We start from the raw sequence: 144179 nt of genomic DNA, 5'->3' as shown, positions 1-144179 counted from the left end.
TGAAATAAGCCATTTGAAACAAAGTTTTTACTAATTCTATTTCTTTCTTTCTTTCTTTTTTTTTTTTTTTTTTTTGAGATGGAGTCTCACTCTGTTGCTCAGACTAGAGTGTGGTGGCACAATCTTGGCTCACTGCAACCTCCACCTCCCAGGTTCAAGCAATTCTTCTGCCTCAGCCTCCTAAGTAGCTGGGACTATAGGCATGTGTCACCACCATGCCCAGCTAATTTTTGTATTTTTAGTTGAGACATGTTTTCACCATGTTGGCCAGGCTGGTCTCAAACTCCTGGCCTCAGGTGATCCACCCACCTCAGCCTCCCAAAGTGCTGGGATTACAGGTGCGAGCCACCGTGTCCAGCCTATTAATTATATTTCTTAGTCCCAAGATAAGCAAGCATTAACAATCACACGGAGAAACAAAATTACATTTTCTAGTTATTCTAAAATTAGGATTGTGTTGAGTTTAGTAAGACTCCAGATTAACCAAATCACTTTTGAGAAACCCAAGGAGAAAAGCCATTAAATGTAGAAGAGAAAAAAAAAAAAAAAAAAAAAACCCTTGTCTCAACCTTGTTGTTATTCAGAAGCTTGTATTCTTGTTTCTACATATTCAAGTTTATATAGGCAGAGCAGAGTCAAGCAAAGTCAAAGACTTAAAAGTGAAAAACTTTTCATAGCAAACAAATACCTCAAGAATATTCAGCCGGGTGTGGTGGCTCACGCCTGTAATCCCAGCACTTTGGGAGGCCGAGGCAGGCAGATCACGAGGTCAGGAGATCGAGACCACCCTGGCTAACACGGTGAAACCCCATCTCTACTAAAAATACAAAAAAATTAGCCGGGCGTGGTGGCGGGCACCTGTGGTCCCAGCTACTCGGGAGGCTGAGGCAGGAGAATGGCGTCAACCCAGGAGGCAGAGCTTGCAGTGAGCCGAGATCGTGCCACTGCACTCCAGCCTGGCCAACAGAGCAAGACTCTGTCTCAAAAAAAAAAAAAAAAGAAAAGAATATTAAAGAGGTACCCCCCCGAAATGATATTCTCCATTCATTTTTTAAAAGGGAAAATTCAATTTCTTAAGAATATAAGGTGAATGGAGTGATACAATAAGGGAAGGGAAAAGAAAAAGGGAAGGGGAGGGAGAAAGAAAGGGAAGGGAAGAGGGGAAAGGAAGGGAAGAGGAAAGGGAAGGCTAGGACACTTTTTTTTTTTTTTCCTGCAGGTTTGGAAGGACTTTGGCTAACAGAAGCTTCCTGATTGGTTGTTCCATCCCCAACTTTTTGTGGAATTTGGCACTGGCCTTGGTGTCATCTTTAATACAGATTTCAATGCTAAATGTCAGGAGGAAAATGAATAAAGCAGTGTGCTTTACGAAATGTTACCAAAATACTAGGATCAAAAAAGCAAGTAGCAGTTACAAACAACAGGCTTAAGGTTATCACGTCGTCATATTTTTGCTTGCTTCAAGTTTCTAGTTTTGTGAATCTAACCTAAGTTAATATTTTCAAAGACCAAAAGGGTTGTTACCAATTCCAGGTTAGAGCTGACATTTGAAAGTATGGGAAGCAAGCCGGATCCACTGATAATCCTTGTTAAATATGATTTTTTAATAATGTGTTGATATCATTATAGGAATAATGCTTGTATACTTGAAACATTAAATACATTTACTCTTTAGCCTGTTGGAGAGTTATCCCTTCCTTGAAATCTGGCCTTGATTATGACATTCTTTTGTTTCTGCTCCCTACCCACCCGCGACAGAATCAAGATTGGACTTTTCTGCACTGTTGAGCTAACGAATTAAAATCTGTCACTTGTGTTCAGTCACAACTCCGTTACATTTCCTAATGAGCCGTGTCTGATCTTTGGGCATTTCTCGGGGTATTTATGAGAAGGGTGCAGCTAAACTTAGTGGAGACTCCGTGGTGATATTTAGTATGTGAAGCATCTGTACAAAGCATACAGTTGAGAATGTTCATCGTTTATTGTTGTTAAACTCAGTCACTCACATTCCTTCCCTACTGAATGAGGCTTCCAAGGACACCTCAAACACGAATTCATCCCAGGGAAGACAGTTGCACTGAACATTAGCAGAACTAAGAATCCATGCATCAGGTACTAACTGGAGATATATTTAATACACTTTTTCCTTAATTTTATTTTACTTGTAAAGACTACACTAGTCTGCCGGGCACAGTGGTGAACACCTGTAATCCCAGCAATTTGGGAGGCTGAGGCGGGCAGATCGCCTGAGGTCAGAAGTTCGAGACCAGCCTAACATGGTGAAACCCCATCTCTACTAAATATAAGAAATTAGCTGGGGGTGGTGGTACGTGCCTGTAATCCCAGCTACTTGGGAGGCTGAGGCAGGAGAATCGCTTGAACCCGGGAAGTGGAGGTTGCAGTGAGCCGAGATCCCAAGATCGCAGCATTGCACCCCAGCCTGGGCAACAAGAGCGAAACCCCGTCTAAAAAAAAAAAAAAAAAAAAAAAAAGACAATAGTTATATGAGCTCATGATGTATGAAAAAAATGCCTACCACACAGAATGGTGGTAAAAGTAAGACTTCCTTTCCCTACCTGTTCAACTCAAAGTCCCATTGCTCAGAAGTAGGCACTATTAATAGTTCCTCATGTGTTCTCCTAGAATTTTTCAGAAAGGGGAATAGAGGAAAATTATTTTTTTCTGTGCTCCAATTTCTTTTCTTTCCCTCTCTCTCCCCAGAGCTCACAGTACTATCTATCATCACTAAATCTTTACCAGGCCAGACCCAGAAATATCTCAAAAATGATTCCAAATAAGTGAGAGGGATGATTAGAGAAAGAAATTGTGATTACCACTAGTGGCAGATTTTAAATAACGTTTCTCCCAGACTTCAGTGGTTTCTTTTTATGTTTATGTGCTTTTAATCCAAGTTCTTGAGTTCATTTTGAATTTTGAGGCTTTTTTTTTTTTTTAATTTAAAAACATAGCCTTCATTTACTGAAATTAACTGGGGGCTGAAACTAACCTTGATCCTGTAAATCCATGGAAGCTGTAGGACTAGCATATTCATTAGTGGACCACAGAGCTGAATGTGGTGGTCCTGTATCCTTGAATATCTTGTTGCTTCAAGATACTGTACCCTCACTATTCCCTCTAAATCTCAAAGTGGAATGGAGCAGCCCCCGGCCTGTCTTCCTGACTCGTCTGCTGTTCTTCCTAGACATATCTTTAATCTTTGTTTTTTAAACGCATACTGGGAACACACTCCTGTATCTGGGTGTGCCCCCCAGGTTCTCTGTGGGTTTATTCTGGCCTTCAGTCTTCTTTTAGGGAGACCTACCACATCACCCAAGCCACTGAGGGGCCTGGCGACAGACCCCTGTCATCCTGTCACCTACTGGGCACTGTCTGTCTTTCCATCCACCTGGACTTAGAGATCCGCCTGGGTCATCTCTCCCCAGGCGTGTACATCTCTCCTTGTAACATAAGCCCAGAATTTTTTTAATAAGTCACATTCCCCACCTGGCTCTGGCCTGAGGCCTTTTAGCATATATTATCATGGACAGAAAACATGTGGAAGAAAGTTTCTCTTTTCTCTCTGTCTTTGTCTATTTGTTTTTAAGACGGGGTCTTGTTCTGTTGCCCAGGCTAGAGTGCAGTGGCGCTGTCTTGGCTCACTGCAACCTCCACTTCCGGGGCTCAAGCGATCCTCCCATCTCAGCCTCCGGAGTAGCTGGGACTACAGACATGGGCCATCATGCTGGCTAAGTTTCTCTGTTCAAGTCAGCCAGGGATATTAAACCCCAGTACCATCTGATTCACAGAAACAAAGCCAAACAAATTTTCAGAAAGAGAGAGGCATGAATGAAAGCCATAGCTTGACCTAGGGCTGACAGGGAGATTAGGATGGACTTTCTTGTTAGGCTCTGTCACCCCTCCAGAACCCCCAGCCTGTTTCTCAGAGGCGTTCGAACCAGAGCGACTCCATTTTGAGTGAGGGCTGGAAAATGAGGCTGGGACCTCCTGGGCTGCATTCCCAGATGTTTAAGCATTCCAGGCCTCTAGATGTTTATGGTTAAGGGAACAAATTAATAATGTTTACTCAACAGACCCAGCCTTGGGAGTATCCAGATATCCCAATATCTGGAGAACAAAGGCATTCCTAATTTTGCTTTAAAGATACTATCAATTCTTGCAAAATATAATAATTAAGAAAATTAATCCCTTATCACAAACCCTCATAGCAGAGTCCATCTCCCCAAGATCTTCTTTTATCCTGTATATAAACAAGCATTGTAGCTAGGGTGCACACGTTCCTCCTCTTACTCTCGGGAACGTCCTACTCTGTCTATGGAGTAGCTATTCTTTCACTGCTTTACTTTCTTAATAAACTTGCTTTCACTTTGCACTGAGGACTCGCCCTGAATTCTTTCTTGCGCGAGATCCAAGAACCCTCTCTTGGGGTCTGGATCGGGACCCCTTTCCTGTAACATGTTCAGGTAACCACCCTTCTCCCAGACAGCCCTCAGGTCCTCCAGGGCATGGAGACTTCAGGATGGGCAAGAGGCCTGGCTGGTCTGGGGCGATTCCATCCTCACTGCCAGCAACTGGCTCAGCAATGGGCATGTGAGCCAATGCGAGGAGAGGTTTCCTGGGGCACCCTGGGGGCGTCTCCTCGGGCTAAGGAGAAAGCAAGACGAAGAGAGGGTCTTTCTCTTCCTCTGGATATCATCATGTGAGGATATGAGGCCTAGAACTTGCTAATATTAGGCTACAAATGAAATCAGCCCACAGGGGAATGCAGAGCCCCAGGAAGCGGAACTGGAGCCTCTGGATTCCGATGACCCTGATCATGCCCTATCAACACTCTCCCCCTCTGAGAGCCAAGACAGTTACTCAGCGTTTCAGCCGGTGAAGTTCAATGTCTATTACTCGAAACCAAAAGCGTTCTAAACAACACAAAGATAGAGAAGTGGGCATCAAAGGAACTAAAACAAAATTTCCACTCCACAAAAGACATTTTGTCCCCTTGGGCAAAGGAACTGCTTTGGAAAAAAGCACACTGTGGGTGCTTTTCAATACCCTTCCTTATGATTTCTTTGAATTGCTGTAACTTATGATGCATTTATTTTGGCTGGATTTTTTCTTTGTGAAATGAAGACTCAAATTGTATGGGCTTTTTTTGTTTCTTTCTAATTTAGATCCCTTAGACACAGCTACATACACAAAAGTAATGGTGTATCAGTAAGAATAACCATTGCATTCAAGGCACTACATTAAATATGGGGAGTTATGGGAAGCGGTGTAAAGAAAGACAAATGACAAGATGCTCTTATTCTGATTTTACCCCCATGGAATCATGGAGGGAGAACAGCTAATGTCATTCTATCTGACAACAGCCTTGAGTGGAGGAGACATTTGACCTAAGTCTTGAAGTATTTAAAAAATTTTTTTTTATTTTTAGTTTTTCATTTTTTGAGACAGATTCTCACTTTGTTGCCCAGGCTGGAGTGCAGTGGCATGATCTCAGTTCACTGCAACCTCCATCTCCCAGGTTCAAGCGATTCTCCTGCCTCAGCCTCCCGAGTAGCTGGGATTACAGGCACCATGCTCGGCTAATTTTTGTATTTTTAGTAGAGACAGGGTTTTGCCACATTAGTCAGACTGGTCTCAAACTTCTGACCTCAGGTGATCTGCCTGATTCTGCCTCCCAAAGTTCTGGGATTACAAGCATAAGCCACCAAGCCTGGCCAAGGTATTTTTTTTTAAATAAAATAACTTCTAAACATAAAAAGTACAGAAAATTATAGAATACACACTAATGTACCCACTAACCGCTTTTATAAATACTAGCATTTTTGTTTCCGTTCCATTTTTAAATTAAACTTTTCATTTTGAAATAACTGTAGATTAACATGTATTGTAAGTGTTAAAAGATGAACTGAAGCACATTCAAATTTTAAAGTGTATTTGAGCAGACTGTGATACAGGAATTGGGCGACGGTGGGGTTCCACCAAGGGGGCCAAGGGGAAAACTTCTTTAAGGTAGTCTTGGGAGCAAGACAAAATACAGCCATGCGTCACTTAACAACAGGAATATATTCTGAGAAATGCATGGTTAGGTGATTTCGTCGTGTGACCATCATAGAGTGCTTTTACACAAACCTAGATGTTGCAGTCTACTACACACCTAGGCTAAACAGTATAGCCTATTGCTCATAAGCTACAAACCTATGCAGTATGTTACTGCACGGAATAACTGTAGGCAATTGTAACACAATGGTACGTGTTTGCGCACCTAAACATAGAAAAGACACAGTAAAAATACAGTATTATACTCTTTGGGACCACCATCATATATTTGGTCTGTTGTTGACCAAAATGTTGTTACGCAGTACATGACTTTATTTGGCTGGTTAAAGTGAAACAGTAGCTTTAATGTGCCTGTTCTGGCCAGGTTCAGTGGCTCACACCTGTAATCCCAGCACCTTGGGAAGCAGAGGCGGGTGGGTCTCTTGAGCCCAGGAGTTTGAGACCAGCCTGGCCAACACGGGGAAACCCTGTCTCTACTAAAAATACAAAAATCTGCCAGGCATGGTGGCACATGCCTGTAGTCCCAGCTACTTGGGAGACTGAAGCAAGAGGATCGTTTGAGCCCAGGATGTGGAGGTTGCAGTGAGTCAAGACCCTGTCTCGAAAAAAGAAAAAATACGTAGCTTTATGCTTTACAGTTATGTCCATGATTCAATTTGGGTTAATGTTTTTGTAAGATTTGAGACTTAGGTTGGGACCTACATTTTCACCAATGGATGGTTGTTGTACACTCTAGCACCATTTGTTAAAAAGGCTATATGTACCCATGGGTTCCTTATGCTTAGACTCAGCTGAATATATATATAAAACAATAGAGTATTTGTGGGATGCAAAATTCATGGATACAGGTCGGGCGCGGTGGCTCACTCCTATAATTCCAGCACATTGGGAGGCAGAGGCAGGCAAATCACCTGAGGTCGGGAGTTCAAGACCAGCCTGGCCAACATGGTGAAACCCTGCCTCTACTAGAAATACAAAAATTAGTTGGGTGTGGTGGTGCACACCAATAGTCTCAGCTACTCGGGAGGCTGAGGCAGGAGAATCACTTGAATCCAGGAGGTGGAGGCTGCAGTGAGCTGAGATCGTGCCACTGTATTCCAGCCTGGGTGACAGAGTAAGACTCCGTCTCAAAAAAACAAAACAAAACAAAAAATACTGGTAGATACCGAAGGCCAACTTTTTGCACCCGTGGAATCCTCAGGGCCTGCTGTGGGACTTGAGCATCACGGATTTTGGTATCTCCAGGGTTCCTGGAACCAGTCCCCTGCCAGCACCTGCAGATGACTATATTTTCTCCATCGCACTGTTTTTGCACCTTTGTCAAAAATTAGTTAGGGTTATTTGTGTGGTTCTATTCCAGAGTTCTCTATTCTGTTATATTGATCTATGTTTCTATCCCTCCACCAATACCACACAGTCATGGCTATCGAAAAAGTCTTGAAATCAGGCAGATGGATTCCTTCCACTTGATTCTTCTTTTTCAAAATTGTTTTGGCTATTCTAGTTCCTTTCCCTTTCCATAGAAATTTTAGATAATCTTGCCTACATCTAAAAAATCTTGCATGGGTTTTTTTTTTTTTTTTTCTGAGACAGAGCCTAGCTCTCTCACCCAGGCTGGAGTACAGTGGTGCGATCTCAGCTCACTGCAAGCTCCGCCTCCTGGGTTCACACCATTCTCCTGCCTCAGCTTCCCAAGTAGCTGGGATTGCAGGCACCCGCCACCATGCCCGGCTAATTTTTTGTATTTTTAGTGGAGACGGGGTTTCACCGTGTTAGCCAGGATGGTCTCGATCTCCTGACCTCATGATCCACCCACCTCAGCCTCCCAAAGTGTGGGGATTATAGGCATGAGACACCACACCTGGCCCTTGCATGGGTTTTGATAAAAATTGTGTTAAAATTGTATTTAAATTTGGTGAGTATTGACATCATCATTACATTGAGTATTCCAATCCGTGAACATAACATGTCTCTCAATTTATTTAGATCGTCTTTGATTCCTTTAATTAGCATGGTACAGCTTTCAACATACAAGTCCTGTATATATTTTGTTAGATTTACATCTAAATATTTTATTTTTAAAGCAACTGTGAATAGTATTGTATGCTAAATCTCAGTGTTTGTTTGTTCATTACTAGTATATGGAAATATAAATGATTGCTGTTAAGTTTATTATGTATCCTATGACTTCACTGAACTCACTTATTCCAGAAATTTTTTTGTTGCTGTTGTTTCTTCCTTGCTATTTTTTATGTAGACAATTATGCCATGGTCATGGGAACACATTTTAATATGTTATATCTTCATTTTAATTAATCTCAATGCATTTTTTATTTATTTCCTCTGATTCATCCTCTTTGACCCATGGATTATTTAAAAGTGTGTTACTTGGTTTCCAAGCGTTTGGAGATTTCTATATTATCTTTTTATTTTTGATTTCTAACTTTATTCCATTGTGGTCAGAAAATACACTCTATGACTTCAACTATTTTACATTTTTTGAGGCCTCTTTTGTGGCTTAGAATGCAATCTATTTTGGCATATATTCCATGGGCACTCAGAAAGAATGTGTATTCTAATGTTCTTAAGTGGAGTATTCTCTAAATGATTAGATCCTGTTGGTTATCAGTGCTGTTTAGTTCTCCATCTGCTGATTTTCATATTATGTTATGAGACTCTGGATATTTATTGAAACCTTCTTTTTCTGGCTGGGTGTGGTGGCTCACACCTGTAATCCCAGCACTTTGGGAGGCCAAAGAGGGTGGATCACCTGAGGTCAGGAATTCAAGACCAGCATGGCCAACATGGTGAAACCCCATCTCTACTAAAAATACAAAAATTAGCTAGGCGTGGTGGCAGGTGCCTGTAATCCTAGCTACTCAGGAGGCTGAGGCAGGAAAATTGCTTGAACCCGGGAGGCAGATGTTCAGTGAGTCAATATGGTGCCATTGCACTCCATCCTTGGTGACAAAAGCCAAACTCTGTCTCAAAAAAAAAAAACCTTTTTCAGCTGGCTGGCTGTGTAAGGGGAAGGTGCTGCCTCATTACTGCCAGGTAATAGTAGCAGTCCAGGTTCCCAACATTGCCTAAGCTGACACCTGAAGGGGTGATTCCTTGTTACTGCTGGTCAAGGGTGGGAGTTCTGGCTCCTCATGGGGTCTCCAATGACACATCATGGGATGGGGGCCCATTACCAGCTGCCTGGTATGCAAGTCCTGGCTCCTTGCTTGGCCCTCTCTTGACACCGTTGCTGTGGGGTGCCGACACGCATTGTTACAGTCTCACAAGAGTAGAAGTCTCAGCTCCCAACTTGTCTTAGTCCATTCAGGCTGCCATCACACAAATACGGTGAACTCGGCTGAGTGACTTATAAACAGCAAACATTTATTTCTCACAGTTCTGGAGGCTGGAAAGTCCAAATGAAAGCACTGTGGGATTCAGTGTCAGAGAAGGACCTCTTCCTCATAGATGGCTCCTCCTCACCATGTCCTCACCAAGTGGAAGAGGGAAGACAGCTCTCTGAGGTCTCTTTCATAAGGGTACTAATCCCATCCACGAAGAGTCTGCACTCTTGATTTAATCATCTCATGCAGGCCCCCACCTCTTAATTTCATCACCTTGAGATTTCAACATACGAATTTTAAGGGGCCACAAACATTCAGACCAAAGTACTATTGAATCTTGGCTGACATCGGTGGAGTTGGGGGCCACTATTTTTTTTTCTGTAGATTTTGACTGAAGTATAGCAGGTATCGTCTACAAGTATTTTGTCTTACTACACTGCCTCCTTTCTCATCGTTTGGCTGGAGTGAGAAGGCATGTTGAAGATTTTTTCCATATGCATCATTTGGAGTTTCTGGGTTGCCAGTTTCCTCAATTCCAAGTCTGGAATATAAATGAGACAGAAAGAAGACCCAGGGAACTCACCATTGTGTCATTCCTTAGGCCCCTAAATCCCTAGTTAATATGCCTTTTTCTCTCCACCTCTCAGAGTTTATGTCTTATATATAATATCCAGGCTTTTTAGTTGTACTTAGCAAAAAAAAATAGAAGATATTACTTGCATGGCATCTTCCCATAACTCCAAGATTGATTATTTTAAAGGGAATAAAATGTTATCGTTGCTGTTGAAGACTTCTTTGTCAATTTTACCCAAACTCATGGGTACTCCCTCCCACCCCGTGTATCCATCGTTCGTGTATCCATCGTCCATGTTTGTTTCAAATTTAATTGCACACATGCATGACTGTACTTTATATATAGTGATTTTTGTGGCTTCAAAATGGCATATCACATCTTATGCAAAAATTAATCCAAAATGGACCATTAGCCTAAACGTAAAACATAAAACTGTAAAATTTTTATTTTGAGACAGGGTCTCACTCTGTCACCCAGGCTGGAGTGCAGTGGTATGATCTCGGCTCACTGCAACCTCCACCTCCCAGGTTCAAGTGATTCTCCCACCTCAGCCTCCTGAGTAGCTGGGACTACAGGCATGCACCACCACGCCCGGCTAATTTTTGAATTCTTTGGTAGAGACAGGGTTTCACCATGTTGGCCATATTGGTCTCGAACTCCTGACCTCAAGTGATCCAACTTCCTTGGTCTCCCAAAGTGCTGGGACAGGCGTGAGCCACCATGCCCAGCCAAAGCTCTAAATCTTTAAAAGAAACATTGTTAGTCAAAGTGTTCTCAGATGTGATATAAATAGCAATGCTTCATATAAGAAAAAATTGACAAATTAGACTTTATCAACATTAAAAATTTTTGCTCTATGAAAGACACCTTTAAGAAATTCACAAGAAAGAGAAAAAAGAGAAAGTATTTGCAAATCACATATCTGACAAGGGACATCTAGATAGACTATACAAAGAACTCTCAAAATTCAACAGTAAGAAAACAATCAATATTTTTAAAATGGGAAAAATATTTGAGCAAGTGCTTCGCCACAGAAGATACACACCTGGCAAATAATCGTATGAAAAGATCTTCAAATTATTCACAATTAGAAAAATTCTAATTAAACTACAATGAGACCGGGCATGGTGGCTCATGCCTGTAATCCCAGCACTTTGGGAGGCTGAGGCGAGAGGATCACTTGAGGTCAGGGGTTCAAGACCAGCCTGGCCAACATGGTGAAACCCTGTCTCTACTAAAAATACAAAAATTAACCGGGCGTGGTGGCCCGGCTTAGGAGGCTGAGACAGGAGAATCACTTGAATTCAGGAGGCAGAGGTTGCAGTGAATCGAGATCGTGCCACTGCACTCCAGCCTGAGTGACATGAGCGAGACTCCGTCAATAAGTAAATAAATAAATAAATAAAATAAAACTACAATGAAATACCACTGTGTACCATTTAAAATGGCTAAAAATAGAATAAAAACCTGGCAATGCCATGTACTGGCGAGGATGTGGAGCAATTGGAACTCTCATTCAGTCACTATGGGAAAAGCCTGGCAGAGTGTCTTATAAAGTTAAACAACACTTAACCTACAACTTAAGTGATCACACTTCTACATTTTTACCCAAGTGAAATGAAAATCTATGTTTATACCAAAACTTGTATGCAAATGTTTATAGCAACTTTATTCATAATTGTAAAAAACTGAACACAGTCTCTCAACAAACTGTGGTCTATGGCAAAATTTAATATTTCTTAAGAATAAAAACAGAACTATTGATTTATGTAACAACTTGGATGGATCTCAAGAACATTATGTTAAGTAAAAAAAAAAAAAAAAAAAAAATCAGTGTAAAAAGGTAGCATCCCATATGATTCCATTTATATGACATTTTGGAAAAGGGTATAGTAACATCTTACAGATCAGTGATTGCCAGAGAGAAGAGGCGTCTGAAAAAAGGGTGAACTTTGACTATAATGACACAGCACAAGGAAATTTGAGGGTGTATGTGATGCAACTGTTCTGTGTCTTGATTGTGGTGGTAGTTACACAACCGTATGCATTTCTCAAAACTCACAGAACTGTACACCAAATTTACTGTGTATGACTAAAAAGTGGAGAAAAAAATGTACGTGACTGTGGCCATACTATATTCATCTTTCTGCAACTTTTTTATTCACTCAACATTTTTTAAATTCCCAGATCTATTTATGTCTTTAAGATTTTTAATAAAAATATGTATTCTAAGTGGAGAGACTATTAGGAACAAGAGTTTAGAAGTGATATGACCTTAGCGTCATCTAGGCAATGGATTCCAGAATGAAAAATGTCATTAAATGGAGTAGGTTCCAGTTAATCCTCTGGGAACATTGCTTTGATATAAAGGTTGACAGAGGTTATCCATCACTAGCCATTGACTCTGATCTTCAAGGCTGTTACTCTCAAAGTGAATTCTTTCAGAGACATCAGCTACGTCAACAGTAAGTAAAGAACAAGGGGGAAATTAGACACTACATTCTCTCTAATTTGTTTTTTATTGTTGTTGTTGTTTTGTTTTTGAGACGGAGTCTCCCTCTGTCACCCAGGCTGGAGTGCAGTGGCACCATCTTGGCTTACTGCAACCTCTGTCTCCTGGGTTCAAGCAATTCTCCCACCTCAGCCTCCCGAGTAGCTGGGACTACATGTGTACACCACCATGCCTGCCTCATTTTTGTATCTTTAGTAGAGATGAGGTTTCACCATGTTGGTCAGGCTGGTCTTGAACTCCTGACCTCAGGTGATCCGCCCACCTCAGCCTCCCAAAGTGCTGAGATTACAGGCATGAGCCACCGCTCCTGGCCACATTTGTTTTTGTCCAGTCCTGTAAGAATCAAAAATTTTTAAATACATGCTGCCATGAAAAAAGAACCAGGTAATTTTCAGTCCTGTTGTATCAACTAAATAGTGGGTGACATTGACCAGGTGTTTAACCACTCAGAGTTGCTTTCCTCTTCCATAAAAAGTTGTGTTGTTTTAGATCATTTTAAGTCTCTTTCTAGCTATAAAATATTATATGATATTAATCAAACTTCTGAAGCATTTCAGTGTCCATTCAACCACCTAACAGATCTCAGGAACTCATCTAGGTGCCCTGGATACAAATATGTATAGGAAAGAGTCACAGGTTCAGTGGGAGCAACAGCACAGCCATATTCAATGGTATGATCAATGGGGGAGGACCCAGAAGAGAGCAATTCATGACCAATGTGGGAGTCAGGGAAGGGCACAAAGGATGAGACGCCAAATAAGCATCCAGATACACCCAACCTCCAAAATTCACTGTTGCTTCTCTGTTCTCCACATCTTATTTTGTTTGAAAAAGACAACAGGAGGCCTTTCCTCTGTTTCCACTGGTCTATCAGTGCATGTAAATTAACAGGAAGCTAGACTCTCAGTCATGTTTAATATTCAAATATGTGTCCCCCAAAGTCTACATTTCTTATTTAATAAAACATAAAATGAAGGCATCTGATAGCAGAGGGCCTTGTGCTTCAGTAAATGTAAAGATGTAAAAGCTTTTCCAGCAATGAGTAAGCATGCATTTAGAATCTGACCTTTGTTTTTAAGTGGTAACAGCCTAGTTTTGAGAAATGTGTGTAGCACATTTTCCCACACTTCTTCTAAAGAAACAACAAAAGAAATAAATATTCTAGAAGATGATTTTAGAGAATGAACATAATTCCTCCCCATTAATTACCAGATGATTTGAAGCCAGGAATGTTCATTTAAAAACAGCCCAGAAGGTTAAATGACAAGGGAAATTATTGTGGTAAAGAGTTCATCAGTGTAATGTCCCAGTGTGTGGAAAGGCATAAAATATTAAATATGGAATAAAACACACCCAGTCAATATTGACAGAAACAAACAATGTTGCATTTGTTAGAAATATATTTGTCAAAGATGGAATAGAATTTCCTTATATGCTAGAAAACTTCAACTAATCCGAAAGCATTTATTCGAGTGTAAATAGGAAATGGGGAAATTTATTTTAGCACCTTACCATCAGTTGTTGAAACTCTTTCTAAAATACATAAGCTTTTCTGACTTAGATATTTATAAATTTATATATTTGACTTATAAATTTGTATCTGACTTCTTCACTGAAGAATCATCACAGTTGAGTTAACCCTTAAGAATGAGGTATCTAAACATCTAGTGATAACAGGCAACTACAATAGATGCCAGCATTGTAAACCAGTATTCAGAACTTCAGGTGGACCCTACAAAGTTCTTTTAGCGAGATAAATGCCTGATGTGAGCTCTAAAACATGTTTTAAGTTCTTTCCTTTCACTAGGTTGTAGGGGGCAACAAAAAGTTTAGCAAAAGACAACTCCTACTTAATTGATTCTGGCCAATTGAGATTCTCTCATCTTAGGATAAAAATGTTCATGAGTATAAGTGTTGAAGAATATAGTGGATCTCAATGAATATTACCAGAAATACTATTTAATTATTGATATGGTTTGGGTGTTTTTTGTCCCCTCCAAATCTCATGTTGAAATGTGATCCCAGCGGGTGTGATGGCTCACGCCTGTAATCCCAGCACTTTGGGAGGCTGAGGTGGGTGGATCACTTGAGGTCAAGAGTTTGAGACCAGCCTGACCAACATGGTGAAACCCTGTCTTTACTAAATACAAAAAAATTAGCCAGGCATTGTGGTGCATGCGTGTAATCCCACTTAGGAGGCTGAGGCAGGAGGATCACTCGAACCTCGGAGGTGGAGGTTGCAGTGAGCTGAGATTGCACCATTGCACACCAGCCTGGGCAACAAGAGTGAAATTCCGTCTCAAAAGAAAGAATAAAGAGGAGGGGGAGCTTGCGGTGAGCCCAGATCATGCCACTGCACTCCAGCCTGGGTGACAGAGAGAGACTCCGTCTCAAAAGAAAAAAAGAAAGAAATGTGATCCCAAATGTTGAAGGTGGGGCCTGGTGGGAGGTGTTTGGGTCATGAAGATGGATTCCTCATGAATGGCTCGGTGCACTCCCCATGGTAATGAATGAGTTCTTGCTCTGTTAGCTCACATGAGAGCTGGTTGTTTTAAAAAAGTCTGGAACACACCCCGCTCCACCCACCTTCTTGCTTTCTCTGTCACCATGTGACATGCCTGCTCCCTCTGGGGCATCCACTGTGGGTAAAAGCTTCCTGAGGCCTCACCAAAAGCAAAACAGATGCTGGTGCCATGCTTGTACAGCCTGCACAACCATGAGCCAAATAACCTCTTTTTAAAATAAACTACCTTGTCTTGGGTATTCCTTTATAGCGACATAAAATGGAGTAATACAGAAAATGGTACCAGGAGTGGGGTGTTTGTTGCTATAAAGTTACCTGAACATGTGGAAGCACCTTTGGAACTGGGTAATATTGTAGAAGTTCAAAGAGTTTGGAAGGCTCAGAAGAAGACAGGAAAAGAAGGGAAAGTTTAGAACTTCTTAGAGACTGGTTAAATGAATGTGACTAAAATGTGGATACAAATAGGGATAGTGAAGGCCAGGCTAATGAGGACTCAGATGGAAATGAGAAATTTGTTGGGAACTGGAGTAAAAATCACATGTGTTATGCCTTAGCAAAGAGCTTGGCTGCAATGTGTCCATGCCCTAGGCATTTATGGAAGGTTGAATTTAAGAGTGATGATGTAGGTTATCTGGCAAAAGAAATTTCTAAGCAGCAAGGTGTTTAAGAAGTGATGTGGCTGTTTTGAATAACCTATGATCGATGTGGGAGCAAAGGAATGACATAAAGTTGGAACTTTTAATGAAAAGCAGAACATAAAAATTTAGATAATCTGCAAATTTAGATAATCTGCATCTGCCATGTGGTAGAAAAGGAAAAAGTGTTTTCAGGAGAGGAATTGAGGTGGGCTGCAAAGCAACCACTTGCTAGAGTAATTTGTATGACTAAAAGGGAGACAAGTACTTTCCAGAAGGCATTCAGAAGTTTTCAGGACAGTCCCTTCCATTACAGACTCAAAGGCCTAGGAGAAAAGAACGGTTATAGGGATCAGGCTCAGGGCCCCACTTCCCTGTGTCACCAGAAGAGGCTGCTGCCCACGTCCTGGCTGCTCCAGCCCCAGGTCCAGCATGGCTGAAAGGACCCTAGGCATAGAACTGGCTGCTGCTTTGGAGAGCACAAGCCTTAAGCCTTGGCAGTTTCTATGTGGTGGCAAGTCTGCAGGCACACGTAATGCAAAAGTAAAAGAGGCTTGGCAGCTTCCCCTTAGATTTTAGAGGATCTCTGGGAAAGCTTGGGTGTCCAGGCAGAAGTCTGCCTCATAGGTAGAGCCCATACAGAAAGCCTCTACTAGGTCAATGTAAGGGAAATGTGTAGTTGGAGCCCCCACACAAGAGTCCTCACTGGGGCACTTCCTAGTGCAGTTATGGGAAGGGGGCTGCTGTCTGCCAGACCCAAGAATGGTAGAGCCACCAGCGGCTTGCACCCTAAGCCTGGAAAGCTGCAGGCATTCAACTCCGACCCATGAGAGAAACCCCCTCTGCTGTAGGGGGCTGTACCCTACAAAGCCACAGGGGCAGAGCTGGCCAAGGCACTGGGAGCCCACTCCTCACACCAGTGTACCCTGGTTGTGGGATGTGGAGTCAAGGATTATTCTGGAGCTTTAAAGTTTAATGTCTTCCCTGCTGGGCTTTGGACTTGTGTGGGGCCTATTGTCCCTTTCTTTTGGCCAATTTCCCTTTTGGAATGGGAATGTTTACCCAGTGCCTGTACCGCCACTGTATCTTGGAACTTGTTTTTTATTTTAGAGGCTCATAGGTAGAAGAAACTTTCCTTGAGTCTTAGATGAGACTTTCGACTTTTGATTGAGTTGATGCTGGAACTAGTTAAGACTTTTGATTGAATTGATGCTGGAACTAGTTAAGACTTTTGATTGAGTTGATGCTGGAACTAGTTAAGACTTTTGATTGAGTTGATGCTGGAACTAGTTAAGACTTTTGAGGACTATTAAGAAGGGATGACTGTATTTTGAAACATGAGAAGAACATAATATCTGAAGGACCAAGGGTGGAATGATATGATTTGGATGTTTCATCCCCTGCAAATATGTTGAAATGTGATCCCTAATGTTGGATTTGGGGCATGGTAGGAGTGTTTGGGTCATGGGAGTGGATTCCTTAATGAATGACTTCATGATGTTCTCAACAGTAATGAGTGAGTTCTCACTCTATTAGTTCACGTTAGAGCTGGTTGTTTAAAAGAGCCTGGAATCTCCTCCTCTCTCTCTTACTTCCTCTCTCACCATGACATGCCTGCTCCTCCACACCTTCTGCCATGAGTAAAACCTTCCTAAGGCCTCACCAGAAGCTGAGCAAATGCTGATGCCATGTTTGTACAGCATGTAGAACTGTGGGCCAAATAATCCTTTTTTCTTTATAAATTACCCAGTCTCAGGTATTCCTTTATGGCAATGCAAAATGGACTAATACAATTATGAAGGGGAAAATAGCAATTTTAAGGTGGGGAAAGACGGCAGACACTACCTTAACTGAATGACCAAAGGTACGCTTACAGCAACGTGACTAGTAAACAGCATGTAACTCCTGATAAGATTCACGGAGAAGAACACAGCACTACTCCTCTGGTATTCCTGCCAAAAGTTGACAACCTAAACATGGTAATGAGGAAACACCCACAAGCCTGAGTTAATTGAAGAACAATCTACAAAATAACTGTCCTGTACTCTTCAAAAATGTCAATGTCATGAGAAAGAAAAATAGAGTCAGAAAATTATTCCATATCCCGGAAGACTAAAGAGACAAGATGACTGAATTCAAATTTTAGATTGTTTTTGCTATGAAAGACATTGTTGGAAAAATCTTAATAAGGTCTGTAGATTAGACAGTAGCATTGTTTCAGAGTTAATTTCTTTCTTTCTTTCTTTCTTTTTTTTTTTTTTTGAGATGGAGTTTTGCTCTTGTTGCCCAAGTTGGAGTGCAATGGTGCAATCTCAGCTCACTGCAACCTCCACCTCCCAGGTTCAAGTGATTCTCTTGCCTCAGCCTCCCAAGTAGCTGAGATTACAGGCACCTGCCACCATGCCTGGCTAATTTTTTTGTATTTTTAGTAGTAATGGGTTTCACCATGTTGGTCAGGCTGGTCTCAAGCTCCTGACCTCAAGTGATCCTTCCTCCTCAGCCTCCCAAAGTGCTGGGATTACAGGTGTGAATCACTGCACCCAGCCTCCTTTATTGATTTTGTTAATTGTCCTGTGGTCACATGAGAGAATTCATGGTTTTAGGAAGTATAATATGAAATATTTAGGGAGTAAAAGGTCATCATATCTACGGTTTACTCATAGGTGAGCATGAGATAACTTTTAGGCTGAAAATGTTCTGTGTCTTCCTTGTGGTGATGGTTACAATGGTTGCATGAGTGCAACATGTATCAAAGACCACTGAACTTAAACGCATAAATTTTATTGTTTGTAACCATGCATTGATACATAAAACTGACTTTTAGAAAATGTTATTCATTTTGACATTGTATAATATTGTTTTGTGAAGTGGCTACTCAAGTAATAAGTCATAGGAAGTAACTGTATGGTTTTTATGTGTATGGTTTTATATTTTTTGTTGATTAATTACCTAAACTGATGCATTTAAGTAATTAAGTAGATTGTCAGTGGACTATAACAAGCTCACTCTCTCCATTACATGTCATTTTATCTCATCTATTTTAAGTAGTCTGCAACCAAGCTTCTAGGTTTCTATGCAAATCTTAAAAAGATATAAAATCTTTTTTAAAGAGCTGCAAATATTTTCTATCAAAACCCCTTTTCTTGCCAGTAAAAGAACTCTCCTACATAAAATCATCCCTATATTTTGTATTATATAAAAAGAAAAAAGAAAAAAGAAGAAAAGTATGTTGGCTGCTTCAAAGGAAATGAAAAACTAGGACTACAGCCATTTCTGATCTTAAATAATAGGATCCCAGTTGTTCTGCATCTCACTGTAGCTTAGATATTAACTCAACTCAAGAGAGGTATTGTAAAGTGGACTGTTTCGTGTGGTGAAGAGATTCTGAAGCCTTTACAATGCATTACCAGAGCACTGAAGAAAGGTGAGCAGCAAGGGTCAGCAAATACCATAGAAGTTGGCTCTCAAACCTCAGCAGTGAAAGGTTATGAGTACAAGTAGAGGCAATTGTGACCAACACAGGCATTTAGACCAACCCACATTAGCAAGGCAGGGTGAGGCTGCTGGCTGCCTCCAGGGGCCAGAGCTTAACAGATAAGTACATTGAAAATGCAGCAAGTTTCATTTATTCTGGCCTTACCAAATTAATTAGATGTCATTGCACAAGTCCCTTTTCAACGGCTCAGTTGCCTCATCTGCAAGATGAAAAGGTGTACTAAGTGGCCTTTAAACTGCCTACCATCCTATGATTCTGAATCCTAGGATCTTTGCTATGGAACACAGAGGTCTTTTCTCTCCCCCGAATTTCTGCCATTTCCTTCCCCTTGGCTTCTCAAATCTGGCGATATTGTCATTCATTGCCTGTATTGCTATGTGGGACATTCTTTGTATAAGAGGAAATATTTAGATAATTTCCATTGTGGTTTCCGCTTCTGGGAAATAGAAAATGTTTTTGTTGTTTACCCCCCACCCCCACCCACTACATTCCTGGGAGTATCCTTAAAACTTTCCACAGCATGTATAGTAATAGGGTACAGATATAGCTAATAGATGAAAATACTCTATGTCTGCTTAAGTTTTTTGTTTTTGTTTTTGTTTTCGTTTTTGTTTTTTTTGAGACGGAGTCTCACTCTGTCGCCCAGACTGGAGTGCAGTGGTGCGATCTCGGCTCGCTGCAAGCTCTGCCTCCTGGGTTCACTCCATCCTCCGGCCTCAGCCTCCCGAGTAGCGGGGATTACAGGCGCCCGCCACCACGCCCGGTTAATTTTTTGTATTTTTAGTAGAGACGGGGTTTCACCGTGTTAGCCAGGATGGTCTCGATCTCCTGACCTCATGATCCCCCCGACCTCGGCCTCCCAAAGTGCTGGGATTGCAGGCATGAGCCACCGTGCCCAGCCTCTGTTTGCTTAACTTACATCCCCCAGGAATTTCTAAGTAATTGAATGACAAGTGGATAGCCATAACATCTGTGGAAATGAGGTTGTTGATTCTCTTATCAACATTTACCAATTAGCAGATTCTGGATTTAATGACTTGCTTAACGTGGGAACATCCTTTTCTTAGAATACAATCAAGAAACGTGGCCAGGTGCAGTGGCTCACACCTGTCATCCCAGCACTTTGCGAAGCCGAGGCAGGCAGATCACCTGAGGTCAGGAGTTCGAGACCAGCCTGGCCAACATGACGAAACCTTGCCTCTACCAAAAATACAAAAATTAGCCAGGTGTTGTGGCAGGCGTCTGTAATCCCAGCTACTCGGGAGGCTGAGGCATGAGAATTGCTTCAATCCAGGAGGTGGAGGTTGCATTCAGCTGAGACCACACCATTGCACTCCAGCCTGGGCAATAAGAGCCAGACTCTGTTGAAGGAAAGAAAGAAAGAGAGAAAGAGAGAAAGAAAGAGAAAGAGAAAGAAGGAAAGACAGAGAGAGAGGAAGGAAGGAAGGAAGGAAGGAAGGAAGGAAGGAAGGAAGGAAGGAAGGAAGGAAGGAAAGAAGGAGAAAGGAAGAAGAAAGAAAGGAAAGAAAGAAAGAAAGAGAGAGAGAGAAAGAAAGAAAGAAAGAAAGAAAAAAAAAAAGAAAGAAAGAGAAAGAAAGAAAAAAGGAGAGAGAGAGGGAGGGAGGGAGGAAGGGAGGAAGGAAGGAGAAAGGAAGAAGAAAGAGAGAGAGAGAGGGAGGGAGGGAGGAAGGAAGGAAGAGAAGAAGGAAGGGAGGAAGGAAGGAAGGAAGGAAGGAAGGAAGGAAGGAAGGAAGGAAGGAAGGAAGGAAGGAAGGAAGGAAGGAAGAGAGTGTGGGGAAAAGAAAGATCAGACTGTTACTGTGTCTATATAGAAAGCAGTAGACATAAGAGACTCCATTTTGTTCTGTATTTGAGATGCTGTTAATCTGTGACCCTACCCCCAACCTTGTCCTTGCAAGAGGCATGTGCTGTGGTGACTCAAGGTTTAAGGATTTTGGGCTGTGCAGGGTGTGCTTTGTTAAACAAGGCAGTATGCTTGTGAAAAGTCATCACCATTCTCTTAATCTCAAGTACCCAGGGACACATACACTGCCAAAGGTCGCAGGGACCTCTGCCTAGGAAAGCTAGGTATTGTCCAAGGTTTCTCCCCATGTGACAGTCTGAAATATGGCCTCATGGGAAGGGAAAGACCTGATCGTTCCCCAGCCTGACACCCGTGAAGGGTCTGCGCTGAGGAGGACTAGTGCAAGAGGAAAGAAGGCCTCTTGGTGGTTGTTGGCAGTGGAGATAGAGAAAAGCATCTGTCTCCTCCCCGTCCCCGGCAAGAGAACGTCTCGGTGTAAAACCCGATTGTATGTTTTGTTTACTGAGAGAGGAAAAAACCGCCTTAGGGCGAAAGGTGGACTTGCTAGCGCAATGCTGCTCTTTATGCACTAAAAAGGTTTATGGAGATGTTTACATATGTATATCAAGGCACAGCACTTTTCCTTAAACTTATGTCACAGAGATCTTTATTCATATGTCTTACTGCTGACCTTCTCCCTACCATGATCCTATTATCCTGTCACTTCCCTTTTTCTAAGATGGTAAAGATAATGATCAATAAATACTGAGGGAACTCAGAGACCGGTGCCGTCGTGGGTCCTCTGTAAGCTGAGCGCCGGTCCCCTGGGCCCACTTTTTCTTTCTCTATACTTTGTCTCTGTGTCTCATTTCTTTTCTCAAGTCTCTCGGTCCACCTAACGAGAAATGCCCACAGGTGTGGAGGGGCAGGCCACCCCTTCAAGAGAGAAAGAGAGAGGAAACAGAAAGAAAGAACACATAGAAAAACCACTGCATCCAAAATATAAGGCCAGTTCAAGCTCTAGCCTCAAATCACATATGGCTTTATCTTGTGGTAAAAAAGGGCTGGTTTAAACCCAACCTGGGTTCTGAAGCTGAAAAGTGCTCAACTTGAGCTAAAACATTGGAATACACGTTTTTGCCTTGAAGAAGAGAGATGTGCCCAGACTGATGGAAGAAACCACTTTTCCTCCCTGATGTTGCCAGCTTTTGGGATGGCCCCAGGGTTCTGTTTGTCAAACTGTCTTCCAGAGAGCAACAGTGTTTTATCTGTTTTGTGCAGCTATAGCAGAATACCACAGACTGGGTAATTTATAATGAACAGAACTGTATTGGTTTACCGTTGTCCAGGCTGGGAAGTACAATTTCAAGGTGCCAGCATCTTGCCTTGGCATTTCTCCTGCATTGTAGCACCACAAGAGCATCATATGGCAACAGAGCAAAGAGTGAGAGACAGAGAAAAGGGGGCCAACCCCTCCCTTTTATAACAAATCCACTCCCACAATCGATGGCATTAGTTCATTAGTGAGGGCGAAGCCCTCATGGCCTAATTGCATCTTTAAAAGTCCTACCTCTTAACACTGACAATAGCAGTTACATTTCAGCATCAGTTTTGGAGGGGACAAACATTCAATCCGTAACAAGTGGTCATGAAAGACACATACAGAAAAAGATTCTGAGATCATGTAGGTAGAGAAATGCTACAGGTTCTAACCGCTTTAGGAGAGTCACAATCTGCATTGTGATTGTGACACATTGTGATTGTGATACATTCAAGATTCCACAATGTTCTGCCATCATTAAAATATATTTAACTTTATCAGTAACTTTACTGAACTTGGAATATTTTGAATCTAAGTGACCTCAGAACACTTTTTCCACATAAGCCCTTCTTATTCTGCAGAATGCACTTCGGTAAACCCAGCGTCAGAGTCAATTTTCTGAGTCCAGAATAGATCCAGGTCCCAGCTGAGCCTGCTGTCTCTGCAGGTCATTCCAACAACTCACAGTTTTCCTTGGCACAGCAGGGTCCTCCTCAGGGCCCAGGACATAGGGTGGCAGTCACCCTGGGAGCACCACCCAGGGCTAGCAGAAGAAAATTTGAGCAGGCAACTTGGATGTTTGTAAGTAGGAAACGGTTGTGGGGTTGAATGAGGCAGTGAAGAAGGGGAAGAGAATGGTCCCCAATCTTTGTTAGAACTAACCTCAAACTGAGGGTCAGAGCTAGAGTTTCTATCTGGAAATCTCACCTGGGAGGCAATATACTTTCACAATGGAGCTCCCAAACTCCAGGGCCCAAACTGGCCAATTGTAACTCTACACTTAAAATGGTTAAGAGGGTAAGTTTTATTTATTTATTTATTTATTTATTTATTTATTTATTTATTTATGAGATGGAGTTTCACTCTTGTTGCCCAGGTTGGAGTGCAGTGGCATAATCTCGGCTCACTGCAACCTCCGCCTACCCTGTTCAAACAATTCTCCTGCCTCAGCCTACTGAGTAGCTAGGATTACAGGCATGCGCCACTATGCCTGGCTGACTTTGTGTTTTTAGTAGAGATGGGGTTTCGCCATGTTGGCCAGGCTGGTCTCAAACTCCTGACCTCAAGTGATCCGTCTGCCTCAGCCTCCCAAAGTGCTGGGATTACAGGTGCGAGCCGCTGCGCCTGGTCAACAGGCCAAGTTTTGTGTGTTTTTCACCATGATTAAAAGAGGTTGGGGTAGAGAGAGGGAGAAGAGCTAAATCTTTACCTTGCTTTCTGTTTGGGTGAAGGAGAAAGGACAAGATGGAGGAAGGTGAACAAGAAGGCATAATCCATGTTGCTTCCGGGTTCTTCCTCACCAACTTTCCCGCTTGCAGATCAACGGAGCATGCGCCAGGTGATGTCAATCCGAAGAGATCAAAACTTACCCGGCCACGCCTACGGAGACGCCCCTATCACGCCCTTATCCTGCCCACTGCCCAGTACCAATGCATAAAAGTCTGCCACTGGCAGGAGCCAGTGTGACTTCTTCGGCCCCCGCATTTGTGGACCGGAGAACATCACCCGAGAGCGCCGGCGCGACTTCCCTGGCCCCCCACACCTGAGGACCAGAGAACTTTGCCCGAGAGTGTATGCATATTTGCAATAAAAGACTGCCACTTTCTTATGTACTTTGGCCTCATGTTTAATTACTTAGCTCTCCTAAATGATGACACCTTCAGAGTTGGGAGTGAACGGCTTTACACAATGGGCTGCTTATTTTAATAGGGGAAGATGATATGGGTGGGCACTTAATAGCTTTAGAAAATCTTTTGATTTCATTCAAGATCTGGTAAGAAACTAGGGTTGCTCACGGGATGTGGGGTTGGGCCCTAAGTGATCCTCTTTTTAATGTAACATATTACAATTGGGGAATGTGTCCAAAACTGACCCCAAATTTTTTTTTTTTTTTGAGACGGAGTCTCGCTGTGTCTGCCAGGCTAGAGTGCAGTGGCACGATCTCGGCTCACTGCAAGCTCCACCTCCCGGGTTCACCCCATTCTCCCGCCTCAGCCTCCGAGTAGCTGGGACTACAGGCGCCCGCCACCACGCCCGGCTAGTTTTTTGTATTTTTAGTAGAGATGGGGTTTCACCATGTTAGCCAGGATGGTCTCGATCTCCTGACCTCGTGATCCACCCGCCTCGGCCTCCCAAAGTGCTGGGATTACAGGCTTGAGCCACCGCGCCCAGCCCACCCCAAATTTTTTTGCAAAGCTGCTTGTCCTGTTTCCCACCCCACCCCCCATTCACCTTCTCATCTAAATCAGAAACCTGAGCAATGGTGTGCTGATAAATGTGTAACAACCAGCAAACCAGAAAACCAAAAGTTTATCTATATGCATATAAATGTATTTAAAATGTTACTGATATAAATTTATGTTTGGCACACAATTTATAAATAATAATCGAACAGCAATAATACAACAATGTGTATTGTAAATTCCATGTAGCCAATTGATTCTCACAGAAGACTTTTGTTGTTTTCTGCTAAACTTTTCTAACTCTAACCATTCTGTAGGGCAACTGGTAAATGAGCGGTTTCAACATGAATATTGGTGCTATTTTTGTTTACAATAATAAATGTGAAGGAAGGAAGACGTATATTGGAACTTTTCTCATTCATCAGTGATGTGAGCAACTTCTTAGCAGAATCAGATAATAGATTTTTGAATATTGAAAGAATATTTTTTCAATTTTTTATGCTAGTCACAATGTAATGGCTACAGACAAGAAACACTTTAAATTTTCATTTATACTATTAACATATTCTCCATCACTTTCTCAATTCTAAACCAGGAATTGACAAACTATGGCTGGTAGACATAATAATGGTAATACATATTTTAAAATAATAATATTATTGAAAACAATTTATACAAATTAAAATTTCTACTGAGATTTGGAGCATGACTGAAGAAAAAAGTAAAAAGCAAAGGGTAGAAACAAAATAAATTTAAAAAAAGAAAAAACACATTACAATTTTATTGGAACACAACCACACTTATTTGTCTACATATTATCATTGGCTGCTTTTTGCTACAATGGCATGGTTGAATAGTCAACAGAATATGGCCCAGAAAGCCCCAAATATTAACTGTCTGTCCTTTATAGTACAAGTTTGCCAACTCCTGATCTAGAAAATCAACAAAACAACAAATTAAGCTCTGCTTTGTTGCATTTGCTGATTACCATGGTGTAAATATTCCCACTCTGGCAGATTTCAAGTTGTTACTGTGACGTCACTGATTGTGGAGTTAGGAAGAGAGATGGAGAATCATGCTACTGTACGATGTTTCCACCAAACAGACACAGTGAATAAAAGTAACCCCTACAACTTGGATAATAGTAAAATAATTAGGAAGTGATGAGTTTTGAGAATTCACTACCTTTGTTTTAAATATAATTTTATTAAATTATATTAATACAATATAAATATAAAATATTTGTTTTTAATTAATTCTAGTTTATTAAAGTGTATATCATTTAAATTTTTACCTCTCCGGTGCATGCTCTGCACCAGTACTTCTTAAACTATACAGTGCATCTGAATTCCCTGGGATTCTTAAAATGCAGATCCTGATTCAGTAGTTCTGGGAGGGGCCCAAGATTCTGCATTTCTAACAAGCTCCCACGTGACGCTGATGCTGTTAGTCCTTGGACCACACTCTAAGTAGCAAGGCTAGACTGTTGCTGACCACCTTTTCAAAATGTGAATCTGACCAGTTACTCCCTTGTATCACACTGTTTATGGTTCCACAATATTTCGTACTTCTGTGCGTTTTAAACATTTCCCCCACTGCTGGAGATCACTCTGCTCCCTCCTGTATCTGCCTGGGAAACATTTTTTTCTCTTTCGAAGCACAGCTGGGCGGCAGCCTCTTCCATGAAGCCTCTTCTGACATCCACAGCAAGAAATGAGCACCCGCCTCTTGTCAGCACATCCATCTCATGACCCTCTGCTGCACTTATCTGTTTATATGACTTTCTCCTTCATTACACTCTGCCAACCAAAATTCCCTAAGCCATATTCTGACCTCAACGCAAATGTCCTTTTCTCAGCGTTTCCCTGACCTCTCCAAGAAGCCCTCCCACCCCTGCCTGTCATTCTCTATTACCCCATCCTGTCTGTTTCTTTCAGAATACCCTTCACAACCCGTGATTATCTGATTTTACTTTTTGGTAGAAGCCATCTTATTTAACGCAATTGAGACCGGTAGTTGGTAAGTCAGTTAAAAATTAGATGACAAAATTAGGGAATCATAACAAGCGATATATACTATGTATATTAACTATTTTTGTAAAAATATAAATAACTGCTCATTCTTTTTGCCTATGTTTTAACGTAGGCCATCATCCTGAATATGTTGATTGGAATTCAGCATCATCTTTCCTGCAGAAACTATAGCCATAAAGCGTCATCTGCAATTTCTGGTTTCATTTTCTTTAAAAGTGGAGCATGAATGTAAGGAGATGTGTAAAGCAAAATTTCAAAACTTGTTCTTATCATTTACAATTAGGTCGTGTCCATGCCTAATTTAACAGCATTGTTTAAAAGCAATCCACTGTTATCAAATCTTCCGAGGCATGTAATTTAGCTGTTTTTTTAAAAACAAACATTTCATTTTGCAGTAATTTTAGATTTACAGATAAATTGCAAAGATAGTACAGAGAGTCCCTGAATACCCTTCACCCAATCCTCCCAGTTATTAACATCCTCATTACTCTGGTGTATTTGTCAAAACTAAGAAACCAACAATGACACATTATTATTAACTAGACTCTAGACTTCATTAGTATTTTACCACCTTTTTTTTTCTTTTCTTTTTTATCTTTTTCTGACATGGAATCTCACTCTGTTGCCAGGCTGGAGTGCAGTGGTGTGATCTCAGCTCACTGTAACTTCTGCTTCCCTGGTTCAAGTGATTCTCCTGCCTCAGCCTCCCGAGTAGCTGGGATTACAGGTGCCCACCACCACGCTCAGCTAATTTTTGTATTTTTAGTAGAGATGGGGTTTCATCATGTTGACCGGGCTGGTCTCACGCTCCTGACCTCAGGTGATCTGCCTGCCTCGGCCTCCCAAAGTGCTGGGACCACAGGCGTGAGCCACCGTGCCCAGCCTTTGCCACCTTTGTCATTGTTATCTGTCTGCCTCAGGATCCAATCCAAGGTTTCTCCCTGCATGTAGTTGTCATATCTGCCCAGTCTCCTCTGGTCTGTGACAGCTTCTCAGTCTTTCCTTGTTTTTCATGACCTTGAACCTTGACAGTCTTGAGACATACTGGCCAGGTATCTGTAGACTGTCTCCAATATAGGTTTATCTGAAATTGTTTCCAGATTAGACTGGAGTTATGGGCTTGGAGACAGAATACAATATAGGTGAAGTGCCCTTCTCAGCCACCTAGTATCTACTTGCATTACTGTTGATAGGAACCTTCCTGTAATTTTTTATAAAAAATAATGTTCATCCTTTTATCACTCACATTTTATTGGTTTATATACTATTTCATTGAATAATGCAATCAGAAATATAAATACAAATGCCATACACAGGACTGGGGACAAACACAACTAACTCTTGGTCAGTGTGAGTCTCACCTTGGCGAGGGGCTCCATAGGAGCATCCATCACTGGGTTTTACGATGGAATGGGAAGCACCGGCTACTGCAATACTCTAAGTTCGTTAAGTAGTGAAATGAGGCCAGGCACGGTGGGTCACACCTGTAATCCCAGCAGTTTGGGAGGCTGAGGCAGGCGGATCACCTGAGGTCAGGAGTTCGAGAGCAGCCTGGCCAACATGGTGAACCGTCATCTCTACTAAAAATACAAAAATTGGCTGGATGTGGTGGTGGGCACCTGCAATCCCAGCTACTTGGGAGGCTGAAGCAGGAGAATCACTTGAAGCTGGGAGGCAGAGGTTGCAGTGAGCCGAGATCGCGCTATTGCACTCTAGCCTGGTTGACAAGATCGAAACTCCGTCTTTAATAAAAAAAAAAAAAAAAAAAACGCCAAATGAGCATTAACGATTTATATTACAGATTTTACAGAGTGAGAGTTTGTTTATTTATTTATTTATTTTTGAGGTGGAGTCTCGCTCTGTCTCCCAGGCTGGAGTACAATGGCACTATCTCGGCTCACAGCAACCTCTGCCTCCCGGGTTCAAGTGATTCTCGTGCCTCAGCCTCCCAAGCAGCTGGGATTACAGGCGCCCGCCACCAAGTCCAGCTAATTTTTGTATTTTTAGTGGAGATGGGGTTTTGTCATGTTGGCCAGGCTGGTCTCGAACTCCTGACCTCAGGTGATCTGCCTGCCTTGGTCTCCCAATGTGCTGGGATTACAGGCATAAGCCACCACGCCCAGCCCAGATTGAAAGTTTAAATCTCTCCCTCTGGTAAGTGGAGGTGTGTGGAGAGATTCCATTCTATTGGTTATTGTCTCTTTCCCTCTTCCCTGTGTCCCAGCACTAAGTACAATGCTTGGCACACAGTGGGAACTCATTACATATTTCCTGAATGAATAAACAGAGAAAATTTTAGGTATGTGTCAGTCAAGGTCCAATAAGGAGATAGAAAATGCAGCAGTTGGCCCATCGCTGTGGCTCACCCTTGTAATCCCAGTACTTTGGGAGGCAGAGGAGGGCGGATCACTCGTGGTCAGGAGTTGGAGACCAGTCTGGCCAACATGGTGAAAACCCGTCTGTACTAAAAAAAAAAAAATATGCAAAAATTAACCAGGCATGGTGGTGGGCGCCTGTAGTCCCAGCTACTCGGGAGGGTGAGGCAGGAGAATAGCTTGAACCTGGGAGGTGGAGGTTGCAGTGAGCCAAGATAGCACCACTGAACTCCAATCTAGGTGACAGAGAGACTCCGTCTCAAAACAAAAAACAAAAAACAAAAAAAACAAAAGCAAAAACAGAAAATGCATGAGTTGGTTGAATAGAGAGGATTTAATTGTTAACTCAATACAAATTTGCTGATAACATAAAATGTGCTAGGTAACATAAATGGCAGAAAGATAATGCAAAACTACCCTGGAGGTAGAAACTAGAGGAAGCAGAGGGACTTGGGGAACAAAAAGAAAAGGCTCAAACTATTAAAGCTTACATGTTTGGAGGAAGAGCCGTGCAGAGCTGAGCACCAGATTCTTAAGGAGGGCTGCTGTACATTCCAGCTGAGGTCTGCGAGGGGCTGTGAGGAGACCAGTTCCACAAGCGTTGAAAATACTACAGACTGGATTCAGTGGTGGACCCGGGAAGGAACTGGTGCTACTGCTGAGGGTGAAATGGTTAATGCTCATTTCGGTTCTTAATGAAGCGTTGCCTGGGTGCCACTCACAGGAGCAGAAAGTGGTCAGGAAAGAACAGGGGCTTCCTCCTCCTCCAGCTTTGCAGTACCTCTCTTGCATCCGCGCATGGGAAGATGGGAAGAGCTTCAGAAGGAGCCAGCTCCAAAGCGAAAATGTGGTTTGCAGAGATCCAGTCCCCCGAATCACAACGCAGAGTATAGAAGGGTGGGGCAGGGGCAAGCTTGGAGTTGAGAAATACCCCTTATTGACTGGTCCAGGCACAACTCAGGTCACAGTCATTGTTAATGCAGTGTTTCCCTACCTCATGAACCCCTTCAGCCTAAGCTGAACCTTTACTGCACTACTGCGGGCCTTAGCCTCCATGTCTGGGCTCCATTGTTTTGTGTGTGTGTGTCGTGGGGAGTCCCCAGACGTGTCTCAGCTATAGTAGGAATGTCTCTTGGGTACAGTTTTCAGCACTGTCCCTGTCTCCAGGCCAGTAACCAGGGCTGTCTGACGACCCTGGCCAGTAGGGCTCAACTCACTCCATCCATTAGGGAGCATTCTAGGTTCCCTTCTTAAATGTGCCTATACTCAAAGTTATTTGGACCCAAGGTGTAACATGGTTAACCAGACAATTCTTTTGATTTCACATAGGGTCCTTTCGTCCCCAGACCGTTGACATGCTTCCATTTTTTCTGGCCAGGTCAGGGGTGAGTTCAAGGGCAGGTGACTCCAAATTTAACATTTGTGACAACAGTCACACATGGAACAGGCCTAAGCTGAACCTTTACTATCTATCCCAATCCTGGAAGCCCATTCAAACTATGGATCTTGGCCCAGTGCCGTGGCTCATGCCTGTAATCCCAGCACTTTGGGAGGCCGAGGAAGGTGGATCACCTGAGGTTGGGTGATCTGACTTCAAATGATCTGCCCTCCTCGGCCTCCCAAAGTGCTGGGATTACAGGCATGAACCACTGCGCCCGGCCCACAAATTTTTAAAATATAATATTTTGCAAAATTTTTTGAGGAGATTTTTCTTCATGGGCTGGAATGATTGAGGCTTCCTAAAACATGAGTCCAGTAGAGGTTGCACTGAATATGCCTTCCTTTCCTGGTAAAACTCAGCAAATATAGATGTTCTTCACTGAAGCAAGGGCTTTCAAATTGAACTAGAAATTAAGATAGTCTTTCTCAAAGAAAAGAAAAAAAAGATACTGCAATGCATCAAGCACCAAAGCTTCCAAATGGTTTGGATGGCAAATGCTGAGAGAAGAGATGGGAGGAGAATAGTAGTTCCAGGATAACGTCACTCATTTCTTGCTAGGTATTTCATCAAGGTTAACTGCCTTAATGCTATTTGCTAATCTTAATTTTGGGGGGGGAAATCTTCTATGTCCCTATATTAGCGTCTGTAGCTTACCCCCAAACTCTGACATGATAACAACCAGCTCATTCCTATAGAGATCAAATCATTCATTGTCTAGGATACAAACATTTTACTGAGGCTGTTCTTAAGCATTTCAAAGTGAAAAAAATAATCCAAATAGGGAAGGCACAGAAGATTTTTAGGGCAGTGAAACTATTCTGTATGATACTGTAATCGTGGATACATATCATTATACATTTGTCTAAATCTTTAGAATATACAGCATCAAGAGTGAACCCTAATGTAAACTATGGACTTTGGGTGATAATGTGTCAATGGAGGTTCATTGATCGTAAAGAATATATCCTCTGGTGTGGGATTTTCGTAGTGAGGCAGGCTGTGTACAGTGGCAAGGAGAATACAGAAACTCTCTTTATCCTCCTCAAAATTTTGCCGTGAGGGAACTAAGCTATGAGGACACAAAGGCATAAGAATGATACAACAGACTTTGAGGACTCAGGGAAAGGGTGGGAGGCAGGTAAGGGATAAAAGACTACACTTTGGGTATGGTGTGTGCTGCTCGGGTGAATGGGTGCACCAAAATCTCAGAAATCACCACTAAAGAACTTATTCATGTACAAAAATAAATAAATGAAAAAAAATTTTCTGTAAACCTAAAACTGCTCTAAAATACAATAAAGTCCATTAAGAAAAAGAAAAAGAAAAACTTTAGTAATGCCTTTGCTAAAATTATTGCTTGGTTTAAAGGAATCTACCATGATGATTTTTTTTGTCCTAGAGAACTCCATGGTATCCCTTTCAATTTAGTATTTATTGTTCACTTCCACTCTTTCAAGCCAAATTCACCGTACCTAGGAGGGGGTGGTGAGGGTTATGTATGTGGGAGTGGTGGTCACCGGACATCATGGGCCTCAGTTCTGGATCATCCAGGAACCTACATGTCTTAGTCCCGTTAGGCTTGTACAACAAAAATATCATCAATGGGGTGGCTTAAACAACAAACATGTATTTCACACAGTTCTGGAGGTTGGGAGGTCCAAGATCAAAGTGCTAGTAGGTTTGGCATCTGGTGAGGGCCCATTTCTGGTTCATAGATGGCCTCTTTCTCCTCATGCCCTCACGTGGCAGAAAGAGAACAACAGAGCTCTCTGGGATCTCCTTTATAAGGCACTAATACCATTGATAAGGGTTAGGCCCTCGTGACCTAATCACCTCCCAAAGTCCCCGCCTCCTAATACCATCACCTTGGGAGTTAGGATGTCAACATATGAATTTGAGGAGGATGCAAACGTTCGCTCACCATAGACATAGGCCCTTCACTGGCAGGGACTGAGTCTGATTTGCCTTGGCCCTCCCAGCACCTAAGGTGGTACTTGGCACACATTATTTGCTTCATAAATGTTTACTGAGTGAATAAATGATTGAACAAATGAGAAAAACAAATGGAGATTCAAGAGGGGAGGCATATTTATGGAGAAAAGATTTGAAGAAAAAAGAACAGAGAGATGGCAAAGCTTATATTTTTAGTATCCCTTCATCTGTTCCTTGGCAACTCCTATGTGAAGAGTGGCAGAGACAGAGTCAGGAAGCCTCACTCCAGGTTTAGAAAACATCGTCAGGGTGGCAGAAAAATCTAGTCCATTCCTTCCTGCTGACCCAACTCAGCCAGCAGTTCCTTGCTTGGGAACATGAGGTTCAGATGCTGACATTTTAAAACAGCCGTGGCTTAAATAACCTCAAGAATTTCAGTATCCAGAAATAAAGGGAAGAGAAAAACTGGGTATGAGACTGGGTAAGTCAGATACAGCCACAGAAATGCACGGGGGAAGACCATATGTGGACGCGGGGTTTTGCGATGCGGAGTGATGAACACCGGTGAGTTCAGACTAATTTTGACCTTCACCCTTCCCCTTCACCGCGGCCATGGAGTCTCACCAAAGCAGGCGTCATTAACAGGGGTCCTAGGGTGGGGTCCAACCCACAGGCAAAAAAAAAAAAAAAAATCTGTTTTTATTTTTATTTCAATTAGTTGCCAAGATTTAGAAATTAGGAAATTTCACATCAAATCTGGATTTCCGGCTTCTCGTGAAAAAGCAGAAGATTTGGGAACAGCTGGCCTGGGTTTCCTCATCACCACAATAGGCTGGGGGCGGTGGGGCAGAGGAAGGTGTTTTCTCTGTCTAACTGGCTTCTTAGCCCACGCTCCTGGACCTGCAGACACCGGTATCGGCAACCCCTGTGTCTCTGGGCACTACCTTGAAGAGGCCTTCAAGGGAATGAAGCTGACGGTGACGGCTGACTTCTGCAATATATTTCTGGGAGGATACAATTACACTAACGAGCCATTCTGTTTAGTAGAAATTAAAGCTTCCTGGAGCTTCTCAATGATAAGCTCAAACAGTGAATGTCACAATACTCTAATTGTCGTGGGTGATGTAAAGATACAAGGGTCCGTTCTACATAAGACCAATTGTTCCTCTCTGCTCTGATCCGTTTGGCCTATTCTATATCATGTATATATCCAGGTCACATGTCCAAATGAAGGTATGTTGTATCCACATTTATGAATGATTATGAGTTTACCAAAACTGAAGTTAAGAAAATGTTGCTGTGAGAAATGGTCTAAAACATTGACTGAATTATGAAATTTGTACTTATTTGAAATACCATTTCCTACTGACATTTCCCTTCCGGCTGCCTTGGCATTAATGTAAGAATTATTTATGACTCAGCATTTCCCCACAACAGCTGCCCACAGGACAGAGCATGAACTGAAGAAAAGAAAAGAACTATGCTGACTTGACTCTTTGAGCTCCAGCCCTCCTGGCTGAGGGGAGGCAGCCTGCTCCCAGGGGGTAGGGCAGGGAACAGGAGTCACTGGTGCTGACTGGGGTTCAAATCCTGACTCTGGGATGTGCCAGGTATATGACCTTGAAACAACTGTCTGTATCAGGGATTGGCAAATAATTTCTTTTTCTTTTTTTCTTTCTTTTTTTGAGACAGGGTCTCACTCTGTAGCCCAGGCTGGAGTGCAGTGGCACGATCATGGCTCACGGGAGTCTCAGTCTCCTAGGCTCAAGTGATCCTCCTGCCTCAGTCCCCTAAGTAGCTGGGACTACAGGTGCATGCCAGCATGCCTAATTTTTTTTTGGTGGGGGCGGGTATTTTTTGTAGAGATGGGGTTTCGCCATGTTGCTCAGGCTGATCTCAAACTCCTGGGCTCAAACGATCCACCAGCCTTGACCTCTGAAAGTGCTGGGATTACAGGTGAGCTACCATGCCTAACCTTGGCAAACAATGTCTATGAAGAGCCAGCTACTGAATATTTTTGGCCTTGCTCACCATGTAGCCTCAGTTGTAACTACTCAATTCTGCAACTGTTGTAGTGCAAAAATAGCCATTGGACTGCCAGGGCTGCCATAACAAAGAACCACAGACTGGGTGCCATAAGCAATATAAATGTATTTCCTCACAGTTCTGGAGGCTGGAAGTCCGAGAAGGAGGTATTGGTAAGGTTGATTTCTCCTAAGGCCTCTCTCCTTGGCTTGCCGACGGTCATCTTCTCCCTGTGTCTTCACATGGCCTGCCTTCTGTGTGTGTCTGTCCTAACCTCCCCCTCTTTATCAGGATGAGGGCCCACCTTAATGACCACATTTTAACTTATTCACCTCTCTAAAGACCCTGTCTCTGTCTCCAGATATAGTCACATTCTAAGGCACTAGAGTTAGGACTTCAGCATATTAGTTTGGGAGAGACACTCTGGTTAATAATAATATTGTATTGTGGCCGGGCACGGTGGTTCTCGCCTATAATCCTAGCACTTTGGGAGGCTGAGACAGGAGGATTGCTGGAAGCCAGAAGTTCGAGACCAGCCTAGGCAACATATAGAGATTCCCATCTCTACAAAAGATATAACATAAATTTAAAAAGAAATTAGCCAGGTGTGGTGGCACATACCCGTAGTCCTGGCTACTCAGGACACTGAGGTGGGAGGATTGCTAGAGGCCAGGAGTTTCAAGTGGCAGTGTGAGCCATGACTGTCATTGCACTCCAGCCTGGGCAACAGAGTGAGACCCTGTCTCTAATAATAATAATAATAATAATAATAACGTATTGTATACTGGAAATTTGCTAAGAGAGCAGTTGTTAGGTACTTCTACCACACACAGAAAGGTAGCTATATGAGATGAGGAAATGTGTTAATTTGTTTGACTGTAGGAATCATTTCACTATAGGAACATTTATTCTTTTTTCTCTCTCTTTTGGCCTGATTAAAATTTTTAAAAAAGGAAATCATTTTCCTATGTTTGTGTATATCAAAACATCATGTTTTATATCTTAAATATACACAATTTTAAAAATTGAGTGTGGAGGAGGAGGATAAAATTCAGCCCATAATATGTATGTAAGTGAATGGGTGTGGCTGGGTTCCAGTGAAATCTTTACAAAAACAGGCCCTTGCAAAATAAATAAATACATCATAAATAAATAAATAGGCCTCCAGCCAGATTTGGTGTGTGGGTCCTGGTTTGCAGACCACTGGGTGATACCATCTCCATTCCCTCCCTTCCCACCCTTTCTCGTCTGCCTGTCATCAGACTCTTGCTCATATCATGCCACCTAAGGACCTTTCCCCAGGGTCACCTGTGGCCTCCTTGTCACCTGTTCATCTCTGCGTCCCCCTATCTCTGGCCCCCCAGCAGTGCTGGCTCTGCACACGTGATTCCTTTGAGAACCTTTCTCCCCTGGGTTTCACGTGGCTACAATTTCTACATTCCCTCCTGCCTCTCTGGCCCGCTCCTTCCCGGGCATCTTGGCTGGTAACTTCTCTCCTTCCCAGCCACTACGTGTTAAACTTCCTTAAAGCTCAGTGCTGGACTCCCTTCTTTTCTTGCTGTATAATTTTTTCCAAGATGATCTCATCGACACCTACAATTTCAATTACCCTCTGTAAGCCAATGACTTCCAAATATATCGTTCCAGCCCATACCTCTCCTCTGAGCTCCCGCCCATGAATCTAATCGCCTCCTTCCCGTTTCCTCTTGTCAGTGTCTGTAATGTCTGTGTTGTGTGTCCTGGCTGTTTATGATTTGCTTTTCTTCAACAACTATAATCTCCAGGGTAAGTTTAGTTCCATTCTAAAACCATTTCTTCAGGCCGGTCTTCCCTGACCTGCCCTCCCTGCCCCACAGTCTATGCCAGACCCTCTTTCACTTGCTCTCCAAGCACACTGAATATTTCTTCTGTATTCTTCAGAAATCCTGGTCTCTTACACCTCTTGGGTTCATTGTTCTTAGGTGGACAGTAGATCCAACGGGGCTAAGTCTCCAGCCTTTCTCTTAGTATTGGAGCACTTAGCTCAGAGCCTGGCGCATACGAGGGCCTCAGTAAATGCACATGGGATGATTGAAAAACTTTAAGTAAACTAATCAAACCCTCTGAGATACTGAGAACTGTCATTTGATTTTTAGTTCAGAGTATTTTGTATTGGGCTGTGCTTGTTTGAGTTGTAACCCTCAAGAAGGTTTTCTCTGTATCTGTGTGTGTGTGTGTGTGTGTGTGTGTGTGTGTATATATGTATGTATATATTTGCCATCCCTTCTGTTTTCCTAAATTCTACCTAGGTAGAAAACTGAGATGGTTTTAAGAGTGAAACACACTCTACCCTACATTTCTTTAGCTTTTGCATTTGACAAAAGGGATGGAGTTCTAGAGGGTAGACCTTCTAGAGGCAGTAAATGCTCAACTATTTACTAAGTGTGTGACCTTGAGGAAGTTACCTGACCTCCTTGTGACCTCCTTTCTTACTCCCTGGGTTCTTCATCTGTAGAAAGATGTCACTAACACCTACCTGTGTCACATGTATAGTGTATGCGCAGGATCTGACACAGCGCCTGGCAGTAGTAGAGGTCCCTTATTTGTTTAACAGGTATTTTTTTGTGTGCACTCAGAAACGGGACAGGTACTGTTTGGGGCACTGAGGATACAGCAGTAAATGAATCAGACAGATCCGGTGTTCGGGGGCTCACATTCTAGGGCAGGGGGGAGGTAAGTGTTGGTGGGGGAAAAGACAGGAAAGATAAAGCCAGATAAGAGCATAAAGATGAATGGGGTAGAAGTGGTGGTGTTTTAGCTGTGGGGATCAGAGAAGACGCCCATAAGGTGAATAAGAGCCGGAGTCAAAGATATTCATTCCTTTATTCCTTTGCTCCTCTGCAGGGAGAAATCCTACTTCCCACGGTTACTAGGGAAAATGCCTCACTCTAACTCATTTCTGTCTGGGTGGGAGCAGTGCCAACAGAAATAAGAGGTGGGTTTCAAGGGGCACTGGCCTTGATAGGCATATGTCATTCCACCCGGGGAGTCCAATGCAAGGTCTTGATGGGTTCTTTATTCCCTAATAGTTGATATGCAAACTAGACTAGGCACTGAGAAATGCTTCTGTGTGGCCGGGCACGGTGGCTCATGCCTGTAATCCCAGCACTTTGGGAGGCTGAGGCGGGCAGATCACTTGAAGTCAGGAGTTGGAGACCAGACTGGCCAACGTGGCGAAACCCCGTCTCTACTAAAAATACAACATTTGCTGGACGTGGTGGCACACACCTGTAATCCCAGCTACTCGAGAGGATGAGGCATGAGAGTCTCTTGAACCCGGAAGGCAGACGTTGCAGTGAGCCGAGATGGTGCCACTGTGTGACAGCCTGGGTGACAGAGTAAGACTCTGTCTCAAAAAGAAAAAAGAAAAAAGAAATGCTTCTGTGTAATGGAACTTCTGCTTGGGGAGCAATAGGTAAAAATAAAACCCTAGGAAATCCCCAGGTCTCTCTCAATGGGTTTGAGGTAAGAGTTGGCAGGTTGGTTTCGCCTCTGCTTGCCCGTGGGCAGAAAACCAAATGAATCAAAAGGCAGCCAGAATGGAATAACTAGCACCTTAAGATGCCACCAGGAAACCTTGAGGGTTACGCAGGCCCTCAGGATCTAAGGAGACAATATGACTAATTTGTGCCCTACACTTAGCTGCCTGTCTTCCCACACTTGTGGCTTCCCCTGAAAGAGCAGGGATGGCTGTGTTGAGTTGTTGCCCTGCAAGGTTGGACTTGAATAAAATTCAAAATGCTCCACATCTTTGGGACTTAATAATTTTTCTGAAGTAAGCTCCATACACTTTCTCCTGTATAGTCAGTGGGAGGGAATGAGGAAGAAATAGACATGTCTCCCTCCAAGAACTCAGACACATTGCACAGCATTAATAGACCCAGACAAAAGGATTCTCCTTCTTTCTCCAGAATTCATCTTCAGCTGCACAGCTTGCAGCCACGAGAAGGTGGGTTTCTGTTGTGGAGAGAGACACATTTGGCTGACTAGGGGTACCGAGAATTGTCAACCTATAAATAAAGCATTCAGTCAGAAATGGTTAAACTGAGCAAAGCAGCTGAGAAATTAGTCAGGGTGTTACTAGGTTAAGATTTAAAGAGCTGGCCAGGCACAGTGGCTCACACCTGTAATCCCAGCACTTTGGGAGGCCAAGGTGGGTGGATCACCTAAGGTCAGGAGTTCGAGACCAGCCTGCCCAACGTGGTGAATCCCCCTCTCTGCTAAAAATACAAAAATTAGCCAAGCATGGTGGCACATGCCTGTAATCCCAACAATTCGGGAGGCTGAGGCAGGAGAATCGCTGGAACCTAGGAAGTAGAGGTTGCAGTGAGCTGAGATTGTGCCACTGCACTCTAGCCTGAGTGACAGAGGAAGAGTCTATCTCAAAAAAAAAGAAAAAGAAAAATTAAAGAGCAAAGCAAGGTATGGTGACCTGTGCCTGTAGTGCCAGCTACTCTGGAGGCTGACATGGGAGGATGGTTTGAGCCCAAGAGTTTGAGACCAGCCTGGGCAGTATAGCAAGACCCCATCTCTAAAACAAAATTAAATTTAAAATTTAAAATATTTATGGAGCTGAGGGTTTTTACAAGCATTTTACCAACTTACAGGTTCTTACAGTTTAGTAGCTCCAACACAGGCAGAGGGCAGATGCACAAGAATCGCTGCCTCTCACAAGGCTGCGGAGAATTTCAACACTGGGTGCATCTGCTCCTGAGGCCAGTCCCTTAGCAGGGAAATCATACACTTCTTTCAGATGCCTAAAAGTATCAAACACAAATATTTATGCATCCAGGTATTAAAATTCATCAAAGGACCTTTCGAGTCATTATAGCAGCTGCTGTTGTTCTGTTCTACTCTAAGTTTCAGGAGCATAACGAGTATGTCCCGGACCCAGCCAATTCCCTAGACCACCCAATGTACCCCCAATAGCCCAATGTCCACTCTTGGGGTGTGGCCAGTGAGATTCTCAACTAACTTTTCTCCTATGTCTTAACACAAGACTTTCTATCCCTCCTTTTTTTTTTTTTTTTTTTTGAGATGGATCTCACTCTGTCACCCAGGCTGGAGTGCAGTGGTGCGATCTCAGCTGACTGCAACCTCTGCCTCCCAGGTTCAAGCCAGTCTCCTGCCTCAGCCTCCCGAGTACCTGGGATTACAGGTGTGCGCCACCATGCCCGGCTAATATTTGTAATTTTAGTAGAGATGGGGTTTCACCATGTTGGCCAGACTGGTCTTGAACTCCTGACCTCAGGTGATTTGCCTGCCTCAGCCTCCTGAAGTGCTGGGATTACAGGTGTGAGCCACCATGCCCGGCTGTATTCTTCCATTTTTAAGATTTGGAGCCCTTCTCTTAATTTCAAAGGGAAATGACTAAGAGGTATAACTCAGGGAAGATGAACTGAATGTTAAGGGATAAGAAACATCAGACTCCCGAGTATCCGCAATGCTTCCAAACTGATTATAAGTCCAGTCACATTTCTGCTAGCGTGATCTAACAGAAAGCCAACAAATTATCTAGTCTAGAATCAGGGCTTCAAGTGGACAGACCATTCAATACATTGAATATATGTGTGTGTATATGTATATACTTTTTTTCTCTTTTTTTTTTTTTGAGACAGAGTCTCACTCTGTCACCCAGGATGGAGTGCAATGGCACAATCTCAGCTCACTGCAACCTCCACCTCCAGGTTCAAGCAATTCTCCTGCCTCAGCCTCCTGGGATTACAGGCATGCGCCACCACATCCGGCTCATTGCCTGGCTAATTTTGTATTTTTAATAGGGACAGGGTTTTGCCATGTTGGCCAGGCTTGTCTTAAACCCCTGACCTCAAGTCATCCTCCCACCTCATCCTCCCAACTTGCTGAGATTACAGGGGTGAGCCACCATGCCAGGTCACACTGAGTATATTTTAATGTATATTTAATATATTGCTTTTCTGAACGAACCTAGATTTAGACATTTTAAAAAGATGCTCTCAAAAGGCATATGAAGACTATCTCTGCTAATTTATATAGAGACAATCTCTAGAAAGATGTAAACCCCTAGTACCCAGGGTTGCCTCTGTGGAGTGCAGCTGGGTGCCTGGGGAACGGAGGGGAAGACAGTATGGAGTCTTTTTCCATTTGTATGAATCTTTTGACTTTTGCACTGTGTGTATGTATTACCTACTCAAAATTAAGGGTTTTGTTTTGTTTTGTTTTGAGATGGAGTCTTGCTCTGTTGCCCAGGCTAGAGTGCAGTGGCGTGATCTTGGCTCACTGCAACCTCCACCTCCTGGGTTAAAGGGATTCTCCTACCTCAGCCTCGCAAGTAGCTGGGATTACAGGAGTGTGCCACCACCATGCCCAGCTAAGTTTGTATTTTTAGTACAGACGGGGTTTCATGTTGGCCAGGCTGGTCTTGAACTCCTGACCTCTGGTCATCCACCTGCCTCGGCCTCCCAAAGTGCTGGGATTACAGGTTTGAACCACTGTGCCTGGCAAAAATAGGCAATTTTTAAATTATATGTGAAGAAAAATCTGTAAATGTTTTTGTCATAACCCCCCACCCCCAACCCACCACCACCATTTTTTCCTGTAAAAATTTTTTCAAGGCCTGAGGAAAATGATGAATTAAACTTTTCCTGACAGGAAAGACAACATCTGAAAACTCTGCCTGACGGATAGAGAGAAGCATCCTGGCAAGAGACACGGAGCTGACGGACAAAGAGATGCACGCCTGACAGAATTGGGACTGTTCACCCAAAGTAAGCCAAAGCGAAAGGCCAAGCACCTTGAAAATCTCTTCCTTCTTACTATCAACAGATTCACCTAATCAAAGCACCTTGTAGTCACTGCACCCAATTTCCATCCTCATCCAACACATGGTGGGGTCTTTTTGTCGCTTCTTCTGAGTTGACACACACAAAACCCAAGAGTCTCACTTTTGGTGAGGAACATGTTGCTGTCAGGTTGCATTTTTTACCGCACATTGGTTCCCCGTGTCCCAGTAATGACCCCCTGTAAAGGCCACTGGGCCAGAGAATTGCAAGATCGAGCGAGGCGACAGGAATTACAGGAAAGGATTAACGGCAGAACAGCCTGTTGCGACAGCGGAAAAACAGCCTGAGGACAGAAGTGGGCCGGGGTTTATGTATTAGGTCACAGCAAGAAAGCTATTTTTGCTGTGCTCTCTGACCTTCTGTAGAAGGTGAGCCTCAAGATGCCTGTGATATACCCCAGGCTGCTCTGACTCAAGAGGGAAGAGCAGATGCTGACTAGTGCAGAGTCCTGTAGAGTTTGGAATCCATCATTCACAGCAGGACAAAAGGACTTTCACGGGTGTTGCCATCCACTGGGTACGTGTGTTGGCGGCGGGGAGTCATTTACTAAGCAGATGCAGCCTTTCTGTTCCTCCTTCCTCAAACTCCAATTTTAAAAATAGCTAGTCCGGGCACAGTGGCTCATGTCTGTAATCCCGGCACTTCGGGAGGCCAAAATGGGAGGATCTCTTGAGCTCAGGAATTTGAGACTAGCCTGGGCAACATCATGAAATCCTGTGTCTACAAAAAATACAAAGATTAGTTGGGTGTGGTTGTGAGAACCTGTAGTCCCAGCTACTTGGGGGACTGAGGTGGAAGGATCACTTGAGCCCAAGAGGTTGAGGCTGCAGTGAGCTGTGACTGCACCACTGCTCTCCAGCCTGGGCAACAGAGTGAGACCTTGTCTTGAAAAAAAAAAAAAAAAAAAGCTAATGGCCAAGTAGGCTTTAGAGTCCTAAAAAGCTGGCAATGAAAGGAAACATGGTGCTATTGGCAGAGATTTGAAGTAGCAGTAGTCTCCCACAAAAGTGCTGTGATATACGGAGACTTTGAGGAGTCACAGTGTAACCTTGGCTAAAGAGATTAGGAAAGAGTCCATGGAAGAGGGGCTGAGCATTGTTCAATTTGTCGAGTAAACCCAAAAAGCAGTGCACTGAGATCAGGCCAAGTAAGAGATATCTCTGTGGCAAACACTAAACACTTCTATCACTCCCTTACATTTGGTAGAAGATTGTTGGAATCACCACTCTCCACAAACAGTCAGAAAAACTGGAACCAGATGGTATCTCTTAAAAACATGTGGCCCACAGCCATGAATGTGTGACTTGCATTCTCTTTCAGAATAAGAATAGATGATGTAGACACTGCTGGTTTGGACTGGCTCAGAGAGAAAAGAAACCAATAGATGGGAGTACGTGCCAAGGGTCACTGACGCTTCCAGAGGGCAGTGGCCTCGGCTGTCTTACTCAGAGCTGAATTCTTAGCCCCTACAAGACTCATGTCTGGCATGTAACAAGTGCACAGCCAGTTTTCCTCCCGTGAATGAGGGGCTTTCTCAGAATAAGGTTTTGTAATCAGAGACCAAGACAGCCACTGATTCTCTGCAGCCTTGAAGTCTGTCTTTTCTGAATGTCCAGAGGACGAGTCTTGATTATAATGATCATTAGCCTAGAGTACTGCCCAGTTCTGAACCCAAGGATAAGAATCCCCTCCAAGGTCCTGCGAGCCTGTCTCCACACTCTGACGTCACATCCTGCCTCTTTCATTAGGTTTCAGCGTGAATTTTGCCCCTCCCAAACACACTTTGTTAATCTTTTTTAGGTCTGGGAATTCAGCCCAAAATTCCTGAAGGATGAATTCCTTTTCCTCAGCCAGGTTGACAGTTGGGGAAACATCGCCCTCTTGTGTCTATGACACATTTGGCAAGGTAGTTTCCAGCAGTTGCTAACGCACACAGCAAATTGAAGCCTTGTAACATCCCTTAAGCCTGCAGACCTCAGTACAAGGCAGATGGAGAACAAACATACCAATTTTCCCAGAATAGTCAAGAACATCCAGAAGAATCCAGAATTTGTGAAGATGGTACTGATAACTCCCCAACCCAAAGTTTTGAAAGTTAAAAAATGTATAAGGCACCATAAAATTCATATTCAAGAGCTCACAGAAAATGTTTACCTTCTAAAAGAGCTGGACATTTTCCATAAACTGAAAGTTGTACTATACAGTAGATACATGAAGATGTCCTCCTAGCATTTTCATATTCGACCTGTTGACTTTTGAATCACCTTTCATATCCTCTTCGATGTTGCCCATCCACACACCCACACCCACACCCACACCCACACCCGCACCCACATAAGCCGTGTGTGCAAATATGCCCACCTGCAGGGTCTTCTGTTCTCAATTACAATTTCAGACTGCTCTGCTTGCTCCTACACCTGCTTATGGAGATACAAGAACTTTGGATCTCTGGCCTCCATCAGTCCTCACTCCTCCATCCCTGTAAACAGGTGCAAGGCGTGTTTCTGGCACACCAAACAGATTCCACCAAACACCTGAATCTGAAGCTCTCACAGTCACTGACCCAAGTGTGGCCTGGATGAGACTGGTGGCCCAAGCTTCTATTATACTGTTTTTTGTTGTTGTTGTTTGTTTGTTTGTTTGTTTTGAGATGGAGTCTTACTCTGTTACCCAGGCTGGAGGCCAGTGGCACAATCTCAGCTTGCTGCAGCCTCTGCCTCCAAGGTTCAAGCAATTCTCCTGCCTCAGCCTCCCTAGTAGCTGGGACTACAGGCACGTGCCACCACACCTGGTTAATTTTTGTACTTTTCGTAGAGACAGGGTTTCACCATGTTGGCCAGGATGGTCTTGATCTCCTAACCTCGTGATCTGCCCGCCTTGGCCTCCCAAAGTGCTGGGATTTCAGGCATGAGCCACCATGCCCAGCCTTATACTGGTTTTTAAAGCAAAGGCACTAGAATAAAAGATACTTTCACATTGACACTATAAAAATCATCCTTTGAACACTTAGTTATGTATTGTTCTGGGTTAGGTAGTATAGATAAAGACATACTTTGCCCAGTAGGAAGGGACTCCCTTCATCTATGTACATTTTATGCCTCTATCTCTCATACACGTGGACCTTACCTTCCGAAAACTGCCATCAGGGCCTCTGCAGGAGGCCCTGGCTGTGATAAATGTGCATCTGTAGAGTGCACAACCTGAACATCCTTACCAAGCAGCCCTGACCAATATCTTCCTGCCTAAAGAGTGCTAATGCTCAGAGTATGCCTTTAAAAACCCCATTTTGGCCATTTCTCAAGAAGTGAGACTTGTACTTCCCCACCTCCCCTTAAGGATCCCCAGTGCATTAGTGGTAAAGCGCTCCCTAAGGACTTTTGTGTGCCTCTCCACCCTCTGTTCTTCTAGGTGCATCCTGTTTTTAATGGGGCATAATCCCCTACCTCAAAAGAGCAAAGCTCCACTGGCAAACCTCTAGACCATGTTAGTGATCAGCAAGTAAGGGGGACATTTGGTGTAGCATCACATTTCTGGCATCCCTTCATGCTTTTTATGTCTGACTCTGTCATCTCTGCTAAAAGAGGCCTCTTTGTTTATTTCCTTTTTTTTCTTCTAATTAGTTTTGTTGTTTTTTTTTTAACAGGGCCTAGTGGTCTTCCCAGGCTGGTCTCAAACTTCTGGACTCAAGGGATCTTCCCACCTCAGCCTCCCAAACTGTTGGGATTACAGGCGTGAGCCACTGGGCCCCGTCCTCTTTTTTTTTTTTTTTTTTTTTGAGACGGAGTCTCACTCTGTTGCCCAGGCTGGAGTGTGGTGGCGCCATCTCGGCTCACCGCAAGCTCCGCCTCCCGGGTTCACACCATTCTCTTGCCTCAACCTCCCGAGTAGCTGGGACCTCAGGCTCCCACCACCAGGCCTGGCTAATTTTTTGTATTTTTAGTAGAGACGGGGTTTCACCATGTTAGTCAAGATGGTCTCGATCTGCTGACCTCATGATCCGCCCGCCTCAGCCTCCCAAAGTGCTGGGATTACAGGAGTGAGCCACTGCGCCCGGCCTTGGCCCTCTGTTTTCTTCTCATATTCCGGTATCATACACTAAGGAACACTCGGTCCAGCAGCAGGAAATAAATCTGACCTTTGCCTCTAAGGTCTTTCTTTGATTGCAGCAGTGTTCATATTTGTCTAACTGTAGCGTAGGAGGAATATGATTTGCTCTGACCTACATTATTTTCATAAATGTTTTTCTGATTTCCCATCAGAGTACATTGAGGCTAAGGGTAAAGGTCAGGGCTCCCTTGGTTTCTTGGTTTTGGATTGCAAAAGAGATTAGATTAAAAACATAAAATCTCTGTCTGGTGCAGTGACTCACACCTGCAATCCCAGCACTTTGGGAGGCTGAGGTGGGCGGATCATGAGGTCAGGAGTTCGAGACCATCCTGGCTAACATGGTGAAATCTTGTCTCTACTAAAAATACAAAAAAAAAAATACACAAATTAGCCGGGCATCCCAGCTACTCAGGAGGCTGAGGCAGGAGAATGGAGTGAACCTGGGAGGCAGAGCCTGTAGTGAGCCGAGATCGAGCCTGCAGTGAGCTGAGATCGTGCCACTGCACTCCAGCCTGGGTGACAGAGCGAGCTCCTTCTCAAAAAAAAAAAAGAAAAAAAGAAAAAAACATAAAATCTCGCTCAGTTGTCTCCAGGCTAGTTCCCACACTGTGCAGCACCCAATTGGATCAGTATGATTGGTGTTTCCAAGTGATTCCGAAGACGCTTCCCTTTGTCTGGGGCATGAGAATGGGCTCTTCTTGGGTGGAGAGAGAAGTCTAAACATAACCGGCCGTCACTTGCTTCCACTCTAGTCTGGATCCTATCACAACATCAAAACTAAATCTAGTCCAACCTGACCTGCCCTCCACCTGCTTCCTGGGTTTCCTCCCACTACTCTGGCTCACCTCTTGGGACTCCAGAGGAGGCTCCTCCTCCTTGTCCCTTTTCTGGGTCCCAGGGCCAACCTTCCAACAGCCTATTTGACATCTCCATGTAGATGACTCACAGGTACTTCCAATTCAACCTGACTGAACCTTTTCAACAGTATATTTATTTCTTTATTTATTTTGAGATGGAGTTTTGCTCTTGTCGTCCAGGCTGGAGTACAGTGGCATGGTCTCAGCTCACCGCAACCTCTGCCTCCCAGGTTCAAGTGATTCTCCTGACTCATCCTCCCAAGTAGCTGGGATTACAGGTGCCCGCCACCATGCCCGGTTAATTTTTGTAATTTTAGTAGAGACGGGATTTCACCATGTTGGCCAACCTGGTCTCGAACTCCTGACCTCAAGTGATTCGCCTGCGTCAGCCTCCCAAGTAGCTGGGATTACAAACATAAGCCACCACGCCTGGCCGACCTGATTGAACCTTAAGTTACAACCTTGCTACAACCCAAACAACCCAGCAACCAAGCTGCTCCTCCGACCACCTGGTCACTCAGACCAGAACCTGGAGCAATTTTTGATTGTTCCCCTCCCCCACCTTCCTTATCCAATCAATCGTTATATCCTTTCTAAATACATGTCAAATCCATCCCTTCTTTCTGAAACCACCTTTGCAAAATTGAGATTGAGATCTAACTTAACCAGCTCCATCTTGCTTCTACCCTCCAAGCTGTCCTTGTTCATTCCTGGGCATAGGCTGAACTAACTTTGGGAGAAATTTAGTTTATAGTTTATAGCTTCAACAACAATGGTAACAGTCCTTTCCCAAAACAGATCTCCTTCTGGTCTGGGGACTAGACTGCCTTTGTAGGACTAACATTAGCCACAAGATTAGAAATTATGGTTTAGGAGTCATGAAGCTGGTGGCCAAACTGCTCCTAGGATCAGTGCTTGAAATATTTTGCAGACCTGCACTTGAAGGATCAGCTGGCACCATCCAGATCAATAAACTGGCTCATCTGATCTTGGCCCCCCACCTAAGAACTGACTCAGCGCAAGAAGACAGCTTCGACTCTCTGTGATTTCATCATAGAGTATGACCAGTCAGTACTCCTGGCTTCCTCCCACCCACCAAGTTAGCCTTAAAAATTCTGCTTCCCGAATGCTAGGGGAGACTGATTTGAGTCATAATAAAACTCTAATCTCCTGCTCAGCTGGCTTTGCGTGAATTACTCTTTATCTATCGCAATTCACCTGTCTTGATGAATTAGCTCTATCTAGGCAGCAGGCAAAGTAAACTCTGTGGGTGGTTTACATTTCCACCTCCATTGCTACATCTAGATCCAGCATCACCACCCCCCTGCCTGTTACAGCAGCTTCCTCCCTCGTCTCCCTGTCTTCATATTCATCCTTTTCCAACCCCCTTCCACACTGCAGCAAAGGAAACCCCCACTCTCCCACTTAAAGCATAGTCACTCAATCCAGGGGAAAGTCCAGAGTTACTTGCAAGTCCTACATTGCTGGGCAAGACCTGCCTCCCTCACTCCCAAAGCCTCCTTGTAAGCAATTCCCCCTTCTGTCTTCACAGCCCACATGCTCTGGCTTTCTTTCGATTCTTGGAATTCCAGGATGCCTTCCTTCCTCAGCACCACTGCACTTGTTCTAGGCTTTCCCTGGAATGTTCTTGTTCCCCTACTTTCATGACCAGCTCCTATTCAGACTTCAACTCTTAGCCATATTCTCCGAGCACACCTTCCCCACCCCACATACTAGGTCAAGACCCCTCTGCTGTAAGCTTCTCCTTCACAATGCCTTCGACCATTATAACCAGGATATAGGTTTTGTTCTTCATTACCACAACTGCCTTCCAAGAAGGGTGAAATCTATACAGCTTTCGATTTTTTTTTTTTTTGAAACAGAGTCTGGCTCTGTCGCTCAGGCTGGAGTACAGTGGCGCGATCTCTGCTCACTGCAACCTCCACCTCCCAGGTTCAAGCGATTCTCATGCCTCAGCCTCCCAAGCAGCTGGGACTACAGGCGTGTGCCACCACACCTGGCTAATTTTTGTATTTTTAGTAGAGATGGGGTTTCACCGTGTTGGCCAGACAGGTCTCAAACTGCTGACCTCAAGTGATCCATCTGCCTCAGCCTATCAAAGTGCTGGGATTACAGGTGTTAGCCACCGTGCCTGGCCTGACACCTACACAATTGAAGGAACTTTTGGCTGCTCAACATCTTAAGGAGGCTCATTGTGAAAATTTATGGGAAAACTAAAATGTTCTAGCAAATAGAGCAGCAGGAAAACAACAACAGCAACAACAATAGTGGAGTTCTTGGAGCAATCCCAGAATCAGGAGTGAAGTGGGGAGGTGGGCTGAGTGCTGAGGGATTGAAGGCTATAGAGAGGTCTCAAGTGACATGACTGGGAAGGACTTTGGAAGAACAGAGTTAACATTTAAAATAGAGAGTTCGGGCTGGGCACGGTGGCTCGTGCCTATAATCGCAGCACTTCTGGAGGCCGAGGCAGGCGGATCACCTGAGGTCAGGAGTTTGAGACCAGCCTGGCCAACATGGCGAAGCCCCATCTCTACTAAAAATATAAAAATCATCTGGGTGTGGTGGCGTGTGCCTATAATCCCAGCTACTTGGGAGGCTGAGGCAGGAGAATCGCTTACTTGAACTGGGAGGCAGAGGTTTCAATGAGCTAAGATCATGCCGTGGAGCTCCAGCCTGGGTGACAGAGTGAGACTCTGTCAATAATAATAATAATAATATTACTAGTAATAGTAACAAAATAGAGAGCTTTATTTACCCAGGACTCTGTAAAAGATCCACTTGTCTATATGAAAGACTTACTACTGGCTAAGTCAACTCATTAAACTTGAGGCCATGAAGAATTTTTCTTCTGAGGAACACGAACATATTTCGCAAGAGAAACGTCTGTGGCAGCTGACAAGTTCGAGACAGAATCTGGAGTGGTGGGTCCGCTCTATCTGACTGCCCCAACTGCAAGGGTCCACCACAGCAGATATGGGGGCAAAGTGGAGCACCCAACAAGAAGTGAGAGAAAGAGCGGGGGGCGATGATGAGGAAGGGGCCAGGATGAAGGGGGAAGGCAGGCTGGGCTCCTGCCTGTGCTCCTCTTTCCTCAGAAAGAGCTAGACCCCAGGCTCGGAGCAAAAGCTGTGGGTAGAACCTTGGAAATTCCCCAACGTCAATCATTAGCTGAAAATCCATACGATATTCCCAAAGAGGTGCAATTAAAAGATATTTATAGGCCAGGCGTGGTGGCTATTTATAGGCCAGAACTTTGAGAGGCCAAGGCGGGTGGATCACCTGAAGTCAGGAGTTCCAGACCAGCCTGGCCAACATGGTGAAATCCCATCTCTACTAAAAACACAAAAAAATTAGCCAGGTGTGGTGACAGGTGCCTGTAATCCCAGCAACTCGGAGGCTGAGGCAGGAGAATCACTTAAGCTCGGGAGGCAGAGGTTGAACTGAGCTGAGATCACGCCACTGCACTCCAGTCTGGGAGACGGAGCAGGACTCCATCTCCAAAAAAAAAAAAAAAAAAAAAAAATTTATAGCTAATCAGCATCTTCCCAGGGGCACCCAATGGGATAAACTCTAGACCCATGACGAGATGAATGACAGCGTCGTTGAAGTGAGGCCCCTCAAGGCTGGCAGCTGCTCCACTGGCTTCTGGATCCCTGTTTTCATCAGCTTTTGGAAATCCTCCCTGAATGATAACAGTAAATATTTGTTTAATTAATAAAAAAAGTTTTCATTCTAATCAATCAAGTAAGCCACAAAACTGTTTAAAGGAAGTTAAGCCTGCAGAGCTGAGTTACAAACTTTTCCTGTAAAGGGTCAGGTTATAAATCTCGGATTTGGCAGCCATCTACCCGCTATCTCTGACACATATTTTTCCTTTTCTTTCTCCTCTTTTTTTCTCCTCCCTTCCTTCCTCCCTCCCTCCTTTCTTCCCTCCCTCCCTCGCTCCTTCTCTCTCTTTCTTTCTTTCTCTTTCTTTCTTTCTCTCTCTTTCTTTCTTTCTTTCTTTCTTTCTTTCTTTCTTTCTTTCTTTTTTTCTTTCTTTCTTCTTTCTTTCTTTCTTTCTCTTTCTCTCTTTCTTTCTTTCTTTCTCTTTCTTTCTTTCTTTCTTTCTTTCTGTCTGTCTGTCTCTCTCTCTCTCTCTCTTTTCTTTCTTTATTTTTTCTTTTCTTTTTTGCCCAGCCCTTTAACAACATCAAAACCATTCTGAGCTCAGGAACAGGTAAAAGACAGATTGACCTGTGGGCTGTAGTTCCCTGACCCCTGCTTTAGAATACAGAGAAATAGTGATATTAAGACGAGCTCACACTTTTTGAGTTCTTGTTATATGCCATGCTCTTAATTTCTGTGCCTACCAAAAATTTATAATACTCTCTCTACAGAAATGTATGATAGCAGGCCTTGAAAGATAATCCTGTGGGTCTCTTAGGACCACCATAAGTGTACGTGAAAGTTCCATTTGCGGACCACCATCGAACAAAGTCTCCTGAGAACACACAAGGAGGAACGCAAAATTCACTCTTCTGACGGTGGGTCTATTATGCTTTGCCCGTCATTGAAATTCACTCATCAATATTTTTATTGCCTGTAGAAGTCAGAACAAACTCTCCTAGACCTGGAGGTTGAGAGGACATGATCTTTGTTGTGTTTCTAATATGGGCCAGGCCCTGTTCTGAGGGCAGAGAGCAAAGCTGTGAGTACAGCGACTGCAGATGTTGGTTCAAGAGCGCATGTGTGAGTGCAGGGACCACCGTTGTTGGTTCAGGAGTGCGTCCGTGAATTCAGAGACCGGAGCTGTTGGTCCAGGAGTGCATCTGTGAAAGCAGGGACCACAGCTGTTGGTATGCGGGTGCTTCTATGTGTGTAATGTCTACAAATGTGAGTGCAGGGACCACCGTTGTGAGTGCAGAGTCTACAGCTGTGAGAGCAGGGACTACAGATGTGAGAGGTTTGCTATCACTGCAATTATATACAGTAAGATAAAACAGAAAATAAGCAAGTGAATACATATGCTTATTTCAGGTACTAACAAATGGTCAGAGATGATACAGTCTTAGTGAGTATCTGGACAAGGGGAAGGAGGATGGGATTGAAGACCTCTGGAAAGAATGGATATGATGATAAGGGAAGAGCCTCTGGAAGGTGTGTGGCAAGAGCACTGAGGTGAAAAGAACAGTTTTGTGTATTGTTGTGTATTGGTCTATTCCCCACATCCCCTTCCACCTCTCCCCTGCTCCAGGAGCTAGAATTCTACCCCAGGGCGGAGAATCCTGGAATCTGAGTTTCTGACACCCCAGTGCCCTGCAGGCAGGGCACATTCTGCTCCTGACACGTGAAGGTGTCTTAGGCAAGCAGGTACAGTGCAGATGAGCGTGTGGGCTTTGGCAAAGGCATGACTTGGCGTTTCCTGTGCTGGCCGTGTGGCTTCTCTGCTCATCGGCGGAAAGTTCCTCCACTTTCCTGGTGCTCCTGATTCCCTGGTGAAGCTGACAGCAACCATTGTTTCCAATCCTTTCATGTGTTTACATCACAGTCTCCAAATTAACTTCTTTTCTTCAAAAACAGTTTCTAGAGGGGCATTTTCTTTTTTTTTTTTTTTCTATTTCAATCCTGACTGATACAACAAGTGCAAAGTCCTAAGGTGGGAATACTTTTTTTTTTTTTTTTTCTTTTTTTTTTTTGAGACAGGGTCTTCTTCTGTCTCACAGGCTGGAATGCAGAGGCACAATCATAGCTCACTGCAGCCTCCAACTCCTGGGCTCAAGCAATCCTCCCATCTCAGCCTCCCGAGTAGTCGGGACTATAGGTGACTGTAGCCACCATGCCTGGCTAATATTTTTTATTTTTGTAGAGACAAGGTCTCACTATGTTGCCCAGGCTGGTCTCAAACTCCTGGATTCAAGTAATCTTTCCACCCTGGCCTCCCAAAGAGCTGGCATTACAGGTGTGAACCCCCCACTGCTGGCATGCCATACATTTATTGGAGCATGAGAAGGCTGGCCATGCTGGAGCAGGAAGAAAATGGTGAGGGAGTGGGAAAATTGAAACCAGAGGTCAACGAAAGCCACAACTCCACCTATGGCTGATGAAGGGCCACATAAGTCATCCTAAGGGGTTTGGATTTTCTTCTGGAGGTTCTGGAAATGCACCGGGGGCTGAAGGTAGGAGAGGGAATTGAACAGGAAAGGGGAGAAATGAGCAGGACTGGAAAGATGAAGCAGAACTAAGGAAGTATAAATAATTTATAATAAGGCCGGGGGTGGTGTCTCACGCCTGTAATCCCAGCACTTTGAGAGGCCGAGACATGTGGATCACTTGAGGTCAGAAGTTCAAGACCAGCCTGGCCAACATGGTGAAACTCCATTTCTACTAAAAGTACAAAAATTAGCTGGACATGGTGGTACACACCTGTAATCCAGCTACTTGGGAGACTGAGGCAGGAGAGTTGCTTGAACCCAGGAGGTAGAGGTTGCAGTGAGTTGAGAGCGCACCACTGCACTCCAGACTGGGTGACAGAGCGAGACTCTGTCTCAAAATAATAATATACATAATAATAAAAATAATAAAGCTTACAATAACATGTTCTGGAAAAGAAAATAATGGCTAAAAGGTGACTTGATAACCATCAGCCAACACTTGAAGGGCTATTTGATTTCTTATGTTTACTAGATGTTTTCTATCAAATCTGAAGATAAAGGAGGACCAGCTTCAACCTATAGAAGCATTCAGCTTAGTTACGTAGAAAAAAAACATTCCTTACTGCAGAAAGAGGTTCAATAATTCCTTCTCTTGAGACCCTGTCACTCAGCCTTGAGAGCAGTAGTACGTACAATCACGGCTCACTGAAGCTTTGAATTCCCGGGCTCAAGCAATCCTCCCACCTCACTTTCGTGAGTAGCTGGGACTCCAGAAGCACATCGCCACACCCAGCTAATTTTTTAATCTTTTGTAAAGACAGGGTCTCACTCTGTCGCCCAGGCTGTTGAACTCCTGCCTTCAAGCAATCCTTTTTCTTCAGTTCTTGAGAATTTAAGGATAAGACAGACAACTGTTGAGTGTTCCTAGCATTTGGATACACATGATTGTGGATAATTCGGTCTCATTTCTATATTCACTGTAAGATAAATTGACCTTGATTATAATGCTATATGTTGATTACCCTCTATGTGTTCAGAAAGTCCAGTTTCCTCAAAACACACACATCATATGCAGTCTTCACGTTAAGAAAACATAAAGTTTGGAAATGATATACCTTATAACTTTGTCATAAGTACACTATGAACTGCATTAACAATGATGAGGTTATTCATCTATTTCCAGTAATAGAGTATTAAATAATCATTTACTGAACATGTGATACACCTGTGGCAGGAATGTGGGTAATGGAATCCATAGGCAGGAAATGATAAAGGGAACTAGGCAGCCACAACAGGCTGTAACAGCAACCCCGCCCACTGACTCAGGTACTAAGCTGGCCAGGTCCAGGTATCAGCCTCAGGATAATCACAGTGATGTCATAGAAGAAGCAGGATATGGGACATGATCTCCAATGCCCCTCATCTGTCAGCTGTGGGTCTAATATGGTTTGGGTCTGTGTCCCCAAATTTCCTGTTGAATTGTAATCCGTAATTTTGGAGGCGGGGCCTGGTAGGAGGTGATTGGCTTGTGGGAGCGGTTTCTCATGAATGGTTTAGTGCCATCCCACTAGTGCTGTTCTTGTGACAGAGTTCTCAGGAGACCTGGCTGTTTAAAAGTCTCTCCTCCTTCTTCTCTGGCCACCTAAGATGAGCCTACTTACCCTTTGCCTTCCGCCGTAATTGTAAGTTTCCTGAGGCCTCCCCAGAAGCCAAGCAGATGCCGGAATCACACTTTCTATACAACCTGCAGAACTGTGAGAAAATTAAACCTCCTTTCTTTGTAAATTACCCAGCGTCTGGTATTTTTGTTTTTTCCTTTATTTTTTAAAATTGTATTTTATTCTATTTTATTTTGAGATGGTATCTCACTCTGTCACAAGATTGTAGTGCAGTGGCACAATCTTGGCTCACTGCAACCTCGTCCTCCTAGGTTCAAGTGATTCTCCTGCATCAGCCTCCCAAGTAGCTGGGATTACAGGTGCATGCCACCACACCTAGCTAATTTTTGTATTTTTAGTAGAGTCAGGGTTTCACCATTTTGGCCAGCTGATCTGGAACTCCTGATCTCAGGTGATGCTCCCACCTCCGCCTCCCAAAGTGCTGGGATTATAGGCATAAGCCACCACACCTGGCCTTTTTTTTTTTTTTTTTTTTCCAATAATAGGCAAGGAAGGCAGGCATTTCTTTGCAGCAGTGTGAGAATGGAATAATACATGGTCTCTCACCTGGAGTTGTGAAGGCTGGAACCTGAGGAAGAGATAGAGGATGTTTGCCTTTGGAGTGGAAGCCTGCAAAGCAAACTCAAAACTGGACCTCAGGTCCTGTGACCCAATAGAGCAAGAGGCCAAGGTACAGGAGAGAGGGCTGAGAAACAAAAAGTAGAACAAGCAAAATAGAAAGTGGGCTGGCACAATGCCACAGGTATAGGCGATGCCCTCTCTGGCTTCATGCAGGGGACGGACAGAGCCCGCTCCCTGGGGTCACCAAGACCTGGCCTAAAATCTCAGCTCTAAGTCACCGCTTGGGAAGCCTTGAGAAAAGCATTCAAACTCTTTGAGTCTCAGTATCTTCATTTTCAAGAAGGAATACTAGAAGTCTTCATTATCCAAGGATCATTGGTACAGGTTTAAAAAAAAAAAAAACTTGAAGTGACTCTGAAGAGGAACTACAGTTTGAGATCAAATAATTTAGGAGTGTTTGGTTACAATCCTAGCTTTAAAAATGAAACTCACAATTATAAATAAAAATTATTTTGTTTCATAGTTGAGAAAAAATAGGTTATAATTACAACAATGTGCTGATTTTTAGAACAAAGAATGACTCAGATTTATTTGCAGGACACTGTCATATTTTTCCTATCAGCATTCTCATGCTGGAGGGCTTCATCCATTTTCCTAAGGGTCTCTCCTAATGCTTTCACATGCAGAGAATTCTCTTTCCATGATGTGGCATCCTGGTGTCAATACATTTCATACAAGAACAGATAGGGAATGAACAAATATAATTGTTTTCCATTTTAATGTACGTTTAACTTTACGTAGGTTTTTAAAAATTACAGAAATCATTTTTATTCCTGGCAATATGGTAGATATCTTAAAAAGCCTTCCCTCTCCACAAAACAGTTAGGAATTCGAGATAAAATAGAACAAACGCCCCTTTAAGTGTAGAGCTGGCTCAGAATAAAGGCGGCTCCCAGAAGAAATGGAAAAGAGCCACAAACTAGATGCTGCAGCTGCCTTGGGCCGGGCAAGGGCAGAGCTGCAGCAGAGACAGCTGCAGAAAGTGCCAAGCTGCAAAAGGTCCCGGAGCTTCAAGGGGGGGCTTGGAAAAAAATCCACATGACAAAGTGAGATATTCAGTATGTCTGCTGCAGCTTGCGGTGGTGGGGATATGGTAAATAAGTTCGAGATTTGCAGAAGAGCGGTTTGGTGTGTATCTTTTCAGATACACACACACACACACACACACACACACAGCCATATGTGTTTATATGGTTCTACAACATTTTTCCTTTTCCTTTGTCTTTGAGATCTTTTGCACTATATGCATTTGTCTCATTTTTTAAAAATTTGTATAGCAACATGTATTATGGACATCATTTCATTTGAAATTACAGAAAAAAAATGCTTATACTTTCAATTTTCCTTACTTTGCTGACATTTATGGGTGATTTTCTGTTTCCTGCAATGAGCGTGGAAGCTTCAAGGGGGAGAGATTTGTGTTGAGTTTTTTCACTGAGATATCCCATATGCTTAGAAAAGTGCTTATCATCTGGGCACAGTGGCTCATGCCTGTGATCCCAGCACTTTGGGAGGCCGAGGTGGGTGGATCATTTGAGGTCAGGAGTTCAAGAGCAGCCTGGCCAACATGGTGAAACCCCGTCTCTACTACAAATACAAAAATTAACCAGGCATGGTGGCGTGTGCCTGGAGTCCCAGCTACTCTCCTCGGGAGGCTGAGGCAGGAGAACTGCTTGAACCTGGGAAGCAGAGGTTGCAGTAAGCCGAGATCATACCACTGCACTCTAGCATGGGCAACAGAGTGAGACTGTCTCCAAAAAAAGAAAGGAAAGTGCTTATCACATAGTAGACTCTCAGTAAATATTTGCTGAATGAATTGAATGAATAAGCTATGCTTGAACCCATCCCCCCAATGACCTGTAAGTTTGTATGACTCTAAACAACATGGCAAACATTGTCATGCACTGCCACATGCACAAAACTGCAGTCAAACATCCAAGTCTACACAATGGTGGCCACTAGATGAAAAGCTGTATGGAAAATGATTTCTGCTGAGAAACAAGCAAGACAATTTGCTACTCCGCTCGTGGTGATTTATTGCAGATACGTAATACATGACTATTGGAATTGCTACTCAGATGTCTTCCAGCAAGCTTTAATATTGCTCTGCTGCCGAGAGGGCCTGGGACTCCAAAACAGCCCCACATTCCCTTTCCTTTTGCTGTCGCCCTAATTCATGTTCTTCCTACAGAAGCATATTCCTTTTTCCTGTGGGATAAAGAAGGTAGAGAGGCCGGGAGCAGTGGCTCACGCCTGTAATCCCAGAACTTTGGGAGGCAGAGGCAGGTGGATCACTGGAGGTCAGGAGTTTGAGACCAGCTTGGCCAACAGGGCGAAACCCTGTCTCTACTAAAAATTCAAAAATTAGCTGGGCCTGGTGGCGGGCGCCTGTAATCCCACCTTCTCGGGAGGCTGAGGCAGGAGACTCGCTTGAACACAGGAGGTGGAGGTTGCAGTGAGCCGAGATCGTGCCACTGCATTCCAACCTGGGCGCAGAGAGGCTCCGTCTCAAAAAAAAAAAAAAAAGAGAAAGTAAGCTCTTGGCTACTTCCTTTTTACTGCTTAAAGTTGAGCCTATGGGCAGAGCTGAGCATTTTGAAGAGATGGGAAATAATAAATGCCAAGATTCATGTGAAATTCAGATGGAAGTCAGCATCCCATAAATTTAAATAAATGTTTATTTTCAGTTAGGCAATGAAATGTGGAGTGTGACATCAGATCAAAAGAATGACCACATAATGGAGACACAAGACCTGAAGGAGCTTTTTTTTGTTTGTTTTTTGTAAGCCATGAAGTGAGAGGGACCTGCACAAGCCAAATACCTGGAGGGGCTGCTTTGCACCCGCTGTGCATTTTCCTAATTCACCATGACTCCCCTTCCAATTTCACATTCAAGAACATTTCCCCAACAGTGTCCTACCTATAGCATCCCACGAACAATAAGACGGAATGACCAGATATCTCAATTTAAAGAATGTGCTCTCTTTTATCTTAATATTGTTCTTCCTCAGGTGATTTGGGGAAGGAAAATAATCAGTTCCCCACACCACACAACCCCCCCACCCCACTTTTTTTTTGAGACAGTCTTGCTCTGTCGCCCAGGCTGGTGTGCAGTGGCATCACCATCCCGGCTCACTGGAACCCCCGCCTCCCGAGTTCAAGCGATTCTCATGCCTCAGCCTCCCAAGTAGCTGGGATTACAGGCGCCTGCCATGATGCCCAGGTAAGTTTTGTATTTTTAGTAGAGACTGAGTTTCACCATGTTGGCCAGCCTGGTCTCGAACTCCTGGCCTCAAGAGATCCACCCCCCTCGGCCTCACAAAGTTCTGAGATTATAGGCTTGAAACACCACCCCCGGCCTGTTCCCTCTTTCTAAGTGCAGTGGCACCTCCTTACAAAAGTTAGATTTGAAATGGTCCTACCCGGACCCTACCGCCTATCCAATGACTGAAGGGAAATAGCATCTCGGGGTTTCCCTCCTAGAAGGTGTGGTTTTTGAGCATCACAACTGACTTCCCTGCAGGAAGAACAGTTCCCCTGCTCCTTGGGCTATTGGGATTTCCTGTCCCCTGCCTAAGCCTTCAGGGATGCGAGTCCCCCAACACAAACATCTGAGAGCAGCTTTTGAGCCGCCTTCCTAACTGGCCTCATCTGTCACAGGGCTCCTCCCTCCCCCTTGCCCTCCAATTTTGTGAGAACGTAGACATAGCCCTGTCATTTGCAGGACTGAGGTTTGAGTACAAAGGGAAGCCTACAGACGATATGTTCAAATATTTAAAAGTGATAGATCATGTTAACGACTTTTAAATAAAATGTATTCTATCCTTCCGCCTTGTCCAATACACCTTCATAACAACTAAATGAAAAACAATGTGTAGGCCGGCCATGGTGGTTCATGCCTGTAATCCTGTCGCAGGCACTCGAACCAGAGCGACTCCATTTTAAGTGAGGGCTGGAAAATGAGGCTGGGACTTGCTGGGCTGATTCCCAGAAAGTTAGGCATTCCAGGCCTCTAGATGTTTACGGTTAAGGGAACAAATTAATAACGTTTACTCAACAGATCCAGACTTAGGAGTGTCCAGATATTCCAATATCTGGAGAACAAAGGCATTCCTAATTTTGCTTTAAAGATAGTATTGTAGATTCTTGCAAAATGTAGTAATTAAGAAAATTAGTTCTTTATCACAAACCCTTGTAGCAGAGCACATCTCCCCATATACATGAGTATTGTACCTAGGGTGGACGCGTTCCTGCTCTTACTTTCAGGAACGTCCTACTCTGTCTATGGGAGTAGCTGTTCTTTCACCACTTCACTCTCCTAATAACTTGTTTTTACATTGCATTGCGGACTCGTCCTGAATACTTTCTTGAGGGAGATCCAAGAACCTTCTCTTGGGGTCTGAATCGGGACCCCTTTCCTGTAACAATCCCAGCACTTTGGGGGGCCAAGGCGGGTGGTTCGCTTGAGGTCAGGAGCTCGAGAGCAGCTTGGCCAACATGGCAAAAAACCATCTCTACTCAAAATACGAAAGTTAGCCAGGCGTGGTGGCGTGCACCTGTAATCCCAGCTACTCGGGAGGCTGAGACAAGAGAATCGTTTGAACCCGGAAGGTGGAGGTTGCAGTGAGCCGAGATGGCACCATTGCACTCCCACCTGGGTGACAGAGCAAGACTCCATCTCAAAAAAAAAAAAAAAAAAAAAAAAGGAATGAAAAGAAAAAGAAAAACAGTGTGTAAATCTGTGATTTTGGGCAAAATATCAAAGACAGCTGAATTTGATCACTATTGTATTATGGCTAGATGTTCTGCTAATGGAGCAGGATGTTCAGACGAGTAATAAAATAGAAATATCCATAATTCATAAATCGTTTGTTTCAGAATATTTTTCTTACCTTCATTTCAGCAAAATTCTTAAATATTTATAAAGAATTTAAAAATAATCTGTATTCTATTGACAGTGATTTAAAAGATTAAAAACAAAATGTAACAGTATTCTAACTATAAAATTTGAATATATTCCACCCCTGTTTGAGACATCAGCATGTACAGATAACATTCGTTGAGTGTTTAACATATGGTAGGCACATGCTAAAGTGTTTTCCTTGCATTAGTGTATCTAATCTTCATAATTATGAAATGGGTGCCATTGTTATCTCCATCTTATAGATGAGGCAACTGAGGTTCAGGGATAAAGTCATAAAATTGCCTGTGGTCGCCTTCCCAAAAATCTGAATATATTTTTATTAAAAGAACAAAATAAAGGAAGTTAAAAGTAACAAAATTAAACGTATTTTTCACATCCTTAGGAGTTAACTTTCTTTAAAAAGAGTCTTCAAAAATTTTTTAAACTTCTTGAAATTTAAAGACATAATTAAAAAGCAAAATTCAAATTATAAAAAATGAACATCCAAATTTTAAATAAAGTTATTTAAAGGGCACTGCAATATTTATGGACTCTTTAAACATGTAAGTGCATTTAAGAAAGTATATTATGAAAGTAAAATTATTCACAATTCTAGTGTTTCATGTCCATTTATTGCCAACGTAAAGAATCAGCCTATTTCATGCATGCTGTATTTAGACCTACATGTAAACAAACCTAAGAAAAATACAAATTGTTTCATGGTGCAAACATTGCTCAGTGACGGCGTGCAATTTTTGTAAACATCACACTAGCACGTCAGTACGTCCAACAACGGGGCAGAACACCATGAGCAAGAAACTGGATTCTTGCCACTACTTACTGGAAATACTTTATTACACAAGAATATTGTTTAGTCATGCCGAGAAGAAGGATTTGACATGTTAACCCATCTTTTCTCTCACTTAGGTGTTTTCCAACAAACTCTCATCACACTTTGAAGGAATCAATCCACAAACCTCTATGGCATGGAGAAGCTGGCAGCTCCTGTTTTGAGGACATGGGGCAAGAGATATGAAGAAGCAGGTCCCTGAGCGGTACGAGTCCCAGCTGCACATATTTAGGCTTCTGGGCTGAGCTCTGGGTCCTAAGTGGTGGGGTTGGGTCAGGGCTTGCATTTTTTACATAGATTTATTTTTTTGTACTCTTATGACATGTGGGATCCTAAAGTGCAGGGCCCAGGGCTGGCCCTAGATCTTCCTTAGATCTGAGGTTGGTACTGGGTGCATGGAAAACTCCTGTGATGATGATGATTATTATATTTGAGACAACGTCTCACTGTGTCGCCCAGGCTGGAGTGCAGTGGTGCGATCTCGGCTCACTGCAGCCTCTGCCTCCTGGGTTCAAGCGATTCTCCTGCCTCAGCCTCCTGAGTAGCTGGGACTACAAGCACACGCCACCACGCCCAGCTAATTTTTTGTATTTTTAGTAGAGACGGGGTTTCACCATGTTAGCCAGGGTGGTCTTGATCTCCTGACCTCATGATCCACCCACCTCGGTCTCCCAAAGTGTTGGGATTACAGGCGTGAGCCACTGTGTCTGGCCACTCCTGTGACTGTTGAAGTATCACTGCCCGTGGAGACCTCCTCTGTGAAGGAGGGCTGACAGCTCTAAGATAGAGGTCAACGCATGACATTGAAACTACTTGTTCCTCCTACTTGATTTTACTTGATGACCCTGTCTGAAATTCCTGATGCTTTTACTCAAATGCAGTCTCCTTGAGGACCTCCAGCTTACAAACAAGATTTACCTGTATTTCACTCTCTGTCATATTTCAAAGGTAATACATGCTTAATTCAAAAGTATGATGTTGAATAGGTTTTTCTGACTCCTCCTGCCATCCTGTTCATGTGCCACAATGGAGAGCCACTATGCTACACAGGGAGGGGCAGTGGTTCACATGACTGCGGGATGCACAGGCCCAAGGGCAGGCCCGACTCGGCACACTCATTTATGCATGGAGATTCTCACAGGGCTTGCAGTGCACCGACTGCTTCAGGTCTCATCCCTGTGACCCAAAGTCTTCAATTCTGAAGATCCTTTGCCAATTTTTAAGCTGACTCTCACTCTACCTCTTCTTTGCAAAATCTGAGGATTAACCAGGGACAATAGGGAGCCTAAAGCAGGAAGGGAAGGCCCCACAGACCCTTCTCCTTGAATCTGGCAAATGGGGGATTTTGGAAATGTTCTTTTGGGGCCTCTAATGGGTAGAGACATCCGCTTCCAAAGGTATTTCTTTGTACCATATCTTAAAGGATAAGCAATGACATTGAATAAAAATGGGAAAGGGTAGAGGTTGCAATTCTAACAATGATTACAATTCATCTCAAGGCTTCAGAGCTGGACTTTTATTGGTTGTGCAGGAAGTAAATATGATAGCAAAGTATCTCATATTCTTATAGGTCCATTGTAAATGTCTTTAAAGCAAATGAAATCAGAACAAAAATAAGCTATTTATGAGGTCAAAAGTTCCTCAGAAAGAAGTAAAGCACAGGTGTTATAAAATTCTCCCGAGGGAACTGAGATAAACAGCAAGGAAGTAGCCACGTGCTTGGGTCAAGTCCAAGCCAGAGATGGTATATAAAGGCTTCCCCAGTAGAAGGAGGCATCAGACTCCCCTTGGGTCTCCTGAGTCCTCCCTCCTTACTTCACTGGAGTCCTCTCTGCTGACACCATGGGTTGCTGTGGTTGTGGTGGCTGCAGTGGCTGCAGTGGTGGCTGTGGTGGCTGTGGTGGCTGTGGTGGTGGCTGTGGTGGTGGCTGCAGTGGCTGCGGTGGTGGCTGTGGCAGTGGCTGCGGTGGTGGCTGCAATGGCTGCGGTGGTGGCTGTGGTGGTGGCTGCAGTGGCTGTGGTGGCTGCGGTGGTGGCTGTGGTGGTTGTGGTGGCTGCGGTGGTGGCTGCGGTGGCTGTGGTGGTGGCTGTGGCAGCTGCACCACCTGCAGGTGCTACCGGGTGGGCTGCTGCTCCAGCTGCTACCCCTGCTGCCACGGCTGCTGTGGGGGCTGCTGTAGCACACCCATGATCTGCTGCTGCCGCCACACCTGCAGCTCATGTGGCTGCGGCTGTGGGAAGGGCTGTTGCCAGCAGAAGGGCTGTTGCCAGAAGCAATGCTGCTGCGAGGCGGGCCCCTGGCCTCTGGGCAGGTGCTCATTCCTGTGCTTGGATTTGTAGACTTTATGTGCTTTCATCTCCTCTGGTTCACCTAAATATTGAGTCGTGTTGGCCAGGCGTGGTGGCTCACACCTGTAATTCCAGCACTTTGAGAAGCCAAAGGGGGTGGATCACTTGAGGTCAGAAGTTCAAGACCAGCCTGGCCAAAATGGTGAAACCCCATCTCTACTAAAAGTACTAAAATTGGCCGGGCATGATGGTGAGTGCCTGTAGTCCCAGCTACTTGGGAGGCTGAGGCAGGAGAATCGCTTGAACCCAGGAAGCGGAGGTTGCAATGAGCTGAGATCTTGCCATTGCACTCCATCCTGGGCAACAAGAGTAAAACTCCATCTCAAAGAAAAAAAAAAAAAAAAAAAATATATATATATATATATATAGTAAATATAATATATATGCATACATGGCTCTCTTGCTCTCTCTAAGGAGAGAGAGCGAGAGAGCGAGACAGCCATGTGATTTAACATAAATACACCTGATTAGAAGTTAGAAGCCCAAATTCAAGTCCATGCTCTGCCACAGCGGTCGGCCACACACAAGTCAGGCAGCCTCCCAGAGTCTTGCTTATTCACCTATAAAATAGTAAGTTTGAACTAAGAATGAGTAAGGAACTTTTCAGTTTTAACAACATGTGAGTCTACTGAGATCTATTGAGTTCACAGAACTACACTCACAGGCTCTCCAGCCCCACGCTCTGAAGATTTCTCTTACATATCTTATGCTTTTAAATATATACACCTTTGCTATAGTGGGCATTAAAATCTGTTAACACAAAAAACAATCACCTTTAATCTAATATGATTCATCAGTTATAATCCACCCTGCAACAAAAACAGGCCATAGCTTACCTGATGAAAGTTCAACAGTTTACATTAATGAGCTCCGCTGGGATGAAATAATGATTACTAATATATTCCATTCTTTTGAAACATTTACTATCTGTGGAAATTCTGTACTTATATACCTGCTTATATTCGTTGTATACTATACATTGGTTATAGCTTCTAGTGTTCCCTTATCTTCCTAAATATAATTTAAAGGAAACACTAGAAAAATCTTGTATTTCACTGTGTTTGTTTTGATTTTTTTTTGCTCGTTTTTGAAGGAGGGGTGAGTGTGATGAAGCTGATGTTTGGCAACACATGTTGCAAACTTTCGAAGGTTGTAAGATGAAAGAGAAGGGATACTCTGAATTTATTAGGGTAATGTTAGCTACAACAAAGCTTTTCTTATTGATGTCAACTGATCCTGAGCAGTTTTAGGTGGGCAGGAGGGGATGAGGATTCGGGAAGCTATTCTTCACTCAGTCATTTAGGGATCTAGGTTGAAGAAAGCACTGACATGTTCAAGATATGGCTTCTAAGATGGCTTAGTGGTCCTCAGTTTATAGGTAGAAAAGAATAGATAGCCCATCGCTTCTTAAGCGCTGTGGCTTGACAGTGACACAGCTTGTCATTGATGGGAAGTAACCACATGGTCCTGGCCAGGGTTGGTGGCTCGCGCCTGTAATCCCAGCACTTTGGGAGGCCGAGGTGGGTGGATCACCTGAGGTCAGGAGTTCGAGCCCAGCTTGGCCAACATGGAGAAACCCCATCTCTACTAAAAAATGAAAAGAAATTACCTGCGCATGGTGGCACGTGCCTGCAAGCCCAGCTACTCGGGAGGCTGAGGCAGGAGAACCGCTTGAACCTGGGAAGCAGAGGTCAAGATTGTGCAGTGAGTCGAGATTGTGCCACTGCACTCCAGCCTGGGCAACAGAGTAAGACTCCGTCTCAAAAAAAAAAAAAAGGGAAATAATCACATGGTCCTATCCAGTCCATAGCTAGACTGACATTTCCCAGCAACAACCTTGTCATATGAAAGAGAAAAGCATACATTTCTCATGGACAGTTAGCTGTGTCTACCATATAAAGCTCATGTTCTAGGAAAACTCCTAGCTGATTTGACTGCAGTGTGTTTAGAAGGGGATATCCTGAGGTAACTGGTGGGTGTTTAATTCCCATTTGTATTACATGAATTTCCCCTAGAGCAGTGAAACTGGTCCCTGCGGCAGATCATTCTTCAAAGAAAAGTTTTTCTTTTTTTTTTCCTTTTTGAGATGGCGTCTCACTCTGTCACCCAGATTGGAGTGCAGTAGTGTGATTACGGCTCACTGCAACCTCTGCTTCCCAGGCTCAAGCAATTCTCCCACCTCAGCCTCTCGAGTAGCTGGGACCACAGGTGTGTGCTACCATGCTTGGCTAATTTTTTGTATTTTTTTTTTGTAGAAACAGGGTCTCACCACATTGCCCAGGCTGGTCTCGAACTCCTGGGCTCAAGCGATTCACCTGCCTGGGCCTCCCAAAGTGCTGGGATTACAGGCGTGAGCCACCGTGCCAAGCACAAGTTTTTCTAATACTGTTAACACTGTTCTCATTTGAATTAATCAGGTAGTTTTAATTTGTTTTTTAAAATGTTATATGTCATTCTAGAGTTATAAGCACAAAAACATCGTTCAGATTATTTAAAAAGGATCTAGATATTCTAGAGAAAGTTTTCTCCATACCATTTAAATGAGATCATAGTGATGGCTATGGTGAACTCTTGCTCAACAGCCATTTCTATGTCCCTTTAGTATTTGCTTTTTTTCTGTACAGCAGAGGCTGAGATGATTAGAAATTACATTGCACAGAATCCTCTGCATCTGGGATCTGGATATTGCAAGAATTAGATCAACCTCTGAGGGGTATAAAAGGCAGAAACGCGGTGAAGGTCATTTTCCTCCACCTTCTATCTGTTGCTGCTGATAAGGAAGATTGGGGTGGAGGAGTTGAGTTTTCTGCACTGCAGCAATATTCCTGGGTCCAGATAGTGTCATACAAGTTAATAAGCAGTTGCAGAGGCAGCTGTAGTCAGCGGGGCACCCACCACTCCTCCCGGCTAATTTTTGTATTAGCTGGGCGTGGTGGCGGGTACCTGTAATCCCAGCTACTCGGGAGGCTGAGGCAGGAGAATCGCTTGAGCCTGGGAGGTGGAGGTAAATTCAGTGTTGTAGTGTTCAATCACTAACCCGCGGTGTGCATGACAACAGAGGCAATGGTTCCTCGACTGCAGGCATAGTGGGGTGTTCTTGAACTTAATCGTTCCAGAGGTGGCTTCTTGATGTCCCTGTCTTTTTTTTTTTTTTTAAACAGAGCCTCACTCTTATTGCCCAGACTGGAGTGCAGTGGCATGATCTCGGCTCACTGCAACCTCCGCCTCCCAGGTTCAAGTGACTCTCCTGCCTCAGCCTCCCAAGTAGCTGAGATTACAGGCATCTGCCACCACGCCTGGCCAATTGTTGTATTTTTTGTAGAGATGGGGTTTCACCATGTTGACCAGGCTGGTCTCAAACTCCTAACCTCGTGATCCACCCACCTCGGCATCCCAAAGTGCTGGGATTACAGGCGTGAGCCACCGTGCCCAGCCTTCCCTGCCTTTTTGGCTACTGCAGAGACAGTGGCATCTTCCAGGGCCAGTTCAGCAGTCATGACCCGGAAGCATTTCTGCAGGTAAGTCTAGAGCCTGCTTTTCTAGCCCTTCCAGCAATTTTATACACATGATTCTCCCATGACATCTCTTCCCAATTCCATAGCTAGAATTTCAGTTTTCTGCAACTAACTGACACTAGTCTATGAAACGCCCTTCTATCTTTTTATACCAAATTCTAGCCACGCTCCAAAGCTGTGCGGAATCCTGGCTCCCAGCCCTTCTTGATGGAATCTTCCTTTTTCTGAACTCCGAGGCTTTTGCTGTTTTGGCATGCCATGTGACAAGTTATTTGCATACTTTTCTATCCTTGGTTTTAGCAACTTTTAGTTTTAGCTCTTTTGGTTGCAGAAAAATAGAAATCCACTAAAAACAATATAAAAGGATAATAATATAGGAGCATCTCACAGAAAACAGAGTCTGCAGTCAGTTTTCATAGGGTAGAAATTAAGATGTAAAATACAATTGAGAAACCAAACAGTCACCCTTTCTCTGCCACCCTCGAAAGCTGTGTGGCCTCCTACCTCCTCTTCCTGCGTATTTCTCCTCTCTGTCTCTCCTCCTCCTTCTTTTTGAAAAGATTGGTTTCTCTGTCTCTCCCAGCAGAGTTCATGAATTCATTGTATTGTATTGTATTTCTATTATTTTTATTTATTTTTCTTTGTCTAGAGAAGAGTCTCAGTCTGTTGTTCAGGCTGGAGTGCAGTAGCATGATCATAGCTCACTACAACCTCCAACTTCTGGGTTCAAGCGATCCTTCCACCTCAGCCTCTTGAGTAGGTGGGAATTTAGGTGTATGCCACTATACCTGGCTAAATATTTTTGTGGACATGGGGTCTCCAGGCTGGTCTCAAATTCCTCACCTCAGATGATTCTCTCACCTCAGCCTCCCAAATCACTGCCATTACAGGCATAAGCCACTGTGCCTGGCTGTTATTTTTATTTTTTTGTAGGGATGGGGTCTTGCTATGTTGCCCCAGCTGGTCTTGAACTCCTGGCCTCAAACACTCCTCCCACCTCAGCCTCCCAAGTAGCTGGGATTATAGGTGTGAGCCACTATGCCTGGTTAAGCTCATGAATTTAAATATGGTAGCGACTTCTAGTTGCCTACCCAGTACTCTTGGTCTCGTTCTTCTCCCCAGTTTTAACTGGGCACAGATCACTTGGAATAAATACTACCTTTCCTATGCTGCTACATGGCTGTATTCTAGGCAATGAGATGGCTCTTTAAAAGAAAGAGGGTGAGCCTTTCTCCTCCTTTATCCTTCTTGTTTTATTATTTTTTCTTCTTCTCTTCCTTTATCCTTCTGAGTGGAGAGCAGATATAATGGTTGGAGCTATGGTTGCCACATTTTGAACATGAGAATAAAGAGATCAAAGAGATGGTGGATCCATGCACTGAAAGGATCTCTGAGGAAGTGGAGCTCCCACTCCAACTCCTGAGTGCTGTGTTAGTCTGTTCCCATGCTGCTAATAAAGACATACCTGAGACTGGGTAATTTATAAACGAAAGAGGTTTAATCGACTCACAGTTCAGCATGACTGGGGAGGCCTCAGGGAATCATGGAGGCCTTTCAATCATGGTGGAAGAGGAAGCAAACACGTTCTTCTTCACATGGCAGCAGCAAGGAGAAGAATGAGCAAAAGGGGGAAGGCCCCTTAAAAAAACATCAGATCTCGTGAGAACTCACTCACTGCCAGGAGAACAGCAGCATAAGGGTAACCACCCCCATTCAATTGCCTCCCACCAGGTCCCTCCCATGACATGTGGGGATCATGGGAACTATAATTCAAGATGAAATTTGGGTGGGGACACGGCCAGACCACATCAAGTACTTACCTCCCGACTTTGAGAATAACTTTCTATCTTAAGTCATTTTTATTTTAAATTTCTTTTTGTGTGCAACTAGGCTTAATCTTAATGGATACACGTGCCCTCCCATTTCATTCATACTAGGGAATACGTTGTTTCTCTTGGTTTCAATTCCAAGCTCCTAGAGAGATTGGAAGAGCTTAGCTTCTGTATCTACTGGTATTCCAATCAACAATGGCCAGGGGAGCAAAGTTCCATAACAAATGGGATACAGAGGATCTATGCATGTAAGTTATGGGGGGGTTGTTTTTACAGAAACAGGTATGTGTGTTGGGCAGATACTAAAATGTTGTCATCATTCTCCTCTTCAGTTATAAGCTAATTCTCTTTTCAACTTTATACTGAAATATCTTCCCCTTCATAACATACAGATTAAATTTCTACATTTTTACAGAATTCTTCAGATACTTCCTTTTAGCCACAAACGTAAGGAGTTCCAAACCCAAGTGGAAATGTTATGCCCACTAGCAAAAGCATGCAACTTACTCAGTTTTGGTCAAATGGCAAAGACTCTGGACGTCAGACACTTGATTCTCACAGTCAGGTGGAGTCCAACCGATCCAGTTTCCTACACATAAAATGATTACCGAAACAGTTCTTCAATTCAACAGCTTATGAAGACAGCAAAAAGATTTGAAATGGCACAACTCACATTCTAAGATAAGTAACTACCACCTCCCACTCATTCAGGTCAGTAATAAATATATATTATAATATATAGTTATAGAATGATATAATTTATGACTTAGTGGGAGGGTACATTTTAGTTGTTAATTTTTGTAAAAGAAAAAATATGTATTTTTAGAATATTATATAATTATAGGAGAAATCTCAACCATGCAGAACTACATAAACCATACAATGGAAGTGTCTTCTGTCTCTAACCCAGTTGTATTCTTTCAGTTATTCTCGGTGTTTTGTGTGTTGTGTTGATAGATGGGCGTTTTTTGTTTTTGTTTTGAGATGGAGCCTCCCTCTGTTGCCCAGGCTGGAGTTCAGTGGTGCAATCTCGGCTCACTGCAACCACTGCCTTCTGGGTTCAAGCGATTCTCCTGCCTCAGTCTTCCGAGTGGCTGGGATTACAGGCACCTGCCACCACACCCAGCTAATTTTTTTGTATTTTTAGTAGAGATAGGGTTTCGCCACATTGGCCAGGCTGGTCTCGAACTCCTGGGCTCAAGTGATCCTCCCACCTCGCCCTCCGAAAATGCTGGGATTACAGGGGTGAGCCACCATGCCCGGCCCATAGGTGGGTTATTCTTAATCCTTTCATACAAATCCTTTCACACAAAGGATTTCACATTTCACTGGGGTCCAGTAACTGGGTCCCCAGTCTGGAGTTAATGTTTTGGTGTCCATTACCAGGCATGCCCCTTGTACCAGGCTGTGTGCCCTCCTGCTGCTGCAGAGTGGAGCCCTGCTCCCTAAGCCTACTACGCCTGAGCTTTTGGCCCACACTGACTGCACCACTGCATGCACTATCTCACCATTCCCAACAGCACTCACTGAATCTATGCTCTGGGCTGAGCGGGGGATTACACAGAAGCAGAAGGAAGGCATTGTAGAGATTGGAACTGCCTAACATCCCAATCTTTTCTCCTAGACATATTGGCTTGTCTTTCCACCGACCTGAACTCATGCATAACTGAGTGACTTTTTTGGCCAATGAAATGTGAACAGAAGTGATGTGGGTCGCTTCTGGGCAGAAACGTATAGATCCAGTATGCGGCTCACCACATTTTTGTACCCTGCCTCTGCAACTGTGGAAGCCTGGATCAAGATGCTGCCTCTGCCAGTCTAGGTCTTTCAGGAACTACCATGAGCACGGACCCCATTGAGATCAGGATGGTCAGTTAGCACAAGCAAGAACTTTTGTATTGTTTTTGTTTTTTGAGACGGAGTCTCACTCTGTCGCCCAGGCTGGAGTGCAGTGATGCAATCTTGGCTCGTGGCAACCTCCACCTCCCAGGTTCAAGTGATTCTCCTGCCTCAGCCTCCCAAGTAGCTGGGATCACAGGTGTGTGCCACCACGCTTGGCTACTTTTTGTTTTTTTAGTACAGATGGGGGTTTTGCCATGTTGGCCAGACTGGTCTCCAACTCTTGACCTCAGGTGATCCTCTTGTCTTGGCCTCCCAAAGTGCTGGGATTACAGGTGTGAGCCACTGCAGCTGGCCAGAAATTTTGTATTTTAAAGCCTATCCCAACTGATAGTCTTTTCTCGAGGAGCTCACAAGCTTGTAGAGAGGCAATGTGGAACCACAGTCTGGAGATGTAGTACTGTACCTGGCCAAGTAAGTGTTCAAGGGCTTAAATAAAATACGATAACCTCCTCATCCAATCTCTCTCCTATTGCTATCTTTCAGTCTGGTAGCATTAGCCAAAACTCTCACATGTCTTAGGTGGGCTATCTCCAGATGGATTAGTCTGCAACACTGAAATAATATGACATAAACATTTTATTTAGTGTATGTGAGCATACAGCTTGAAATAAACTCTAATATTTGCAGCAGAAAAAATACTTTTCCCCGCATCTCATATGTGTTCATTTTCTTGTTGAACGATTTCAAAGAAAGAAACTTCCATAGCTGGTAATAATATCAATAGGACAGGAAAATATAGTTTAGCTGGATATTTCTGGTTTTACTTTTTAGAAGCCATACTAATAAAGGAGTATATTAAAGGAGCTTATCGTAAGCCTATCTTCTTGCATAAATTTATCTCATAGATTTTTTTTTTCTGCTTTCCTTCCTTCACCCCATCATAATATAGAATTATTTTCTCCTTTCCCATCATAGTCGTCATAATAATGTCCTACCCTATTGGACTCTGAACTACTTTCCACTATTCATTTTTTATTAGCGTTAAATTTTAACCAGAATATTGGGATAAAAGGCAACACAGTACCATGCAAGCATAGCCACCTTGACAACGTTTCTAACTGAGCCGGGGTGACCATGACCTGCTGCGAGGGATGGACATCCTGCAATGGATTCAGCCTGCTGGTTCTACTGCTGTTAGGAGTAGTTCTCAATGCGATACCTCTAATTGTCAGCTTAATTGAGGAAGACCGATCTTCTCAAAACCCCATCTCTTGCTTTGAGTGGTGGTTCCCAGGAATTATAGGAGCAGGTCTGATGGTGAGTAACAGTCATATGAGTTGATGTGAAGAAGGGCCTGCCTATTTCACCACAATCCTAAAAGCTATCTTTCAGTCTTGCAGTTAACTACGTCTTGGCTTATGATACAATTTGGAGCAGTGGTATGGCATTAATTTATTTGGTCATCAGTGAAGAATGGTAATTTAAATAAAGTACACTATGTGGTATAGGATAGAGAGCTGGGCAAAAAAATAAATAAATTGATAGAAGTTGGCTGGGTTATTATCTCTCACATTTCTGCACAGGTAGGGCTGCTCTTCCAAGCTTTATGGTTAGAATTCGGGACTTTCTGAATTAGTTCCTTCAACTTTCCATTGCTCCATACCAGTCTCTAAGTATTCACAGAAAGTGCAATAGGAGCGAGAGGTTGCTTAATAGGAATGAGTAGAAACATTCCCATGTATGATGACTGGCCTGGATGATGGGAATTACGAGCCATGAATGTTGCATTGCCTGTACCTGAAGGGAGTTGGGCTAAGAGACGTGGACTTAAAATCCTGGGTCTCTGGTCTCAAGGACTTTTTGACTCAGCTATTACATAGATCCTAGGACATGGAGCTTGTTGAATATTTGATGATTGTTACTAGGTCTACCTTTGTTGAAATCTGCAGCAGAGCAGTGCTGTATGGAACTCCTGAATGTAACTGACATGAGTCACCTGAGGCACTTGCAATAGTTAGATTTACGGATTTTCTCCTGAGAATTCTGGTGCAGTAGGCCTGGGTAGGACCCATTTGTATAGGGAAAACTGCTTTCAAATCTGGCAGAATACCTCAGCTATGCTTCTGCCTCCAATATATATCACTGCAAGCAAATCATTTATCCTATGGTTTTGTTTCTATATGTGTAAAATGGGGATGTGGATGTTGAAGTTGATAATTCAGCATCCAAGAGGCGTGTTTTTGTTTGTTATGTCACTATGGGGTTAGTTAGTGCCAGATAAATGAACGTATGTGTGTGTGTGTAAGACAGAGAGAGAGAGAGAGAGAGAGAGAGAGAGAGCAAGCTGTAAGGACTGACATTATCAGTGTTTTAGAGATAATAAAACACGGAGGTGACTTAAGTTTAACTTTTTTTCAACTTTTAAGTTCAGAGGTACATGTGCAGGTTTGTTACATAAGTAAACGTGTGTCTTGGGGGTTTGTTGTACAGATTATTTCATCACCCAGGTATTAAGCCTACTACCCATTGTTTATTTTGCCTGATCCTCTCCCTCCTCCCACTCTCCACCCTCCACCCTCCACCCTCCACCAGGTCTCAGTGTGTGTTGTTCCCTTTTATGTGCTCATGTGTTCTCATCATTTACCTCCCACTTATGAGTGAGAACATGCGGTTTTTGGTTTTCTGTTCATGCATTAGTTTGTTAAGGATAATGGCCTCCAGCTCCATCCACGTCCCTGCAGAGGACATGATCTCATCCCTTTTTTTGTGGCTGTGGAGGTGATTTTTAAAAAAATTCAGAACATAGTTTTCTACTTGAATCACTGATTCTTAATTATGATCAGTTACTGCTGCTGGTCTTATCCTCAGATTTACAAAAACCCTCTTCCTTTACCATCACGAGGAATCTGTTCCTCTGCTTTAGGTAGAAAGATCTAATTAAAGCAAAAGCTTTTGGAAAGTTTTGGGCTATTTCTTCACACTGCCATGAATGCTCTCTTCCAGGCTGAGAGACAGAAAACACATTGCAACTCAACAGCGTGAAGCAACCATACATCCGTGTGTCTGTTTTCTCCCCTGTAGAAGGCGTCTCTCTATTTGAGTAGTAGAAGCCTCTTTTGCATTTGCTTACACCAGAAGCCAGGAGCAGCTGGCTGAGCATAACTTAACGATAGCAATTTCCATGAAGCTCCTCAAAGTTCCTGAGTTAAGACAATCCACTTAGAATAACTCATGCAGCATTAGATATAAATTGGCTCTGCCACAAATCCCATGAGATTAAAAAAAAAAAAGTATTAGCATTAAAGGAGTCTGAGGTGGCGATGACACACACCTACGTCTCCTGTATTCTTCATTTTAGGATGGTGGCGGGTGTGGCAGGGAGAGAAGAGACAGAGAAAAACAGACAGAAGGACATAAGTCTTCATTTATTGGCCATCTGCCAAGGGCCATCTACTGGGTTCATTCATTACCTTGTTATCTCATTTAGTCTCTATAATAATGTGTGTGTTTATTATCACTTGTATTTTACAGGCCAGCACACAGAAAGTTAGGAATGTTAACAAGGTCACCTAATGGATGTGAAACCCAGTTCCAGATACATCTGACGTCAAAACTCTGTTTTTCCACCAGTGCTAGTACCATAGTCCTCAACACCTGTCTCAGGGCTGCCAGAGGTGAAAGACATAATCTATAAATTAATCCATAAAGTTAAGTGACCAGGAAACTGAATCACAGAAAGATTACAGAAACCTGTGGAACAGTTTCAGCGAATCTGAACTTCCTTGTTCTACAGCTAACTTTACTTTATCACCCTCAGCAAGTATTATCGAAGATATCCACATCAGACTATCTCTATTATTCAGTAGTATAGAATGTCATTAAAGCAGCAGACAACTCTTTGAAAAGTCCAATATGAACTTGATAGACAGAGGCTAAGCCCACAGGCAAACAGGTGGGTGGTAAAAAGGGTTCAGACTACACGTATATTTTCATGATCCTCAGATAGATACAGAATGTGGAAGAAAGTCTTCTTCAAAGGGACTTATTAATATGTCCTTTACAACATCCATGAAAATACCCACTAGTTCAAAATATTGAGCTTTCAATATACTTGTAACCACACAAAAAAGTTATTAGAGAAGAAATCACTGCCCGTGATAAGCACTTTGGTCATAGTTCTTGAAATCTTTCCAAGATTACTGTAGTGTTTCAAATTAGTATTGTTACCAAAAATGGGATTTTGCAGGAAGTAGATAATTATACAAACTATGGAATTCATTATTGATTACATCATGAAATATATTCATTTTATGGCTTCATGACTTACTTAAAACGGAGGTGAACTTTTCATCTTCTAAAACCATGACTAAGTAAAAATGTGATGTACTTAACTTTAAATGGAAAAACCGATACAAATGTTATTTGTTTGAGTATTTTTAAAAAGACCTCAAAATGTTTCCTTGAAAACATATAAACAGAAAGGCCATTTTATTTTATATAAGGTTAATTGTGAGCCTGATCTTAATCATGCTTATTCATTGAGTTCACTTATTAGATAAGAGCAACTCATCAAAGTCAGTTATTGAAGTCTTAATAGAGAACAAATTGTTGAAAGTTGGCTGGGCGCAGTTGCTCATGTCTGTAATCCCAGCACTTTGGGAGGCTGAGGTGGGCAGATCACGAGGTCAGGAGACCAAGATCATCCTGGCTAACACGGTGAAACCCCATCTCTACTAAAAATACAAAAAATTAGCCAGGCGTGGTGGTGGGCACCTGTAGTCCCAGCTACTCGGGAGGCTGAGGCAGGGGAATGGCATGAACCTGGGAGGCGGAGCATGTGGTGAGCTGAGATCACGCCACTGCACTCCAGCCTGGGCAACAGAGCGAGATTTTATGCATGACAAACATTTGTAAAATATACTTTTGTGGGTTGTTTTTTTTGGTCATTGTTTTTGAGACAAGGTCATGCTCTGTCACCCAGGCTAGAATGCAGTGCTGTGAGCACAGCTCACTGCAGCCTCAACCTCCTGGGATTAAGTGATCCTCCCCCTTCAGCCTCCTAAGTAGCTGGGACTATAGGCATGCACCATGATGCCCAGCTTATCTTAAAAACCTTTTTTGGCCAGGTGTGGTGGCTTATGCCTGTAATCTCAGCACCTTGAGACGCTGAGGTGGATCACCTGAGGTCAGGAGTTCGAGACCAGCCTGGCCAACATAGAGAAACCCGTTTCTACCAAAAAATACAAAAATTAGCCGGGCATGGTGGTGCATGCCTCTAATCCCAGCTACTCGGGAAGCTGAGGCAGGAGAATCACTTGAACCCAGAGGTGGAAGTTGCAGAGAGCCAAGATTGTGCCACTGCATTCCAGTCTAGGTGACAGAGTGAGACTCTGTCCCATTTTTTTTTGTTGTTGTTTTTTTTGGAGATAGGGTCTCACTATATTGCCCAGGTTGGGGTCACACTCCTGGGTTCAAGCAATCCTTCTGTCTTGGCCTCCCAAAGTGCCAGAATTACAGGCATGAGCCACCATGACTGGCTGCAAAATATAGTTTTGATATTTGTAATGAGCTATGACTTTGTGTGTTACTCTCATGTTCAATTTCTTAGAGGACCCCCAAAAGTCTGAATTTCATCACAGAATTTTTAATGGTCTGAAGTTTTTTTGTACTTCATTTGTAAAATCATATAACTTCTAAAACTAAATACAATTACGGGTTTCTGTAAGAAAAAATGGACAATATTACTTTTCTTTTTAAAAACAAAAGACTAGCAAGACATTTAATTTTACAAAAACTCAGGCATTCAAAATATGCTTAGGAAATGAGAAAGCGTGTTCTCATAATTATTCATTTTGGCAGGAGATTATCTGGAAAATTTATATATAATTCAGACATACACACACACCATTCACAGTTTTAGCGTCTGTCCTCTGAAGAGCCCCTCCAATTTCCATAGCTCTGAATGGGAAAGCGGCTGAAACCACAGTGAGTTGTCAAATTACCAGTAACAGCATTACAAAGATGTGTTAACACGCCTTGAAGTCAGTGGGGTGGTGACTAATACACTGTAAGTAATTGTCCCTTTACAAAACCCCTTTGTAAGCGAATCATGAAAGTAAATATTTAGCAACTCTCAAATAAACTTATCTTCATGAAAGTTAGCAGAGTTCAGTTTGCATCAACAAGGAAAATAGAACAATTTATCCATTTAAGTTGCAATGTCAATCCACATTTTTTTTTTTTTTTTTAGACAGGGTCTCACTATGTCATCCTAGGCTGGAGTACACTGGCACTTTCTTTTGAAAGAATCATTATTTTTCTCAATCTGTGGCTGGCAAACTGTAAATATTCATTGACTATTTTAGGTTTACAAACCAGCCTCTTCCACACAATTTTTTTTTTTTTTTTGAGACGGAGTCTTGCTCCGTCACCAGGCTGGAGTGCAGTGGTGCGATCTTGGCTCACTGCAACCTCTGTCTCCCGGGTTGAAGTGATTCCTCTGCCTCAGGCTCCCCGGTAGCTGGGACTACAAGCACGTACCACCAAGCCCGGCTAATTTTTTGTATTTTAGTAGAGACAGGGTTTCACGATGTTGGCCAGGATGGTCTCGATCTCCCGACCTCGTGATACGCCTACCTTGGCCTCCCAAAGTGCTGGGATTACAGGCATGAGCCACTGCGCCCGGTCTCTTCCACACAATTTAACTCTACTGTTGGTGCACAAAAGTAGCCATAGACAGTATGTAAATAAATGGATGTGACTGTGTTCCAATAAAACTTTATTTACAAGAAAGAGGTGGTGGGCCATAGTTTGCCAATTCCTGTTATAAATGATTTGTCCTGTAAGCTCAAAAGGCAGTATAGCTTATGTGTACAATAAAAGATGTTTAGTGCATGAATACTGACACCTATTTGGGAGCTAGAATTTCTTTTCCCTTTTCTTCTGGGCTTTCAGCTATGCTCCAAGGTGGCTGGGCAGCCATATACACATGTGGCCTCTAAATAAGAAGTGTGGTGGTGTTCAAGGCAATGTGTAAGCAAGCTTGATAACAACACAAAGTGACATGGAGGCAATACATCATCAGATGGAGAGAGGTTTGTTAGGAAAGCTGCCTTGTAAAGAGGCATAAACTTTAAACCTGTGCTGAAAGAAGAAAGGCGGATGTGGCCTTGAATAAATGAATCAGAGAGGGAGTAACTGGAAGGACAATGAGATGAGCAAGGGTGAAGGCAGCAGGGAAGATGAGAATGAACAAACTCTAGGTAGGAATAGGGGAGAATGGTAAGACTTGAGTCAGTGTGGAATAGGGATTGAGAGACCCGGCTGAGTACAGAGGCTCACCTGTAATCTCAACACTTTAGGAGGCCGAGGCAATCACTTGAGCGCAGGAGTTCGAGACCAGCCTGGGCAACATGGCAAAACCCCCATCTCTACAAAAAATGCCCCTTAAAATAAATTAAAAATAATGGGGCATGATGGCATGCACTTGTAGTCCCAACAACTCGGGAGGGTGAGGTAGGAGGATCTCTTGAGCCCTGGATGCTGAGGCTGCAGTGAACCGTGATCATGCCATTGCACTTCAGCCTGGGTGACAGAGTGAGACCCTGTCTCAAAAAAACAAAACAAAAAACCGTCTGGGCTCTGCACCCCAAATGACTAGGTTTTTGTTGTTGTTTTGAGACGGAGTCTCGCTCTGTCGCCAGGTTGGAGTGCAATGGCGTGATCTCAGCTAACTGCAACCTCTGTCTCCCAGGTTCAAGTGATTCTCCTGCCTCAGCCTCCTGAGCAGCTGGGGCTACAGGTGTGCACCACCACGCCCAGCTAATTTTTGTATTTTTAGTAGAGACGGGGTTTTCTCATGTTGGCCAGGATGGTCTCGATCTCCTGACCTCGTGATCCACCCACCTTGGCATCCTGAAGTGCTGGGATTACAGACGTGAGCCACCGCGCCCGGCCAAATGACTAGTTTTGAATCCCAACCCTTCTACTAAGAAAATAGAAGGACAATTTGAGTCGTTTGTCTAAGAAAGACAAATTACTCAAACTTTCTATGCCTCAGTCTTCTCATTGGTAAAATGGGAATAATAATAGCACCTACCTGATAGGATTATGATGAGGATGGAATACACTAAGGCATGTAAAGCGCCTGTAACAGTGCCTGGCGTGTAGTCAGAGCTCGGGAAAATGTTAGAGAACGGGAGTAGAAGGAGAGAGGAAAACCACTCAAGGGCAGCTGTGGTGAGATGGCAGAAAACCGATGCCTAAAATTTCTCAAGTGGAAGGAAATAATTTACATTCCACCCTTCAATGATACAAAACTCCTTCCAGTAAGAATTTCTAGTCATAGCTGCTGCCTAGATCTTACTAAAAATTGAAACCCAAGTCCTGAGAACATGGTGTTCTTTCTTACAGCTTTCCTTGGCAACATGTATTTCCCTGAAGACAGAATGCGATCTATAGATGTCTGAGCATCAATGTATAAAGTGAGATCATTGCATATCATGGATATAGGAAGAGAAAGGAGAACGTGGAACCACAAATAATTCTCAAATATAAGTTTGGGGAAACCAGCAAGATAGCTGGGATCCTGGGAAAAGAAAGGCTAGTGGGAGTGGGTGGTGATAGAATGATTCGTTCCCAACTGCCAGGCAAACAAAACCATCAACTTCTTGTCTGCAGGTTTGCCAGAATAATTCATACAATTTCTGGAAAATTGGGCCAGGTATGATGGCTCACATCTTTAGTCCAAGCACTTTAGGGGCACAAGGCAGGAGGTTTTCTTGAGGCCAGGAGTTCAGGACCAGTCTGGGCAACAGAGTGAGATCTTGCCTCTACAAAAATATTTTAAAAATTAGCCAGGTGTGGTGGTCTATACCTGCGGTTCTAGCTACTCAGGAGGCTAAGGCAGGAGGATTATTTGAGCCCAGGAGTTTAAGGCTACAGTGAGCTATGCTCGTATCACTGCACTCCAGCCTGGGTAACAGAATGAGGCCCCTACTCTTTAAACAAACAAACAACTAACACAGTTTGGATGATGCAGCCAATTCTTTCAGAAACATTTCTTCCAAAAATAATATGTAAATAAGTCATCCTAATCTATTCAAAATCTAGTTCTCTGCAGATGACTCAGAGTGAACTAAGAATGTAGATAGAAGACTTCAAAACTGCTGTCTTGAATTCCCCCGTTCCCGCCACCACTTTTAATCTTTCTGGTTGAAAGTGGGATGACAAGGTTCACAAAACCACGGATATTGCCAAATTCCCTTTTTGTTCTTTGAGGCTTGATTTCCCACAACCGGTGGTAAATGGAAGGTGAAGATTACTATTTTTTCTTCTGATGAGAAGTAATAATACTCATCTTTCCTGTTGATGTCATTTCCAGGCCATTCCAGCAACAACAATGTCCTTGACAGCAAGGAAAAGAGCATGCTGCAACAACAGAACTGGGGTAAGTATGGAGCAGCCGGCATGGAGGCAGAAGTGCATAAACAGTTATTGCTATCTAAGCAAAGCCACACTGAGTCACTTATGTCTATCGAATCACAGTGGGGCTCCGTTGACAGAACCACAGCCTTAGAAACATGCTATTTTTATTTATTTATTTAGAGACAGGGTCTCGTTCTGTTGCCGAGACTGGAGTGCAGTGGTGCAATCTTGGTTCACTGCAACCTCTGCCTCCCGGGATCAAGCAATTCTCCCGCCTCAACCTCCTGAATAGCTGGGACTATGGGTGCGCACCACCACGCCCCAGCTAATTTTTGTATTTTTAGTAGAGATGGGGTTTCAACATGTTGGTCAGGCTGGTCTCAAACTCCTGACCTCAAGGGATCTGCCCACCTCAGCCTACCAAAGTGTTGGGATTACAGGTCTGAGCCACTGCGCCTGGCCAAAACATGCTATTTAGGATGATTATATAGAAATAGAAAAAGTGAGAAGGGTTTTTTTGTCCCACAAACAGTTAGAGTCGGCCTTCTGCCCCTTCCTCAGTCTTTGGTGGATTGTCCTTTCCTCAATTTAAGGTTTTCAAAGAAAGGAGATTTATAAGTCACACCCACAGCTGCAATCAGTTTCATAATACTCAGGTGTGATATTTTTGTGGCGTATATAAAATACTCAGGGGAAATGGACTCAGTTCTCTCATGCAATGACAGACTGGTTTGCTGGGATTAGAATGACAACTGCCCTTATCCAGTTCAATCAAAGGAGCTGCCAGGTTTTTTCCCCCCAAAACATTTAATACCTACCCACTATGTATAAAGTCGTAATGAAGTTAAAAGTAAATTAAGATTCATTAACCTGAGTGTCACTCTGCTCAGAACACCTTCAGATATGCTCTCACAAAACCCTTAAGTAGGAAAAAGTAAGATGTGTGTTTTATTCATGAAGGAACGGATGCTCAGAGAAAGTAAATAATTTGCCAGTGTAGCACACTAGTAAGTGGATTTTTATCCAAAACCACTGGAGCACCCCACAATTCACAATCTTTATGCCCTGAACATGGCTATCAAGCAACATAAGGGCTCTCATAGTTCCCTGTGGAAGAGGTAGATTGAAAGCAAGCAGTCACAGTAAATCTGCTTGGCCGAGTTTGAGCTTTCAAAGCAATGGTTCTCAGATGGATGGGAACATTAGGCCGGGCACGGTGGCTCACAGCACTTTGGGAGGCTGAGGTGGGAGGATCACTTGCGGTCAGGAATTCGAGACCAGCCTGGCCAACATGGTGAAACCCCCGTCTCTACTATAAATACAAAAATTAGCTGGGCGTGGCAGCCCATGCCTGTAATCCCAGATACTCAGGAGGCTGACGCAGCAGAATCGCTTGAACCCAGGAGGCAAAGGTTGCAGTGAGCCAAGATCGCACCATTGCACTTCAGCCTGGGCAATAGATGAGTAAGACTCTGTTAGAATCATCTCAAGAGATTTAAAAAATACCAATGCCTGGGTGGCCCCCAGAGATTCTGCATCAGTATTTTTCAAAAGCACTCAAGATAATCCGGCCAGGGGTTAGAACCACTGTTTAAAAAAAAAAAAGCCAGATATTTCTATCCATAATGGAAGATTCATATTTTTAAAAATTACCCTTTTTTTCCTGACATTTGATATTTACCTAGGATTACAATAATTATGCTAATTAGTTCGTCTATTTTTGTTCTGAATACATTTTAGGTATTCAATAAACACTAATTTTCAGTTTCCCTTCCCTGTCACTTTTCTTTGTAAATGATAACAATTTGGAATTTGACTTTGTATCTTTTCTATATGGTGCTCACAACATTCTCGACATCCTGAGACATTTCTGAATTCCTGAAATCAAAAATATCAAAACACTTACATAGGCTTTTCCTATGGGTGTATCCTCTAAGAACTGGTGTTTAAGTCGTACCTGGTGTCTTTGAAGCCTAGATAAGACCAAAACATGAGACGAGTGGCAAAGGCTACATCTTGGGAGGAAGGAAAGGGTTGACCAAGGCTTGTCCCCTGTTTTAACTGTTCCTTGCTTCTTCCCTTTTTCCAGTTCTTAATTTTGCTTCTGAATACAAAATGGTTTTGCTGAATCATTTAAGTGAATCCCCTTTAGGGGAAATACAGATGCCTGGAATCACTTTCTAAAGTCAGGCCTTTTGTCAAGTGATGAGAACTCAAAGATAATACGACCAGGCGCGGTGGCTCACGCCTGTAATCCCAGCACTTTGGGTGGCTGAGGTGGGCGGATCACTTGAGGTCAGGAGTTTGAAACCAGCCTGGCCAACATGGTGAAACCCTGTCTCTACTAAAAATATAAAAGAAAATAAATAAAAATAAAAATTAGCCAGGTGTGGTGGTGGGCACCTGTAATCCCAGCTACTTGGGAGGCTGAGACAGGAGAATTTCTTGAACCCGGGAGGCAGAGGTTACAGTGAGCCCAGATAGCGCCACTGCACTCTAGCCTGGGAAACAAAGAAAGGCTCCGTCTCAAAAAAAAATTCTATATAATATATATATAATTATGTATATATAATATATATAATTATGTATATATAATGTAGTTATATAGAAATGTATGATTTTATATATAATTATATATTATTTATATAATATATATTTATATAACATATATTTGTTTATTATAGTATATTTATATTATATATTTATTTATATATAATTATATATTATATATATAAAATAGATGGCTAAAAATAAACATCATGGCACTTCTTGATGAGTAAATTTAAGTAACTGCACAAGTCACAGTAGCATGGAAGAATCAGGATTTGAAGTAGACTCCAAACCCATCATTGTGAACGTTTGGCTGCAAGAAGTATAGTGATTAAAGTGCTTCCCAGCTGTGAGAGCCTGACAAGTTTCGTCCATCTCCATGATACACAATTTTCTCATCCATCAAATGGAAATAATAATAGTATCTATCTCTTGGGGTTATGAAAAGAATTAAATAATATATGTAAAGTACAACATCCCTCAACACAACTCTATAGGTAGTCGCCTTATTCTGCACTCATAAAAGGCAGGTCTCAAGAATACAACACACAAATCCTGTGGGGGGTTGCATTATTCCCGCAAAGGAAAAGGAAAAGCATTCCCTCACTTCATTTCTGCTGATTTTGAAATCATCATCAGTGACTAACAACTTCACTGAAACAATACAAAAGTTTCCTTTTTTTTTTTTTTTTTTTCTTTTAGAGATGGGGTCTCAATATGTTGTCCAGGCTGGTCTTGAAGTCCTGGGCTCCAGCGATCTGCCCCCCTTGGCCTCCCAAAGTGCTGGGATTACAGGCACGAGCCACCGTGCCTGGCCTAAGAGCTTAGTTTTTGAAAAACAAACGCTAACTTTCATTCCATTTCCTATGCCAAATTCCATGCCTTCTTCTGTTCTCATGACTGACTCATGAAATAAAGATGTGTACGATCTTTGTAACACAGTGGTTCTCAACCGGCGGGTTATTTTACCCACCCACCTCCACCCCAAGAGGATCTTTGGCAATGTCTGGAGACAATTTTGGTTGTCAGAACTGGGCTGGAGGTGGCAGGGGTGTGTGTGGGGGGGTGATATTGGCATCTATGAGGTAGAAAGCAGGGATGCTGCTAAATATACTATACGGCACAGGAAAGGCCCCATAGCAAAGTGTGCAAATGTCACTGGTGCTGAGGTTGGGAAGTCCTGTTCTAACTCTATGCTGATGACTGATCACTGCAGGATGCTGGCCACTGGCCACTTAAAGCATCAGGGTCAAATTCACTTAAAGCATCAGGGCCAAACACTTGGGAGCCAAGAGACCAGGCATGAAGATAAAGGTAGTTAAGATCCAGTCAAGGCCGGGCGCGGTGGCTCAAGCCTGTAATCCCAGCACTTTGGGAGGCCGAGACGGGCGGATCACGAGGTCAGCAGATCAAGACCATTCTGGCTAACACAGTGAAACCCCGTCTCTACTAAAAAATACAAAAAACTAGCCGGGCGTGGTGGCGGGCGCCTGTAGTCCCAGCTACTCGGGAGGCTGAGGCAGGAGAATGGCGTGAACCCGGGAGGCGGAGCTTGCAGTCAGCTGAGATCGGGCCACTGCACTCCAGCCCGTGCGACAGAGCGTGCGACAGAGCGGGACTCCATCTCAAAAAAAAAAAAAAAAAAAGATCCAGTCAAGATTCTATGAAGTAGAAGCACACAAAACAGGGAGGAACTAAATCTCAGTGATCAGAAGAAACAGATGAGGCTCAGGAACATGAAAGTTGAGATTTTTCAGAGACAGTGACAAGCCAAAGCATGTTTTTTTTTGTTTGTTTGTGTTGTTTTTTTTTTTGACAGAGTCTTGTTCTGTCACCCACCCAGGCTGGAGTGCAATGGCGCAATCTCGGATCACTGCCTCCCAGGTTCAAGTGATTCTCCTGTCTCAGCCTCCCAAGCAGCTGGGCACCCACCACTAAGCCCGGCTAATTTTTTTGTATTTTTAGTAGAGAGGGGGTTTTGCCATGTTGGCCAAGATGGTCTTGAACTCCTGACCTCAGGGGATCCACCCACTTTGGCCTCCCAAAATGTCGGGATTACAGGCATGCGCCACCACGGCCGGCCCCAACCATCTTTTAGAGAGTGTCATCAAATAGCAGAGACTTTGCCCTCTGCCTTCTTGTATCATTCACACCTAATCAAACTGTGATCTTAAGATCCAGGATTTTAGGGTGACTGGATTAAAAAAAGACTGCATATGCTCCTGAAACTTGAAACAGATCAGGAACATGTAATAATGTGTGCAAATGGCTCTATTTTATTTTTCAGATGTTTCTTTCATCACTTTTCAGTGTAATCACAGTCATTGGTGCTGTGTATTGCATGCTGATATCCATCCAGGCTCTCTTAGAAGGTCCTCTCATGTGTAATTCTCAAGGCAACAGTACCGCCAATTGTGAATTTTCACTGAAAAACATCAGGTAAGTTGATTTTCACAGGCTTACTGTCTTACACAGTTGAACTAGTTGGCTTAGACTAATGCAGTACTTGTATGCCATGCTTTTATTTGATGCAACTGCTGGCAGAGATTCTTAGGAATTTAGTACATTAACGCCAGTTAGCACAACCCCACATAAAACTGGAGGAATCCTTAGATTTACAATGCTCTAAAAGGACTTTTAGATATTCTCTAAAAGGACTAGCCGATCTCAAATGGCTTATGCTTCTCTTTCAAAAATCTACAGTTACATATGTGTATGTATATTAAAAAATTATGCAAATATACACCAGAAACTTAACTTTCATCCATGGAGAATGGAAATAGGGGACTCCCTCGGACAGTGAAGAGAACATTTACTTTCTACACTTCTGAATTAAATTTGTAAACCATGAGCAAATATTACATTTACAATTTTAAAAACTTAATAAAAACACAATAAATAAAATGCAGAGCCTTGCCTGTAGGCCTAAATGGAACAGAGCAACCAATGGATTCATACAGACATATTATAAATATCCTGTATGCATGGGAATGAAGCCAAAATTTAAGTCATGTAATAACAAACAATACTGGAGAGTTACATGTACTTAATAAGTGGCTCATTTTAGTCTTTTGAGATCACTCTGTGACTGAATCTAGACACAATTTGTAAAAACTGGAAGAAAAAAACTAATCCATTAGCTATCTGTATAGGCTGCTCAGTTTAGCAAATAACCAGAATTTACTTTTGTAGTTACGTAAAAAAAATTGTTTTTTTTTTCTCCTTTTCCCTTACCTTGCTACATTACAAAAGAAAAACCCCTCAAATTTTGTGTAGCATATTTGTTTTGAATCAAAACCCAAGGAAGGCCACGCCTATAATCCCAGCACTTTGGGAGGCCAAGGCGGGTGGATCGCTTGAGGTCAGGAGTTTGAGACCAGCCTGGCCAACATGGTGAAACTGCATCACTACTAAAAATACAAAAATTAGCCAGGTGTGGTGGCGCGTGCCTCTACTCCCAGCTACTCAGGAGGCTGAGGCGGGAGAATTGGTGGAACCCAGGAGGCGGAGGTTGCAGTAAGCCGAGATCAAGCCACTGCACTCCAGTTTGGATGACAGAGGGAGACACTGTCTCAAAAACAAACAAAGCCAAGGAAAGTCTCCTTACTAATAGACTTGAAGTAAAGGGTTAAAGATTTCTACCACAGATGCTATGCACATTAAATCCCCAAGGAACGACAACAGCCCACAGTGTACCAGGCACCAGGCTGAGCTCTGCAGGTAGCAGCACTCAGATACTCCCAGCCTAGTTGGGGAGATGGGCTAGGCTAGTAAAGTGACAAGAGAGTGATCCTTGGCTTACTACACATTTCACGAAACACTCACATTTCATGTGCTGAAAATACTGTTGTTTTCCCAGGGTGAATGTCAGTTGCTGGTATCCAGCAATGCAAACTCCCTAAGAACATTCAATTTTACTCTACAACAGACAAAACAAAAAATTATCTTGGGATAGACGTGTTAGGGCTAAAAGTTTCTCATTTTTCATAGCCCTGTTAGGAACAGGCACATATCACTTTAATCAGACATTTTAATCAGTAAAAACTGCACATCTGGTTGAAGAGCGGACTCCAGGTGCAGTTCTGCACTAAGAACTGAGCTCATTTAAAGGGTGGCGGGGGAGGCTCCTTCGTTTTTATATCTAGCAATTAGAAGAGTACCTGAATAAATAAAATAGGCTGAACCACGAAAAACTGTTGACATTCAACTATTTCTGACATCCCAAAACAGCAGTTTCATTCTGTTCAACCTAAGAGATGTACTGCAGAGATGCTTGTTAAATGATGGGCTATATAATAGAAGTTTTGTAACTAGTAGAGTATATGGACACATGGTCAGAAATCCCGATCTGTTATTTCTGGGCACAGTATTTCAAAAGTACATTCTGTTTCACTAGTTTTTTTTTTTTTTGAGACGGAGTCTCACTCTGTCGCCCAGGCTGGAGTGCGGTGGCGCGATCTCCACTCACTGCAAGCTCCGCCTCCCGGGTTCACGCCATTCTCCTGCCTCAGCCTCCCGTGTGGCTGGGACTACAGGCGGCCGCCACCGCGCCTGGCTAATTTTTTGTTTGTTTGTATTTTTAGTAGAGACGGGGTTTCACCGTGTTAGTCAGGATGGTCTCGATCTCCTGACCTTGTGATCCGCCCGTCTCGGCCTCCCAAAGTGCTGGGATTACAGGCGTGAGCCACCGCGCCCGGCCTCACTAGTTCTTTTATGGGCACAATGCTACATTCCTTTGGTCAGTGATTTTTCTGAATACCTGATTTGTATCGTTTGCTTTTCAGTGACATTCATCCAGAAGACTTCAACTTGCGGTGGTTTTTCAATGACTCTTGTGTACCTCCCACTGGCTCCAAAAACCCCACCAGCAACGACGTCATGGCCAGTGGCTGGAGAGCATCTAGTTTGCACTTCAATTCTGAAGAAAACAAACACAGGCTTATCCACTTCTCAGTCTTTTTAGGTCTATTGCTTGTTGGAATTCTGGAGGTCCTGTTTGGGCTCAGTCAGATAGTCATTGGTTTCCTTGGCTGTCTGTGTGGAGTCTCTAAGCGAAGAAGTCAAATTGTGTAGTTTAATGGGAATAAAATGGAAGTATCAGTAGTTTGAATAATTTGAGAAGTACACTTGTTTTCCAAGTCATCTTTGAGATGATTTAAAAAATCAACCTTTCACATAGAAGGCATGTTGTGAAATTATAGAAAGCATAGAAATGCATAACACTCTATATTGGTGGTTGATTTGGGAAAGGTGGAGAGAATTTTCAATTAGTTTTGTATCGTGCTATTCAAATTTTTTACCTCTTCATTGTGTGTAGCGAAAGGAGAAGAGAGGGAGGATGAGAAGGAACAGAAGTCATCCTGAAAATAAAAGTACAGGACCTTTTTTTTTTGAGACAGGTTCTCAAAAAAGGCCGGAGTACAGGGGTACTGTCTCAGCTCACTGCAGCCTCAACTTCCTGGGCTCAGGTGATTCTCCCGCCTCAGCCTCCCTAGTAGCTGGGACTACAGGCACGTGCCACTATGCCAAGCTAATTTTTGTATTTTTTAGTAGAGATGGGGTGTTGCCATGTTGCCCAGGCTGGTCTCGAACTCCTGGACTCAAGTGATCTGCCTGCCTTAGCCTCCTAAAGTGCTGTGATTACAGGCGTGAGCCATCGCACCCAAAGTACAGGTCCTTTTTATTGTATTTCTTTAAAGAATAAATATATAACCTGAATGTAATCAAGTCTTTAGATCTAATTCTCAGCTTGCAGGGAACACTAGGACAAATCCAAAAAGTGGATCAGTAGGCACAGAATGGCCCCTTTCCAACAAGAAAACGTTATAAAAGTATTTTTGAGGAAACTGTTCTAGATTAAGAGAATAGAGGCATATTTCAGCTAAACACATGTAAACTTTGTCAGAGATAATTGGGGGGAATATGTAGAAGAATTGGATCAGATGATATTACGGAATTATTGTTACTTTTGGTAGGTCTGATACTGGTTTTATAGTATAAAGGCTGAGTATCCCTTATCCAAAATGATTAAGATCAGAATGTCTTTTGGCGTTCAAATTTTTTTGGAGTTTGGAATTTTGCCTATAATAATGAGACATCTTGGGGATGGGATGCAAGTCTAACCACAAAATTCATTTATGTCTCATACATACTTTACACACCTGGCCTGAAGGTAATTTCACACAATATTTTAAATAACTTTGTGCATGAAACAAAATTTTGACTGCATTTTTACTTCAACTCATCACATGAGGTCAGGTGTGGAATTTTCCACTTGTGGTGTTATGTTAGTGGCTCAAAAAGTTTTAGATCTCGGAGCATTTTGGATTTTGAATTTTTGGATTAGTGATTCTCAACTTGTATACAGAAATGTCCTCATTTTTAAAAAGTGTATATTTATATGTTTGGTGAGAAAACATGTTTTTAAAATACTTCAATGAAAAGCAACGGGAAGATGTTTACTGTTATATTTAGGTGATAGGTATATGGCAGTTCATTACACTCGTCTATTTTCCTATGTTTACATTTTTCATTAATTAAAAAGCCATACCTAGAAAAGCCCAAGTCTTTCAAAAGCTATTTTCTATATGTGCCAATCTTTAAAAAACAGGGTAACAAGTGTATTTATCACATTAAAATGTTGTCAAACAACAAAGCTAAAAATCTAAAATTTTCTGAATGTTATTTCTATACTTTATTTCAATTGTTTATATTCATTGGGCTTACGATTCTATAAATAATTTGCAGTACCTATATTATAGCTGCCTAAATAGATTTAGTAACATCAAGAGCTTATAAGCCTTTTTTTCTGAACATTTACTATATAAAAACATTCTCCCTACACCCCTACAAATACTTACTTATCCTTAAGGCCTAGTTTAAATACCTCCTACTTGAGGAAGCCTTCCCAGTGCTCATGATCCAATAAACCAAGTTAGCACTTACCCAAGGCTCTATTATCATTCCTGTCATAATGTAACATACATGTGTTTGTACGTCCATCACTAAAGCATTTAGGAGCACAGGAACCCCGTTCATCAGCCCTCTCCTCTTCAAGTTCTTAGCAAGGCCCCTTGTTTCCCCACCCCCAGACCCATTCCTACCCCCACCTGCCTTATCTCTGGCAGCACTCTTTATCTTTGACTTCAGCACAGATACCACTTTTTCTGAGAGGCTATTCCTAACCGTCTAATGAAAACTAGGTTTCCCTTTACTCTTTTACCATGCTTTCATTTACAGCATCTATCACAATGATGATTGCATTTTCATTTGAACTTGCTTCTTAAACTTCACTGTCCCCCGTTAGACTATAAGCTCCAGGGGTACAGGAACATGTTTTTTCCCTCCTGGTATAAACAGTACTTAGTACAGTGCCTGGTACAAAGCAGAAACATTGTATTTAGTTGAATGAATTAATGAATCCTATCTTCAGTACCCAGCTTTTAGTGAAGACTCGATACTTATTCAATGAATTGTCAAACTGCTAATAGTCATCAAATTAAAACAAAAATAAGACAGCTCACTGTACTCTAGCAAACAAGGGTCAGCAATGGTGCTTACAAATTTTCTCATCACCCTCCAAAATACTTATGCCATGTACTTTCCCCCAAATGTGACTTCATTAATTCAGCCAGTGACCAAGGTATCCTCAGATCAATGAGTAGATATAAAAACTTGATTGGAACAGCATGTTAGCAGCAGTGAACAGAGGCATGGCTGCGGAAGGTTTCCAAAACAAGCTGAGCATGAAGGATGCCATATGCTGTTGCCAACGCCTAGAACACGGTGACTAAAGACACGGCTGTCAATGCCCAGCACACCCTCTGGCCTGCAACTATGTTCAGTGATGATGATAAACAAGGTGGTGACTTGGAAGGAATCCCTATGTCAAGTGAGAAAAAAAATGATGTCTGACCTCCTTGTATATGCAAAAAATATACCTTCAGAGTCTGTCAGTAAGCTGGAAGAAGTGGATGTTGAAGTTTTTCACATCGATAATGGGTCTCCAGTTGCTGATCAACCCATGGGGAAATAGCTGAATGGTTCTGAATCAAAGGTGATCATAATAGTGACATTAACATTGCAGAAAAAGTGCCTACCGATGACATGGTGAAAATACGTGACGGGCTTCTTGAAGGACTAGAGCAGTGTGTATTCAAAACAGAACAAGAAATCATGTCAGTTTATAAAATCAAAGAGAGGTTTCTCAGACAAAAACATTGTTCATGAGGTAGATGACTCTGGAAGAAATATTTTAAAAAGCCACCTAGGGGAATGCCTCATCTCTACAGGATCCACTTCGTAGCCTCTCAACTGCTTCTCATGTTTCTTCTCACCGAAAAAAATAGTGTCCAGTAATCTTTACTCCAACAGCACCACCGGTGGGGACAGGAAACCTCCCGTGGCTGTTGCTGGTTGTAGCTGTTGTCTAACAGCTGGTGCAGGTAACATTTATTTTATTTTATTTTTTGAGATGGAGTTTGGCTCTGTCGCTCAGGCTGGAGTGCAGTGGCATGATCTCAGCTTACTGCAACCTCTGCCTTCTGGGTTCAAGTGATTCTCCTGCCTCAGCCTCCCGAGTAGCTGGGACAGCTATTGCCACCATGTCTGCCACCACACCTGGCTAATTTTTGTATTTTTGGTAGAGACGGGGTTTCACTGTATTGGCCAGGCTGGGCTCGAACTCCTGACTTCAAGTGATCCGCCCGCCTAGGCCACCCAAAGTGTTGGGATTACGGGCGTGAGCCACCACACCCAGTCTTGAGATTTAAATTCACCAGTATATATATATAATTAGCAAATAAATACCACAATGAAAAAAGTATATACAACTCTGGCTGGGCGCGGTGGCTGTAATTCCCGCTCTTTGGGAGGCTGAGGCAGGCGGATCACCTGAGGTCAGGAGTTCGAGACCAGCCTGGCCAACATGGCAAAACCCTGTATCTACTAAAAATACAAAAATTAGTTGGGTGTGGTGGCCAGCGCCTGTAATCCCAGCTACTCGGGAGGCTGAGGCAGGAGAATCACTTGAACCTGGGAGGTGGAGGTTCTAGGGAGCCAAGATCACGCCATTGGACTCCAGCATCGGCAATGGAGCAAGACTCCATCTCAAAAAAAAAAAGTATACACAACTCAAGGTATTTAAACCTGAACCACTTTATAGATATTATAAATTAGAAAACCACCTACAATGCAACCAACAGCCACCAATACCAGGATGAAGGTCTGAAAGGAAGCACAGTAGGTTCTTGCGACCTACCATGTCATTAATTGTATTACTTGCTCCTGAGACAGGAAGACTCATATAAGGTAATACGATACAAAATGTAGCTGATCGCACAAATGATGAAATAAAATCCTCCAATAGACAAATACTGCTTTGCTTGACAGTTTATTAAATACACTACATTTGTACCTTATTCTGTAGTTTTTTAAATTGTTCACACATGAACTGAGTAAAAACGTACTTTATAGAAAACCAAGTGCAAAACTAAAATGAAAGAATGCACATATTGCACACATATTAAACTGCTGAAATGTTAGAACTTAATCTGTACAAGTACCTAATGAAGAAGGTTATGAAATATTAGGTGGTTCGAGTTTCTCAAATCTGGCACCAGACCATGACTTTGAAAGTGTTAATGTTGAAGTGTTGATGCAAAAATGTCTATTAACAAAACTGCTTAACAGTGTTTGAGAAACAGGACAAAAAAATTGTTTTTCTTTCACAGACACTTATCTAAATCAATTCTCTACAGACTCTCTCCTATTCAGAATCACTTGTGTGGACTGATGAGGCAAAAAATAAATTCCTTTTAAAAAACAAAACTGGAGCCTATTTACAAAACATGCAAAGGGAGAATTTTAAGCAGGTGTTACTGCAGAACTGCTCAAACGTGAATACAGCTGAGTGACAGAATATACCTTCACTTCTACAAATACAGGTCCTTCCTCCAGACTTTCTGGAAGAAATACATTTCCAGGGAGTGGACTATAAAATGGCATACAACGCAGAGACAGAAACAAAGAAGTTTGCAAATCTTTTATATTTCCAGTTGTTGAGACAATATTTTTGAGAGCTGATGTTACCTCTAGCGGCGAAACCACAGCCAGCTATTAAGCAGCCAGAAAGCTACAGTAATTGAATACATGACCATTTCTCTTTTAGCACGTTCTTTGTTCTCCTCTTCCAGAAGTTGTAGACGTCTATTTAGTTTGATTATCTAAGTGAAAAACAAACACACAAAAAATACAATATAGAGGCTTTTATGAATAGAGCAATCAGATTCTTATAAAGTAGTATAATAATTTGTCAACAAAAGTATTATTACAAACATGGAAAGTTGCATCTGGAGCAAAATAAACACAACTACATATAGAAAAACATGTCATTCATGACAGCTCAAATTCACTTAAACATCCTTTCCCTTTCCCTTCTTCAGACTTCTGAGTTAGGAAGGGTATATTTCCTTCCTAACTTGATTACAAAGTGAGGTGAGGAAGCTGTTACCTACTGTTATTCTGGCAGAAAAGACTCAGTATGCATTTTGGCAGGCTTACCACAGCACAAAGAATACGGGATTCCTTTCCCTTCCTATGTCTCTCCTAGGAACTTCTTGTCACTCAACCTCAGTTGTTCATCTTTAACCCGGCATAACTGCCTTCTCTGTCCACCTCTGAATTACTGACACAATCCAATGAAATAACCTACTGTAGTGGGCCTTGGGATATGGCATCCAAACCCTTCAGGCCTGAAGGCTGATTCCCCAGCTGCTGGAAATGCTGCTGGCTGACAGTACAGTACCACCCTTGCTGTTAGCCCTTACTGTGAAAAGCCCGGGGCTGAATAACCAACCGCCTGCTTAAGCTCATGTTCTCCTACTGATCTTCACCTAAAAACATCTTATTTAATTCAATTTCCCTCTACATCTATTTGGCATAGACACAATGAGAAAACCAACTATGCCTTCTTCACATGTGTGTATGTCTGTGTGATACTCGAGGCTGTGGGAGTATTAAAAAATACACATGTGCAACTGCAGTTCTAAGAAATGATTTATTACAGAATATAAGAAATACATATGCAGAGATGCTGTGCAAGCTGCAAGGAGCAGTTTCCAAAATGGAGTTATTAAACACAGTAACAAAGGTTCCAAAGTGATTGTTCCACATTTCAAAAGCCAAACAAGCAACTTATGGCTGTAATGGTTTGCTAAAGACTCTTTGTTATCGGCCAAAATTACATTCATCTATCTTGGTAATACTGTTTTACGGTGACCACAACATGTAAATGGTAGTTTAATATATCTTTAATCAAAACGAGAAAATCAATTATGGCTTACTAGCTTGACAGATAAAATAGTTCAATTCATGGGTCCCACAGGAGAGAAAATGATAAAATGTTGAGAACTATCACTTAAAAACACTGTATGAATTTAACTGAGAAATCTATCTTATTTGGTACACTAAATACCTGTCGTCTTAGTGAAGCTGCATCTACAACAGTCAGGTCATCTGACGTTCCTTCAATTGTTGTATCTATATTTGAAATGCCATACCTGCAGATAAGAGACAGAAAGACAAATGAATATTAAAGTAGAACTCAGAGTAACTGGCACGCCACGTCATGCTTTGCGTAATGCTCAAAGTAGTATTCAGAAAACTGGTACTAATAACATGAATTACTAAAATATTTTACCACCTGAATTTGTACTAATAAAGGAAAGGAAAAAGCTTAAAATGACAACTGTCTACAATATTGAATAGGGGCACTAAAAATTGGAGAATGAGAAAAAAATCCTGACTAAAGATGCAAATAGAAAATTCTCAAGCCAGAAGGATTGGCGATGCTAAAAAGGGTCCCTGACTGAAAAGGTCTGAGAGCTGCCACTTAGGATAGAACAAAATATGATTCTTACATAAACTTATGTCCATATGTAAGCCCACAGGCACAGACTCACTGGCAGGGAACACAAAGTAGACTAACTCTAACTAAAAAAAGAAAGACTCATCACCTCTTCTCATTGTCTCTTGTCTTACCATTTGTATTCTTTACTTCTTTTTTTTTTTTTTTGAGACAGAGTTTCACTTTTGTTGCCCAGGCTGGAGTGCAATGGCGCAATCTTGGCTCATTGCAACCTCCACCTCCGGGGTTCAAGTGATTCTCCTGCCTCAGTTTCCCAAGTAGCTGGGATTACAGGCACCCACCACCATGCCCGGCTAATTTTTGTACTTTTAGTAGAGACGGGGTTTCACCATTTTGGCCAGGCTGGTCTCAAACTCACGACCTCAGGTGATCCACCCGTCTCAGCCTCCCAAAGTGCTGGGATTACAGGTCTGAGCAACCACGCCCAGCCTATTCTTTACTTCTTATTTCTAATTACTTAGGCTCTACTGTATTCTCCCGCAGAAACAATTATGAAATCTCCTGAATACATCTTGCCACTACATTTAGCTCCAGAATTGGCCCAATAATGAATAAGAGGCTGTGTACAAAATAATACTGAAAAACCCCTAAGACAAAATCCAGAGAAAGCATAATAAAAAAGTACTTTTTGTTCCAATGCAGTTACTTCTAAAGGGGAACTACTTTTTAGGTGAATGACACTAAACTTCTGAAAAACAAAGACAAATGCCATTCCTCTCCTTTGCCTGGATTTCCACATTTTAAAATTTAATTAATAGCTTCATTAAGCTACAACTTATATAACCACACAATTCACCTCCCATATATTTTATATCCTAACTGGTTATTTCAGCAAAATGGCACAGTACATTTTCTAAATGAGCAGAACATAAACAAGCTGAATTAAAAGTTACTCCTGTGTAGTACACAGAATTAGCACATGGATCATCTACTCTAACATCTAGCTCAGCAAGTCCCCATACAAAAAGTACATACCCACAACAAAGGGATATGAAGCGGAATTACACGTTTCGTCCAGACATGTTCAAGACAAGTCTATCCAGAAAATCCTTTTGTTTTAAATATTGTTAAAAGTAATAATTTAATAAAGTATGCAAAAAACCTTAAACAATAGATGGCGTGTACTGACCCTAGATAATCTACAACCATCTCCAAATGTTCCTTCTATGGCTAAATTGTCTTGCTTTCTCATTAACTGTCCCCTTGTTTCCTGAGAACACAGTAAACAACTTGGGGCACTGAGGGTCATTTTACCAGTTAGAGAAGTAAACTTCTAAGTTAGTAGATGCTGGAACTATGGGTTTACAAATGATTAGTGGAAAAAATAAAGGTTGAAGGTTCCCTTTTCCTTCACTTCATCCTCAAAACAAAACTCTTCTCTTTCTCTGAGGCCACATAACAGATGACTAATTAGAAAAAAAAAAATCCAACAGAAGCAATTGTTAAAGGGATCTGAACTGAACATAGAGAATGAAATACAAATGAAAGCGATTACTCACAATTTATATCCTGAATTAACTAAGGTTTAGATATCTGAAAAGGAAATCTCCATTTGCAAAGAAATATAAGGATATGACCAAAGATTTTACCTATATAATTCAATTGAAAACAAAAATATGTTACTTTACATTGTGTTTTAAACAAAAACCTGCATTTATTAGAACTAAAAAACTCTAACGCTAAGTTAGACCACTGGCTGAAAGATAAAAGGATCACAAACTTAGAGAAGAATATAAGGGAAAACAACAATGAACTAAGACTGTAAAAAGAACAAGTCAGCAGAGTGGTGAGGGATTACCACAGTCACGCTTTCCAACTCCTCCAACATGAATTCAGTTTTAATGAGCTGCTAATGTTTCCCTTTTCTCTTGCTTCGATGAATGCACCAGCTTCTTCTAAGCACAGAAATGATGCTGCCAGTTTTAAATCTACGGCTACAGATAATACATTTCTGCTTGAATAAAACCAACTGAAAAAGTTATACAGTAATAGTGTCTGTGGATACCAACGAGTTTGTTTTTCCAGACTATGGGAAAACTAAATGGGGATTTTGGCACTTGAGAATTGTATGTGTTTGTATGTGCCATTCTGCCAGCCCCTGTGCATATCAGGAAGAAAGGAACACTCAGCCTACACATGTCTGAAAGTGTGAAAGGGGCAAAAATAAGAGAGAAGGCCTTAAATCAACAGATGATAAAAATGCTTAAAACTCAATTTCCTTTCTAAATACGTGCCTTCCCGAACTGTGGAGCTGTTAATACTGATGCCTCCCAGTTTAAGATGATGCCTTACAAACAAAGAGGTTTGTTCACACACCGGAAGTGACATTCCAGATAATTAACAACTTAAAAGGAAATGCTGGGCACAATTCAGGCAACCATTAAAATGATGTACATAAGATGAGATTTAAGACGTTTTTTCTGTTTTAGCATGTCAATTATTACAAACCACCTATAAACTGTTAACACTACACTTAAATAAAATAGCTGTTCACATCATAACATAATTATTAAACATTTTCCCTCATACTAACTGGCCAAATGTCATGACTGATTATTCACTGTTCTTAGAGAGAAGCCAGATGTACCCATCGAGGAAAGGTGTAGAAAGAAGTTCAGCTACAAACACAGGTGTGGCTACGACATGCATCACGCCCTGCAACACACAAATTCCGCCAACCATTTACCCTGGTAATTACAAAGTCGCAAAATTTACCTGATGTTCTCATGATGAGGATTAGAAGTGGCGGCAGCAGACCCACCACGCAACACAGGTCTAAGGCAGGTTTTTGCGGGAGAAGGCACAAGACAGAATCAGGAAACAGAGAAGTAATAAAATAAAAGCAAAAACAAGACAGATAAATGTCAAATAGGATTATATTGTATATTTCAATACAATATAATATCTCTCAATCACTTGAAAAAATCCTTGTCTCATGTGTCCTCCATTTTATCATTTTCATAAACTCAACATTACTATCGATCAAAGAAACAAAGGGAATCTATATTTACATGACAAAATAGCACCAACATATAAAATAATTTTCTTGGTGCTTTACATTATGAAATTTAAGACAGAAGACAACTCTGTTTAAAAAGTGTAATTCCTTTCTTCTAGTTGGAAAAAAAAAATCACTAGCACCTTTAAAAGCATATCAGGACCTGGTTAGCTGCACCGGTATGACCATGGTTGCTCATCTGATATCAACAGCTCCATCTCAAAAACTGTATTCATAAATTTCAAGAAACTCCATTTCCCACTGTTCCTTCCCTCCCACCTTATTAATTCTGAGTAGTGCCTGATGTCTCACTGCGGCTGCGTGTCAAACTCTCAGCTCTCCAGAGTGAAAATGCAAGCCTCCACTCTGAAGCTGAGAAGATCAGGAGACGTGCTGGAGCACATTACAGGAAGTGCAATCCACAATCTGAGTCTGATCTTGAGACAACCAGGAGTGGCATACAGGGCCGCTGGGAATGAAGACTAAGGTGCACTGGGAAACCTGGTGGGCATTTCCACCCATTCTCAGTATACGCTTTGGCGCTAGAGGAGTTAGCTTTCTACCTTGATGAGCAGTAAGCTTTCCAGTGAGTTTTATATTTTAAAATCACAAAACAAAAGCTTCTACCTGTTCACTGGTCAATTCCCCCTAAAACAGTCAGCAATATTTACTAAGCAGAGAAAGGAGACTGGAGTATTGGATCCATATAAAGATTCGAAGAATTATTAAATCCTATTTTGGATATCTAATTCTCTAAGTAACCGATCTGGTTTTGCTTGAATTTAAGTATCAAGACAACACTGAATTATATAATGGTAAATGTTTAATACCAAATGCACTAATTTTTTCTGTAAGTTGGCACAGCTGTGGAATTTTGACTACAATACAAATCATTATTTTCTGATAATTCAATTTATGTAAGAAAATTCTAATGTTTAACTTCTATATGTCTTAAAGGTACTACCAGTGCTTAAATAAATTTCGGGAGCCTAGATGACAAGGGATTCAAAGAATTTTTGGGGTGTTTCCCCACATGTTTGACTTTTATTTTACTGGCTAAAAAACATGGAGAAATCACATATGCTTGAGACAGGTCTTTTAACTCATCTCATCCTAGTACCATATTTACTCTGTGGTATTAGGAAACCTGTTATTTAACTACAATCTTAAATTATACTAACATGAAAATGGTTAATTAGATGAAGCCACCGCTGTGTGCTTCTTAAAGCTTTTTAAACTGCACACAGCATGTTCAAATGGATCTGTCATATTCAACATATTCCACCACAGAGATCTCCCTTTTATAATGCAGAGCCAGAAAATAATACAGTTACCTTTCACAACGTATTTCATTTTGTCTTCTCACACTGGCAATTGACACATATAATATAAAAGTACATTAGACAGGTATTTGGCAAAATTAGAAACTTCATTCAAGTACCATTTTCTATGATAAGTATGATTTAATACATAAAATCTCTTCAACAGTATGTTTTGTAGAGTGGTAAAAGGGAAAGAAATCCAAGGCTACCACCAAGCTCCACCATTAACTTGTGTACTGATGTTTTTTGAGTAAATATGCTCTGACGTAACAGAATATGTGTTTCTTTGCTATAAAAATGTAATCTGCTACAGAAAATAGACAGTTTAATTGGGAATCAGGAATTATACTTTTTTTTTAAAAAGAGAAAAATTATAAAGAACAAACATTGTATCCACTGCAACTCTGGATTTCCAGGTCTTCCAAGCTGTATATTTATAGGGATACTTGCCAAAAATATAAATTATTCACACATTGATTTCTTATTCTATTCACTCAAAGCTGGTACAGTCTGTTAAGGAAAAACTGTATAAAAATAATCAAGCCCCTCCTAAAAATAAGAGCTAAGCGTGACTCATCTATCAATATTTAAATAATGTTCTTACACAGGAACTAAGTTTCTTTTTTAAGATGTTAATATTTTACATTGTAAAATGAGGTACATAGCTCTAACAGATGTAGGGAGAGACGGACATTTTCTAACCAGGTAAGGACCAAATCATAACAGTATTTTAATTTCTGCTGCACCTGAGCAAATAACACACCTGGTGTTTTGGTAAATTTTCAATATATCGGTTTTCCAGATGCGTAACACTGACCTGTGTAAATAGTTTTCTAACATGTACCTAGGATTTAAATTGGTTTTCATGTTGAGCTTGGTTTAGATCATCTACATGCTTGTAAGAAAAAAATATATAGTACATAAACCTTTTGACAGCGTCCTTTAAAATGTAAACTGAAAATAGTTCTTAAGTCAAGGAATTGTGAATCTGCATTATTTCACAGTGATAAAGCAAGCAGAAAGCGTTTTTCTTTTTCCGCCAAATAGTTCTAGCTTCAATTAACCATACCTAATGTGATGGCATATGACGAAAGATAAAGTATTGCATTAGCATAATAGCCAAGAGTAATAAAATAGAAAGGAAAAAATGATGTACAGAGCAAGGAACACAGAAGCACTTAAAATTTTATAAGCAGTATTATTTTATAATCATGCAAGTAGAACATTATCCAAATTTCACATTCCTATTTCTTATATCTGAAAAGTCATGCCGGATACTTCTCACAGAGGAAATAAAAACTGATTTGGCACTTAAAATTCTGACAAAATCTTGCTCAACACTGAGATCCTAAGTGAATACAACTTAAAAAAATCCTTTCAATACTGAAAGCATCAATTAGACTGATAAGAATCTAACCCTCCAGGCTCCAAGGTAACAACTAATGCTACAGACCTAGGAGCAAAGCATTATTAATATAACTCCTTCATGAACTTTTAAAAACTTACTGAAATGAATGAGAAAAGAGAACTCCTTCCCAGAAAAGGGATTTTAGAGTTATCAATTCATCACAATGTAAAAAAGTGAAATAAAATTTCACTTAAAGTCCAAAATATTTTTCAATATTAAAAAAACACAAAGTTTATACTAATACGATTTTTGATTTTATACATTTGACTCTGAGGCACAATGCTTTTCCATTATGGAGGAAAAAATCCATTCTTTTTATAAGTTCCACATGACTGCAATGAACTGTGTATATGCTGATCGTGGGGGTTGAGACGAAACTTTTTTTTTTTTCTTTTTTTACTTTTTGGGACATATAATTTTAATGTATTGTGACCTTGCCATCTAGCTATTATTACTTTTTATACAAGATTTGGAAATATCTCTCTCATTCAGATATTTTAAATGTAATAGCATTTGATATGACATATTCGCACCTAATAATCTGGTTTCCACTAAGGACTTACTGTAATTAAAAAGTTAAACAAGTTAGTTGATGGACAATAAATCTGTTTTAAGGAGGGAAGAGAAAACAGACCCTTGTAAATATTAGTTCTTAAGTGCCAGCTACTTTATATTTAATATTGTTTGAAAGATCTCCTACCACACTAAATAAAGAATTGGAGGCCATTATCCCATTATAATTAAAGGTGGGGGAGGGGAGAAGATCCTCACAAGAATTCAGAAAGCTAGATATTATTATCCTTCCTCTCTAGTTTTCAACAGACGAGAAAAATGAGGCCAAAAGAAGCTAAGCAATTTGTTCAAGGCCATTATGCAGCTATGTACTGGGGTGGATCCGGGTTAATTCTGACTGACTCCCTGAATCCATGCTTTTTGTTCTGAACCTTGCTGCTTCTTATAGCTTCCCAACAGTCCAAGAATGTCTTTGAAGCTTCAAAAAGCACAAAAGGGAGTCTAAACCCTTGGGGAAAAACAAACAAAACACATCTATACATATAAATGTGTATATATAATTCCCCTCCCCACACCCTCATGCCATGAGCTTTCTTTTTAAGCTCTTTTCAGTGCAGCTTTCAGTCCTTGGGCCCAAATGCATAGCACTAGGTCAACTCTGGGAAGGCCCTGAAAGGCCCTGGATTCAACAAGGGTAAGTAGCATGGACAAGTGCTTGTGAAGTATGGTGACATACCCAGGGCCTGTGTGAGGACTACAAGCACTCAACAAGAAAAAGTTTGTTCAGTGCAAGCCAGAAGTTATATTCGTTCCTAAGGTAAGAAACACGATTTATTAGAAGGGCCAGCTTAATTTATTGTGAAATCTTCAAAATGCAAAAAGTAACAAGTAAATAATCATGAAAATTCAAACCCTGACTACCAGAAGCCACTAGATAAATGTTCAGAGTCGAAATGAAATTGACTCTATCTTTCCCACAGTATGCCAAAAAAGCTCCCTGAATTTCCTTTAGAACATTATGTAGTAATAAAGCGAGGACAAAAAGTACTTGAAATATCGGCAAAAAAATTATTTCTATGAATAAGTCTAAGTTTACTATTGATGATTTTACTTGGAGATGTTCAAAAGCGAGATAAATTATCAACACTGAAAAATATCAGTATTATCAAAAAGATGGTAGCACCTGGAATTTTCAAAACAAGCCTAGAAATCCATAGCTGGGAGGAAAGGAAAAAAGTGTCCTGGCAGCTGCACTGACATCACCTCCTCAGATTTGCTTTATTAATCCAATCATATAAGTAGCATAAATGATTACACCAAGATTAATTAAAGAGGACTAGTAAGCTTCAGTGCAACACTCAATCCAACGGGACCCCTTGGCATATCCCCAAGTGGAAACAAGTACTTAGAACAGGCTAGAAAAGCCTTTGAAAAAAATCACTACGCTTTCTATGTATACTCTCCCTGACAGAAGGAAAGGTAATGTAATCTTGCGAAATGTGAATTTTGGACAATAATTTCAAATTAAAAGAAAGTAAAGCAAGCTGTTTCAAATCATTGCATCTTAGAAAGAGGCTAGAAGGTAAAAACAGAAAAGAAAGACACCACAGTCCACTAAACAAGAGGCCAAAAACTATGCAACAAAGCTGGCAAGAGTCACGGATGGCCAATCACCTGCGATTTTCATCCAGCACATCCAAGATCTGCTGGTATGCCCTACGGGTAGAAGACTGGATAAGCGACAAAATGCCACGAGCAGAGGAAAGATTAGCTCCATCTTCAGGTAACATATGGGGAGGACAGACCCGAGCCTGTTGTGGCGATGGTGTCACACTGTTTACACAAGCACAGCAAATGAAGAGAAAAACACTCAAGTCAGATTTTTATAAAACTCTGCTGAGCAGTCTTTATCTTAATTTTCTTAGTGTTCTTGCCCCGCTTTCCCACCCTTCACTCTCCCCCACAAGAAAACAGTCAAAGAATAAACATTTTGAATTGTTTTCAAAAACTAGCTATAAGGGAGCAATTATAACTTTGTAACCCTAAACATCAAAATAAATAAACTGAATATGAAAGAACTGTAGAGAGGGAAGATAACTACAGCAATGAATGTGTTCAACTCCTCCCATTGGAGAAGCAGCATTCTTTACTTTGTGTTTATATTCCAATTCAATAAACCAAACTTCTAAGAAACAACACTGCTGTCAACTTATGGATGATTAGAAGAGTAGGACAGGGAATTCTCACATACAGATGTCAAAGTTTAAACACATGAATCAAAAGTGATTCCATAAAAACACCATTTCAAAAACTTCATAAAGCCAATGAAGCAAGTTGAAGTTTATGACGAGTAAATGACACTGATTTAAGGATGAATTCGTCTTAGAAAATGGTAACAAAGCATTTTGATTGTTTAGTTATAGAAAGCATATGTTCTCTAGTTAAATGACTAAAGCATAAAAATATTATCAAATCTGTGAATACAGTGAAAGAAGGCAAGGACACTTCTTAAATTATCAATGGCTGATAACTATTTCTGGGTTTCTTAGTGACAATAATCTTAATCGTTCTTTCATGTGTGGGCTGAGATTCATAATTTCATTTGACTCCCCTGCCAGTACTTTCTGAAAGCTGAATGAACCAATTCTTGTGGTTCTAACCTAAACTCTTAAGATCTGTGTCAGTATTTTCAGGGAGCCGTTTAATGTTACAGCATGATTATGTGAGGTATTTAACTTAACTGACATACGGACGTGGCAGATGGTTTGTTACAATAAGAGGACTATGACAGTGGGATGAGGGTTCAACATTCTCAACGTCAAGGCAAAACTAACATCAGGCTAAACGTCATCCAATGTGTATTACGTCTAAAAGAATAAAAACAAAGCAGATGGTAAACAATTGAAAAAATAAAATCTCTTATTTTGACTGTGTAATCTTTTCTAACAGCATGTATTTGTTTGGAAACTACAAAATAACTGGGATAATTTTTGACAGGATAGTTACAGTCATCTAATATTATTCCCAGAGTCCCAGAAAACTAAAAAACAAAATCTCCTCCACAATTTTATGAATAACTTTGAATGGCTTGGCGATCCAAAGAGAGAAGTACCATAATATGAAAACCATGTTTTTCAAAGACTGCTTAGAAGATCTAAGCCAAATCTTAACATACAAAGTAACTAATCTATCAAGCCTGATTCACCATAGGATTTAGGCCTAATGGTGTCAAGATAAACTCAAATTTTCTGATGCAATCTCATGACTAGTGACCTTAAATGTCCATCCAGAGACTGGCAATCTCTGGGAATTCATATAAACCAACATTATCTACTGATCCATGGTAATTGGCAAACCCATACCGGGCATTCCAGAAGGGTAAAAACAAACAAACAAACAAAACCATCCTATCTGTGAAACAAAACTATACGTTAGTCTTACACTCAGAATTCTCTTTAGGCAGCACTGAAGCTCTTACTGCCTATGAGAATTAAAAATGGCCAGTTCTGCATCAACATACACAAACAATTCATCTTACACTCTTCTTGATAGAGCAGTCAGCGTAACTGCCTAAATTCACTTAAGCAAGTTTTAAAGGACTAATCAGTACTTTGCCTCTGCATTTGGGGGTTTAAATTGAACACTTTGTGTATCATTCTGTATTGATAAATAAACTAGCTACATGCTAACATATTAAAGGCTACAATAATCAATATTTGGAATTATAATCTTGGGGCAACAGCATGAATGAACGAAACTCAAATCCATGAAAAAAACTTAATGGATTTTGGTCCATTAAAAATTAAAATAGAAGAGTTACTTTCTCTAAGAGAAATCCTTTTGCTGGAAACAAACAACAATGAATTGTTTACTTAAACTGTAAAAGTACAAGTATTTTCTGTCCACACATAGGAAATGAGGAGGTCATCTTATAAAACAGTCAAACATAAACTTACTTCAGATTAACTGCAAAGAGTTCCTAAGATGGAATGCAGAAGGGTAGATTCTAAAACAATCTATAAGATCCCTCTCAATTCTAAGATTTTACGATCACATGAAATTGGAATATAATGGGGAAAAACCTTACATGATCCTCAGTTGTAATTTAATACGAAAAATATTTATGTAGAAAGATAAAAGATGAAATTAAGTTTTTATCAATACTAGTAAAGATATTTATTTCATCAAAAACAACTTGAGGTTCTAGTTGTTTCTCAAAAGAAATCAACATTTTGAAGATTAGTAAAAAATTTAGCTTTTCATTCATGTGTATGGTAATCCTCCATAAACAGCAAAAACAAAATCAGGAGTATTTTTTTTAATGGATGACTACTTTTTCCAGTGTATGTATAGATTAAATGTCCTTGTTTGATAACACATAATTCCATCTACAGATGAAATGAATCACCATAAGATCGCCAAAACTACATTAGTAATTAGAGGCAATAAATAATTTAGCAATTCTCTTTCCTTTTTAAAACTTTAAGCAGTCTTGTTGGTCTTTTTTGCAAATAAATGTAAAAACAAAAAAGAATAAGCTCCATTTTAGCAATCAGTTTGACAGGAGCTAAAATGTACTACACAGGTATCCACTGTGGAGGGAAACAGTGCTTTCACCTCCGTCCACTCTTGGACCCAACCAAGGTTTAGTGACTTTCTGTTTCTGCTGTTTTGACAAGTGAACTACTGTGGAAAACAAAAAAGTAAACATACTGCAAAGGCTCTGAGAAGATTAAGTAAATAGCATTATATATATTAGTAATTTAATAAAAATGTTCTTTGATAAACTGATTCCAGTGAGATTATAAAACAGCAAAGTCTCAACATTACCTTTTTAAAAGAAAAGATTAGAAAAATTTGAAGAAAGCACTGATGTTTACCATGCTTCATTAGTAATAGCTCTACCTCATGCTTACACGAAATCTTATTACATAAGAGTTAAGTAAACGACACCAGGGCTGGGCGCAGTGGCTCACGCCTATAATCCCAGCACTTTGGGAGGCCAAGGTGGGCAGATCACTTGAGGTCCGGAGTTCTAGACCAGCCTGGCCAATATGGTGAAACCCTGTCTCTATTAAAAATACAAAAATTAGTCAGGCATGGTGGTGTGTGCCTGTAGTCTCAGCTACTCGGGAGACTGGGGCAGAACAATCGCTTGAACCCGGGAGGCGGAGGCTGCCGTGAGCTGAGATCATGCCACTGCACTCCAGTCTGGAAGTCACAGTGAGACTCCGTCTCAAAAAAACAAACAAAATAAAACAGCAAAAAAAAAAAAAAAAAAATCAGCCAATGCCAGAACTAAAATTGAAATAAAAATTTACTTGGCATAACTATGTCATTATTAAAAGTAAGTTCAAAGTCAGGTACCTCTTTCTCTGAGTTTTTATAGGAATAATGTTTCTCAAACTGTGACTTTAACCTCTTCAGTGAGGTATCAGACTCTCCCAAAAAATAGGGTAAAATAATAAAGAGAAAAAATTTTCATCGAAACACAAATATATTAATTTCTCTTGGAATTTTAAATAGAGAGGAAATTTTAATATATTGCCACTATCTACGGCAACTGAATAGTTCCTCGAAGCATAATAATAGAACCAGAGTAAGAGGAAAACTGTTGGCTATCGGTGCGGTTTCTTCTGCTGCTTAAGAACGCTATTAGCTATTGATACTTGTATTATATACCAAAATGTTCTGCTCCATGAGTAGAGTCATTCCCATACCTTATTTCGTCACACAGAAAAACAGTGGGTTTAATAATAGCAAAAAAATGCTTCCAAGCATCATTTTAATCTACAGGATTATAAAATAAATGACAAACCACACTTATTCTCCATTCTTCTTCAGGGACAAGAGAAAAGAAGAAGAGACAGTGTGCTGAAATTAAAAAAAAAAAAAAAATTGGGATCACTGAACCAGGTGAAGTTGAATCTGTCGAGAACTATTATGCCAACCAAAGCAAAATAAACAAAAAAGGAGGCTTGGTCCTTATGTGCATATTATATTCCATGTTGCTTTCACCAATACATGCAAAATCATATACAACTTCCTTTAGTTGGTCTAGTTATTTTTTCCCTTAATAAAGTATATAACGGCAGTTTGAGAAATCCTGAAACAGAGGTACTAAAAAGCCAAACAGGAAGATAATTAGGATAGCATATGTCAATTACCTGGTCAATAGATTAGTATTAACATAATCCTTCAAAATCAAAACAACTACTTGTGAAAAGCAGAGCAGATAAAATCTTACGTGTACTCCGGTGCAGAAATCGGTGCCTGGAACCTTGAAATTTTATTTCTTGGGGCAGAATCTGATCTGTGCCACCTTAAATAATAATTATGCTTCTTTTACATATTCAGCTTTTATAACACAAAGAAAAAGCTACATCTGATTTTACTGTTCAGAGTTCACTTTTGTGCTAATAGCTGACGATAATCTTATTGCCTCTTCAAAGTAATTAAGAAAACAAAGGCTAGTGCTCCTGCTCTCACACCCGTTTGCACTTTCATTCTTAAAGCCATGGAATAAAATAAAGTGGAGACAGGCAAAGTTTCATGCACTCTGATGCACAACAATTTCATGTTACAAAGAAAACACTAAAGTAGGTAAAGATAGTAAGAGTTTAATAATTATTTTAATAGAGGTATTATATCAATTGTTTTTTCCTTACTACATTAACGACACTGAATAATATGTTCGTTACACACAATTCTAAAGTTAGTAAGATGGAGATTCTTAAAGATGAATTGTAAAGTATAAAATTAGCAACAGTAGGGAAAGAAAGGGCAAAGTTACATTATTAACAAATTACATCTATAACATGGTAACAACCATAACGAAAAATACGGTTAAGCAATGTTAAGTGTTTCACTGTGAAAATGTATAAAGATTCATTAGTTTTACTACCAAAAATGAGATTCTCAGTTTTATTAAAGGCTGAAATGGCATTTTAGAAAATGCCATTAAAGCAACTTAAAAAAAAAAGACAATCAAGTATTAGTTAACACTGTAAATCTTTTCTGTTATGAGGAACTGATGTTATTAGGTAAATGCAAAAATATCTATCATCTACTCTAAATCATACTTCACTGGACTGGTTTTCATACATAATAAAGGGGTTTCCTTTCTCTTCAGTTGAATGCAGCTATCAATAATACATACGTCGGGAGAAAAAATAAAAGTGGTGCTATATTACAATAATCTTGTTTTTATTTTATTAAATAAAATGTAAAAGTAGCTAAGAACCTAAAGAGTAAGCCACATCTTTATAAAGTGGAAAAGCTTACTAGAAATCTTTGTTGCCTTGGGATAATGTTACAAAAAGAAAATAATTAAAGCTCTTGAGTGTATGTTTAATCACTCTGTAAAGTAGATCAAGAAGCCACCTTAGCCATAAATGATACAGCCTCTTAACTGTTTGTGTAATACATTTGGAAATAGTCTAGAAAAAATGGATCTCGTGGACCTGCTGACATCACTGCCAACCAGACACCTCTAGGGAAACACAATCATAAAAAATTTTCTATTACTAATGGCTGAATCTTGCAGCAAGCATTCCCTGAAGGAGATATATATTCATTTTAACTCGCTGTCTTCCTACACAGTCTTACAGAATAATTTTAACTACCTTAGGAGATATTTCAATATTCTCCAAGAAATCAGAGCAGTTTTAGTTCTCCTTTCACCTAACACAAGAGAATGGAATTTCCATAAGGCAAGCAAATAATTTATATAGAAGTTAGAACTTCTTTGTTCTTTCAAAGCAAGGATAAAAATATTTGAAAAAAGAATCCTCTCTCTATCTTGAATATCAATGACCCTACCCCATCAAAACTCCTTCTGTATTCCTATACTCTTTAGAGAGGTCCAAACTAGAGATTAATATGCTATAATATAAATCACTGTATTGTTCTCTATTTTGTAAATAAAATTAAATGTTTTGCTTCTATCTAGATTTGCAAGCTCTCAGAAGAGATGTATCATCTCCTGATTCTTTCAGCTTCTGCAGAAGCTAACATGATGCTTGCCATCACAGGTGGTTCATGAGTTCATGAAAATTGGCCAAAACATTAATGAGGAAGAAATATTAATTTATATAATCTATTTAAAAAGCCACTACTGACAATCATTTTCTGATTAAAATTCTGACCAGTTTTCAAGGAACATTTTGTTTGTAAAAACCCATTAATTTTAATAAAGTAAAAAAGCACTAACATTAATAGATCTTGTGGTAGCTTTAAGATCAGAATTTGATAATACAACCAAATGAGAAAGAATAAAGGTTTAAACAACTAGTCTTTTAAACAACATACTTGTATTTTTTGAAAATGAAAAGGACCAAAAAATTCAATGAATCACAAAGGAGAAAGCTAAAAAATACTTTTGGAAAGAAAAAAATTCTACCTGTCTTGCTACGCTGTTTAACACAGCTCATTAGAAACAAAGCTGGACAGGACAGTTCACCATCTTGTGATAACTTAATTAGCAAATCATACGACACAGGAAAGGATAAGATTACTGAAAAATTCTGAGGACCAACAAAACGGCCAGATTTTAAGACTACAAAAAGTATTACAAAAATGTAAACTTGATGTAAAAAAATTTTAAAAGCTATAGGACGTAATTATTTAGAAAAATATGGGTACACAAAATACCCTGAAAAAACTTACAAAGGAGATATAATGCTAGTGCTTCTACTCACAGAGAATCATTTCTGACCAGCTGTCCATTTTGGCGAACAGCATTTTCACTCATAGACCGCTCTCTTTTTAGTCTGCCAACTGCACGGATCTGTTAAGGCACAAAGAAAGGGAAGGAAATAGAAATATTCTTAGTAGCCTAGTAGCTGCTTAGCATCAAAAGAACCTCGATACAAGGCTACTCAAAAAATTTACAACGAACTAAGAAAAAGCAACCAAGAATTACTGCCAGGCAGTGTATTACTGACAGACTTGCTTTTTAAAAAAACAACACATACCCTTACTTACTATAATGCAGATAAACAGGAATGTCTATTTACTTTAAGAATGCTACTCTAGTTTCTTTTTAAGTATCAATATTATTTGGTACGATTATTATTATTTGTTTAATCTTATGCTATATACTTATTTATAAGAACAATTTATAAAAGTGTTTACAGGCACATATAGGAAATGGAGAGTATCTGTATTATAAATAAACATTCCTGGCTTCTACGGTTACAACAAATTAAGATTTAGTTGAATATTTGAAAACTAGACTAAAAAAGTATCTAGCTTAACGGTTTTGGCATTGCAGAATGGCTGCCATCTCTAATCCCACATGCTCTTCTTACAAAATGTATCTTTGACCTTCTTTCATTAAGAGACAGGATCTGTTTCTTTCCCTTGAAATTCAGAGGGCTAGTGACTACTATAGAAATGATGCAAAGTGACTTCTGAGGATAGATCATAACAGTACAGCTTCTGCCTTTCTTTCCCCAGGTTGTTAATATTTCGAAGAATGGCACCATGACACAAGGAAGGCCAAGTAGCCACACAGTGAGGCCATGTATAAGTGCACCTGCCGACAACCCTAATGGATGCCCCAGACAACAGCTAGTACCAAGTGACATGTGAGTGAACAAATCTTCAGATAACTGCAGCTCCAGCTGTTGAGTTATCCTTAGCCTTTGAGACTTTCTAGCTTAGGCTTCAGACATTGAAGAACAGAAACAAGCTTTTCCCTTCATGGCAACTGCAAATTCCTAACCCACAGTATGCATGAGCAAAACATATGCTTGTTTGTTTTAAGCCACTAAGTTTAAGATGATTTGTTACATAGAAATGGATAACTAGAACAGTGGTAAAAATTAACTTTTCTGCTTATTTAAAAATACTTTTTTTTTTTTTTTTTTTTTTTTTGCGATAGGATCTTGCTCTGTCACCCAGGCTGGAGTGCAGTGGCACGCTCATGGCTCATTACAGCTTCAGCCTCCTGGGCTCAAGTGATCCTTCCACTTCAGCCACCCAAGTAGCTGGGACTAAAGGCACACACCACCACACCTGGATAATTTTTGTCTTTTGTACAGATGGGGATTTTGCCATGTTGCCCAGGCTGATCTCGAACTCCTGAGCTCAAGTGTTCTGCCCATCTTGGCCTCCCAAAGTGTTGGGATTACAGGTGTGAGCTACTGCGCCCAACAAAAATACTTAAAAAAACAAAACAAACAAAAACCCCCCAACTAAAATAGCCATGGAAACATTATTGTTTTATTTTGTGGGTTTTTTTTTTTTTTTGAGATAGGGTCTTGCTCTGTTGCCCAGGCTGCAGTGCAGTGGCACAATCTTGGCTTACTGCAAACTCTGCCTCCCGGGATCAAGCAATTCTCCTGCCTCGGCCTCCAGAGTAGCTGGGATTACAGGTGTGCGCCACCACGCCTGGCTCATTTTTGTATTTTCAGTAGAGACGGGGTTTCACCATGTTGGCCAGGCTCATCTCGAACTCCTGATCTCATGATCCGCCTGCCTCAGCCTCCCAAAGCGCTGGGATTACAGGCGTGAGCCACTGCACTCGACTGACATTATGGTTTTAAAAAAATTAAACTTTATAGTAAAAAACAAATAGTATGTGAATTAAAGGACTTGAAAATTAAGATTTTCAAAATATCAATCAATATTTATTGATGTTTTTGGTCGGGCATGGTGGCTCACACCTGTAATCCCAGGTGGATGTTTTTCTTCGTCTTCTTTTTTTTTTTTTTGAGACAGTGTGACTCTCTTCCCCAGGCTGGAGTGCAATGGTGCTATTTCAGCTCACTGCAACCTCCACCTCCCGGGTTCAAGCAACTCTCATGCCTCAGCCTCCCAAGTAGCTGGGATTACAGGTGCATGCCATCTCGTCCAGATAATTTTTGCATTTTTAGTAGAAACGGGGTTTCACCACATTGGCCAGGCTGGTCTTAAACTCCTAGCCGCACGTGATCCATCCACCTTGGCCTCCCAAAGTAGTGGGATTACAGGTGTGAGTCACCATGCCCAGCCTGGATGTTTGTTTTGTTTCAATCTGAGGTTTTTTTTTTTTTTTTTTAAGATAGGGTCTCACTGTGTTGCCCAGGATGGAGTACAGTGGCATGATCTTGGCTTACTGCAATCTCTGCCTCCTGGGTTCAAGAGACTTTCGTGCCTCAGCCTCCTGAGTAGCTGAGATTACAGGTACACACCACCATGACTGGCTAATTTTTGTATTTTTTTGGTAGAGACGGGGTTTCACCATGTTGGCCAGGCTGGTCTTAAACTCTTGACCTCAAAAGATCCACCCACTTTGGCCTCCCAAAGTGCTGGGATTACAAGTGTGAGTCACTGTGCCTGGCCTCAATGCAAAATTTTAAAATGTCTCTCAGAATCATCCTTCATTGATTATGCACTTACTTTTATTCATCCCTGAGGCTGAGAAATAGTTTCCTAGGTTCAAGCAGCTTCCTGGAAGTTGGGTCACAGGGTCTAATGCTACACAGTTATATAACATATAACACTAGACACTCTGCATGCATGCATACAATTCTCCTTTTATATGCCCAAGTTAAATTTGATTGTTCAAGTAAATGTCCTCTCGGTTTTTTGATGGCCGATTCTCTCAATCTGTTCAAAGCCCACCTCTTCTTCAGGAATCTACTCAGAGCCTTAGTGGTTTTCCTCTATACTCATCCCCATTTTCTGTGAGACTTTTATGCAGAAGGGGGAAAGGTACAAATGAACAATGTACACTGAACAGTTGGGATAAGTATCTTCCCTCCCCAACATGTTCAGTGTCCAAAATTTAACATCATGAATCATGGGGAGAACAGTTAAGCCAGTGACTGCGGGTTTTGGGAAGGACACATGGCCCAATTTGTCAGGAGTGAGGAGATCATGCTTGTGGTAAGAGGGCCATGAAACTGTATCTGTACAAAGACTGTGAGTGCACATCTCTGAATTTTCCATGCAGGAATGTGTATACATATATACAATTCAGCTTTTCCTTTTCTCTCCAGACTTTTGCTCCATTCTATTCGTTGCAGTCCCAGCTCCTCTTCCCAGAAGTGACGAGGAAGGAAAAAGAGCTCAAGAAACTGTCACCAAACTGTGATCAGACCCATATTCATGAAGTTCTTGATTTTCTAAGCTCCCGCAGGACCCTTTTAAAATATTCACTGAGTCCCTGGGAGCCCTTCTGCATTTGTTTTAGGATATCCCATGTAGCTATGGTTTTTTGCTTCACATCCTTAGCATTGTCATATCAACTGAACTGGACACCAATAACCATCTGCTACTTCTTCACAGTAGAATCACAGGTCTAGGGCCTTCTGCTAGACATTCATGGCTTCTGTGTTATCCTTCAGATTCTAAGATTGCTGCTTTCTAAGTATAATCTGTGTTAAGGGTGGAACTAGCTGGATATTTCTTCTACTCCTTGAGCTCTGGCTGTACATTAGGGACATAACTGCTGTAGAATTTGGCATCCTATGGATGCCATTTGATGGCTTCTGTATAAAGCTGGTGTGGCTTGGAGATAGTTCCATTTCTGAAACCACTCAACGCCTTTACTCTTCCAAAATCAGGTCAGGGTTTACATATGCCAACTGACTTTGCTCCTTCCAGATTAATTCCTAACTATTGACAGTTCTTGTATATCTGCAGTTCAGTGCTCTTCCAAAGGTTTATTATAGAAATGAAGAGTATTCTCTTACTTCTCCTCTTTGAAGTAAGAGATGCCAACTTGGGCAAAAGCTTTTACTCTCTATCTTTAGTCCAGTCTGTTTTTTCTTCCAACTTCAATGGACTTCTCACAAAGTTTTTAGGGCTTATTAAGTAGCTGATTTTTTTAAAGCACATCATGGCTTGATTGACAGGATGTAATGGCAGAGTCCACAACTTTGACTTGGTCACATCGTTCAAGGCTGCGTCAAATCTTCTTACAGGCAGCATTTCCAACTCTTTCTGTATAGTTCTTCCTTCTTGTTCTCTGGAAGATCCTTCCCCACTGGCTCCCGTTTGGATTCCTTGATGAGAAGAGGTGGTAATGTCAGTGTCACAGCTTCTTTCTCCTCATTCACACGGCCCAGTCTCTTTGACACTAAAAACTGTCATGACTTGGGCATTTTGTATTTCACGCCCAGATAACATGGTTTATTGCACAGTTGCTTTGTTAGTTGATTTCCAAATATTGGTGGAGATCAGGCATATTGGAAGCGTTTGTCAACTTCCTCTCTTCCAGGCAAGCCTCCAGATTTTTAAACCCTCTTTAAGCTAAGCGATTATTTATGTTCTATTTTAAGCCCTCCTCAAGAGCTCACCCGGATTCTTTTTTTTTTTTTTTGAGACTGAGTCTGGCTCTGTCGCCCAGGCTGGAGTGCAGTGGCCGGATCTCAGCTCACTGCAAGCTCCGCCTCCCGGGTTCACGCCATTCTCCTGCCTCAGCCTCCCGAGTAGCTGGGACCACAGGCGCCCGCCACTTCGCCCGGCTAGTTTTTTTTGTATTTTTTAGTAGAGACGGGGTTTCACCGTGTTAGCCAGGATGGTCTCAATCTCCTGACCTCGTGATCCGCCCGTCTCGGCCTCCCAAAGTGCTGGGATTACAGGCTTGAGCCACCGCGCCCGGCCTCACCCGGATTCTTTAAGCCAGTTTAAGAACTCAAGTACAGTTGCTTTCTACAAATTTATCCCTTACATCAATCAGGCTTTCAGACAATTTTACTGGCTTCCTCATAAGCCTTCTCCTGGTAGTCTCTTCTCTTGAGATAGGTCAGTGGTTTTCAGTAGGGGGTGATCTTGCCCTGTAGAGAACACCTGGCAATGTCTGGAGGTATTTTCTTTTTTACTGTGGTAAAACACACATAACATACACAATTTTAACCATTTTGAAGTATACAATTCAGTGGCTCACAATGTTGTGTAATCATTACCACTATCTAGTTCCAGAATATTTTCATCAGCCTGAAGGAAACCCCATACTGATTAAGCAGTCACTCTCAATCCCCCTTTCCTCTAACCCCCTGGCAACTACTGATCTGTATCCTGTCTTCATTCATTTGGCCACTCTGGATATTTCATGTAAGTAGAAAAATGCAATATATGGCCTTTGCTGTCTGGCTTCTTAAACTTTACGTTTTCAAGGTTCATCCATGTTGTGGCATGTATCAGTACCATTTTTTTTTTTTTTTTGAGACAGAGTCTGGCTCTGTTGCCCAGGTTGGAGTGCAGCGGTGCAATCTCGGCTCACTGCTACCTCCGCCTCCCGGGTTCAAGTGATTCTCCTGCCTCTGCCTCTGGAGTAGCTGGAATTACAGGTGTCCACACCACCATGCTCAGCTAATTTCTATATTTTTAGTAGGGTCTCACCATGTTGGCCAGGCTGGTCTTGAACTCCTGACCTCAAGTGATCTGCCTGCCTCAGCCTCCCAAAGTGCTGGGATTGCAGGCATCAGCCACCACACCCGGCCAGTACCTCATTTTTTTTTTATGGCTGAATAAGAGTTACCATATGGCTAGATCATGTTTTGCTTATCCATTCATCACCTGATGGACATTTTAGCTGCTTCCACCTTTTCGCTATTACAAACATTTTTGGATATCATGACTTGGAAGATGGTAATGCCATCTTGTAGATAGATACCACAAATGTTGCAAACATTCTACAGTGCAAAAAGATGGCTCTCACCACAAGGAATTATCCAGTCCAAAATGCCAATAGTGCTGAAGTAAAGAAACCCTGGCAACTACTGCAGAATGATTACTACAGAGCAATGTTCTGGGGATCTCACTTTATAGATTCTGAGTAACATCTGAATGAATCATCAATGTTATCAGCACTCAGGGTCTTAATTGCTTCTCTATTTCATTCAATTTCTAGAAGCTACTAGAACTCTGGCTCCCTTACCCCTTCCTCCCTTGCTCACGGCAGTTGAATGCTTGTTGAAGGCTACTGGACCCTTCTATAAGCTTGTATAAACTTAAGTTCAAACCATCATCTTTGCTTTCAATAGGCAGATGGTATTAAGCTCAAAAACTCCTCTTTCATTTCAGGATCTGGCTCCTGCCACAGGATTTTAACTCTTTCCTAACAATAACATTTATACATATTGAGCTTTTAACACGAATTAGAACATGTCCTTACATGCATTCTTACATTTAATTCTCACAAAAATCTTAATGCACTTGGCATTATTCTTATCTTTATTTCAGAGATAAGCCCTAGAACTGTTAAATAACTTGCCAAAAGTTATGTGGTTAGTAAATGGCAAAGTAGGTCTTCAAAGTTAGGTCTAATTCTCACACAAACTTTTTTACCCCAGTGTTATACACTCTGGGCATCTATCACATTTGACTAAATATCACAATTAATGCAGGAATGAACCCTGTAGAGTCTTAAAGCCTGGGTCTACTGAGGGAAATCCCGGCAAACTTTCTTCACTCGCTCTTAAAATAATCACTCAGGGAATTGCTTGGGTTGCTTTCAATCAGTTAGGAGCAGCAGAAAGATCAAAAGAAAAACCCAAAGAATACAATAGAGAACATTTCTTTCCTGGTAAAATCCTCACTGTAAGACAATTATTTTCACAGGTATAATTCCCAAGGAACTCTGGGGAGTTAGAAAGCTGGGCCTCAAACTGGGAGCGCACTGGATACTTTTGTTTTATGTAACCATCTTGGTAACTTTCATTATTTTCTGCTATTAAAGAATTTTATATCTTCTGTGCATGTTGATGTCTTTCCCTCACTCATATTATTGTCCTGCTGAAACCAGACAGACAGCAAACTTTTTGAATGCAGGAACTATGTCTCATTAATTCTTATACTGCATATAGTATCTCAGAGATAAAAGTTGAAAAATGTTTGTTAAATAATACAATTCTCCAAGCGTCTTAGTGCCTTTCTGTCATGTAAAGTCTCATATTATTGCTTTTCACCAAACAAATACCTAGAATATCCAAACTGTGTGCATATTACCTCAATTATCTCAGCAGAAACTTACAATCTAAGAACCTAGTCCTAGCAAACTGCATTGCCCTAGACAGTATGCGGGCCTTACCCTCTTTGGAAAGGACTACATGCAAAATGAAACCAGACACAAGCAATACCATCATTAATAAAAACATACGTTTGTACATTGTCTTACACTAGCTTCATGACATGTTAGAAGTTCAGAAGGTATATGAAAAAGATGCAACTCCAGAAATCATCACAGCAAAGAAGCTTCAAAGCTTAGCTGCAAGTCAATGGCAAAGGCAGGATTTGAACTCTGCTACTAACACCTTGTTAGTCTACACTGCTACATTTAGGTCAACTGGCATATTAATGTAATGCAGTATAGGAGCTAACTCAGTAGAAACTTTTAATCAAGAAGCGAGAATGGGTAGTGTTAAGGGAAAAAGGGCTTTCTTTGTCATGTTTGCTAGACTGATTTTATAACAAAGTGATACATTTACTTTTTATTGCTAAAATCCCAACTTTTTCTTATTATTTAACAAGTAACACCTACCCATAAAGGCTCTTTCTTCAAACCACAGGAACTTAATAATACTTTCCACAAAATTTACATTTTCCTAAAATATAACATTCAAATTTTAAAAATAGCATAATAACTTATTTGGCACATTTGTAAATTAGAATTATTAGTAATGTTCCATATGGAAAGCTTTCATGACATATTGCTAAGGATATGATAAAGCCTCTTCACTCTTCTCTTTTACCTTTGTTTACATTATTTCAAATTCTGGTGATATTAAAGTTCTACTTACTTCTTCATTTTGAGGGGTTGTAGGAGGTCTTTCTAAATCCAGAAAATCTAGTGGTCTTTCACTTAGCGTAAGTACACGAGGTGGTGTTTTTAGTGCCAGGGGTTTAAAGGGAGTTGACTGAATAAGGTCAAGATCTGCTGGTCTTGAAAATGAAACATCTTCATTATTTCCTAGGAGTTAAGAAAATAGACAAAGAAGAGAAAAGTGGGAGGTTTTTTTAAAAGACAGTGTTTTTTGTTAAAATGTATTTACCTTCTTCTGCTTTTGAATTATACCTCCCAACGAGCATTAGTTTCTTTCAAAATATGCTTCCAGCGTACTGACATTTCACTAATATTTATCACTGTGGTACAGAAATAAGAAATTATGCAATGCATGATATATAACCAAAAAAACTGATATTTAGAGTATATAAAACTCTTACAACACCCAATTTTTTAAACTGACAAAACATTCGAATAGACACTTCACAATGAATATATATAAATGGCCAAAAAGCACAAGAGCAGATGTTCAAAATTATTAATAATCAGGGAAATAGAATTAAAATCACGAGATGGCACTACACACCCACTCAAACAGCTAAAATTAAAAAGACTGACAATACAAAATGTTGGCAAGGATGTGGAGCAACTGAAACTCATACATCACTGATGGAATGCAACCCCGTACTACAATTTGGAAAATAGTTTAGCAGTCTTTCAAAGTTTAAAATAACTTGTAGTACATAAACCAGCAATTTCACTCCTAAAGATATGAAAACATATGTCTTCACAAAGACTTGAACCTGAATATTCACAGTGGCTTTAATCCTAACAGCTTCAAACAAAAAGTAATCAATGAATGAAGATGAATGGATAAACAAATTATGGTGTATCCAAACTGAAATATTACTCAGTAATAAAATGGAATGAATAACTGATATATGCAACAACAGAAGAATCTCAAAAACATTACACTGAACAAAAGAAGCCAGATAAGAGTATATACTCTATGATTCCATTTACATGAAACTCTGGGAAAGACAAATCTAGTCTCTGGCTATAGAAAGGAGACTATGGTTGCCTAGAGTTGAGGGGAAGGGACTGAGTGAGAAAGAGACACAAGGGAACCCTGTAGAGCAACAAAAATGGTCTCTATTTGGACTGTGGTGGTGGTTATATGGGTGTTTACTTTTGTCAAAACTTATCAAGTACACACTTAGAAATGTATACATTTTATGTGTGTAAAACCTCAATAATTAGTTGAATTACTAAAAAATACTGTTTGAAATTCAGACTATAATAATGAATGGAAATTTCAAAAGCATAAAGTTGCATTTTCCAACTCCTTTTCTAAATAACATTTAGAAAAACTCAAGTTTTCATAGAAACATACAAAACAAAGATTTAACAGGCAACCTTCTAAGTAAAGGTGAAATACCTGCCACAACAATCCTCTCCGGAACTTGCATTATCACACTAGCATTTGGAACTCCTTCTTGGAATCCTTGTTCCAGGTCAGCGTTTGGTGGTGCTACTTTTAACTTTTCTGGGACCCTCATTCGCTGACTAATGCCTTCAGTATATTCCATTTCGTACTGAATTCGACTAATTTCTGCCATCTCAGCAGCAGTAGGAGAAGGAAATGTTGCCCCACTCACCCTGTGGGAGAAAAATTTAAAGACAGGGCTGACTGTTAAAATGTCAGTCTCCTCTAAGTAGAGTAGCGAAGTTAGAAGACAATACCTGATAGAAAGAGAGAAAGGAAACTTCTCATTTGCAAGTACTGAACACATACAAAGCAAAAATAAAAGATGAAAGAAAATGATTTCCTCAACAAAATGCCTTCTTACTTATCAGCTGAAACTGTACCTTGAGGAAAGGAAACTTCTCATTTGCAAGTACTGAACACATACAAAGCAAAAATAAAGGATGAAAGAAAATGATTTCCTCAGCAAAATGCCTTCTTACTTATCAGCTGAAATTGTACCTTGATATTGCTTAGCAGTAAATTTTTAAAATTATTATAGAATTACAACACAAATGTGTACATACACATACATACACACATTCTCTCGGCATAAATAAATATGCATGCTGCTTGTAACTAAAAAAATGCCTGCAATAAAATTTAAACTTAAATTTCCTCATCAATTTGAGGGAAAGCTGCTTGGACTTTAAAAATTAAAAATCACTGTCAAGCATGAAAAAATAAAACCTTTAAATGACAAATGCATCGGTTATTCAAAACCTTTAAATGACAGATGCATAAAATTAACTCTGAATTTACTAAAAAAGAAGACGCAACTCCCTGAAAATCACATCATACAAATTAAAACTTCTCTTAATGACTGAGATGCAATGAATACCAAATTTAGAATTTGTAATAATAAATCCTCATGTCTGTATTCATTTTTGGAGGAATTGAAAGTTTTACACTATTAATTTGTATTTAATATCATATTTACATGTGTATTTTTTTTTAATGCAGCAGAAAGAATGTTGCCACCAATACAAAAGCTGATAAATATGTAAAACAGCGTGGTTAGCTTTGAAGCCATTGTCTCTCAAACCTGTAATACCAGCTCAACTGAATAAAATTTCACTGACCTTCCTAGTGGTGTGTCACTGCTTGTTCTTTTAATCATTTTAATACAGTAAATACACGTCTATAATAGCTATTAAAATACTGCTACCCTGTAGTTCAGTTTACACAACAACTCCCCTACACATCTAAACTTTTTTTGGAGGTGTACATAACACGGACACTGTTTTTCCAGCTGTAAAAAAGAAAGAATAAAAATCAGTATTTCAACAATTCATTTCGTAAGAAAACTATGAAAAAAGTAAATATCTACTTAAAATGACTTTTGGATTTGAACATGGCTTAGGGCTTGATTTGAGAAACCAATTTTCAAATCTATCCTAAGAAGAGTTTTTCTATACCTCAAAAATCATAGACAGTTTCAAGCACAGTCACTGTCTTATGATTTTGCAAACAGGATACAGAGAAGCTGTATCAAATATATATACAAATGTGAAGTCAGGCTAGAAAAAAAACAATACTGCCATAAAACTCCTCTAATCATCATACACCAAAGGGGAAAAAATCCTTTTTTAAGACTAAGCCCAAATGAAGAAATCATGAAGGGAATACAAAGGGTAAAAAGTAAATGTAACTGAGATAGCCTACAAATGTGACGTCTAATGGTTTCTTTAAATAGAAATAAACTTCGAAATTTAGTGTGAACTTCAAATGGAAATTACACTCAATTTTTCACAAAGACATTATATATAAATAAAGGGCATAAAAAGTTAAACACAGTATACACGACTTTACCACGGCTAAGGTACTTCCTAAACTCCATGCTGGAGATAGAGCCCCACCCTAAGCCCCCGCCTCACTGAGATGCCTAGGAGAGATCTTAGAGGTTCTCAGGACACTCAGCCCCAGCAACTGGTTTACCTATGACTGCTAACTCACATCTTTTATTCTTTAACAAAAAATCTCTGGGGACATAGATCTTTCAGGATTTGGCATGCAGACGATTTAAAGACTAAGAAAGTAAGCCAAAAGGGACAATTTTTACTCACAAATGTGTACCAACTACTGCTTGCTATTTGGCACTATCTGCTTCTGTGCTTCATATTAAATCCTTTAACTTGCTTCAATGTGCATGTGCTGGATTGAGAGCCACTTTGGTCCCTGGGGAAGAAAAACAGGGGCTAATTGAGAAACTAGATGACACCACTACTAGGGATTCATTATTGGAAATTCTCCAAATGGTAACAGTCACAGAGATGTACAACCTGACATCAAGAGACCAGTAAAAGAAAGAAAGAAAAAAATGAAGCTTACCACCAATCTTAGTTCCACAGATGGGGTCCTATGACTATTCATTAGTTAAGGCAATATAAAAGACTAGCTCTGGCATTATTTCTGATTTGTGTTTAGAAAAATGCGGCAGATGAAAAATATGTAAGTTTAAATGAATTTAATACTTATGTGTATATATGCATATAGGTACACATAGATGTTAAAGAGGAACAAATGCATTGTAAAATTTTTTTTTTTTTTGTCACCCAGGCTAGATTGCAATGGAGCAATCACTGCTCACTGAAGCCTTGATCTCAGGGACTCATGTGATCCTCCTGCCTCAGCCTCCTGAATAGCTGGGACTAGAGGCGTATGCCACCACACCCAGCTAATTTTTGTATTTTTTGTAGAGGCACAGTCTTACTATGTTGCTCAGGCTGATCTCAAACTTTTAGGCTCAAGAAATCCTCCCATCTTGGTCTCCCAAAGTGCTGGGATTACAGGTGTGAGCCACCGTGCCCGGCCCGTTTAAATTTTCATTCCCTTACAATGTTAAAATTTTGAACCAGTAACTCAGGTACTCGGTACAAAGTACACAAGCTATACAGAGAAAAGGAAGTGTCCCACTTCCAATCCTATCTTTAACCACCCAGGTTCCCACAGGCAACCTTTATAATCAATTTTTGTGCATCATTCTAGATGAGATGCTCTTCTAATACTTGTGTGTATCTCAAGCATAGCAAAAGCTCGTATTCAGAACTAACATTGAAAAGAGCTACCTCAAAAAGATTATAGCCTTTGGTCATTATAAACTGAAGTTTTATAATAATAAACGAGAAGCAAGTAGCTAGAACCTCAGTATCTCCTTGAAATGTGCTTTCTCTGCAGTCCATTCATTGCATTTCAGTCTTATGAACTTTCTAGTAGTACGTCTCATAGGTCTCACTAATATATTTCATTCTATAGCAACATCTTTTCTTAGGAGAATCTCTGAGTTTGTGAAAAACTATTGACTTAGAAAATAAAGGTGGATACTGAAATGCCAACTTCTGGAAAAAGCCAAATTCTCCTGTAGCTGAACTACTTAAATGTAAAAAGTAACCGGAACTTTTCTGCTAAGACTTAACACTGTACTATCCCAATTATTGGGTTTTCTGCTTAAAAACAAATCAAAATCTAATTTTTTCTCCCTCATTAGACTGTGGCATTTCTGATAATATCTTTTGGCAATAAATAAACTTCTCATCATTTGGTGTTGATATGTTAATTCCAGAAGTTTTGTAACTTAGAATCCAGTAGGCAACCAGTACGTGATTCTGTTATATAACATAACAAAGGAGGCAAAATCTCTCAGAATCACAGATGATTTCAGATTTCTACTTTCTAAGCCCAGTGGTTTCCAAACACCAGTAACTAACTAGACAAACTTCATGGTTTTTTTCTTTTTCCCATATTCACAGAGTACATTAACTTTTTGCTACAGTTAATTTTTTAACTCGACTTTTTAAAATCAAAAAAGTATTGTAAAAGAAAATTTTGTATCACTACCTTAAACCATGGCTGTACATATATAAATACAGATTGCAAAGACATCCTATTACAAAAAAATCCTCATTCACATACCACCTAGAGTCAAGTCACATGTCACTAGTGGAAAGTGTACCAATTTTGGGACACAGTGATTCTAGCCCAACTTCCTCATTTTCTGTATTAGAACACTGGAAGCCAGAAAGCCTAGGAAGTAACTGAAACAACTTGAGGCAAACTGACTGTGATTGCAAATGTTTATATACTTCTCAAAGACAAACACACAAAAACAAAACCAAAAAAAACCCTCCAGTTCTTCACCACCTACCGTGGGGCCCTAGTTCACATAGATGGGCCACTCTGCACACCGTGTTTCAGTTCTCTTTCGAAGAAACTATATTTAAAAAGTCACTGCAAACTTTGAAAACTATATATTAATGAACTTTAAAATAAGGTTATGAATCCACAGCAAAGTTTCAACACCAAAAGAGAGGAGAGCGAGGACTACACTTTGTAATTCTGAAAGGAGGCAGCTCTATCAGACAGGAAGGGAGAGAACACAATTTCCTTTTGGAAAGAACAAAACCAATATACAAGCCTTTGAAACCAAAAGATAGCAGGTCCCCCAAGCAATTTAATTGCATGGGAGACTAAGTATAACTAAATCGTCCTAATTTTCCTAAGGGTTTTTCTTTTGGGAATCTCATTAGCCAACGGAATTGAGGCAGAAAAAAATGTTTTTCACGCAGGGAGAGAAAACATTCGTGATCATTCTAAGTCTCTCGGTGGATGAGAGGCCTGAATACATATGGTTCTATATTTGGGCAGAAGGGCCAGAAAACTCTTTTTTTTCCCCCTCTTTAATCTTCTCCAATGAAAACATGTCACTTTTGAAAGGGTGCTCTTCCCTCGAGAATGCCCTTTGCTTCTAACTTTGTGGGACGTAGACAGGGGTGTTCTTTTACGATAATAATAATAGTAGCACACGTCCTGCAGAGGAAGGTCAGAAGCCCGGCGGAACAGGAACCGCAGTTTTCCTCCGGCTTCCCAGCTCCTGGAAGGAAACCCGAGAGCAACCGCCTGCAGCCACATCTGCAAGCAAGGATGCTCACAGACGGGCAGGGTGGCCCGCAGCCACCCGCGATGCCACAACCTGGGCTTCCAACAGGGCCCTTCTTTTCCAACATGTACTTGCCACAAAACAACACAAAAACCTCCTTTTAGACAGGGCAGATTTAAGGTCATCCTGTAAGGTGTCAGGGACTTGGCAGGGAAGGATGAGTGAAGATTTACAAAGCCCGGCGTTCACGCTCACGGGACTCCCGCTGCTTCCTAAACCCCTATTTTCTAGTCGGAAAAGTCCGGTTAATCCACAAAAGGAGACGCCGAACCACACAGGGTGAAGAGGTTCGCCCAAAAACACCTGCAGAAGGCGCTTCTCTCCCTCGCTCTCCTCGGGGACTCAAGGTCCCAGGGACGAGGAAAGACCAGGGTGGAAGGCAAGAGGCCCGGGGACGGGACTCGGGTCAGGGAGACACTACCGGGGGGCCCGGGCCACCGCGGGTCCCTCTGTTGGCCGGAGAGTCTCGGCAGCGGCGCTAGGCCTGGCAGCCAGCTCGGGCGGCGGGTCGCGAAGAGGTCAGCACTCACCCCTGGGCCCACAGGAGGGTCCTGGCGAGGACCGCCGCCCTCCGGCTCCCGGGGCGCTCGAGTGGGCGCTCTCAGAGGCGGTTGGCCGAGAGCACGGAGGCGCCCAGGAACAGCACCGGCGGAGCGGCCCGCAGAGGGCCAGGGCAGAAGCGCGAAAGGCCGTGGGTGGCCCCTTCAGGGAGCCGTAGCGGAAGAGTGTTCGTGGTCATGTGACGCGGAAAAGGGCGGACGTGCGGCCCACGCACTGGAACGAGTCCACGGTAAGCTATGCGCAGACATCTTTGTTGTGGGCTGACAGCAGGTGACGGCTCTTAGGGTTAAGTTTAATTCACACTTCGGCTTCATTAGATTTTGTAATCTTTAAGAACCTGGTGTTTGCAAGGTAAACCTTCGGTAGCCAATTAAAATAACTATTTCAGGACCATCAGCATCAAAATGTCTGTGCTGTGAGGCTTAGGAATCCTCATATGTAAATCAGCTCCGCCGGTGATTCCATGCATTCCAATTTGATACTTCTTAAGCCCTCAGATGATCAGACCTTGTCTTCCATGAGAATTCCAGGAGAGGGGAAGTTAGGTTTCACAGTAGTTGGCAGCGTCGTTTAGCTTTGGGAGAGCGCTCTCTGCTTCTGAACACCCAACCACGGACTCTTCCCCCCAGGAAGCCCTTGCTTAGAGCGGGGAAGAATGGTATCGTGCTTGTCAGCTTAGGAACGCACTGAAGCCAAATAATGGAATATTTTATATGCCTTGGTTTTCACAACCGCCTAAAGGTGTGCACATGACTTACATACTCCTCTGCGATCTAATTGATACTTTAGAGATGTTACCATTCTTCAAAATGATTTGGGAAGCCCTCTGAATTGCGTTCTTGAGCTTCCTAACTCTTGTGTAGGGAAAGTGAAATATTTCCTCTTCCCTCTTGGGGTCTTGGCTGGGCCTAAGAATTAAACTGATGAGGAAAAGAGTCAAACTCTGTAAAATATTTGAAGAGATTTATTCTGAGCCAAATATGAGTGACCATGGCCCGTGACAGAGCTCTCAGGAGGTCCTGAGAACATATGTCCAAGGTGGTTGGGGAACGGCTTGGTTTTATATATTTTAGGGAGGCGTGAGACATCAATCAAATAAATTTAAGAAATACATTGGTTTGGTTCAGAAAGGCGGGAGAACTCAAAGCAGGAGCTTCTAGACTGTAGGTAAATTTAAACATTTTCTGGTTGGCATTTGGAGACCTGGGATCCATAGAAAGGAAATGTTGAGGTTAAAATAAAAGATTGTGGAGACCAAGGTTCTTTTGAAGTCTTATAGTGGCTGCAGACAATGAATGACAAATTATCCTATTCAGATATTTAAAAGGTGCTAGACTCTTACATAATCTGTTTAGGATTGGGAGGACCTGGAAGAAACATCTAGCTATGTTAATAGAAATTCTATGTAGATGCAGATTTTCACCCAACAAAGGACAGCTTTGCAGAGCCATTTCAAGATATGTCAAAAACTGAAAACAATGTTTTGGGGTAAAATATTTTGATTTTGTTTCTTGTCTCGTTATGCCAGTGTCAGATTGGAAAGTAAGTCACAATATATAGGGTTAAATAAAAGCCATCTGATGAGAATTTATGGATTGTAGGGCATGACTCCCTAGACCCCTTAGATAGGAATTTGAGCAAGATAAAAAAAAAAAAAAAATCAAGAGCTTAGTCTCCGCTGATGTAAAATAGAGACATAAAACGTAACAGGAGGAAAGCATACAAATTTTTATTTAGTAATTTTTACATTTACATTGGAACCTTCCCTAGAAAAATGGAGACCCAAATTAACAGTTGGACCCTAAGTGCTTTTTGGATCTCCATTTTTCTAGGGAAGACTAAAAAGAGCAGTAAATTGTGAAAATGTGAGAAAACAAGCAAATTTGGGTTAGTGCAGTTAATGCAGAAGTGACTAAGAAGATAAAGGTTGTTGTAACAAAGTGAAAATAAAAATCCGTAAATTTGTGCAGATACAGCTCAGCTTTGACTCCGTGTCTCTGGTGTTGAGAACATCTCCCTTCCTCCTTGTACAGGGAGGGCACCTTTCATGCAGAATTTTTATCTCCTGCTTTCAGGAAGGAAAAAGGAAAGCCACAGTGCTCTTTTTGCATTTGCTTTTGTTTTTTCAAGTGCCTTTGACTCGAAAATAATCTTTATGCCAAAGTGCCGTATTTTGGATTGGCATATCCTACTATTGACTGAGCAGAAGCCCTGCCGTTTTAAAGTGTCGCTTGACCAAAAACCACCTAAATCCAACCCAAAGGGCATTAACCTAATGGCTAATGTCAGTATGACCATAAACCACAAATGACACCTCCAACCAGAAACATTCCAACCCTAAGATAAACCCCTCTCCCACCAGACACAAGATAACCTTCCCTCTGACTGGAGTGATGTCAGCCTCAAGATAACCCTTCTCCTCCAACCAGAGACATTCCAACCCCATGATAAACTTCTCCTCCACGCAGAAACAGTCCAAGCCTGTGATAAGCTCTCTCACTCTAAACCCTTAAATACTCTTAGTCTGTAAGAGAAAATGCTCCTGACTGAAATCGGCCAGAAGCCCCTCTCAGGTTTATTCTCCAAAATAAACCTATCTTTGACTGTTGAGCAACTTTTCGTGTTTCTCTCTTCTTTCTTTAAGTCTTATAACTACCCTACAGAGACAAATAAGCCTTTAAGAATAGATTGATTTTAGGAATAATCAGTCATTCCAAGTCAAACTTTTGTGGGAAGATAGAGATCAAGTTGGGAGATCATGTATTAGGTTGGTTCTGAGGACTAAGCTCCAATTTTTTTAATCTTGCCCAAATTCCTGTCTAAGGGGTTTGGGGAGTCATGCCCTCCAAACCATAAATTCACATTAGATGGGTTTTATTTAACCCTATATATCATGACTTACTTTCCAATCTGACTCTGGCATAACAAGGAAGAAAATCAAAATAATTTACCCCAAAATATATTTCCTTGCCATACCTTGAAATTGTCCTGCAAAGTCTCTTGTGGGAAAAATCCACATTCTGTAGAGAATCCCCTTTCCCCTTTGTTTTCCTTCCTTCCTTTCCAGATCTAGGAGATAATCAGCTAAGAGCCAGGCACCCTTTTAGTTCTGATAAGAAACATTTTACAACCTACTCTCTCTCTAAAGTCTGCTGAGAGCTTCTTCTGCACAATAAAACTGGGACTCCACAGTCCTTTATCTTAACCTGAACATTTCCTTTCTGTGGATCCCAGGTCTTCAGATAAACTCAACCAATTGTCAACCAGAAAATGTTTAAATTTACCTATAGCCTGGAAGCCCCCACTTTGAGTTGTCCCGCCTTTCTGAACCAAACAAATGTATTTCTTAAACATATTTGATTGATGTCTCATGCCTCCCTGAAATATGGAAAGCCAAACTGCACCCCGACCACCTTGGGCACATGTTCTCAGGACCTCCTGAAGACTGTGTCATGGGCCATGGTCACTCATATTTGGCTCAGAATAAATTTCTAAAAATATTTTATGGAGTTTGACTTTTTTCATCAACAGTGCAAAGGTAATTGCAGTTTGCCATTACTGTCAATGGCAAAAACCACAATTACTTTTGCACCAACCTATAATCATAACCTTTAAAAACTTTAGAAATGATGTTCCTCCTGCTTCCACTAACCTTTCCACTTCTTTGTTACTTACAATTTGGCTTTTAATCCTGTACTCCCCTCAAAGAAAAACATTTTGAAATAACTTTCAAATGAAGATTGTGATCCAATTACCAAACTCGATGTCTTCTCCCATAAACCTCATTGTCCTTTATCTTCCTGCATCATTTGGTTTTTGTTAAATTAAATGAGACAATGTTGTGCTCAAAGTACCTAACACTGTCTAGTAGACAATTCTCAGAGAAAAGGCATTTTCTCTTCCTTATAAGGGAACTCTACTCCCTCATTTTATGTAATATATATTTATATTTAGTATATATATATTTAGTATATTTATGTATATATAATATATATTCCTTCTTTTCACCATTAATGTGGACATTCCTGTCTTATGTTTTAATCCATCATTGACTATTTTTGCAACCATGGTTGCCTCAAATGTTTTGTGGGAAAGGGTGGTATATAAGTTATCTCATCCATCTAGTCTTTCCCTGTTGTACTGCTTCTAGCCAATTCTACATAAATGTGCCATTGGAGCTTTGATCCCAGCAGGGTTTCTAACTCAAATTTTTTCCACTCTTCTCACTCCAGATACCATCTTCTGAATTCCTTTTTTTTTCAGTTAATGGCCAGGTTATTTTTCCAGTCATCAGGGTTCAAAGTACTGAAGTTATCTTTCACTGTCACCCAAGTCCCATGTGATGGTTAATTTTAGGTGTCAACTTGACTGTATTAAAGGATACTCAGATAGCTGGTAAAGCTTTATTTCTGGGTATGTCTGTGAGAGTGTTGCTGGAAGACATTGACATTTTAATGAGGGAATTCAGTAAGGAAGATCTGCTCTTACCAATGTGGGTAGTCACTAGTTAATCAGTTGAGGGCCCATATAGAACAAAGAGGCAGAGGCAAGACAAATTTGCCCTCTCTCTTCTGGAGCTGGGACACTTCTCTTGCTGTTGAACATGAGATCTACAGATTCTCCAGTCTTTGAACTCCAGGACTTGCATGAGTAGTGCCCACATTCTCAGGTCTTCAAACTTGAACTCAGCCATGCTACCAGTTTTCCTGGTTCTCCAGCTTGTGGATAGCATATTGTGGGATTTTTCAGCCTCCAGAATTGCATGAGCCAGTTTTCACAATAAATCCCTTCTCATAGATCTGTCTGTCTTTCCATATATGCCTTTTTTTTTTTTTTTTTTGAGACAGAGTTTCACTTTTGTTGCCCAGGCTGGAGTGCAACAGAGGGATCTCGGCTCACTGCAACCTCTGCCTGTGGTTTCAAGCAATTCTCCAGCCTCAGCCTCCTGAGTAGCTGGGATTACAGACACCCACCACCACACCCAGCTAATTTTGTGTGTGTGTGTATTTTTAGTAGAGACGGGGTTTCACCGTGTTGGCCAGGCTGGTCTCAGACTCCTGACCTCAGGTGATCCACCTGCATCGGCCTCCCAAAATGCTGGGATCACAGGCATGAGCCACTGCGCCCAGCCACACCATCCTTTTTTTTTTTTTTTTTAAATTCAACTTTTATTTTAGATTCAAGGGGTAAATGTGCAGGTTTGTTACATGGGTATATTGTGTATACCCATGAGGTATAGGGTTTAGGGTATGAATGTTCTTGTCACTCAGATAGTGAGCATAATACCCACTAGGTAATTTCTCAGCCCTTGCCCCCATCCCTCTCGCCCACGTCTAGTAGTTCCTAATGTCTGTTGTTGCCATCTTTATGTCCATGTATACCCAATGCTTAGCTCCCACTTCTAAGTGAGAACATGTGGTGTTTGGTTTTCTGCATCTGTGTTAATTCACTTAGGATAATGGTCCACCTGCATCCATGTTGCTGCAAAGGACATCATTTCTTCCTTTTTTATGGCTGTGTAGTATTCCATGGTGTGTATGTACCACAATTTCTTTAATCCACTGTGAATGGGCGTCTTGGTTGATTCCCTGTCTTTGCCATTGTGAATAGTGCTGTGATGAACATATGTCTTTTTGGTAAAATGGTTTATTTTCCCTAGTATCCTTCATCCTTTAGATTCTCCCTCTTCAATGCTAACTTTCTGCTTTGTCTGTTCTGTTCCTACTCTTAGATGATCACCCATCATCTGGGCTGTTATCCTTTTAACTGGCCTCCTCATCCCCAATATTTTTCTTTCTCCAATTCTTGTTAGACATTGGGTCTACATAGGACCTATGTTTACAAATTGTGGCATCTCAAATATGAAGCCCCAGTTTCAAAGGAAATTGATGATTTATAGCTATCTTCCAATTCAAAAGTTCATCACAGCAATCCAGTAATGTTTAAAAAACATTTGAAACTATGAAATAGCCTAGCAAGTACCATATATTAAATATTGGATCTTCCAGGTTATTGTTTATATGGTAATTCCACTCTTTTGCTCAAAATCTTCACTGAATCTCTAGTAGCAATCAATGAAGTACAAGTTCAACCTGGTATTCTAAACCCTGCCCAACATGGTCTTAACTTCCTGCCATGCTACTTTATTTACCACTGTGTATGTATATAAATATATATCATATATTCTTGACCATTAATTGTTCCCTGAGATTGCCTCATCTCTTCCTAACTACTTAGCTTCATTTGTGCTGTTTCTGCCACATGGAATGCCACTGTGCTTCTGACCATCTTCTGCTTCTTGAAATCCTAACTGCCTTTAAAGGACCACTGAAAATATCTCCTCTTTTTATGAATTCTTTCCTGAGGCCTCCAACTTTTGAACCAGTATTTGTTGTCCCTTAGAGCATTTAATCATGTTCTGTCTAGTATTAAAGTTATCCATGTATTTGTCTTATTTTCCCCTACCAGATTGTAAACTCTATGCTTGAGACCAAGGTCTGTGTCTCACTCATCTAAGTGTATGCTGTGGAGCCAAACGTATTAAGCATGTTGTAGGTCTCAGATATAAAATAATGAGACCTAGCTCCTTGTTTGGCTCAAAAATTGGAATTGAAGATACTACAATTCCAAAGCAATCATTCTAAAAAGGTTTTGAGCAGTCAGCATTTTTTTTTTTTTTTTTTTGAGACGGAGTCTCGCTCTGCTGCCCAGGCTGGAGTGCAGTGGTCAGATCTCAGCTCACTGCAAGCTCCGCCTCCCGGGTTCACGCCATTCTCCTGCCTCAGCCTCCCAAGTAGCTGGGACTACAGGCGCCCGCCACCACGCCCGGCTAGTTTTTTTTTTTTTTTTTTGTATTTTTTAGTAGAGACGGGGTTTCACCGTGTTAGCCAGGATGGTCTCGATCTCCTGACCTCGTGATCCGCCCGTCTCGGCCTCCCAAAGTGCTGGGATTACAGGCTTGAGCCACCGCGCCCGGCCACAGTCAGCATTTTTAGAAAAAACATGGAGCCTGCAAAATCCTAGGAAGGATCATATTTATCTAAATATTTAAGTTTAGCCTGGTTATTAAAAACCAATTTACATTTTCCTCTGTGTTTGCTTATCTGTTAATTTCTAATAGGTAGAGCTGGGATTAGGGTGAGATGAGTTAGATGCCAATGGCACCAATTGAAGGAGGCAATCACTTTTTCGTCAGTCTCCTGCCAATAGATTGCTAAGAATCCATTAGAGCATAATCAAAATTTTTCTTTCCAAACGAGCTTATAAATGGAGAATGTGCTCAAACACAACATTCCTTTTTGACTTACTCAAAGTAAAAGTAAGTTCATCGAAATGGATTAGTACTTTTTTACTCAAAGTGTTTTCAAATTAGATTTTTTTGGCCCACCTATGACAATAGGTGACAGTGTTTCTGAAGTATTTATGTGAGCAACAATTTTCTTGGTCTTCTTAGAATTATTACCCAGGATCACTATTCGTTCCATTTCTTCCCTTGATTATATCATTATTGCCATTTAATGCAGCATGAAAGTTCTCTATGATATTTCATATTTTGCATGTATATATATTTTAAGACAGAGTCTCTCTCTGTTGTCCAGGCTGGAGTGCAGTGGCGTGACCTCGGCTCACTGCAACATTTGCCTCCCAGGTTCAAGCGATTCCTCTGCCTCAGCCTCCCAAGTAGCTGGGATTACAGTATCTGCCACCACGCCCAGCTAATGTTTGTATTTTTAGTAGAGATGGAGTTTCACCATGTTGGCCAGGCTGGTCTCGAACTCATGACCTCAAGTGATCCACCCGCCTAGGCCTCCCAAAGTGCTGGGATTACAGCCATGAGCCACCATGCCCAGCCTATATTTTGCATATTAAAAGCCTTTTTTTTCACCAGCTCTCTACTTTTGAAATTTTATGAATTGTTTTCCTTGAATAAGGAGTATTTGTACTATAAATGGGAAACAAGTATCAAAATATATGACCCATGATTTCTGTAATCTGTATGCTTTTCTTACTGACTTGTAAAGACTCCTTAAATACCTCAATAGAAAAATGAGCAAAGATGTGATTAGGCCCTTCACAGGAAAATAGGCAATCATCACAATACTTCTTTAATTAAAAAAAAACAAACCACTAATTAAAAGTGACAAATATTCTGCCTCACTGCAATGAGATAGGCAAAGATGTAAAAGAACAGCAATATTCAATATTGGTAAATTAATAGGGAAATGAGTGTTTTCATTACATGGTTGATGCAGCTGAAAATTCTAGCAGCCTTTCTGGAGAGCATTTTTGTATATATTTCAAAAGCCTAAGATTGTGTGAGACCTTTGACTCTACAGTGTTCCTTCTAGTGATTTATCTTGAAGAAATAATTGGACAAACTTGTGGTGACATAGGTACAATATGTCTATAATATACCTAAATTAAATGTCTGTCAATTGGGGATTGATTGTCTTAGGTTATAAACCCATACAATGAACTGTGGTGCAAGTGATGATTAGTTCTTGTCTGTTAGTGTGAAAATGTGCCCACTATGTACTAAGTTTTTAAAAACCTGGTGACAAAAAAGGCTGGGCGCAGTGACTCACGCCTGTAATCAGCACTTTGGGAGGCCGAGACAGGTGGATCACGAGGTCAGGAGATCAGGAAGTCAGCAACCCTGAATGGAGGGACTGGCTGAAGCCATGTTTTACATCTTTGCCTATCTCATTGCAGTGAGGCAGAATATTTGTCACTTTTAATTAGTGTTTTTTTTTAAATTAAAGAAGTATTTTAATGATTGCCTGTTTTCCTGTGAAGGGCCTAATCACATCTTTGCTTATTTTTCTATTGAGGTATTTAAGGAGTCTTTACAAATCAATAAGAAAAGCATACAGATTACAGAAATCATGGGTCATATATTTTGATACATGTTTCCCATTTATAATACAAATACTCCTCATTCAAGGAAAACAATTCATAAAATTTCAAATGTAGAGAGCTGGTAAAAAAAAAAAAAAAAGGTTTTTAATATGCAAAATATAGGCTGGGCATGTGGCTCATGACTGTAATCCTGGTACTTTGGGAGGCCTAGGCGGGTGGATCACTTGAGGTCAAGAGTTCGAGACCAGCCTGGCCAACATGGTGAAACCCTATCTCTATTAAAAATTTAAAAAGTTAGCCAGGCATGGTGGCGGGCGCCTATAGTCCCAGCTACTTGGAGGCTGAAGCAGGAGAATGGTGTGAACCCGGGAGGTGGAGCTTGCAGTGAGCTGAGATCGTGCCACTGCACTCCAGCCTTGGGGACAAAGCGAGACTCTGTCTCAAAAAAAAAAAAAAAAAAAAAAACCTGTTGACAAAATAGCATGCTCTTATCTTATTTCTGTTTAAAAATAGATTTATCACTTATCTTGGAAGGGAGTGAGGATTAGATCATTGTTGCGGGAAGTCAGGGACCCCAAACGGAGGGACTGACTGAAGCCATGGCAGGAGAACATAAGTTGCTTAAGTTGTGAAGATTTCATGGACATTTATTAGTTCCCCAAATTAATACTTTTATAATTTCTTACACCTGTCTTTACTGCAGAATCTGAAATCTAAATTGTGAAGATTTCATGGACACTTATCACTTCACCAATCAATACTCTTGTGATTTCCTGTGCCTGACTTTGCTTTAATCTCTTAATCCCATCATGTTTGTAAACTGAGGATGAATGTCGCCTCAGGACCTTGTGATGATTGCTTTAACTGTACAACTTGTTTAAACAATATGAAATCTGGGCACCTTTAAAAAAGAACAGGGTAACAGCAATGTTCAGGGAACAAGGGAGATAACCTTAAAGTCTGGCTGCCTGTGGGCCAGGTGGAACAGAGCCATATTTCTCTTCTTTCAAAAGCAAATAGGAGAAATATTGCTGAATTCTTTTTCTCAGCAAGGAACATCCCTGAGAAAGAGAATGTGTTCCTAACGGGAGGCCTCTGAAATGGCCACTTTGGAAATGTCTATCTTTTATGGTTGTAGATAAGGGATGAAATAAGCCCCGGTCTCCCATAGCACTCCCAGGCTTATTAGGATGAGGAAATTCCCACCTAATAAATTCTAGTCAGACCGATTCTCTGCTCTTGAACCTTGTTTATCAGTGACAATGGGTGCACAGCGGGACATGGAAGTTCATTAGTAATTCTAGTTTCACCCTGACCTTGTGATCTCGCCCTGACCTCCTGCCTTGTGACCTTTTGTTGCCCTTGAAACATGTAATCTCTGTGACCCACACCCTATTCGTACACTCCCTGCCTTTTGAAAATTGCTAATAAAAACTTGCTGGTTTTATGGCTCAGGGGGCATCATGGAACCTGCCAACTTGTGATGTCTCCTCCGGATACCCAGCTTTAAAATTTCTCTCTTTTGTACTCTTTCGCTTTATTTCTCAGACCAGCTGACACTTAGGGAAAATAGAAAAGGACCCACATTGAATATCGAGGGTGGGTTTCTCCTGATAGATCATGGCCATTTTTGTATTCTTCTTCATAACTTCTGTATTGTCTATTCTTTTTACAGTGAACATCTGTTATTCTTACAATCCAAAAAAAAATTATTTCCATTTTGAAAAAAAAGGACCAGTTTCAATGTAAAAAATGTTTATTCTTAGGCAATACAATAAAATAATATTTTAGATATAATTACAGAAATATTAGTACATTAAAATATTATAATCTTGTCAGGATATAACAATATAAAATATTCAATATATTTTAAATATATTTCATTTGGTTATAGAGTAAATATTAAATTAAGTTTAGTAGCAGTAAGTTACATTTGATACATAGAAAATCTTTGTAAGTTAGCCATCAAATTCAAATGTAAGCATTATTTTAATACTTTCATAAATAAGTTACTTAATAATATTTATCTTGCTGAAAGACTTCTGAGAAATCTGTTATTTTAGCACACTGTGAAATTCCAAAGTTGAAGCCCCAATTTTAAAGAAACAGTTTACATTTTATCTGTAATATTAAATCTTCATACTTGTGTAAGCTACTCATAAGCTATCTGGAAAATAATGCATATGAGCTATAACTTAGTCCTGAAGTACTTCTAAGTAAAGTCTTAGAAGTACGACTGAACAGCTGTTCATATGGCTTCATTGAAATTTCAGGTCTTAGCATCACTTGTCTTCCTCAGAAGTTAAATACTGATAAGAGGGCATGAGAAGATGGAGGCCTGAGTGGAGGCCAGTGGTTTGACATTAGCACCAGTCTAGAGCTTTTACTTATGAGTAAAAGTAGATGACCTTAGAGTCATCTGTGAGTTTGAACTTTAAATAGAGACATGGATGGAGCAACTGTAGCCAGCCGTACTGGGTAACTGCCTGTAGAGTTGTTGCTTGGGTATTTGTCTAGAACAGGTTTTCTCAGTATTTAGAGTACATCAGAATCATGTGGTGGGCTTGGTAAAACATAGATATTTCGGGCCCTCCCCCAAGAGTTTCAGATTGTGTAGGTCTGGAGTGGTCCCTAGAATCTGCATCTGTGACAAGTTCCCAGATGATGCTGATGCTGCTCTTCCAGGGACCGCACTTTGAGAACTACTGGCCTACGGTAGGTTTGTAGAGATTAGCTAGCTCCATATGCCGCTATAGTACACTTGGGATAATGGGACATTTTTAAAGCAGAAAAATTTATTTGTTAAGTGAATCTAAATAAGTGAAATGCTTCATATCTTAGTTGAGATGTAAAAATGGCTTGACAGCAAACACATGAGCAGTGAAGGATGTAAACCATGTGAGCCACGGCCATAGTCTATGCTGTCCTCTAGGTCACGTTTTTCACTTACAAAGCAATTGAGATTGAAGCAGTAGCCTGAAGTTAAATATCAGCACCACCAACTCCACCTAGGTAGATGAGGAAGCATCTTCAAAGCTTTGTCTCTTGGTGTCTGGACTCTAAGACTCATCAAATAGTGTTATCATCAAGTATAACACTAGTTTAATGTTTTGTAGATCTTGTTTTTTCTGCTATTATTCAGACCTTATCTTCTCTTGGCTTTTCTAGGAGAAACTGGAAGCCCTGGGTTTCCCTAGCCATAGACCTTATTTTTAACCTTTACTTGGGCCTGCTGAATTATCATAATGAAATATAACAGCAGTAAAAAGGAAGAAAAAACAAGAAGGGAGGGAAGCTACTTGTATATGTGAGATTCTTAACAGAGCAATGAGTTACTTTTTCTGGGATATTAGATAAGAAACAAGTCTCTTTTTTCTCTTAGCATCTCTGTAGGTTAGTAGTGTCTGGGACATGCTTGGTGCTGAATAACATGATTGTTAAGTTGAATTAAGTAACCTTGGGAATGTATCAACACCTTGAAAAGTGGGTTTTAAGACATACAGCAGCCAAATTATACAGTTTGATACATTAAGATTTTTAAACAATGGACTCTTTCAATATGGTTTGTAAGAATATATGACATAGAAAGTGTTGCTTTTTTTTTTTTTTAAACAAAGGAAGAATTAGAGAAGTAACAAAGGAATAAATCTGTAAAACCTAGAGTGATGACATATTCAGAGCAATGAAAAAATAGATTCTGAGTCTGATAAACCAACAAATGCCTTAAGTTCATTCGTGGATTATTGAACTGCTCCTTTACATAAGATATGCACCAACATTTATGGGATGAGGATAAAGTACACATTTCATAAGTAGTATTCTTGTTATTTGTGTGGGTATGCTGGTAAAAGAGAAGTTAAAGTTATATATATTTCATAGTATGTATATAACAATATCCTTTTAAAACTAATTCACTAAGGGGGAAAACTGTATATGCTTTGAATACAAGCAGATTTTAGAGCTACAGTGAAACGAATTTAATAAACAAAAAAATCTTTAAAAACCAACAAAACAAAACCATACAGTATTTCCAACAGTATTATGGTTCCATCAGGGAATCCCCCTTTTGCCCTTAGCAGTGGGCATGTTTGAAAGATTCCTAGAAAATCCATGAACCTCAGTTCAGTTCTGTGTTCCATCAGGCCTTACGGTCCTCAGCAGGTCTGAAAGTCCAGTTCTATACACAATGCTCCAGGATACCACATGCCCCATTCTCTTCCCCTACCCAGGGTCTGAAGTTTCATGAAGGGGTGGTGGGGCAATCAAATGCTGATTTAGCCTCCCTGAGTCTTAAAGACAGGAGGAGGACAAATGTGGGAATCCAGTGGGCCAAATATTTCATAACTTGTAGCATTCAAACTTCATACAATCACCATAGTGACAGTGCCTTGGATGTAAGTGGAATAGACTTTTGGTGTTATTTTGTGAATAGTTGCTGCTTTGCCACAGGGAACTTTGAAACAGCACAGATTGGAGACCCAGATCACAGAACTGACTTGAAAGAACTGCTTTGTTCTGTGGGGAAACAAATTGAAACTTTGTACTGAGTCACCATGGAGCAATATTGTTTGGTTAAAGAAAAATACCTAAATAAAAGCATGCTCTGTCATTACTTTGTTCCTTAGGATGAAAAATAGCAGTTCTGCTGTCTTTTTTAGCTTTAGTGTCTTTTCTTCATGCACACCTGACAGCGACTTATTATTTTTTCTAATTCTCCAGCTTTCACAGTTGATGGAATAGGCTTTCTGAAATAAAAACAAACCAAAAAAAACCCCTCATTGATTTATGCATAAAAGGGAATTTTTGCTGAGTTTGAGTTTTATTAATGAATATTGTCACTATTTTGAAATTTATTACAGGGCCGGGCGTGGTGGCTCATGCCTGTAATCCTAGCACTTTGGGAGGCTGAGGTGGGAGGTTCACTTGAGGTCAGGAGTTTGAGACCAGCCTGGCTAACATGGTGAAACCCCATCTCTACCAAAAACACAAAAATTAGACAGGTGTCATGGCATACGCCTTCTATAATCCCAGCTACTCAGGAGGCTGAGGCAGGAGAATCACTTAAACCTGGAAAGTGGAGGTTCCAGTGAGCCCAGATCGTCAGATTGTGCCACTGCACTCCAGCCTGGGCAACAGAGCAAGACTGTCTCAAAAAAAAAGAAAAAAAAAAGAAAGAAAGAAATTTATTATAGGACTATTTATCTTTATGGAAGAAGTATATTTCTGAAAAGGCATATATGGTGGCATTTTATAATTTTAGTCATATTTCAGCAGCATTAAAGAAACATAAGCCTTGATGAAAACTTACAGATCATCTTTTATGTAATAAAAACTACTCTCACCCTTTAAATAATCCACATTATTCGCAAGTCTTTCAATACAGTAAATTCAGATGAGAGATCATTTAGTGTGATTGCACCAAGTAATTTACTCTAAATTTATATACAAATGTTAAATGTGTTTAGTAATGACAAAACACTGATTTTGTCTTTATTGGCACAGTAGTACAAAATCATGGCCACTCCTTGACCCGAGAACACAGGCAACTTTCAACAGTTCTGCAATTGAGTCATCAGATTCAGCTTGATGGTGAATAGTTACCTGAACATTCTTTCTGGGTTTAATGAAGCCAGCCAGAAACTGTAGGAATTTGAATAGTAGTTGCACGTTCCTCTTCCATGACATTCTAGAAACGGGCTGGCTCGGAATTCTTCCAGGCAGGAGCCGGGGGAGGCCAGTGCTTGCCCGGTGCCCTCAGAACCTGCACTTGTGAACTACCACAATTTAAAAAATCTGAGTAAACACTCTGTCCACTGGGGTTCAAATGTTCAATTCTCTACTTTTTTTTTTTTTGAATGAATGGGCAACTGTGAGTAAAGAAGGGGAAGGAATGATCATCAGTGATGCTACAGATTAGAAATAACCACCTATGTGGCCAGGCGCAGTGACTCATGCCTGGAATCCCAGCTCTCACGCCTGTAATCCCAGCTCACTCTTTGGGAGGCCTAGGCAGGCAGATCACTTCAGGTCAGGAGTTTGAGGCCAGCCTGGCTAACATAGTGAAACTATGTCTGTACTAAAAATACAAAAATTAGCTGGCATGGTGGCGTGTGCCTGTAGTCCAAGCTACTCAGGAGGCTGAGGCAAGAGAATTGCTTGAACCCTGGAGGCAGAGATTGCATTGAGCCAGGAGGTGGAGATTGCAGTGAGCCAAGATTGCGCCACTGCACTCCAGCCTGGGCGACAGAGGGAGATTCTGTCTCAAGAAAAAGAAAAAAGAAAGAACCACCTGTGTGCAGCTATGACAGTCTTCACAGTCACACATGGCCATTCCATAGACTTCTTCACTAGCATTTACATCTGACAGTTTTTTCTTTAAAAGACTGTCTTTCTTTGCTTTTATCTCTGTATGAATATGAAAGGGGCACAGATTTTGGAGCAGACAGACCTGGGTACAGATCCTAGCTTTTCCACTAAATAGTTGTAAGACCTTGGGAAAGTACTTCATTCTTGTTTGTAAAACTGTAGATGATAGAAATTACCTATCAAGAGTTTTCATAAAAATTACAGAGAATGTATATAAAGCAGTTATCTTATAAAAAATAGGCATTCCAGGCTGAGTGCAGTGACTCATGCCTGTAATCCCAGCACTTTGGGAGGCTGAGTTGGGTAGATCACTGGAGGTCAGGAGTTTGAGACCAGCCTGGGCAATATGGTGAAACCCTGTCTCTACTAAAAAAACAAAACAAACAACCCAAAATACAAAAATTAGCTGGGCGTGGTGGCACACACCTCTAATCTCAGCTACTCAGCAGGCCGAGGCAGGAGAATCACTTGAACCTGGGAGGCAGAGGTTGCAGTGAGCCAAAATCACTCCACTGCACTCCAGCCTGGGTGACAGAGTGAGACTCTGTCTCAAAAGATAAAAATAATAAAAAAAGAGGGATTCCATTATCAATCAATGGCAGCTACTATTCACCTAAATTTCATAAGAGAATTTGTAGGTAATCTCCTTCTGAGAAGTCTTTTTTTTAATACTCCATTATTTACCAGAAGTAAAGAAAAAAAAGTGTATTTATAGATTTTCAAGGAAATGTCTATGGCATGTTGCACCAACTGACATCAGGCAGCATTGACCCTGGGAACCACATTTTACCCAGCATAATGTAACATTCTACGGGTACTTTACTATAAAACTCCTGTTCCTTTTCTCCTCACCATGATGAATGAAAATCCTTTCCAGAGAGAAACCCAGCCGTGAGGACATGGAGGAATGTCAGTGGTTTGGCTGTGAACGGCTATGGCGATCGCAGGAGCTTCACAAACAGTGCATCTGTAACATGAAACAAAGACTATGGCAGCATTGCCACTTTCTGCACTGTGATGTGCTGCCTTACATTCCATTACAAGGGAAGTGATTCACTTGGTCCCATTGTAAAACTAGGGGATTGGATTTTTACCTGCTTATATAAGGCTCAAGGGCCCTGCCAGTAATGGGAGCCATGTTCATTGGCATCAGAGCTGGTGTTGACAGCCAGTATGAATAATCATTTCGAGATGCGAAATTACATACATCATTGACATTGCAGAATAAGAATGGCATTGTGGTAAATCGCTGCAGGCAGCTGCCCAGAGTTCCTAATGAAACATCAGACTGAGTATCACTTTCAGTAAGTTAAAGTTATTTTCGGCATCGCTAGAGAGAAGCTAATTAAAACGTAACCTGTAGCAAAAGCTGGACAAAGACAACACAAGAGTTATCTGCAAAGTGTAGTATTGAGAAGTTTTCATACTGATAGAAATCAAAGATCCAATAGGCAAACAAATCTTCTTTCTGCCACCTTTAATACTTCCTGTGGCTCTTTCTTTTTTTTTTTTTTTTTCTTTTTTTGAGACGGAGTCTCTCTCTGTCGCCCAGGCTGGAGTGCAGTGGCCGGATCTCAGCTCACTGCAAGCTCCGCCTCCCGGGTTTACGCCATTCTCCTGCCTCAGCCTCCTGAGTAGCTGGGACTACAGGCGCCCGCCACCTCACCCGGCTAGATTTTTTGTAATTTTTTAGTAGAGACAGGGTTTCTACTGAACCAGGATGGTCTCGAACCCCTGACCTCGTGATCTGCCGGTCTCGGCCTCCCAAAGTGCTGGGATTACAGGCTTGAGCCACCGCGCCCGCCCCCCTGTGGCTCTTTCTAATCGATCTAGAACATGGGGGCTAGCATAGGTCAGCTGGGATAGTGTTTTTGCTTCAAAGTATTCCCACTTATTCATATGTACGTAATAGCTAATAACCAGATAAAGGTTTAGAAAAGCTATTATTTGTGAGATTAAAAAGCAAACGGGTGGGCTGGGCATGGTGGCTCACACCTGTAATCCCAGCACTTTGGGAGGCTGAGGAGGGAGGATTACTTGAGCTCAAGAGTTTAAGACAAACCTTGAAAACATAGCCAGACCTCGTCTCTACTGAAAATCAAAAAAATTAGCTGGATATAGTGGCATATGCCTGTAGTCCCAGCCATTCAGGAGTCTGAGGTGGGAGAATTGCTTGTGCCTGGGATGTTGAGGCTGCAGGGAGCCGTGTTGCACCACTGCACTCCAGCCTGGGTGATAAAAGTGAGACCCTGTCTAAAAAAAAAAAAAAAGAAAGAAAAAGAAAAAGAAAAAACACCAAAAAGATAAATGCAGACAGGTGGTTTAGGGGGTTTTAGGGGCAAATTGTTTGCACTGAATGGGAGGAGCTAGGCTGGCATTCCTGAGCTAGGCTCCTTCCAGCATTTTACATTCCAGAATGAAAATTAGGTCAGTGTTGTTTTATTTGCTCTCTTAAAAAGTGCCAGAAGATACTCAAGGTTGTTTACACTTAACTTCAGAGGGAAGCATCCTAGGCTATAAAGATTTACAATCTGCATGTGGAACAACACAACTGGCAGATGGGACTGGGACATTACCGAGGTCTTGTCCGTGGGCTTGTTCATTCCCTTGTACAAAGAGAAAAGAAAACCCACTGTAGAGTGGCGCGGTCCCCTCTGGACATGAAGGGATTGCTGTGGTTTGACTGTGTCGGGTGAAGACAAAGCCTCTTGTTGTCCAGGTTGCAGGTGATCCACTGTCTCCACGTTTTCCTTTCAAACCTGGCAATCCATCTGATCCAGGTGGTCCTTCAAAAAACACATTCTAAATGTTGCAACACACACAAAATCTTAAACTCGTTTTTTCAAAGTACTAATTTAAATATATGTTGAGTCCCATATATTGAAAGAAATCCTGGAGAAGTGTGGCTTATAAAAATGGCCAAACAGTATTATTAAATGTTAAACAGTTTATCACACAGTGCCTCTTCTTATCAATCTTTGTGTGAAAATCTGATGAGTTTTTTGAGATCAGGTCTTTATCTTTGAATTCCTCTGTGAGGCCTGGCACAGTGGCCTGCCTGCATCTGGTAAGGTCTTATGTATGTTTTTTATGAATACATGAATGAATCCTCCTACAATGTGGTGGGGGAAAAATCCAATATCTACAACTTAAAGTCTATTCAAGTAGATCATAATAAATTACTTATGGTTTTGATAAATTCACAAATTATTGCAACATTGTCTACAATAAACAATTGCAGAAAACACTGAAAGCTCTTTTTAAAGGTTCAAACTTCAAGAAAGTTTTGATCAATTTGTTAGGAAAGTAAGAAGAGAAGGCTTTTTTTTGTTTTTTTTACACTGTAATAAGGGTTAATTTATTTTATTTATATGAGTTAAAAACAAAGTAAATGGTTTCTGTACATTTTTCTCCCTGTGGAGAAAGACTTTCTATACTTTGGAATACGGAGTTGGACAAGGCTAATCCACACTTGTCATGTTCTAGATAAGGACCCGTGAGCTGTCCTCTCTTCCATTCCTCTTGAACTTCCTTCTCCTTTCTTTCATTGAACAGCTATTATTTATGGTATTGGCATTGGTTTCCACCTCCGCACCCCCATCCATTTGTGCAGCCACTGTACCCTGACTCCCTCCCCAACCAGACTTGGGCCATGGTTCTTTAGGGTCCTAAGGAAGCACAGAGAAAACAGAGACGGTTAGACTTTGGGCCTACATCATCACAGGAATTAGTTTTGTTGTCCACAAACATCCATGCCCCTGGGAGTCAGGCATTGTCACAGTTTAGTCCTGACTCAGAAGTCAGGACTTCCCACAGAAATTTGTAAAAGCCCCAATATTATATATTTTTTCAATTTTCTCTGAATTCTGCCCACTCTTGTCTCCTCCAGGGACCTTGAGTGGTTTTTTGAAATTAAAAATAGGCCACATCCAAATTCTCCAGTCTGATGTCTTACTTGAAAAATCCAGGTTGCCATGGTTTTAATATATTGGGGAGACACATTTTTCTGTTTTCCTAACCCCTGCCCTCATTCAGAGGGGGTATAATTGACCCCAAACAAAAGATGCCTCCTGATCTCTACACAGGAATTGGAAAGTGATTAGCTGAGCAGGGCAGGAACTGGAAGTGAGCTTTTATACAGATGTGTGATATCCAAGGCATTTCCGTATCTCCAAGAAGGGGGCCAGGGCTGTCAGTTTATGCCAGTGCAGTTTGACTCTTAGATCCCTTTGTCATTCTTAGATCCCTTTGTCATCCTCCAATGCTATGGAGATAGCATTCAGTTCAATGCTATGGAGATAGCATTGAACTGTCTACTTGCTAATTAATTCTCAACAAAATTTGTATTGCAGTGCCCTTGCTCTTGCTGTTGCCCCATTCTTAGGGCATTGAAGCCTTGGTCATTAAAATTTTTAAATTAATAGAATTATTAATAAGAGTGTTTTATCACTTCAAAAACTACACATTAAGGAAAGTTGAATGATTAATAGTACTCCACTGTGCACCCATGGCAATACTAAATCATATGTAGTTATGCAATTAGTATTATAATATTAACATCATATTTGAATTTTTAAAAATTTAAGTCTACAGTCTTTACCATTTTAATATAGTAGATCTGAGCATCATATATGTCAGTAAATTCAGAAATCACATTTAGAATTTTTCTTGCTTTAACAAAGTCAGCAATCCTAAAAATAGAAGATTTGAACATCAAGGTAGTTTCCAGAAGAGTGCTTTGAAACGTTTGCAGAAGGTAGATGTTGATCCAGGTGTCAAACTGACACATACAGCATATGTTCAGCATAAAACACTATATGTAAGAGGCCCCTTTTCATGACACACATGAATTGTTGAATTCTATTCAAGAATGGCTTTTTTTTTTGAGACGGAGTCTCTCTCACTCTGTCACCCAGGTTGGACTGCAGTGGTGTGATCTTGGCTCACTGCAACCTCCACCTCCCAGGTTCAAGTGATTCTCCTGCCTCAGCCTCCCAAGTAGCTGGGAT

The 144179-nt window shown here is 41.3% G+C and overlaps 3 protein-coding genes and 3 long non-coding RNA genes across 33 annotated transcripts in view; 2 read left to right on the top strand and 4 right to left on the bottom strand.

The window, feature by feature from the left end:
- Positions 1 to 22643, bottom strand: part of LOC103876575 — a 25724-nt gene extending 3081 nt beyond the window's left edge. The window contains exons 1-3 of the long non-coding RNA XR_001893654.3: positions 22535 to 22643; positions 22304 to 22362; positions 19305 to 19359 (exon numbers count right to left, since the gene is read on the bottom strand). This is a non-coding gene — a long non-coding RNA (uncharacterized LOC103876575). The remainder of the gene's footprint in view (positions 1 to 19304; positions 19360 to 22303; positions 22363 to 22534) is intronic.
- Positions 22644 to 30706: 8063 nt separating this feature from the next.
- Positions 30707 to 47494, top strand: LOC103876574. The gene is made up of 3 exons (XR_635863.4): positions 30707 to 33032; positions 41163 to 41278; positions 47249 to 47494. It is a non-coding gene; the product is annotated as an uncharacterized LOC103876574 (long non-coding RNA).
- A 20485-nt stretch (positions 47495 to 67979) lies between these two features.
- Positions 67980 to 78932, bottom strand: LOC116269246. Its single transcript, XR_004176729.1, has 3 exons — positions 78162 to 78932; positions 68729 to 68810; positions 67980 to 68027 (listed from the first exon to the last, which is right to left on the bottom strand). It is a non-coding gene; the product is annotated as an uncharacterized LOC116269246 (long non-coding RNA).
- On the top strand, positions 71047 to 88701 carry TM4SF20 (transmembrane 4 L six family member 20). Its single transcript, XM_021924434.2, has 4 exons — positions 71047 to 71380; positions 79446 to 79511; positions 84327 to 84478; positions 86824 to 88701. The coding sequence occupies exons 1-4, from the start codon at positions 71198 to 71200 to the stop codon at positions 87110 to 87112; spliced, it is 690 nt and encodes a 229-aa protein (XP_021780126.1). The 5' UTR covers positions 71047 to 71197; the 3' UTR covers positions 87113 to 88701.
- A 2713-nt stretch (positions 88702 to 91414) lies between these two features.
- Positions 91415 to 124186, bottom strand: MFF (mitochondrial fission factor). Of its 24 annotated transcripts, XM_021924425.2 has the most exons (13): positions 123915 to 124090; positions 122593 to 123318; positions 120515 to 120626; positions 119531 to 119700; positions 118362 to 118582; positions 116940 to 117109; positions 108906 to 108994; positions 106454 to 106528; positions 101881 to 102039; positions 98298 to 98330; positions 96681 to 96740; positions 93513 to 93597; positions 91415 to 92262 (listed from the first exon to the last, which is right to left on the bottom strand). In XM_021924425.2, the coding sequence occupies exons 4-13, from the start codon at positions 119566 to 119568 to the stop codon at positions 92131 to 92133; spliced, it is 1062 nt and encodes a 353-aa protein (XP_021780117.1). In that variant the 5' UTR covers positions 119569 to 119700; positions 120515 to 120626; positions 122593 to 123318; positions 123915 to 124090; the 3' UTR covers positions 91415 to 92130. The 24 variants fall into 24 exon arrangements, with proteins under 24 accessions (XP_021780117.1, XP_009181464.1, XP_003908075.1 ...); XM_009183200.4 differs by lacking the exon at positions 122593 to 123318 and having other exon boundaries at positions 123915 to 124186; XM_003908026.3 differs by lacking the exons at positions 98298 to 98330; positions 122593 to 123318 and having other exon boundaries at positions 123915 to 124186.
- Positions 124187 to 136318: 12132 nt separating this feature from the next.
- The window catches only part of COL4A3 (collagen type IV alpha 3 chain), a 147392-nt gene continuing 139531 nt past the window's right edge, over positions 136319 to 144179 (bottom strand). For 2 of the 5 annotated variants that reach the window (XM_003908024.5, XM_031651899.1), the window contains 5 exons: positions 141747 to 141956; positions 140265 to 140442; positions 140023 to 140137; positions 138406 to 138578; positions 136319 to 137549 (listed from right to left, as the gene is read on the bottom strand). In XM_003908024.5, coding sequence (XP_003908073.3) covers positions 137465 to 137549; positions 138406 to 138578; positions 140023 to 140137; positions 140265 to 140442; positions 141747 to 141956 — 761 coding nt within the window. In that variant the 3' untranslated portion in view covers positions 136319 to 137464. Of the gene's footprint in view, positions 137550 to 138405; positions 138579 to 140022; positions 140138 to 140264; positions 140443 to 141746; positions 141957 to 143770; positions 143862 to 144179 lie in introns of those variants that run through there. The other 3 variants (XM_031651897.1, XM_031651898.1, XR_004176727.1) reach the window with 3 other exon arrangements.

This window comes from Papio anubis, chromosome 10 (assembly GCF_008728515.1).
Source record: "Papio anubis isolate 15944 chromosome 10, Panubis1.0, whole genome shotgun sequence".
NCBI classification, from domain to species: Eukaryota; Metazoa; Chordata; class Mammalia; order Primates; family Cercopithecidae; genus Papio; species Papio anubis.
This window is presented reverse-complemented; position numbering and strand designations above follow the sequence as displayed.

Bases quoted from the DNA above. Each gene is read 5' to 3' on its own strand.
- MFF (XM_009183200.4), bottom strand. From the start codon at position 119,568: ATGATTAAAAGAACAAGCAGTGACACACCACTAGGAAG. The intron at 98,331-101,880 runs GTGATTGGCCAT...GTCAATTGCCAG, and splicing joins GTGCTGGATGAAAATCGCAG to TGTGAGAAGACAAAATGAAA. The intron at 96,741-98,297 runs GTAACTGTATTA...AACCTGCCTTAG, and splicing joins AATGAAATACGTTGTGAAAG to ACCTGTGTTGCGTGGTGGGT.
- TM4SF20 (XM_021924434.2), top strand. From the start codon at position 71,198: ATGACCTGCTGCGAGGGATGGACATCCTGCAATGGATTCAGCCTGCTG. The intron at 71,381-79,445 runs GTGAGTAACAGT...TGTCATTTCCAG, and splicing joins TTATAGGAGCAGGTCTGATG to GCCATTCCAGCAACAACAAT. The intron at 84,479-86,823 runs GTAAGTTGATTT...TTTGCTTTTCAG, and splicing joins TTTTCACTGAAAAACATCAG to TGACATTCATCCAGAAGACT.